The sequence below is a fragment of the Embiotoca jacksoni genome, unplaced genomic scaffold (genome assembly GCF_022577435.1).
Source record: "Embiotoca jacksoni isolate LCO1_2020_lvr unplaced genomic scaffold, fEmbJac1.0.p SCAF_113, whole genome shotgun sequence".
Taxonomy (NCBI): domain Eukaryota; kingdom Metazoa; phylum Chordata; class Actinopteri; family Embiotocidae; genus Embiotoca; species Embiotoca jacksoni.
Window position 1 is genome coordinate 385575 of NW_027185245.1, and position 143235 is coordinate 528809.

General features: G+C 42.5%; 8 protein-coding genes and 2 long non-coding RNA genes across 17 annotated transcripts in view; 5 read left to right on the forward strand and 5 right to left on the reverse strand.

Annotated features, from left to right (window-relative positions):
* The window catches only part of gaa (alpha glucosidase), a 48085-nt gene extending 14455 nt beyond the window's left edge, over window positions 1-33630 (reverse strand). Inside the window, exons 1-4 of one of the 4 annotated variants that reach the window (XM_069143748.1) lie at window positions 32273-32363; window positions 31384-31432; window positions 27917-31102; window positions 21410-27213 (exon numbers count right to left, since the gene is read on the reverse strand). In XM_069143748.1, coding sequence (XP_068999849.1) covers window positions 22598-27213; window positions 27917-27920 — 4620 coding nt within the window. In that variant the 5' untranslated portion in view covers window positions 27921-31102; window positions 31384-31432; window positions 32273-32363 and the 3' untranslated portion in view covers window positions 21410-22597. Of the gene's footprint in view, window positions 1-21409; window positions 27214-27916; window positions 31103-31383; window positions 31534-32272 lie in introns of those variants that run through there. The other 3 variants (XM_069143749.1, XM_069143750.1, XM_069143751.1) reach the window with 3 other exon arrangements.
* Window positions 8821-17992, forward strand: LOC138194777 (sterile alpha motif domain-containing protein 9-like). Its single transcript, XM_069143754.1, has 3 exons — window positions 8821-9038; window positions 11252-11314; window positions 12068-17992. The coding sequence occupies exons 2-3, from the start codon at window positions 11311-11313 to the stop codon at window positions 16681-16683; spliced, it is 4620 nt and encodes a 1539-aa protein (XP_068999855.1). The 5' UTR covers window positions 8821-9038; window positions 11252-11310; the 3' UTR covers window positions 16684-17992.
* Window positions 19379-20133, forward strand: LOC138194781 (E3 SUMO-protein ligase ZBED1-like). 2 transcript variants are annotated; one of them, XM_069143760.1, is made up of 4 exons: window positions 19379-19401; window positions 19487-19582; window positions 19695-19834; window positions 19914-20133. In XM_069143760.1, exons 2-4 carry the CDS (start codon window positions 19519-19521, stop codon window positions 20070-20072), a joined length of 363 nt encoding a protein of 120 aa, XP_068999861.1. In that variant the 5' UTR covers window positions 19379-19401; window positions 19487-19518; the 3' UTR covers window positions 20073-20133. The 2 variants fall into 2 exon arrangements, with proteins under 2 accessions (XP_068999861.1, XP_068999860.1); XM_069143759.1 differs by having other exon boundaries at window positions 19380-19582.
* Window positions 33631-33826: 196 nt separating the features above from the next.
* On the reverse strand, window positions 33827-39294 carry LOC138194783 (uncharacterized). The gene is made up of 2 exons (XR_011177951.1): window positions 37847-39294; window positions 33827-37123 (listed from the first exon to the last, which is right to left on the reverse strand). It is a non-coding gene; the product is annotated as an uncharacterized lncRNA (long non-coding RNA).
* A 4732-nt stretch (window positions 39295-44026) lies between these two features.
* Window positions 44027-53252, forward strand: LOC138194778 (sterile alpha motif domain-containing protein 9-like). Its single transcript, XM_069143755.1, has 3 exons — window positions 44027-44342; window positions 46553-46615; window positions 47328-53252. The coding sequence occupies exons 2-3, from the start codon at window positions 46612-46614 to the stop codon at window positions 51941-51943; spliced, it is 4620 nt and encodes a 1539-aa protein (XP_068999856.1). The 5' UTR covers window positions 44027-44342; window positions 46553-46611; the 3' UTR covers window positions 51944-53252.
* Window positions 53253-54503: 1251 nt separating this feature from the next.
* Window positions 54504-55678, forward strand: LOC138194780 (E3 SUMO-protein ligase ZBED1-like). 2 transcript variants are annotated; one of them, XM_069143758.1, is made up of 4 exons: window positions 54504-54661; window positions 54747-54842; window positions 54955-55094; window positions 55174-55678. In XM_069143758.1, the coding sequence occupies exons 2-4, from the start codon at window positions 54779-54781 to the stop codon at window positions 55330-55332; spliced, it is 363 nt and encodes a 120-aa protein (XP_068999859.1). In that variant the 5' UTR covers window positions 54504-54661; window positions 54747-54778; the 3' UTR covers window positions 55333-55678. The 2 variants fall into 2 exon arrangements, with proteins under 2 accessions (XP_068999859.1, XP_068999858.1); XM_069143757.1 differs by having other exon boundaries at window positions 54619-54842.
* Window positions 55679-56665: 987 nt separating this feature from the next.
* LOC138194776 (sterile alpha motif domain-containing protein 9-like) lies at window positions 56666-66635 on the reverse strand. The gene is made up of 4 exons (XM_069143753.1): window positions 66586-66635; window positions 64883-66301; window positions 63205-63267; window positions 56666-62499 (listed from the first exon to the last, which is right to left on the reverse strand). The coding sequence occupies exons 3-4, from the start codon at window positions 63206-63208 to the stop codon at window positions 57884-57886; spliced, it is 4620 nt and encodes a 1539-aa protein (XP_068999854.1). The 5' UTR covers window positions 63209-63267; window positions 64883-66301; window positions 66586-66635; the 3' UTR covers window positions 56666-57883.
* On the reverse strand, window positions 66388-88526 carry ern1 (endoplasmic reticulum to nucleus signaling 1). The gene is made up of 22 exons (XM_069143756.1): window positions 88287-88526; window positions 82635-82755; window positions 79436-79469; window positions 79178-79250; window positions 78904-78976; window positions 77614-77736; window positions 77014-77115; window positions 76667-76928; window positions 75949-76027; window positions 75420-75579; window positions 74447-74562; window positions 74151-74339; window positions 73319-73583; window positions 73123-73213; window positions 72832-73021; window positions 71642-71741; window positions 71295-71494; window positions 70423-70570; window positions 69926-70053; window positions 69215-69338; window positions 68420-68487; window positions 66388-68329 (listed from the first exon to the last, which is right to left on the reverse strand). The coding sequence occupies exons 1-22, from the start codon at window positions 88362-88364 to the stop codon at window positions 67778-67780; spliced, it is 3276 nt and encodes a 1091-aa protein (XP_068999857.1). The 5' UTR covers window positions 88365-88526; the 3' UTR covers window positions 66388-67777.
* A 209-nt stretch (window positions 88527-88735) lies between these two features.
* LOC138194785 (uncharacterized) lies at window positions 88736-89713 on the forward strand. The gene is made up of 4 exons (XR_011177952.1): window positions 88736-88966; window positions 89055-89175; window positions 89358-89401; window positions 89576-89713. It is a non-coding gene; the product is annotated as an uncharacterized lncRNA (long non-coding RNA).
* A 1338-nt stretch (window positions 89714-91051) lies between these two features.
* LOC138194784 (testis-expressed protein 2-like) lies at window positions 91052-116091 on the reverse strand. Of its 3 annotated transcripts, none has more exons than XM_069143764.1 (13): window positions 115467-116091; window positions 114486-114574; window positions 102876-104628; window positions 100530-100730; window positions 99017-99380; window positions 98014-98309; window positions 97557-97700; window positions 97298-97397; window positions 95008-95128; window positions 94289-94405; window positions 93785-93994; window positions 92935-93055; window positions 91052-92355 (listed from the first exon to the last, which is right to left on the reverse strand). In XM_069143764.1, the coding sequence occupies exons 3-13, from the start codon at window positions 104604-104606 to the stop codon at window positions 92203-92205; spliced, it is 3558 nt and encodes a 1185-aa protein (XP_068999865.1). In that variant the 5' UTR covers window positions 104607-104628; window positions 114486-114574; window positions 115467-116091; the 3' UTR covers window positions 91052-92202. The 3 variants fall into 3 exon arrangements, with proteins under 3 accessions (XP_068999865.1, XP_068999862.1, XP_068999863.1); XM_069143761.1 differs by having other exon boundaries at window positions 94289-94411; XM_069143762.1 differs by having other exon boundaries at window positions 94289-94411; window positions 115455-116091.
* Window positions 116092-143235: the final 27144 nt, after the last annotated feature.

Sequence of the window (143235 nt, forward strand, 5' to 3'; positions counted from 1 at the left end):
CAGCCACTCACCCCTGATCACCACCTGCAGGTGTGCTGCATCTCCCTGATCACCTCCCCGGACTATATGTACCCTGCCCCTGCACTCCTCTGGTTGTCGGTTCATTTTGTTAGTCACCCGTCCGTCCTCCGTCCGTCCTATTCCTGTTCCTCCGGCTTCTGTTCCTCCTGCGGAGCTCCCTGTCAAAGTCACCAGTCGGTGGAGTTGCCCTCCCGACTCGGGAGGATTATTGATGCCGTTCCTTCCGCTGATCTGCCGGCTGCCCTGCCAGCCGTGTCTCCCCGGATCTGTCGGTCGAGTTGCCCTCCCGACTGGAAGCAAGTGGACACGATAGGTGCCACCTTTTGGTTTGTTTGTTTTTGTTTATTGCAATAAAGACTGTATTTTGGAACTGATACCCAAGTCTGTGAGCTTGCATTTGGGTCCTTTTAAACACCACCTCATGACAGAATGAACCGACCAAGGAAGGACCCAGCGGCCACAGACTCGAGTCCAAGGTACATGACTTTGTTTCAATATTTTGCCAGTCAGGCCCGCCGGAATGATCCTGTTTCCACTGAACCCAGGACTGGCTTTGAGGGAACCCGCCTGGCCTTCTGGGACCCCCCCAGGAGGAGGTGGCGACGCCGGGGTCACCGGCCATCCGGTCCTGCTACGCCCTTGGTCTCTGGAAGTGTCGCCGTCAGTCGCCACGAGCGAGCCTACAGCCCAGTCAGTCGCCACTACGGACTCTCTACCCCCGCAGCGCCGGCGAGCGATCCAGACACCATTTGGGACGAGGAGTTGGTCCACAGGATCATGCAGGCCCTGCCTCCAGCTGCGGCCAATGATCCAGACGCCATCCGGGCGTTGGCCCGCAGAAAATCGCTCAAGTCTTTGTCGCTCACCGGCTCGGTTTTTGAACCCACCCGCCGCAGAATCACTTCTTTCTCAAATTCTACTTTGTTAACTGACTCTTTGAAGTTTGGCAGGCGGACTGCGTACACCTTGTTAACGATACTAATTGAAGGCACGATGTCAACCTCTATCACGAACCTCTTTTCTGTACTTTGTAGATCCATAACCTCAATGAACCTTGGCGGTCACACACATTGCCGCACGTGCTCCTTGTTAGAGGAGAAACTCCTTTCAATGTAGTCCAAAGCATCTACAAAAATGTCCCTCTCTTTTACAGGGATCCCTTTTATTTCCCCATGCACGTACCCTGCATCTTCCTTGCTGTCCATGACACCAAAGTGTATTGTGCCATTTGATCTGATGTTCATACAGCCAGTCGCAAATTTAAGAACCTCTTTGGCAAACTTGGCTTTGCGATCCAATTCAGCAGCAATGGCAAAAGACTTAAATTCATGGCATGGAGATGTCAGATTAAAAGCACCAGATTCAGGTTGCAGGACTCTCTGCTTTACATATATGAAATCAATCCCTTCCTTGCCGTGGTTTGCAGTCAACGTGCATGGTTCCTGAGCAGTTTGTCTCTCCTCAACGATATCTTGATCTGTCACAGGAATCTGTGCTGGACGACCTTCACTTATTGTTCTTCTGCTCCAGCTCAGTTTTTTTGCCGCTATTGGGCTTTTTCTTTTCCTGACATTTTTGCTGGGAGTGGAGAAGCTCATCTCTTCTTTGGATAATTAAATGAGCAGGCCCCAGTTTCATGCATATCTTTGACTTCAAAAAGTCCTCATTCAGTGTAAGAAGGATTTGTCCATCTACTTCTTTGTAGAGCTTTTCTATGTACTGCTCCTTCACCCCAATCGATCTTAGCCAGGTGCTGACTTCCGATTCTGTCCAATTCTTGGGTGACTGCTCAGGTTTGTCAGCTGAACAGTGAAAAGAAATACAAATCAATGGGTTTGATTAAAAATGACACTCAAAGAAATACAGATGGGATGTTTGGTGTAATTTTAGATTTTGTAATCAAATCACATGAAAAGCAAAAGCCAACCACGTGTTAGTCTGTAATCACATTAGCTTCCAAAATTGCTATCCCTCTCCAGCACAAGCTAGTTCATTAATACTGGAGACTTTATCTACACATTAAGTAAATACAGAGCAACGTTGGAGACATGTTTCTAGCCAAGAAAACAAAACAGTGAAAGTGTGCTCTGTAAAACCCGAACAAATTTGCTAAAAAACATATAATTGACCAGAACTACAGAGTTGGGTAATAAATTGTGACCCCATTCACACTGTACACACTCATCTGACTCAATAAAATTAATATAAAAATCATTATTGCTGCACCTTTAAAAACAGATTGTAAATGTAAAGCTTTACTTTAAAAAAAAAAAAAAAATAGCTGAAGGATTTTGTGTTTGTATCGGGCTACATTATACCATGACTATTATATCATGGTGATAAAGCCAAATCTGTGATTCACAAGGGAATCATTTGCAAATTTACTTTAAGAGAAGAGAAAAGAAAAATAATAAAGATAAATTCAGACTAAAGAAAACCAAAACCACCAAATGAAAGTATGCAAATATTTAAAAGGGACATCTCATAGAAACCAGTTACACTCACCCATGATTTCCTTTCTGTTTTTCACATTATCAGTGTTGGCGTTTACTCACAGTCACTTTCCACCTGAAAAAAATATGATACAGTTTTTAAGTCCATTATTATCTTGCAGGATCTTTCCAAACTTTGTGGTGAAATTTTGAAGCTAAAATCCCAAACAGCTTTGAGTTCAGTTCATCCTTCCTGACAGTCACATCAAGCTCCATGTAAAACGCTCTTGAATTTTACATTTGCAGGTCTACATCAAAGTCACTCAAGATAACAGCCTGGCTAATACTGGGTTTTTGAGCGTAAATATTGATATCGAGTTAAACAATATTTCGGCATTTATTCAAAAATAAAACATAATTTTAATAATCACAAACAAGTTTCTTAAGGATCCTGTCTCGGTGTCATGTTTTACTCCGCCTGGGCATGAAAAATAAATGCATGCAAGTACAAAGAGAGATACAAATCTAAGAAGGTAGGAGGTCTGGGGTGGCTGAATCGAACAAACAAGACATTTATTTACCCAGAAGACCGGTGTTCGAGTTTGTGAGAAAGCAAAAATAAGCGTGAATTTATTTTAAGTAATGTTAATTTAGGTTACACACATAGCATATTAAATTCCCGTAACGTACCTTAAGTAACTGATACCATGATCTTTTTCGAACCCTAAGCAATTTTTGTCAGGAGTCCAGTTTTTTCCTGTTTTGACCCCGATCACCTCTCCTCCTGTGTCCCCTCAGTCCCCTGTCTGCTTGTCTGTGGCCACGCCCCTCACCAGTCCCAGCAGATGCAGCCACTCACCCCTGATCACCACCTGCAGGTGTGCTGCATCTCCCTGATCACCTCCCCGGACTATATGTACCCTGCCCCTGCACTCCTCTGGTTGTCGGTTCATTTTGTTAGTCACCCGTCCGTCCTGTTCCCGTTACCGTAGTGATGGTGAGATGAAGCCTCATGAGGCATCGAACCACTTCAGCCAATTGGTTCGAGAATTTCTCATTTTCTCATTTCTCGAAGCTTCATGTGAACACGAAACTACCTACTGGCCAAGTGTATAATCACAGGCAGCTGTATCTGAACCACATGTGATGCATTGAATTTTTGTGTCTGTTATGGCTGTTGGGAATGACTGAATTACAAAAATGTATGACCAAATAATTTCTGTACATAAATTATCACATATGTGCATAATAAAATATGTTTTGAATGTATTCTGTGTGTGTAAATTTTCCCAAAATGGTAGTATCATATGATATGGCAGGTTGTGTAATAATGTTTTTCTGTCACTTTAGGAAAATGGCATGGGCTTAAGCAGGCAGAGGACAGTGAATATGCTTGTGTAACTTGGACAATGATGTACAGGACAGGGGACATTTTATTCATTTTTATTCAGAAATAACAGTTTCTCAACAGTTTTTGGTTTTGTGGATGTCCACATGTCAGAAGTAAGGCTAACAGCAGCCACCTTTTCCACTTTAGCCTTAGCCTTCTCCTTAGCTGACTCATACTTGGCCTCCACCATGGCCTTCAGAGCCTAAAGGAAAAAATATATAGTGCTGAACTGTGAGACACAATAAAGTACTCATTTGTTTCATGCATGCACCCATACATACCTGCCTTGTAGGGAGAACATAATTAGGATCCAGTTTGGACACAAATGCCCTGAATCCAACATCATCCACAATACTGAAGGGCTGTGTGTCCTTCACTATCATGGAGACGAGGGCTTCATCCACCTCCTGTTTTCTGGTGGCTGGTTAAAAGAGAATAAATACAGTGTCTGTTACCTGTCTTTATTTGCACAATAAACAAAAGTGAACAGGGAAAAATTGTGATGGTGCATTTGTAATATTGTAATGACTTACCTTGGCTGGGTGAAGCTCCAGTTTCCTCCTTATTCTCATGCAAGGCACGGTAACGCTTCAGCATGGATGAGGTGTTGTTATTGTACCCCAACTCACCTTTGAATAAAATAAGAAACTGTGAAAAATACCGTTCTTGATAAGCAAACCTAATGTGTCTGAAATAGAGTTAGATTTAGCTTACCTTATTAGGAGTTATCAAATCAAAGTGTTCCCACACAGGGGAAATCCTCCTCTTCCCAGCTGGCTCCAATCTTATCACCTATCCTTCGCCATCAATGCTACTGGCAGAGCCTCCACCCAGGACAGCTTGGTTTGCGCACATACTTTACTGATTTTACTTTTCGGTGTCCGATTCATTCTTTCTACCCTCCCCTGTGACTGAGGGTGGTAGACCGTGCCAAATGCGTGTTTTAGGCCCAAATGTTTTTCTACCTCTTGTAAGTCTTTATTTTTGAAATGGGAGCCGTTGTCTGAACGGACGCGACGAGGACACCCATGCACGATTTATCCAGAATTTTATCACTGTTTTTGCATCCTCTTTTTCTTTTTTTTTTTTTAGCAGGTATTGCCTCTGGCCAGCCAGTGTATGCATCCACGGCTACCAGGAGGTACCTGTGTCCTCCCATGTTGTCTGCCATGTTTATGCCTTCATGTGTGTATGTGATGTGTGGTGCTGTCAGTGTTTTGTTCAGCCTGGTCTGTCTTAGTGATGACATGGTGAACGCTGTAGAATTCACATATGCCACGACTGTGTGTGTGGTGAGTACTATCAGTTGATGTTGCATGACTATGTGTGCCGTTTTCTCCAAAATCTTTTTGCCACTCCTGCTGCATGTCTTGTGCATGGTGGGTGCCTGTTCTCTGTAGCATCTAGTGTCACACTTACATACATCAACACCTTCCCGCTCACCCCCCTTTTTCTGAAACAGCACATCATTTGCTGTCTGGGCTGTTTCAGAAACATCCAGATAGAATGGAGCCGTGTAATCTGGTACCGACAGGTCGTTGGCATTGCTCAGGGCATTTTTGAGTGATATAAACGCCATTTCAGCCTGTGTGGTCCAGAATAAGGCGGCAGTAAGGTTCCTCCTAGTCTTTTGCTCATTGCCTTTTCTTTTATTTGTTTTATGTTGTGGTCCTAATTTTCTATTATTATTTATCTACTTATTCTAATCCGCCCTTCTACTTCTGGTGTGACTACCGCTCTCCTATACTACGCTGTCTTTGGGCCCCTTTAAACTTTAACTTTCACGTCTTAAATCTTAGTATTCGCTTATTTTCTTTGATCTATCTTATCCTTAACTTTGATCTATTAACTTCGGTCTATCTTTTCTATTAACTCATCGCTAACTAATCTCATTATTTTAAGTTGATTTATTTTACTTTATCTTATCCAATCAATCAACTATTCTTCCGAGACAGATACTGTTTCAGAAGTTGAATTGCTTGTTCATCAGACTTCCACATCACCGCCCCCTTTGATCACCTGTAGCCTTCTGTTGTTAGCGTCTTCTATCAGTGATCACGTGACAGGTATGAAAGGAGTTCGAGTCGGTGGAGCCTGTCGAGGTCAGCCAACTGTTTCTGACACCCAGATTGTCCGTGCCTCCCGTACTTGTGGGAGGACGTTTCCCCACTGGATCCGTCTCGGTGTTTTACTGCCTCTTGTCATGATTTCAGTGTGTCTTTTCTTTTTTTTTGGTTTTTATTTTGATGCCTGTTGCTGGTGGTTGCTCCAAGGAGGAGTGTTTGTCTCTGTCCTCGCTCTCTCTGTCGGCTTCTTGCGGTGCGGGCATGGTGCTGGTCTGCTGTATTGCATCCTTTGCTCTCAGGTTGGCTTGACTGTGTGCTGTCGCAGAGTTTCATCTTCCTCTGCACTGGTAGAGAATAACACTCCTGCTTCCCCCTCTGGCTACCACACCCAAACCCTCTCAATCTGTCCGTGATCTTTGCATCTTATAATATCTCTCGTTTTTACTGCGGGTTTGTTTGATTTTTCTCACCTTAGGGCTCTCACGGGGCTGTGATGCAGATTTTGCTGTCTCTAACCTAATTTGTCATTTGTCTGTCTCCGTTGTTCTAAGTTTTTGTTTGTTTTAGCGCGATCTTTCAGCGTTAGTTTTACTCTGTTCTGATTTTATTTTTCGCTTACTTCAATTTTTTTTTATTTCTGACTGAGATTCTGCCTCTGTTTATGTTATCCTTCTTTCTCAGTAATTTTGTTCATCTGGTCTTTTCTTCACCTGCTCTTTCCGTTTACTCTCCCACACTTGCTGTGTGGCTCCGCCTGCTAATGCCATATTATGCAATCTTCTTCTCCTATCCTGCATCTCTTCCTTTTCCTTTTCCTTTTTCCACTTCCTTTTTTCTGTCCACCCCTTAGGACCTTCTTCTTCACATTTCTTCATGTCTTGTCTGGTCTTATTTTCTGCTCTACTCAGCCATGGCCACACCACCGTCGTGTCCCGGTCCGCGGGGAATCCTTCTGTTTCCTTCAGTTCGTCCCATAACTTATCATATTCTCTCATTTCTCACTTTCTGACTCCCTTGTCACATCCCCTACTCAACTGCATCCTAATGAGAACCCACTGTTCTCCTACATTCACTTCTGGGCCACAGCCCCCATACTCCGCACACTCTCGATCAAATTCACCTTCCATCTCCTTTTTTTAATTTGTTTTTACTGTTTATTCAATACTACCACACAGTGATAATTCAACACACACGTGGAGATTGAGTGTGAATGACTCCTTTAGGTCAATTTGTGGATCTAGTGAGACAAGCTTCTAGGCTGAATAAATTCAGTCCGGTCTCACTCTAGGGGTCGCCCCAGATACCACAAATCTTTTAATTCACGCTCACTTCTTCACCAACACCACCCTTTGTTCCCCACAGAACAAGAACTTGCTGAGACTGGCTGTCTCTATAAAACTTGCTTAGTTCTTGGAAGCCACCCACATTTCCCCAGTATTTAAATGCTTTCAACAGTCTTTAATTTCACTTCAACATCGGACTGCAGTGGTCAGTTCTCCATAAGAAAAATGAATGACCTCACACACATTGTATCGCCGGGCCTGTTTAAGTTTACGCCTTATATAATGTTCTTTTGCGCCGTACCACAGAGTCAGGTTCGTACACCCAATTTTTGTTGGAGATTTTATTCTCCCTTAGTTTCCAATTTGCCCGCCGGATACCTCGTCCGCGGCACGCCGGATACCGCATCCAAGCGCAGACCTGGAGACTTTCTCCCCTGTCTTCCTTTTTTTACTGTTTATTCTGTTGTTTATTCTAGGACACTTGGTTTATACTTTGACAACAACACAATTTAATCATGTCCAATTGCAGAACTTTGTTAAAACAGGTGTCTGCTTACCTTTTTCAGTTGGCGCCCGCTGTTGTCATTGTAGACCAGATGTCCGCTGTGATCCTATTTTCAGTCTCTGCCTTCACTTCTCCGTCCTCATCACGTCGGGGTCACCAAATTGTTGGACTTGGGCTCCTGCTAGTACAAAGCCAGTATGTGTCAGCCCCCAGTCCTGCGTGTTCTTTAATGAGGCAATAGGAGAAGATGTCAGGCTTCAAGATATTTATTTAACAGCCGCAGAATAATCAGTTTACAGAGCTCTGGGTCCAGACTATGTTTCCCTGACCACAACAGAGTATGTGTCAGTTCACGAAGTCTGACCTCCTGACTTTCCCTGACCCAGTCTTCTTGTAGTACAGAAACCAAAAAGTCATGTGTATTGATGTGTCCTTTGTTGGTTGGTGGAGGTGGTGGTTGTCTTCCTTCACACCCTGGAGCTCTCCGGACAGCAGTCTGTTCCTGTTTATGACTCAAAGAACAACAGTATGTGACCCCACAGGTTGCAGACGCCCCCCTGTGACCTTTTGGTTTGGCACAGCAGTATCACTCTCATTCACAAACACAGCCTTTCGTCTACACCTTCATTCACAAACACAGCCTTTCGTCTACACCTTAGGATTAATAGTTGATAATAGGACTTACATATAAGTAATATGATATGGCATACATATATGTTGTATTATTGTAAACATAGCCTAGCACAGAATCGCACAACATCAGCATGTCATAAAAACATAAACGCAGTCCAAGCACGACAGCACACACCACAACGTCGTACTGACATGAATGACGCTTGTTACATTACCACGTTTCTACAAAGTACAAATACTACATGCTCTGATTTAAGAACTCATTGACACTGATGTGGTATTGTTTCTTCTAATAGTGATTGGCAGTATTCAGTGGTGTCTGTTTTTCCTTTGTTGAGCATTAAATATTTTTAGGGTGATTTGTTCATACCGTCTCTGGTAAAAATGGTCACTCCCTGCAGTATTACTGGACTGACTGAGTGACTGAAAACAATTTACATAATAATAAGGAGTGATTAACATCCCTTTACTGATCAGGTGACCTCCCCACCCCCCGAGTCATGCATAGTTCTGCCCTGATGTACCATGTGCAGCCATTTCATGGTAAATTAAACTGGCGCCGCTGAGCAGGTTCAGTGGGTCCCAGACCGCCCAAACGTAACGACGGACGACAGGGAAGGGTCGAGAGCTGCAGCAAGTCTTTTCCTTCCGCTCCGTAAAACCGGATTTGACTGACCAGTCTTTGTCTTCTGTCGGTATTTATCAGAGGTAAGAATCATGATCGCGTTTTGTCGGTCTTAACGGTTTTTTGTTTTTCGCCTTCATAATAGTAAATCATCTCTCCACGTAGGGCGCCATGTACTGTGTACCCTTAAACATATTAGGTTAGGTTAGGTTAGGTAGTTACTTACTTTATTAATCCCCGAGGGGACATTTTTTTCGCTACAGCAGCACACAGAAGCAATAAGATAATAATAGAATAATAGAAAAGCAATAAAATAGCAGTAAATAGCAGTATAAAATATAAAATGCACAGTATATACAGTAATTACAGTAAGCGTATTACTACATACGCTTGATGTTATGCTCCAAAGTAAGTTTGCAGCCTGGTTCTGGGTGTAAAATGTGGTATTTTAGTGGTCGTTTAGTGATTTAAATGAGAACAGTTTCCACACGCCTAACCGGGTTTCACAAATATCCTGTATTTTTTACGATCACTAGTGGATGTTACGACATTTACGACGTCCCGTTAAACCAGGGGTCTTCAAGGTTTTTCAGGCCAAGGACCCCCAAACTGATGGAGAGATGGAGCAGGGACCCCCTACTATATATATATATATATATTATAAAATTGTGTTTTATATTAAACTGGGCCTCGTGCCATGTATAAACATACCTTGTTTATTATGCATTCAATACTAAGCTATTCAAATTATACACAGGTTCATATATTCATGTTTTTATTTTAAACATGTGCGAGGTACAGTGAGTAGGGTGGCCTACTACTACTGGTATCAGGGAGATTTTTTTGTTTGTTTTTTGTTCCCTTACATCTTTTCAAATAATATTGCAGCTTGTGTCCGGGATCTCAGTCAGCTGGGGACTGAATAGGCTCTCGGTCAATCACAGAGCATGCGTGTAACATGCGGCCTTGTGATTGGCACAGCGGGTCCTCCGCTTTGTGTGCGGAAGGCTTGGAGGGACAGGTCCAGGCTCATCTCACGCGTTGAGTGAACCGGTGCCCACCTCGAGAGCTCCTTTGTGTCGCTGAATGTGTGCATTTCTGACTGAAAGATAACATCTTCTGCATCCATTTATACAATATGTTGGATTCATGTTAATGTATATTTAAAGACATTTAAATTTGGGGGGAAAAAAAGATGAAAAATTGTCTAATCAACCACAAATTTGAAGACCTCTGCATTAAATATTAAAAAAAAAAAAAAATAGGCTACAATATAATTACATTTTAATTATATTATTCCAGTGGAAAAGAAATAGAAAAAAATACACACATGTATTTATAGTTTTCTTCTTGTGAGGACTCTAGTAGCCTGCCTAACCTGAAAGTGTTGTCATGTTTTCTCATGTATGTTCTGTTCACTGTCATAGCTCTTGTAGCATTGTTTTTTTTGTTTTGTTTTGTTTTGCTCTAGCAGGCAACTTGTTTTTTGTCAAAATAAAAAAAACCATTTTGTAATATGATCCTCATGTCCCACTAAATGGTCAACCTGATATCAACAAAGCGTGTAACGGAGCCTTCGGTCCACTAGATGGTACCGTGTCGGTGCCCGAACCACAACAGTGAAGGTCAGGAACAGATCATGGTTCAGCTTAAATGTGACACGCTCACAATATACTTGGGGTTATACACCAAAACTGCTTAGGGTTAGAAAAAGATCATGGTATCAGTTACTTAAGGTACGTTACGGGAATTTAATATGTTATGTGTGTAAACTAAATTAACATTACTTAAAATAAATTCACGCTTATTTTTGCTTTCTCACAAACTCGAACACCGGTCTTCTGGGTAAATAAATGTCTTGTTTGTTCGATTCAGCCACCCCAGAACTCCTACCTTCTTAGATTTGAGCTCTCTTTGTACTTGCATGCATTTATTTTTCATGCCCGGGCGGCGTAAAACATGACACCGAGACAGGGTCCTTAAGAAACTTGTTTGTGATTATTAAAATTGTTTTATTTTTGAATAGATGCTGAAATATTGTTTAACTCGATATCAGTATTTACGCTCAAAAACCCAGTATTAGCCAGGCTGTTATCTTGAGTGACTTTGATGTAGACCTGCAAATGTAAAATTCAAGAGCGTTTTACATGGAGCTTGATGTGACTGTGTCAGAAAGGATGAACTGAACTCAAAGTTGTTTGGGATTTTAGCTTCAAAATTTCACCACAAAGTTTGGAAAGATAAATGAGCCTGCAAGATAATAATGGACTGAAAAACTGTATCATATTTTTTTCAGGTGGAAAGTGACTGTGAGTAAACGCCAACACTGATAATGTGAAAAACAGAAAGGAAATCATGGGTGAGTGTAACTGGTTTCTATGAGATGTCCCTTTTAAATATTTGCATACTTTCTTTTGGTGGTTTTGGTTTTCTTTAGTCTGAATTTATCTTTATTATTTTTCTTTTCTCTTAAAGTAAATTTGCAAATTATTCCCTTGTGAATCACAGATTTGGCTTTATCAGCATGATATAATAGTCATGGTATACCATGGTATACCATGACTATTATATCATGCTGATAAAGCCAAATCTGTAGCCCGATACAAACACAAAATCCTTCAGCTATTTTTTTTTTTTTTTTAAAGTAAAGCTTTACATTTACAATCTGTTTTTAAAGGTGCAGCAATAATTATTTTTATATTAATTTTATTGAGTCAGATGAGTGTGTACAGTGTGAATGGGGTCACAATTTATTACCCAACTCTGTAGTTCTGGTCAATTATATGTTTTTTTAGCAAATTTGTTCGGGTTTTACAGAGCACACTTTCACTGTTTTGTTTTCTTGGCTAGAAACAGGTCTCCAACGTTGCTCTGTATTTACTTGATGTGTAAATGTGTAGATAAAGTCTCCAGTATTAATGAACTAGCTTGTGCTGGAGAGGGATGTCAATATTGGAAGCTAATGTGATTACAGACTAACACGTGGTTGGCTTTTGTTTTTCATGTGATTTGATTACAAAATCTAAAATTACACCAAACATCCCATCTGTATTTCTTTGAGACTGTCACTTTTAATCAAACCCATTGATTTGTATTTCTTTTCACTGTTCAGCTGACAAACCTGAGCAGTCACCCAAGAATTGGACAGAATCGGAAGTCAGCACCTGGCTAAGATCGATTGGGGTGAAGGAGCACTACATAGAAAAGCTCTACGAAGAAGAAGTAGATGGACAAATCCTTCTTACACTGAATGAGGACTTTTTGAAGTCAAAGATATGCATGAAACTGGGGCCTGCTCATTTAATTATCCAAAGAAGAGATGAGCTTCTCCACTCCCAGCAAAAATGTCAGGAAAAGAAAAAGCCCAATAGCAGCAAAAAAACTGAGCTGGAGCAGAAGAACAATCCAACAATAAGTGAAGGTCGTCCAGCTCAGATTCCTGTGACAGATCAAGATATCGTTGAGGAGAGACAAACTGCTCAGGAACAATGCACGTTGACTTCAAAGGATGACTGCAAACCACGGCCATTTGATCAGGAAGGGATTGATTTCATATATGTAAAGCAGAGAGTCCTGCAACCTGAATCTGGTGCTTTTAATCTGACATCTCCATGCCGTGAATTTAAGTCTTTTGCCATTGCTGCTGAATTGGATCGCACAAGACTCCAAGCTAAGTTTGCCAAAGAGGTTCTTAAATTTGCGACTGGCTGTATGAACATCAGATCAAATGGCACAATACACTTTGGTGTCATGGACAGCAAGGAAGATGCAGGGTACGTGCATGGGGAAATAAAAGGGATCCCTGTAAAAGAGAGGGACATTTATGTAGATGCTTTGGACTACATTGAAAGGAGTTTCTCCTCTAACAAGGAGCACGTGCGGCAATGTGTGCGACCGCCAAGGTTCATTGAGGTTATGGATCTACAAAGTACAGAAAAGAGGTTCGTGATAGAGGTTGACATCGTGCCTTCAATTAGTATCGTTAAGAACAAGGTGTACGCAGTCCGCCTGCCTAACTTCAAAGAGTCAGTTAACAAAGTAGAATTTGAGAAAGAAGTGATTCTGCGGCGGGTGGGTTCAAAAACCGAGCCAGTGAGCGACAAAGACTTGAGCGATTTTCACGAGCGAGTCAAAGATCGAGATGCTCAAAGAGAGGAAGCAGAGAAAAATCAGTTCCTCAGCGGTCCAGGAATCTGCCAAGACCTTGGAAGGAAACTCACAATGCTAATGACTAGTGGAAAGAAATTCATGGAAAAAGAAAAATGGTTCATACTGGTCACAAACAAATTCACACCTGATGACCTTTGCAACATCGAGTGGCTCCTTAACATGAAAATGTTCTGTGTGTTTGACTTTGACCCAGACTCAAAAATATCAGGCCTATGCAGTAGATACCTTGATCATCATGCTGCAAACATGCATTTCCTGCAGAGCTATAGGATTTCCGGTGGCAAAAGCATCGAAGAACTTGCAAGCCACTTGCATCTGTTCGAGCAAACTAGTTGGATCTTTTGTAATGGCCGCACTGATTTCAAAGGAAATGAAACTCCATGTGATGAAATGACTTGGATCAAGACCAAAATGACATTCTTGCAGGAAACTGTGTCTTTGATCTGTAAGCAAATCTTGCCAAAAGGTACCTTCCAGGTCATTTTCCTTCTCACATCACCAGTTGAGAAACCACTCATGCACACCTTTTATGAGTTTTTCACAGACATGGAAGGCCATGAAGACATCATCTGCATCTGTGAATCAGAGGGAAACTTCCAGAAGTGGCAAAGCTTTGCAGAGGGTTCATGTGGAAAAGAAGCTGTAAATACTTCCAGTGTTGTTGGGATGAAAATGAGTCACGTTAATGCAACTCTGCAGCTTGTACAACCCACAAAAGCATGTGCCCGCAAACACTTGCCAATCTTTGTGAAAGGGACATGCCTTCTTGAAACACAGGTAGAGGAACAGATGTATTCTCTGGAAATTCTGATGGTCAATCATTGTGATGAAACAAACATAGATTTCATCAATGAGGAGAAGGCAAACATTGAAGGCCAGTTCTACCGAGGTGGAAGAGTGACTTGGTTGAATTTCTGGCTTGCTGAGCACAAGCATGTTGGAGAGGTAATTGAAAGAGATGCTTATCGTGAAACTTCCCGACTTCTCAAAGATGCTTTGAAATACAATGCAGATCAAACTCCAGTGAATATTATAAACATCTACCATCACCCAGGAAGTGGAGGAAGCACTGTGGCTAGACAGGTGCTTTGGAACAACAGGAAAGATCTAAGGTGTGCCGTTGTGAAGCCTTCTTACCCGGCTGCTGTTGTTGCACAACATGCATTTGATCTGAGAGAATATGAAGAAAAAGATCCACTGAGGTGTCTTCCTGTGCTGCTCCTCATTGAAGACTCAGACAAAGAACATCTAGATAATCTCAGGCATGAGCTAGAGGTGGCCATTAACATCAAACGAATCCCGTATGAAACTGTAAGTTTCATTTTGTTGAGCTGCAGACGTTCCCATGATCCAGAGAGGAGATGCAGGGAGTCTCCTTTACAGAACATCTCCGTCACTCACAAACTGTCTCCTCAAGAGAAGAAAAAGTTTGCTGGAAAACGAGAGGACCTCAAGGAGCATTATAAGCATAACTTCATCCTGACATTTGTTTGGATGAGTGAAGGATTCAGTGAGGAATACGTTCAAAAGTTTGTGGAACATTTGCTCCAAGACATTGACCGTCAATCTGTTGTCACAAAACTCATTCACTTTGTAGCATTGCTGAACACGTATGTTCAAAACTCATTCATCTCTCAGTCCCATTGTGAAGCACTGCTTTCTTTAACCCTCCAGTTGGACGGGTTTCGCCAGCATAAGTTTGAGATGTCACTCAGTAAACAGGCTAAACTAGTCTTCTTGCATCTTCGAGATGACAAGACACAGATTAAATCGATCCGAATCATCCACCCTCTCGTTGCAAAAGAAATTCTCCAACAACTTCTGGGAACCCAGCAGACCCAAAGCAGTTTGGCAATGGAGTTGCTCTGCGAGAATGTGCTTTTCGAGCACAGATTTGGAAGGGAGGAGTACCAGACATTTCTGAGACATCTTTTGATAAGGCGATCCAGAATTAGCAAAGGGGACAAAGATGATAGTCTTTTCTCTCCTCTCATTGAGCATGTGCGTAACATTGAGAAAAACCCAGACAAAGCTATCGAGTTACTCAAGGAAGCGTTCGAGCGTTTCCATAAAGATCCTTTCTTTGCTCAGCAACTTGCTCGCATTCATTATACTGATGAAAAGTTTGAAGAGGCAAAACACTGGGCAGAGACGGCAGCTAAACAGTTGCCCAACAACTCGTACATACTCCACACAAAAGGGCAGGTGTACAGAAAATGGTTCCAAGCAAAATGCAAAGCAATTGATAATGACAACAAACCAAAGACCGCCCAAAATACAGCGGATGCTGTGGCGACTGCACTGAAAGCCCTTGAGTGTTTTCAAGAATGTGAGAGAGCAGCTGCTGCTGATATGGAAAATGTTAACAGCTCAGGATATTTTGCTGAAGTCGAAGTTGGGTGCAGCCTGCTCAAACTGATCTCTTCATTGCAAGTATTTGTAAACAGAGGCAATGGCCATTCAGAATGTATGAAGTACCTGGTAACAGATTACATTCCTGAGGAGGTTGAAGATGCCTGGGGACCATTTCATGGCGATTTGAAAAATCTCCACACGATAATGCAAGATGCCTTGGAATGGATTTCAGAGGACCTCAGTTACTTCCAGACAGACAATGGTCAGGATGAAGATGAGACACCTGAAAGTCTGGAAGAGAAGATAAGCCATCCTCTGAAATGGTTGGCAAAAAAGTCTTCTGAGTATGGGAAGTACTTCAGTGAAGCGTATTCTACTGCACTTGTAAAACCGGGTCAGTCGATCCCAGACAACCTATCTGTTTTCCAAAAACGCATGATCATCTATCAACTTGGCGGTGGTAATGTAACATCCATCCTCAACAAGTTAACCGACCAAAAGGATGCAGTACGTCTTCTTGAGTATATCGTTTCTCTCTACCCCAGAAATCCAATCAACGCCAACTTTGGTCAAAGGGATATTGTGAATTACATAATGGCCCACATCTCTCTAAACTGCCTGTCGCCACGAAATCCAAAAGTAGCTCCTCTGAAAGATCTACAGGCGCTTTGCCGTCAGTTCCCATCTGATAAAAGGAGATGTTTGCCAAATGCACTGTTCTTGCTTACCTTGCTATTCTGGCCTGAGGATCAAGACACAGACCAGGAGAAAGAAGCCAAATATGAAATCGTGCAATCGGCCGTTGAACACCTGGAAAAAGGCTACTGGACCAAGATGAAAGACATTCCCCAGCGAAAAAGAAGGATTTACACCCATTTCTTTCTGGGAAAAGGGAATGGGTTGGATAAATTTGTCCACAAGAAAAAGTTTGAAAAACTCACAAAGGTTTTCTCAGTCTCTGTGAAACGCATGATGTGGCTTAGTGGAGAGGCATGGAAAATGCCAGACATTGCCAAAATGCTGAAATGTGTTTCTGGATGGACTGAAGATAAAGTGGTTTATCTTGAAGGTCCTCGGAAGAAGAAGTTCAATATCCTGCCTCTCTACGTCCCCTCGGTGCCTCATAGTAATGAAAACATCACCTTCTACTTGGGGTTCACCTTTCGAGGCCCCGTAGCCTGCAACATCCTTGTGAATAAATAGCCTATCATTGAACAAGTAGCCGAAGTGTGGGCTGAGTGTCCACCTTATTACCAAAAGTAAGAAGAGACTATGGATGTCTCTTCAAAAGTCACAAGCTTTGTGAGCTCCTCAGTTTGGAAATATTTGTAAAGCTAAAACTAAAGATGTTGAGGCACACGTCATGGTGTGAATATTGCATTGTTTCAGAAGCTGTAAGATGGAGCGATATTTTAATTTTCTATCATTGTTTTTGTATTCTTTTACTTTTTTTTTTTTTTCTATTTGTATATACAAGTTTACTCAAAAATACAGCCAAAGTATATATGAACATGTTTAACCTGGACCATGACACAATTCACTCTGAATTTATAAATGAATAATAACTATGTAAACATTTTTTTCTACTCTACAGCTGAGTGTAAGTGCTAATAGAAACTTTAAATGTTCCGTTCAGGACCTATGTGTAGAATCTTTTCATTTTCAGATTGATTGTAGCTCTGGCTTAGATGGACTGTCGGTCACACCTGGCATTAAATTGCATTTCAAAACCATATAGTGACCATTTGTGCTTGGATTTTGGCAACTGTCTCACGATTGGTGATTCGGCTAAACAGCAAAATAAAATCTTCCATCTACACAAGAGAAGCAGTCTGTGGCTAATTGTATGACTTGACTAAAATGTGAGCATTCAAACTCTATCGTCAGTTGTTCACTTGTGATTTGATCGCCAAATAGATTTTGGTTCCACGTGTGAACCCTTCCTAAATGTTTGGGCTTTAAATTCATCTTTGAAGCTTTCAGTTACTTTTTTTATTTTCCAGGATAATAGGAAGCAATGGAAGTAATTGCAACTGTTTCTGAATAGAATGAATTGAATTATTTTTATGGTAATTGAGTCTATATTTTGACAATAATGTGTTAGAAGCTACAGAAGAATGTTATGCACAGTTGGAAAAGAATGTACATACTGACGTGCAAAAGAAAAATTTTTTTAAAAAGTGTTCGTATCAATGCTGTATATATTTCACAAACTTTGAAAATTCTTTCTGAAGATAAAAGTGCAAAGGAAGCCAGTTAGACTGCAGTTGTTTTTCTGGCAAGGAATGGCTTTTTTTTTTTAACATAGAAATATTTTACTGTGTATTAGTGTTCATAAATATGTGAAAGATGTCAGTGAATAGAATAAAGCCTCTTTTTTTTTTCCCCAAGCATCATTTTATAGTGTCACTTCTTGAACAAATCAACCTTTAAAGTTAAACTTGAACTGAAATGATAATACACTGGGTCAATTGGGAGCTGAATAACTCATGTTTGCACGTTGAAAAGTACACCAATAATATTTTCTAAAATCAGTTTCACAGTGTGTGCATGTACTGTGAATTGAAATAAAACAAACAAACACATAAAGATGTTACAGCTCTGGATTGTTAACTGGTAGAATTGCAAGTACAGTTTCTCATTATCCAATGCAGTTCTCAGAGATTAAGGGCAATAATTACAAATGCTTCAGCATTTATTTTTCTTTAGATTTGTGAACATCTTTGTTTCATCATCATAGTGTGCCTACTAATTTAGATAATTGTAAAAAACAGTAAATAAATAGTAGCTCGGGTCTTAGTCAAGTTAGTTATGAGATTAATACATTTTCTACTCAGAATAGTTAAAAAACAAACTAATGCCTCCCAAGTTACAGATGTTCCCATAAAATGTGTTGATTTATCAAATACTTTTAATAAAGGCCACACAGCCTATTCATATTTTGCCACATGAAAACATTTTTTTCAAGACACACAATTTGCTCATTAGACAGATTTCAGGAATGAAATTATTTGGGAGGTAAGTACATTTATAAATTATTTGACCCATATTCAAATCTGAAATTATGTAAATCTAACTACTTAGGAAACACGACATCCCAAGAGGGTTAAATTAAATAACTTTGATACCATTTTTTATACTTGCCTCGAGAGTTCATATTTTAACGTAATCCACAAAAAAAAAAAAACTCGAAAAGGGAAAATAAGCCTTGTTGTAGTTTTGAGCGGTGGTTAGGAGGTGGTGTTTACAAGGACCCAAATGCAAGCTCACAGACTTAGGTATCAGTTCCAAAATAGTCTTTATTGCAATAAACAAAAACAAACAAACCAAAAGGTGGCACCTATGGTGTCCACTTGCTTCCAGTCCGGAGGGCAAACTCGACCGACAGATCCGGGGAGACACGGCGGCAGACCAGCGGAAGGAACGGCGTCAATAATCCTCCGAGTCGGGAGTGACTTTGATAGGGAGCTCCGCAGGAGGAACAGGAGCCGGAGGAACGGTAACGTAGTGATGTTACGAGATGTGCCGACGCTTCGAAGCGTGTGTCGAGTAACGGAGGGGGCGTTTCCTCGAAGCGTGTGTCGAGGCTTGCTTCATTTAGGGGAGGAGCCAAAAATGATGACGTCCGAAGCCACGCTGCCCGGCTGTACCACGTGACTGCTTCGGGAAGTGGTTCAGATTTTGCCGGGAGGTTTGACAAGCAATATAAACCCCTCAGTCTCCGTTCAAAATGTGGGTTGTTGGTGGAGAGTTGAGGTCAGTTGAGAGTTTGGATAGTTTGAAGATTTAGGAGAGAGAGAGAGAGAGATAGTTTGGAGATTTAGGAGAGAGGAGAGAAGGAGAGGTGGTAAGATGGAGCCAGCTGGGAAGAGGAGGATTTCCCCTGTGTGGGAACACTTTGATTTGATAACTCCTAATAAGGTAAGCTAAATCTAACTCTATTTCAGACACATTAGGTTTGCTTATCAAGAACGGTATTTTTCACAGTTTCTTATTTTATTCAAAGGTGAGTTGGGGTACAATAACAACACCTCATCCATGCTGAAGCGTTACCGTGCCTTGCATGAGAATAAGGAGGAAACTGGAGCTTCACCCAGCCAAGGTAAGTCATTACAATATTACAAATGCACCATCACAATTTTTCCCTGTTCACTTTTGTTTATTGTGCAAATAAAGACAGGTAACAGGCACTGTATTTATTCTCTTTTAACCAGCCACCAGAAAACAGGAGGTGGATGAAGCCCTCGTCTCCATGATAGTGAAGGACACACAGCCCTTCAGTATTGTGGATGATGTTGGATTCAGGGCATTTGTGTCCAAACTGGATCCTAATTATGTTCTCCCTACAAGGCAGGTATGTATGGGTGCATGCATGAAACAAATGAGTACTTTATTGTGTCTCACAGTTCAGCACTATATATTTTTTCCTTTAGGCTCTGAAGGCCATGGTGGAGGCCAAGTATGAGTCAGCTAAGGAGAAGGCTAAGGCTAAAGTGGAAAAGGTGGCTGCTGTTAGCCTTACTTCTGACATGTGGACATCCACAAAACCAAAAACTGTTGAGAAACTGTTATTTCTGAATAAAAATGAATAAAATGTCCCCTGTCCTGTACATCATTGTCCAAGTTACACAAGCATATTCACTGTCCTCTGCCTGCTTAAGCCCATGCCATTTTCCTAAAGTGACAGAAAAACATTATTACACAACCTGCCATATCATATGATACTACCATTTTGGGAAAATTTACACACACAGAATACATTCAAAAAATATTTTATTATGCACATATGTGATAATTTATGTACAGAAATTATTTGGTCATACATTTTTGTAATTCAGTCATTCCCAACAGCCATAACAGACACAAAAATTCAATGCATCACATGTGGTTCAGATACAGCTGCCTGTGATTATACACTTGGCCAGTAGGTAGTTTCGTGTTCACATGAAGCTTCGAGCAATGAACCCTTTCTCGAACCAATTGGCTGAAGTGGTTCCATGCCTCATGAGGCTTCATCTCACCATCACTAGTAGCAACCCATGCTGGAACATGCAGGCTAATGTTTACACTACGGCGAGCGTACTGGGACAAAAGTGCTCAAAACTACAACAAGGCTTATTTTCCTCTTCGACTTTTTTTTTTGTGTGGATTACGTTAAAATATGAACTTACGAGGCAAGTATAAAAAAATGGTATCAAAGTTATTTAATTTAACCCTTTTGGGATGTGGTGTTTCCTAAGTAGTTAAAGTTACAGAATTTCAGATTTGAATATGGGTCAAATAATTTATGAATGTACTTACCTCCCAAATAATTTCATTCCTGAAATCTGTCTAATGAGCAAATCGTGCGTCTTGAAAAAATGTTTTCATGTGGCAAAATATGAATAGGCTATGTGGCCTTTATTAAAAGTATTTGATAAATCAACACATTTTATGTAAACATCTGTAACTTGGGAGGCATTAGTTTGTTTTTTAACTATTCTGAGTAGAAAATGTATTGATCTCATAACTAACTTGACTAAGACCCGAGCTACTATTTATTTACTGGTTTTTTTACAATTATCTAAATTAGTAGGCACACTATGATGATGAAACAAAGATGTTCACAAATCTAAAGAAAAATAAATACTGAAGCATTTGTAATTATTGCCCTTAATCTCTGAGAACTGCATTGGATAATGAGAAACTGTACTTGCAATTCTACCAGTTAACAATCCAGAGTTGTAACAGCTTTATGTGTTTGTTTGTTTTATTTCAATTCACAGTACATGCACACACTGTAAAACTGATTTTAGAAAATATTATTGGTGTACTTTTCAACGTGCAAACATGAGTTATTCAGCTCCCAATTGACCCAGTGTATTATCATTTCAGTTCAAGTTTAACTTTAAAGGTTGATTTGTTCAAGAAGTGACACTATAAAATGATGCTTGGGGAAAAAAAAAAGAGGCTTTATTCTATTCACTGACATCTTTCACATATTTATGAACACTAATACACAGTAAAATATTTCTATGTTAAAAAAAAAAAGCCATTCCTTGCCAGAAAAACAACTGCAGTCTAACTGGCTTCCTTTGCACTTTTATCTGCAGAAAGAATTTTCAAAGTTTGTGAAATATATACAGCATTGATACGAACACTTTTTAAAAACATTTTTCTTTTGCACGTCAGTATGTACATTCTTTTCCAACTGTGCATAACATTCTTCTGTAGCTTCTAACACATTATTGTCAAAATACAGACTCAATTACCATAAAAATAATTCAATTCATTCTATTCAGAAACAGTTGCAATTACTTCCATTGCTTCCTATTATCCTGGAAAATAAAAAAAGTAACTGAAAGCTTCAAAGATGAATTTAAAGCCCAAACATTTAGGAAGGGTTCACACGTGGAACCAAAATCTATTTGGCGATCAAATCACAAGTGAACAACTGACGATAGAGTTTGAATGCTCACATTTTAGTCAAGTCATACAATTAGCCACAGACTGCTTCTCTTGTGTAGATGGAAGATTTTATTTTGCTGTTTAGCCGAATCACCAATCGTGAGACAGTTGCCAAAATCCAAGCACAAATGGTCACTATATGGTTTTGAAATGCAATTTAATGCCAGGTGTGACCGACAGTCCATCTAAGCCAGAGCTACAATCAATCTGAAAATGAAAAGATTCTACACATAGGTCCTGAACGGAACATTTAAAGTTTCTATTAGCACTTACACTCAGCTGTAGAGTAGAAAAAAATGTTTACATAGTTATTATTCATTTATAAATTCAGAGTGAATTGTGTCATGGTCCAGGTTAAACATGTTCATATACACTTTGGCTGTATTTTTGAGTAAACTTGTATACACAAATAGAAAAAAAACAAAAAGTAAAAGAATACAAAAACAATGATAGAAAATTAAAATATCGCTCCATCTTACAGCTTCTGAAACAATGCAATATTCACACCATGACGTGTGCCTCAACATCTTTAGTTTTAGCTTTACAAATATTTCCAAACTGAGGACCTCACAAAGCTTGTGACTTTTGAAGAGACATTCATAGTCTCTTCTTACTTTTGGTAATAAGGTGGACACTCAGCCCACACTTCGGCTACTTGTTCAATGATAGGCTATTTATTCACAAGGATGTTGCAGGCTACGGGGCCTCGAAAGGTGAACCCCAAGTAGAAGGTGATGTTTTCATTACTATGAGGCACCGAGGGGACGTAGAGAGGCAGGATATTGAACTTCTTCTTCCGAGGACCTTCAAGATAAACCACTTTATCTTCAGTCCATCCAGAAACACATTTCAGCATTTTGGCAATGTCTGGCATTTTCCATGCCTCTCCACTAAGCCACATCATGCGTTTCACAGAGACTGAGAAAACCTTTGTGAGTTTTTCAAACTTTTTCTTGTGGACAAATTTATCTAACCCATTCCCTTTTCCCAGAAAGAAATGGGTGTAAATCCTCCTTTTTCGCTGGGGAATGTCTTTCATCTTGGTCCAGTAGTCTTTTTCCAGGTGTTCAACGGCCGATTGCACGATTTCATATTTGGCTTCTTTCTCCTGGTCTGTGTCTTGATCCTCAGGCCAGAATAGCAAGGTAAGCAAGAACAGTGCATTTGGCAAACATCTCCTTTTATCAGATGGGAACTGACGGCAAAGCGCCTGTAGATCTTTCAGAGGAGCTACTTTTGCATTTTGTGGCGACAGGCAGTTTAGAGAGATGTGGGCCATTATGTAATTCACAATATCCCTTTGACCAAAGTTGGCGTTGATTGGATTTCTGGGGTAGAGAGAAACAATATACTCAAGAAGACGTACTGCATCCTTTTGGTCGGTTAACTTGTTGAGGATGGATGTTACATTACCACCGCCAAGTTGATAGATGATCATGCGTTTTTGGAAAACAGATAGGTTGTCTGGGATCGACTGACCCGGTTTTAGAAGTGCAGTAGAATACGCTTCACTGAAGTACTTCCCATACTCAGAAGACTTTTTTGCCAACCATTTCAGAGGATGGCTTATCTTCTCTTCCAGATTTTCAGGTGTCTCATCTTCACCCTGACCATTGTCTGTCTGGAAGTAACTGAGGTCCTCTGAAATCCATTCCAAGGCATCTTGCATTATCTTGTGGAGATTTTTCAAATCGCCATGAAATGGTCCCCAGGCATCTTCAACCTCCTCAGGAATGTAATCTGTTACCAGGTACTTCATACATTCTGAATGGCCATTGCCTCTGTTTACAAATACTTGCAATGAAGAGATCAGTTTGAGCAGGCTGCCCCCAACTTCGACTTCAGCAAAATATCCTGAGCTGTTAACATTTTCCATTTCAGCAGCAGCTGCTCTCTCACATTCCTGAAAACACTCAAGGGCTTTCAGTGCAGTCGCCACAGCAGCCGCTGTATTTTGGGCGGTCTTTGGTTTGTTGTCATTATCAATTGCTTTGCATTTTGCTTGGAACCATTTTCTGTACACCTGCCCTTTTGTGTGGAGTATGTACGAGTTGTTGGGCAACTGTTTAGCTGCCGTCTCTGCCCAGAGTTTTGCATCTTCAAACTTTTCATAAGTATAATGAAGGCGAGCAAGTTGCTGAGCAAAGAAAGGATCTTTGTGGAAACGCTCGAACGCTTTCTTGAGTAACTCGATAGCTTTGTCTGGGTTTTTCTCAATGTTACGCACATGCTCAATGAGAGGAGAGAAAAGACTATCATCTTTGTCCCCTTTGTTAATTCTGGATCGCCTTATCAAAAGATGTCTCAGAAATGTCTGGTACTCCTCCTTTCCAAATCTGTGCTCAAAAAGCACATTCTCGCAGAGCAACTCCATTGCCAAACTGCTTTGGGTCTGCTGGGTTCCCAGAAGTTGTTGGATAATTTCTTTTGCAATGAGTGGGTGGATGATTTGGATCGATTTAATCTGTGTCTTGTCATCTCGAAGATGCAAGAAGACTAGTTTAGCCTGTTTACTGAGTGACATCTCAAACTTATGCTGGCGAAACCCGTCCAACTGGAGGGTTAAAGAAAGCAGTGCTTCACAATGGGACTGAGAGATGAATGAGTTTTGAACATACGTGTTCAGCAATGCTACAAAGTGAATGAGTTTTGTGACAACAGATTGACGGTCAATGTCTTGGAGCAAATGTTTCACAAAGTTTTGAACGTATTCCTCACTGAATCCTTCACTCATCAAAACAAATGTCAGGATGAAGTCATGCCCATAATGCTCCTCGATGTCCTCTCGTTTTCCAGCAAACTTTTTCTTCTCTTGAGGAGACAGTTTGTGAGTGACGGAGATGTTCTGTAAAGGAGACTCCCTGCATCTCCTCTCTGGATCATGGGAACGTTTGCAGCTCAACAAAATGAAACTTACAGTTTCATACGGGATTCGTTTGATGTTAATGGCCACCTCTAGCTCATGCCTGAGATTATCTAGATGTTCTTTGTCTGAGTCTTCAATGAGGAGCAGCACAGGAAGACACCTCAGTGGATCTTTTTCTTCATATTCTCTCAGATCAAATGCATGTTGTGCAACAACAGCAGCCGGGTAAGAAGGCTTCACAACGGCACACCTTAGATCTTTCCTGTTGTTCCACAGCACCTGTCTAGCCACAGTGCTTCCTCCACTTCCTGGGTGATGGTAGATGTTTATAATATTCACTGGAGTTTGATCTGCATTGGATTTCAAAGCATCTTTGAGAAGTTGGGAAGTTTCACGATAAGCATCTCTTTCAATTACCTCTCCAACATGCTTGTGCTCAGCAAGCCAGAAATTCAACCAAGTCACTCTTCCACCTCGGTAGAACTGGCTATCAATGTTTTCCTTCTCCTCATTGATGAAATCTATGCTTGTTTCATCACAATGATTGACCATCAGAATTTCCAGAGAATACATCTGTTCCTCTACCTGTGTTTCAAGAAGGCATGTCCCTTTCACAAAGATTGGCAAATGTTTGCGGGCACATGCTTTTGTGGGTTGTACAAGCTGCAGAGTTGCATTAACGTGACTCATTTTCATCCCAACAACACTGGAATTATTTACAGCTTCTTTTCCACATGAACCCTCTGCAAAGCTTTGCCACTTCTGGAAGTTTTCCTCTGATTCACAGATGCAGATGATGTCTTCATGGCCTTCCATGTCTGTGAAAAACTCATAAAAGGTGTGCATGAGTGGTTTCTCAACTGGTGATGTGAGAAGGAAAATGACCTGGAAGGCACCTTTTGGCAAGATTTGCTTACAGATCAAAGACACAGTTTCCCGCAAGAATGTCATTTTGGTCTTGATCCAAGTCATTTCATCGCATGGAGTTTCATTTCCTTTGAAATCAGTGCGGCCATTACAAAAGATCCAACTAGTTTGCTCGAACAGATGCAAGTGGCTTGCAAATTCTTCGATGCTTTTGCCACCGGAAATCCTATAGCTCTGCAGGAAATGCATGTTTGCAGCATGATGATCAAGGTATCTACTGCATAGGCCTGATATTTTTGAGTCTGGGTCAAAGTCAAACACACAGAACATTTTCATGTTAAGGAGCCACTCGATGTTGCAAAGGTCATCAGGTGTGAATTTGTTTGTGACCAGTATGAACCATTTTTCTTTTTCCATGAATTTCTTTCCACTAGTCATTAGCATTGTGAGTTTCCTTCCGAGGTTTTGGTAGATTCCTGGACCGCTGAGGAACTGATTTTTCTCTGCTTCCTCTCTTTGAGCATCTCGATCTTTGACTCGCTCGTGAAAATCGCTCAAGTCTTTGTCGCTCACCGGCTCGGTTTTTGAACCCACCCGCCGCAGAATCACTTCTTTCTCAAATTCTACTTTGTTAACTGACTCTTTGAAGTTAGGCAGGCGGACTGCGTACACCTTGTTCTTAACGATACTAATTGAAGGTACGATGTCAACCTCTATCACGAACCTCTTTTCTGTACTTTGTAGATTCATAACCTCAATGAACCTTGGCGGTCGCACACATTGCCGCACGTGCTCCTTGTTAGAGGAGAAACTCCTTTCAATGTAGTCCAAAGCATCTACATAAATGTCCCTCTCTTTTACAGGGATCCCTTTTATTTCCCCATGCACGTACCCTGCATCTTCCTTGCTGTCCATGACACCAAAGTGTATTGTGCCATTTGATCTGATGTTCATACAGCCAGTCGCAAATTTAAGAACCTCTTTGGCAAACTTAGCTTGGAGTCTTGTGCGATCCAATTCAGCAGCAATGGCAAAAGACTTAAATTCATGGCATGGAGATGTCAGATTAAAAGCACCAGATTCAGGTTGCAGGACTCTCTGCTTTACATATATGAAATCAATCCCTTCCTGATCAAATGGCCGTGGTTTGCAGTCATCCTTTGAAGTCAACGTGCATTGTTCCTGAGCAGTTTGTCTCTCCTCAACGATATCTTGATCTGTCACAGGAATCTGTGCTGGACGACCTTCACTTATTGTTGGATTGTTCTTCTGCTCCAGCTCAGTTTTTTTGCCGCTATTGGGCTTTTTCTTTTCCTGACATTTTTGCTGGGAGTGGAGAAGCTCATCTCTTGTTTGGATAATTAAATGAGCAGGCCCCAGTTTCATGCATATCTTTGACTTCAAAAAGTCCTCATTCAGTGTAAGAAGGATTTGTCCATCTACTTCTTCTTCGTAGAGCTTTTCTATGTACTGCTCCTTCACCCCAATCGATCTTAGCCAGGTGCTGACTTCCGATTCTGTCCAATTCTTGGGTGACTGCTCAGGTTTGTCAGCTGAACAGTGAAAAGAAATACAAATCAATGGGTTTGATTAAAAATGACAGTCTCAAAGAAATACAGATGGGATGTTTGGTGTAATTTTAGATTTTGTAATCAAATCACATGAAAAGCAAAAGCCAACCACGTGTTATTCTGTAATCACATTAACTTCCAATATTGCTATTCCTATCCAGCACAAGCTAGTTCATTAATGCTGGAGACTTTATCTACACATTTACACATCAAGTAAATACAGAGCAACGTTGGAGACATGTTTCTAGCCAAGAAAACAAAACAGTGAAAGTGTGCTCTGTAAAACCCGAACAAATTTGCTAAAAAACATAATTGACCAGAACTACAGAGTTGGGTAATAAATTGTGACCCCATTCACACTGTACACACTCATCTGACTCAATAAAATGAATATAAAAATCATTATTGCTGCACCTTTAAAAACAGATCGTAAATGTAAAGCTTTACTTTAAAAAAAAAAAAAAAAAATAGCTGAAGGATTTTGTGTTTGTATCGTGCTACATTATACCATGACTATTATATCATGCTGATAAAGCCAAATCTGTGATTCACAAGGGAATCATTTGCAAATTTACTTTGAGAAGAGAAAAATAAAGATAAATTCAAACTAAAGAAAACCAAAACCACCAAATGAAAGTATGCAAATATTTAAAAGGGACATCTCATAGAAACCAGTTACACTCACCCATGATTTCCTTTCTGTTTTTCACATTATCAGTGTTGGCGTTTACTCATTGTCACTTTCCACCTGAAAAAAATATGATACAGTTTTTAAGTCCATTATTATCTTGCAGGCTCATTTATCTTTCCAAACTTTGTGGTGAAATTTTGAAGCTAAAATCCCAAACAGCTTTGAGTTCAGTTCATCCTTCCTGACAGTCACATGAAGCTCCATGTAAAACGCTCTTGAATTTTACATTTGCAGGTCTACATCAAAGTCACTCAAGATAACAGCCTGGCTAATCCTGAGGTTTTGAGCGTGAATACTGATATCGAGTTAAACAATATTTCAGCATTTATTCAAAAATAAAACAATTTTAACAGTCACAAACAAGTTTCTTAAGGATCCTGTCTTGGTGTCATGTTTTACGCCGCCTAGGCATGAAAAATAAATGCATGCAAGTACAAAGAGAGCTCAAATCTAAGAAGGTAGGAGTTCTGGGGTGGCTGAATCGAACAAACAAGACATTTATTTACCCAGAAGACCGGTGTTCGAGTTTGTGAGAAAGCAAAAATAAGCGTGAATTTATTTTAAGCAATGTTAATTTAGGTTACACACATAACATATTAAATTCCCGTAACGTACCTTAAGTAACTGATACCATGATCTTTTTCTAACCCTAAGCAGTTTTGGTGTATAACCCCAAGTATATTGTGAGCGTGTCACATTTAAGCTGAACCATGATCTGTTCCTGACCTTCACTGTTCTGGTTCGGGCACCGACACGTTACCATCTAGTAGACCGAAGGCTCCGTTACACGCTTTGTTGATATCAGGTTGACCATTTAGTGGGACATGAGGATCATATTACAAAACGGTTTTTTTTATTTTTACAAAAAACAAGTTGCCTGCTAGAAAAAAACAAAACAAAACAAAACAATGCTACAAGAGCTATTACAGTGAACAGAACATACATGAGAAAATATGACAACACTTTCAAGTTAGGCAGGCTACTAGAGTCCTCACAAGAAGAAAAATATAAATACATGTGTGTATTTTTTCTATTTATTTTCCACTAGAATAATGCAATTAAAATGTAATTATATTGTGGCCTATTTTTTTTATTTTTTATGTTTAATGCAGAGGTCTTCAAAGTTTTGGTTGATTAGACAATTTTTCATATTTTTTTCCCCCAAATTTAAATGTCTTTAAATATACATTAACATGAATCCAACATATTGTATAAATGGAGGCAGAAGATGTTATCTTTCAGTCAGAAATGCACACATTCAGCGACACAAAGGAGCTCTCTCTCGAGTTGGACACCTGTTCACTCAAAGCGTGAGAAGAGCCTGGCTAGACCTGTTCCTCCATGCCTTCCTCACACGAAGCGGAGGACCCGCCTCTATCGCTGCTGTGCCAATCACAAGGCCGCATGTTACACGCATGCTCTGTGATTGACAGAGAGCCTATTCAGTCCCCAGCTGACTAAGATCCCGGACACAAGCTGCAATATTATTTGAAAAGATGCCATTGTAAGGGAACAAAACAAAAAAAAATCTCCCTGATACCAGTAGTAGTAGGCCACCCTACTCACTGTACCTCGCACATGTTTGAAATAAAAACATGAATATATGAACCTGTGTATAATTTGAATAGCTTAGTATTGAATGCACAATAAACAAGGTATGTTTATACATGGCACGAGGCCCAGTTTAATATAAAACACAATTTTACATGATATATATAGTAGGGGGTCCCTGCTCCATCTCTCCATCAGTTTGGGGGTCCTTGGCCTGAAAAACCTTGAAGACCCCTGGTTTAACGGGACGTCGTAAATGTCGTAACATCCACTCGTGATCGTAAAAAATACAGGATATTTGTGAAACCTGGTTAGGTGTGTCAAAACTGTTCTCATTTAAATCACCAAACGACCGCACAGAAAATACCAATTTTACACCCAGAACCAGGCTGCAAACTTACTTTGGAGCATAACATCAAGCGTATGTAGTAATATGTTACATGGTACATGGCGCCCTACGTGGAGACATGATTTGCTATTATGAAGGCGAAAAACAAAAAACGTTAAGACCAACAAAAGGCGATTTTAAAAAGGCGATCATGATTCTTACCTCTGATAAATACCGACAGAAGACAAAGACTGTTCAGTCAAATCCGGTTTTACGGAGCGGCAGGAAAAGACTTGTTGCAGCTCTCGAACCTTCCCTGATGTCCGTCGTTACGTTTGGGCGGTCTGGGACGCACTGAACCTGCTCAGCGGCGCCAGTTGCATTTACCAGGAAATGGCTGCACACGGTGCATCAGGGCAGAACTATGTATGACTCGGAGGGGGGGGGGGGGGTCACCTGAGCAGTAAAGGGATGTTCATCACTCATTATCATTATGTAAGTTGTTTTCAGTCACACCCCAGTAATACTGCAGGGAGTGACCATTTTACCAGAGACGGTATGAACAAATCGCCCTAAAAATATTTAATGCTCAACAAAGGAAAAACAGACACCACTGAATACTGCCAATCACTATTAGAAGAAACAATACCACATCGGTGTCAACGAGTTCTTAAATCAGAGCATGTAGTATTTGTACTTTGTAGAAACGTGGTAATGTAACAAAAGCGTCATTCATGTCAGTACGACATGTTGTGGTGTGTGCTGTCGTGCTTGGACTGCGTTTATGTTTTTATGACATGCTGATGTCGATGTGATGTAGTTGCTACTAATAAAGCAGTCCAAAAAAAAAAAAAAAAATTGACAACGAGTGAGAGCTCACCGTTAATACATTCGAGTGGATCTTTGTTTGTGGTCCTTTTAAGTACAATTTTGTTTGATGATGTTGCTAAATCTTGCCGTTCTGAAAATGTACCGTATTTCAGCCTCCCACGTTATTTGGAGTCGTTTGCGGCATCTCGAGTAGGTCAGCGGTTGGAAGAGTGAGGACAGTAAATCGCAGTATTCGTTCCCTCCTTTTCGCCCGTGTTTCAGTGCAACGGGGGGGGGGGGGGGGGGGTCTGAAAACCTGGTAATTCAGTCACAGCCTCCACACAACCTGGGCACGCCTTCACCTGGAGGGCTTCTACTGGATCGTGTTCAGTTGTCACGTTCCAAACGTCTAAGTATGAAATGCGCGCAGATAAAACTCTAACCGATGGTCACTGTAGCAGTCGCTAACACAGACGAGCAGCCGGAAGCTCCTGTAAATCACAATATTTCTTATTTTAGGAACAGACAGAAGTTAAACATTCTATATTGCAGCAAGATCAATGAACAAGCAAAATGTTAGTATAAAAAAAAAATAGAATTTAATGTGCAAGTCATTAACTTCACTTTGACACCCTTGAAAAGTTATTTATACATGAGCATTTTGCAGCCTGACTCCTACGCTAACATTAGACTCCATAAATATGAGGATTAAATTACCTACTGTATTCAGATGTCACCCTGAACACCCTTTGGAACAGTCCACTTAACTTACCGAGTCAGCAGTCCGGATTGACAAAAGAGAAGCAGTCTAGCAGCATTAACTGGAATCAAGCACATTTAGCATAGTCAATTTTAAAGATCTGTACTCGCACAGTACAGTGATATTAAAAAAAAAAAAAAAAAAAAAAAAAAAAAAGGCACATCGGCCATATTAAGTGATTTCTCAACAATGATTCAAATTCTGAATCAGTCTATACAAAAATATACATACAGTATCTGTGCAGTGAACAGGCTCACTGAGAAATACACAACATTGCACAATAAAACTACTCAAGTGTTCAACATCTGGACGTTTTCCACGCTGGGCGGGTGGGTCGACCGATATGTTGTTTTTTTTTCGGGGCCGATAACGATACAGAATATTTGTAAATCGAGGACACCGATAACTGATATTTGCAATCGATATATATATATATATATATATATATATATATATATATATATATATTTCCTGCCAATAAAGACACCGTCCGTGATCTTACATAATGCCGTGTGACATTTTTCTGCTCTGTCCTCGGCTGAATGCATAACGGCACAAAAAAAAATAAATAAAAATAAAATGTTGGTTTAACTAACCGACTTGAAATGATACAGCGAACGGCTACGGTGTCGGGATTCAGTTTTACTAAACGCAAAAGTGTGTCATTAAACTAACAAACACGAAGTGAGATAACGAGTCGCTACGCGAGACAAACTTTTATCAGCGTGTCGTTAAAAACTCCTTATTGTTTGTTTTTTTTTCACAACTTTTACATCTCAGTCACCAAAAGACAATATGTTATACATCTCGTGAAACTCTACTAGGAACACAACGTCCAGCTTGTCCTTCATCAAAAAAAAAAAAAAAACCTTGCAGAGGAAAACCATATTTTGGTACTCACCGTGAGGTGCAAGCAGCCTTCAGTCTCCTCCAGGACTTGCAGGCTCAGAGTGGGGATGTCTTTGGGGAGGTAGGAGGGGTTGGCACGAGTCAGGGTGGCAGCCTGGCCCCGCGCGGTGGGCGTGAGGGGACCCATGATGTAGCCGGGGTACAAACGCGGGTAGAAGCACCAAGGCGGCCCTGAAGGGACGGGCAGAGGGGCGTAGCAGCACCCCCTCTCCTCGCACCCTCTCCGGCTGAGCAGCCTGTCCCTGGCGCAGTCAAAGCGACTCTCTGGGGCCGTGGTGCATTCACGGTCTCTGGAAATGTCAGTCTCCTCCAGGAAGATATCCCTCCCTGAACCGTTCTGTGGTTTGACAAAATCATAAAAAAGCCTTTCGTGAGTTATGATCCCGTTTGGCCGGTCGTGACGTGACCTCTCCAGTCTGCCTTCACGGCTGGACAGGTGGTTGATGTACCAACATGCGAACACAGAAAAGGCGCAGAGGACCGCAGTGAAGTGAGACCACAGACGCATCGTGCACTGCCGAATTAAAGGGCTCCTCGTTTCTACAACACACGCCTTGTGCTTCGTGCGGCGATAATATTCAGTGGCAAACAAGAGTAGAGCTGTTTACTATCTCGGAGATCTCCCCGCCGAAGGAGTAGCGTCTATGGTAGCAACCCATGCTGGAACATGCAGGCTAATGTTTACACTACGGCGTGCGTACTGGGACAAAAGTGCTCAAAACTACAACAAGGCTTATTTTCCTTTTCGAGTTTTTTTTTTTGTGTGAATTACGTTAAAATATGAACTCTCAAGGCAAGTATAAAAAATGGTATCAAAGTTATTTAATTTAACCCTCTTGGGACGTGGTGTTTCCTAAGTAGTTAGAGTTACAGAATTTCAGATTTGAATATGGGTCAAATAATTTATAAATGTACTTACCTCCCAAATAATTTCATTCCTGAAATCTGTCTAATGAGCAAATCGTGTGTCCTGAAAAAAATGTTTTCATGTGGCAAAATATGAATAGGCTGTGTGGCCTTTATTAAAAGTATTTGATAAGTCAACACATTTTATGGGAACATCTGTAACTTGGGAGGCATTCGTTTGTTTTTTAACTATTCTGAGTAGAAAATGTATTGATCTCATAATAACTAACTTGACTAAGACCCGAGCTACTATTCATTTAATGTTTTTTACAATTATCTAAATTAGTAGGTACACTATGATGATGAAACAAAGATGTTCACAAATCTAAAGAAAAATAAATACTGAAGCATTTGTAATTATTGCCCTTAATCTCTGAGAACTGCATTGGATAATGAGAAACTGTACTTGCAATTCTACCAGTTAACAATCCAGAGCTGTAACATCTTTGTTTGTTTGTTTTATTTCAATTCACAGTACATGCACACACTGTGAAACTGATTTTAGAAAATATTATTGGTGTACTTTTCAACGTGCAAACATTAGTTATTCAGCTCCCAATTGACCCAGTGTATTATCATTTCAGTTCAAGTTTAACTTTAAAGGTTGATTTGTTCAAGAAGTGACACTATAAAATGATGCTTGGGGGGAAAAAAAAGAGGCTTTATTCTATTCACTGACATCTTTCACATATTTATGAACACTAATACACAGTAAAATATTTCTATGTTAAAAAAAAAAAGCCATTCCTTGCAAGAAAAACAACTGCAGTCTAACTGGCTTCCTTTGCACTTTTATCTTCAGAAAGAATTTTCAAAGTTTATGTGAAATATATACAGCATTGATACGAACACTTTTTAAAAACATTTTTCTTTTGCACGTCAGTATGTACATTCTTTTCCAACTGTGCATAACATTCTTCTGTAGCTTCTAACACATTATTGTCAAAATATAGACTCAATTACCATAAAAATAATTCAATTCATTCTATTCAGAAACAGTTGCAATTACTTCCATTGCTTCCTATTATCCTGGAAAATAAAAAAGAGTAACTGAAAGCTTCAAAGATGAATTTAAAGCCCAAACATTTAGGAAGGGTTCACACGTGGAACCAAAATCTATTTGGCGATCAAATCACAAGTGAACAACTGAGTTTGAATGCTCACATTTTAGTCAAGTCATACAATTAGCCACAGACTGCTTCTCTTGTGTAGATGGAAGATTTTATTTTACTGTTTAGCCGAATCACCAATTGTGAGACAGTTGCCAAAATCCAAGCACAAATGGTCACTATATGGTTTTGAAATGCAATTTAATGCCAGGTGTGACCGACAGTCCATCTAAGCCAGAGCTACAATCAATCTGAAAATGAAAAGATTCTACACATAGGTCCTGAACGGAACATTTAAAGTTTCTATTAGTACTTACACTCAGCTGTAGAGTAGAAAAAAATGTTTCCATAGTTATTATTCATTTATAAATTCAGAGTGAATTGTGTCATGGTCCAGGTTAAACATGTTCATATATACTTTGGTTAATCATTCTCATAACACTTTGGCTTGAGTACCGTAATTTCCGGACTATTGAGCGCACCTGAATATAAGCCGCACCCACTGAATATTTAAAAAATAATTATTTTGAAAATAAATAAGCCGCACATGTCTATAAGCTGCAGGTGCCTACCGGTACATTGAAACAAATGAACTTTACACAGGCTTTAACGAAACACGGCTTGTAACAAAAATAAAAAATTAGTGGTAAACAGTAGCCTACCAAGAAAGTCATTGGTCATTATCTTCCTCCTCCTGTGCATTGAAACCACTGAAGTCATCTCCTTCGGTGTCGGAGTTGAACAGCCTCAGAATTGTTTCATCCGATGTTGGATCGTTTTCATTGTCGCTCTCGTTACTTTCATCCTGAGGCAAATTCCCCGCTGAGCTCATGCTGCCCTCTTCAACACGCAGCAGTCCAGCCTTTCGAAACCCGTTGAATCCATAAATTAGCCGCGTCATTGTTTAAGCCGCGAGGTTCAAAGCGTGGGAAAAAAGTAGCGGCTTATAGTCCGGAAAGTACGGTAAACTTGTATATACAAATAGAAGAAAAAAAAAAAGTAAAAGAATACAAAAACAATGATAGAAAATTAAAATATCGCTCCATCTTACAGCTTCTGAAACAATGCAATATTCACACCATGACGTGTGCCTCAACATCTTTAGTTTTATCTTTACAAATATTTCCAAACTGAGGAGCTCACAAAGCTTGTGACTTTTGAAGAGACATCCATAGTCTCTTCTTACTTTTGGTAATAAGGTGGATACTCAGCCCACACTTCGGCTACTTGTTCAATGATAGGCTATTTATTCACAAAGATGTTGCAGGCTACGGGGCCTCGAAAGGTGAACCCCAAGTAGAAGGTGATGTTTTCATTACTATGAGGCACCGAGGGGACGTAAATAGGCAGGATATTGAACTTCTTTTTCCGAGGACCTTCAAGATAAACCACTTTATCTTCAGTCCATCCAGAAACACGTTTCAGCATTTTGGCAATGTCGTACTGCATCCTTTTGGTCAGTTAACTTGGTGAGGATGGATGTTACATTACCACCGCCAAGTTGATAGATGATCATGCGATTTTGGAAAGCAGATAGGATGCCTGGGATCGACTGACCCTGTTTTACAAGTGCAGTAGAATACGCTTCACTGAAGTACTTCCCATACTCAGAAGACTTTTTTGCCAACCAATAGCCGGGTAAGAAGGCTTCACAATGGCACACCTTAGATCTTTCCTGTTGTTCCACAGCACCTGTCGAGCCACAGTGCTTCCTCCACTTTCTGGGTGATGGTAGATGTTTATAATATTCACTGGAGTTTGATCTGCATTGGATTTCAAAGCATCTTTGAGAAGTTGGGAAGTTTCACGATAAGCATCGTGAAAATCGCTCAAGTCTTTGTCGCTCACCGGCTCGGTTTTTGAACCCACCCGCCGCAGAATCACTTCTTTCTCAAATTCTGCTTTGTTAACTGACACTTTGAAGTTTGGCAGGCGGACTGCGTACACATTGTTCTTAACGATACTAATTGAAGGCACGATGTCAACCTCTATCACGAACCTCTTTTCTGTACTTTGTAGATCCATAACCTCAATGAACCTTGGCGGTCGCACACATTGCCGCACGTGCTCCTTGTTAGAGGAGAAACTCCTTTCAATGTAGTCCAAAGCATCTACATAAATGTCCCTCTCTTTTACAGGGATCCCTTTTATTTCCCCATGCACGTACCCTGCATCTTCCTTGCTGTCCATGACACCAAAGTGTATTGTGCCATTTGATCTGATGTTCATACAGCCAGTCGCAAATTTAAGAACCTCTTTGGCAAACTTAGCTTGGAGTCTTGTGCGATCCAATTCAGGAGCAATGTCAAAAGACTTAAATTCACGGCATGGATATATCAGATTAAAAGCACCAGATTCAGGTTGCAGGACTCTCTGCTTTACATATATGAAATCAATCCCTTCCTGATCAAATGGCCGTGGTTTGCAGTCATCCTTTGAAGTCAACGTGCATTGTTCCTGAGCAGTTTGTCTCTCCTCAACGATATCTTGATCTGTCACAGGAATCTGAGCTGGACGACCTTCACTTATTGTTGGATTGTTCTTCTGCTCCAGCTCAGTTTTTTTGCCGCTATTGGGCTTTTTCTTTTCCTGACATTTTTGCTGGGAGTGGAGAAGCTCATCTCTTCTTTGGATAATTAAATGAGCAGGCCCCAGTTTCATGCATATCTTTGACTTCAAAAAGTCCTCATTCAGTGTAAGAAGGATTTGTCCATCTACTTCTTCTTCGTAGAGCTTTTCTATGTACTGCTCCTTCACCCCAATCGATCTTAGCCAGGTGCTGACTTCCGATTCTGTCCAATTCTTGGGTGACTGCTCAGGTTTGTCAGCTGAACAGTGAAAAGAAATACAAATCAATGGGTTTGATTAAAAATGACACTCAAAGAAATACAGATGGGATGTTTGGTGTAATTTTAGATTTTGTAATCAAATCACATGAAAAGCAAAAGCCAACCACGTGTTAGTCTGTAATCACATTAGCTTCCAATATTGACATCCCTCTCCAGCACAAGCTAGTTCATTAATGCTGGAGACTTTATCTACACATTTACACAATTTACACATCAAGTAAATACAGAGCAACGTTGGAGACCTGTTTCTAGCCAAGAAAACAAAACAGTGAAAGTGTGCTCTGTAAAACCTGAAAAAAATTTGCTGAAAAACATATAACTGACCAGAACTACAGAGTTGGGTAATAAATTGTGACCCCATTCACACTGTACACACTCATCTGACTCAATAAAATGAATATAAAAATCATTATTGCTGCACCTTTAAAAACAGATCGTAAATGTAAAGCTTTACTTAAAAAAAAATTTTAAAAAATAGCTGAAGGATTTTGTGTTTGTATCGGGCTACATTATACCATGACTATTATATCATGGTGATAAAGCCAAATCTGTGATTCACAAGGGAATCATTTGCAAATTTACTTTAAGAGAAGAGAAAAGAAAAATAATAAAGATAAATTCAGACTAAAGAAAACCAAAACCACCAAATGAAAGTATGCAAATATTTAAAAGGGACATCTCATAGAAACCAGTTACACTCACCCATGATTTCCTTTCTGTTTTTCACATTATCAGTGTTGGCGTTTACTCAGTCACTTTCCACCTGAAAAAAATATGATACAGTTTTTAAGTCCATTATTATCTTGCAGGATCTTTCCAAACTTTGTGGTGAAATTTTGAAGCTAAAATCCCAAACAACTTTGAGTTCAGTTCATCCTTCCTGACACAGTCACATCAAGCTCCATGTAAAACGCTCTTGAATTTTACATTTGCAGGTCTACATCAAAGTCACTCAAGATAACAGCCTGGCTAATACTGGGTTTTTGAGCGTAAATATTGATATCGAGTTAAACAATATTTCGGCATTTATTCAAAAATAAAACATAATTTTAATAATCACAAACAAGTTTCTTAAGGATCCTGTCTCGGTGTCATGTTTTACTCCGCCTGGGCATGAAAAATAAATGCATGCAAGTACAAAGAGAGATACAAATCTAAGAAGGTAGGAGGTCTGGGGTGGCTGAATCGAACAAACAAGACATTTATTTACCCAGAAGACCGGTGTTCGAGTTTGTGAGAAAGCAAAAATAAGCGTGAATTTATTTTAAGTAATGTTAATTTAGGTTACACACATAACATATTAAATTCCCGTAACGTACCTTAAGTAACTGACACCATGATCTTTTTCTAACCCTAAGCAGTTTTTGTCAGGAGTCCGTTTTTTTCCTGTTTTGACCCCGATCACCTCTCCTCCTGTGTCCCCTCAGTCCCCTGTCTGCCTGTCTGTGGCCACGCCCCTCACCAGTCCCAGCAGATGCAGCCACTCACCCCTGATCACCACCTGCAGGTGTGCTGCATCTCCCTGATCACCTCCCCGGACTATATGTACCCTGCCCCTGCACTCCTCTGGTTGTCGGTTCATTTTGTTAGTCACCCGTCCGTCCTGTTCCCGTTACCGTAGTGATGGTGAGATGAAGCCTCATGTGAACACGAAACTACCTACTGGCCAAGTGTATAATCACAGGCAGCTGTATCTGAACCACATGTGATGCATTGAATTTTTGTGTCTGTTATGGCTGTTGGGAATGACTGAATTACAAAAATGTATGACCAAATAATTTCTGTACATAAATTATCACATATGTGCATAATAAAATATGTTTTGAATGTATTCTGTGTGTGTAAATTTTCCCAAAATGGTAGTATCATATGATATGGCAGGTTGTGTAATAATGTTTTTCTGTCACTTTAGGAAAATGGCATGGGCTTAAGCAGGCAGAGGACAGTGAATATGCTTGTGTAACTTGGACAATGATGTACAGGACAGGGGACATTTTATTCATTTTTATTCAGAAATAACAGTTTCTCAACAGTTTTTGGTTTTGTGGATGTCCACATGTCAGAAGTAAGGCTAACAGCAGCCACCTTTTCCACTTTAGCCTTAGCCTTCTCCTTAGCTGACTCATACTTGGCCTCCACCATGGCCTTCAGAGCCTAAAGGAAAAAATATATAGTGCTGAACTGTGAGACACAATAAAGTACTCATTTGTTTCATGCATGCACCCATACATACCTGCCTTGTAGGGAGAACATAATTAGGATCCAGTTTGGACACAAATGCCCTGAATCCAACATCATCCACAATACTGAAGGGCTGTGTGTCCTTCACTATCATGGAGACGAGGGCTTCATCCACCTCCTGTTTTCTGGTGGCTGGTTAAAAGAGAATAAATACAGTGTCTGTTACCTGTCTTTATTTGCACAATAAACAAAAGTGAACAGGGAAAAATTGTGATGGTGCATTTGTAATATTGTAATGACTTACCTTGGCTGGGTGAAGCTCCAGTTTCCTCCTTATTCTCATGCAAGGCACGGTAACGCTTCAGCATGGATGAGGTGTTGTTATTGTACCCCAACTCACCTTTGAATAAAATAAGAAACTGTGAAAAATACAGTTCTTGATAAGCAAACCTAATGTGTCTGAAATAGAGTTAGATTTAGCTTACCTTATTAGGAGTTATCAAATCAAAGTGTTCCCACACAGGGGAAATCCTCCTCTTCCCAGCTGGCTCCAATCTTATCACCTATCCTTCGCCATCAATGCTACTGGCAGAGCCTCCACCCAGGACAGCTTGGTTTGCGCACATACTTTACTGATTTTACTTTTCGGTGTCCGATTCATTCTTTCTACCCTCCCCTGTGACTGAGGGTGGTAGACCGTGCCAAATGCGTGTTTTAGGCCCAAATGTTTTTCTACCTCTTGTAAGTCTTTATTTTTGAAATGGGAGCCGTTGTCTGAACGGACGCGACGAGGACACCCATGCACGATTTATCCAGAATTTTATCACTGTTTTTGCATCCTCTTTTTCTTTTTTTTTTTTTAGCAGGTATTGCCTCTGGCCAGCCAGTGTATGCATCCACGGCTACCAGGAGGTACCTGTGTCCTCCCATGTTGTCTGCCATGTTTATGCCTTCATGTGTGTATGTGATGTGTGGTGCTGTCAGTGTTTTGTTCAGCCTGGTCTGTCTTAGTGATGACATGGTGAACGCTGTAGAATTCACATATGCCACGACTGTGTGTGTGGTGAGTACTATCAGTTGATGTTGCATGACTATGTGTGCCGTTTTCTCCAAAATCTTTTTGCCACTCCTGCTGCATGTCTTGTGCATGGTGGGTGCCTGTTCTCTGTAGCATCTAGTGTCACACTTACATACATCAACACCTTCCCGCTCACCCCCCTTTTTCTGAAACAGCACATCATTTGCTGTCTGGGCTGTTTCAGAAACATCCAGATAGAATGGAGCCGTGTAATCTGGTACTGACAGGTCGTTGGCATTGCTCAGGGCATTTTTGAGTGATATAAACGCCATTTCAGCCTGTGTGGTCCAGAATAAGGCGGCAGTAAGGTTCCTCCTAGTCTTTTGCTCATTGCCTTTTCTTTTATTTGTTTTATGTTGTGGTCCTAATTTTCTATTATTATTTATCTACTTATTCTAATCCGCCCTTCTACTTCTGGTGTGACTACCGCTCTCCTATACTACGCTGTCTTTGGGCCCCTTTAAACTTTAACTTTCACGTCTTAAATCTTAGTATTCGCTTATTTTCTTTGATCTATCTTATCCTTAACTTTGATCTATTAACTTCGGTCTATCTTTTCTATTAACTCATCGCTAACTAATCTCATTATTTTAAGTTGATTTATTTTACTTTATCTTATCCAATCAATCAACTATTCTTCTGAGACAGATACTGTTTCAGAAGTTGAATTGCTTGTTCATCAGACTTCCACATCACCGCCCCCTTTGATCACCTGTAGCCTTCTGTTGTTAGCGTCTTCTATCAGTGATCACGTGACAGGTATGAAAGGAGTTCGAGTCGGTGGAGCCTGTCGAGGTCAGCCAACTGTTTCTGACACCCAGATTGTCCGTGCCTCCCGTACTTGTGGGAGGACGTTTCCCCACCGGATCCGTCTCGGTGTTTTACTGCCTCTTGTCATGATTTCAGTGTGTCTTTTCTTTTTTTTTGGTTTTTATTTTGATGCCTGTTGCTGGTGGTTGCTCCAAGGAGGAGTGTTTGTCTCTGTCGGCTTCTTGCGGTGCGGGCATGGTGCTGGTCTGCTGTATTGCATCCTTTGCTCTCAGGTTGGCTTGACTGTGTGCTGTCGCAGAGTTTCATCTTCCTCTGCACTGGTAGAGAATAACACTCCTGCTTCCCCCTCTGGCTACCACACCCAAACCCTCTCAATCTGTCCGTGATCTTTGCATCTTATAATATCTCTCGTTTTTACTGCGGGTTTGTTTGATTTTTCTCACCTTAGGGCTCTCACGGGGCTGTGATGCAGATTTTGCTGTCTCTAACCTAATTTGTCATTTGTCTGTCTCTGTTGTTCTAAGTTTTTGTTTGTTTTAGCGCGATCTTTCAGCGTTAGTTTTACTCTGTTCTGATTTTATTTTTCGCTTACTTCAATTTTTTTTTATTTCTGACTGAGATTCTGCCTCTGTTTATGTTATCCTTCTCTCTCAGTAATTTTGTTCATCTGGTCTTTTCTTCACCTGCTCTTTCCGTTTACTCTCCCACACTTGCTGTGTGGCTCCGCCTGCTAATGCCATATTATGCAATCTTCTTCTCCTATCCTGCATCTCTTCCTTTTCCTTTTCCTTTTTCCACTTCCTTTTTTCTGTCCACCCCTTAGGACCTTCTTCTTCACATTTCTTCATGTCTTGTCTGGTCTTATTTTCTGCTCTACTCAGCCATGGCCACACCACCGTCGTGTCCCGGTCCGCGGGGAATCCTTCTGTTTCCTTCAGTTCGTCCCATAACTTATCATATTCTCTCATTTCTCACTTTCTGACTCCCTTGTCACATCCCCTACTCAACTGCATCCTAATGAGAACCCACTGTTCTCCTACATTCACTTCTGGGCCACAGCCCCCATACTCCGCACACTCTCGATCAAATTCACCTTCCATCTCCTTTTTTTAATTTGTTTTTACTGTTTATTCAATACTACCACACAGTGATAATTCAACACACACGTGGAGATTGAGTGTGAATGACTCCTTTAGGTCAATTTGTGGATCTAGTGAGACAAGCTTCTAGGCTGAATAAATTCAGTCCGGTCTCACTCTAGGGGTCGCCCCAGATACCACAAATCTTTTAATTCACGCTCACTTCTTCACCAACACCACCCTTTGTTCCCCACAGAACAAGAACTTGCTGAGACTGGCTGTCTCTATAAAACTTGCTTAGTTCTTGGAAGCCACCCACATTTCCCCAGTATTTAAATGCTTTCAACAGTCTTTAATTTCACTTCAACATCGGACTGCAGTGGTCAGTTCTCCATAAGAAAAATGAATGACCTCACACACGTTGTATCGCCGGACCTGTTTAAGTTTACGCCTTATATAATGTTCTTTTGCACCGTACCACAGAGTCAGGTTCGTACACCCAATTTTTGTTGGAGATTTTATTCTCCCTTAGTTTCCAATTTGCCCGCCGGATACCTCATCCGCGGCACGCCGGATACCGCATCCAAGCGCAGACCTGGAGACTTTCTCCCCTGTCTTCCTTTTTTTACTGTTTATTCTGTTGTTTATTCTAGGACACTTGGTTTATACTTTGACAACAACACAATTTAATCATGTCCAATTGCAGAACTTTGTTAAAACAGGTGTCTGCTTACCTTTTTCAGTTGGCGCCCGCTGTTGTCATTGTAGACCAGATGTCCGCTGTGATCCTATTTTCAGTCTCTGCCTTCACTTCTCCGTCCTCATCACGTCGGGGTCACCAAATTGTTGGACTTGGGCTCCTGCTAGTACAAAGCCAGTATGTGTCAGCCCCCAGTCCTGCGTGTTCTTTAATGAGGCAATAGGAGAAGATGTCAGGCTTCAAGATATTTATTTAACAGCCGCAGAATAATCAGTTTACAGAGCTCTGGGTCCAGACTATGTTTCCCTGACCACAACAGAGTATGTGTCAGTTCACGAAGTCTGACCTCCTGACTTTCCCTGACCCAGTCTTCTTGTAGTACAGAAACCAAAAAGTCATGTGTATTGATGTGTCCTTTGTTGGTTGGTGGAGGTGGTGGTTGTCTTCCTTCACACCCTGGAGCTCTCCGGACAGCAGTCTGTTCCTGTTTATGACTCAAAGAACAACAGTATGTGACCCCACAGGTTGCAGACGCCCCCCTGTGACCTTTTGGTTTGGCACAGCAGTATCACTCTCATTCACAAACACAGCCTTTCGTCTACACCTTCATTCACAAACACAGCCTTTCGTCTACACCTTCATTCACAAACACAGCCTTTCGTCTACACCTTCATTCACAAACACAGCCTTTCGTCTACACCTTAGGATTAATAGTTGATAATACGACTTACATATAAGTAATATGATATGGCATACATATATGTTGTATTATTGTAAACATAGCCTAGCACAGAATCGCACAACATCAGCATGTCATAAAAACATAAACGCAGTCCAAGCACGACAGCACACACCACAACATGTCGTACTGACATGAATGACGCTTGTTACATTACCACGTTTCTACAAAGTACAAATACTACATGCTCTGATTTAAGAACTCATTGACACTGATGTGGTATTGTTTCTTCTAATAGTGATTGGCAGTATTCAGTGGTGTCTGTTTTTCCTTTGTTGAGCATTAAATATTTTTAGGGTGATTTGTTCATACCGTCTCTGGTAAAAATGGTCACTCCCTGCAGTATTACTGGACTGACTGAGTGACTGAAAACAATTTACATAATAATAAGGAGTGATTAACATCCCTTTACTGCTCAGGTGACCTCCCCACCCCCCGAGTCATGCATAGTTCTGCCCTGATGTACCATGTGCAGCCATTTCATGGTAAATTAAACTGGCGCCGCTGAGCAGGTTCAGTGGGTCCCAGACCGCCCAAACGTAACGACGGACGACAGGGAAGGGTCGAGAGCTGCAGCAAGTCTTTTCCTTCAGCTCCGTAAAACCGGATTTGACTGACCAGTCTTTGTCTTCTGTCGGTATTTATCAGAGGTAAGAATCATGATCGCGTTTTGTCGGTCTTAACGGTTTTTTGTTTTTCGCCTTCATAATAGTAAATCATCTCTCCACGTAGGGCGCCATGTACTGTGTACCCTTAAACATATTAGGTTAGGTTAGGTTAGGTAGTTACTTACTTTATTAATCCCTGAGGGGACATTTTTTTCGCTACAGCAGCACACAGAAGCAATAAGATAATAATAGAATAACAGAAAAGCAATAAAATAGCAGTAAATAGCAGTATAAAATATAAAATGCACAGTATATACAGTAATCACAGTAAGCGTATTACTACATACGCTTGATGTTATGCTCCAAAGTAAGTTTGCAGCCTGGTTCTCGGTGTAAAATGTGGTATTTTAGTGGTCGTTTAGTGATTTAAATGAGAACAGTTTCCACACGCCTAACCGGGTTTCACAAATATCCTGTATTTTTTACGATCACTAGTGGATGTTACGACATTTACGACGTCCCGTTAAACCAGGGGTCTTCAAGGTTTTTCAGGCCAAGGACCCCCAAACTGATGGAGAGATGGAGCAGGGACCCCCTACTATATATATATATATATTATAAAATTGTGTTTTATATTAAACTGGGCCTCGTGCCATGTATAAACATACCTTGTTTATTATGCATTCAATACTAAGCTATTCAAATTATACACAGGTTCATATATTCATGTTTTTATTTTAAACATGTGCGAGGTACAGTGAGTAGGGTGGCCTACTGCTACTGGTATCAGGGAGATTTTTTTGTTTGTTTTTTGTTCCCTTACATCTTTTCAAATAATATTGCAGCTTGTGTCCGGGATCTCAGTCAGCTGGGACTGAATAGGCTCTCGGTCAATCACAGAGCATGCGTGTAACATGCGGCCTTGTGATTGGCACAGCGGGTCCTCCGCTTTGTGTGCGGAAGGCTTGGAGGGACAGGTCCAGGCTCATCTCACGCGTTGAGTGAACCGGTGCCCACCTCGAGAGCTCCTTTGTGTCGCTGAATGTGTGCATTTCTGACTGAAAGATAACATCTTCTGCATCCATTTATACAATATGTTGGATTCATGTTAATGTATATTTAAAGACATTTAAATTTGGGGGGGAAAAAAGATGAAAAATTGTCTAATCAACCAAAAATTTGAAGACCTCTGCATTAAATATAAAAAAAAAAAAAAATAGGCTTCAATATAATTACATTTTAATTATATTATTCCAGTGGAAAAGAAATAGAAAAAAATACACACATGTATTTATAGTTTTCTTCTTGTGAGGACTCTAGTAGCCTGCCTAACCTGAAAGTGTTGTCATATTTTCTCATGTATGTTCTGTTCACTGTCATAGCTCTTGTAGCATTGTTTTTTTTGTTTTGTTTTGTTTTGTTCTAGCAGGCAACTTGTTTTTTGTCAAAATAAAAAAAACCCATTTTGTAATATGATCCTCATGTCCCACTAAATGGTCAACCTGATATCAACAAAGCGTGTAACGGAGCCTTCGGTCCACTAGATGGTACCTTGTCGGTGCCCGAACCACAACAGTGAAGGTCAGGAACAGATCATGGTTCAGCTTAAATGTGACACACTCACTATATACTTGGGGTTATACACCAAAACTGCTTAGGGTTAGAAAAAGATCATGGTATCAGTTACTTAAGGTACGTTACGGGAATTTAATATGTTATGTGTGTAACCTAAATTAACATTACTTAAAATAAATTCACGCTTATTTTTGCTTTCTCACAAACTCGAACACCGGTCTTCTGGGTAAATAAATGTCTTGTTTGTTCGATTCAGCCACCCCAGAACTCCTACCTTCTTAGATTTGAGCTCTCTTTGTACTTGCATGCATTTATTTTTCATGCCCGGGCGGCGTAAAACATGACACCGAGACAGGGTCCTTAAGAAACTTGTTTGTGATTATTAAAATTGTTTTATTTTTGAATAGATGCTGAAATATTGTTTAACTCGATATCAGTATTTACGCTCAAAAACCCAGTATTAGCCAGGCTGTTATCTTGAGTGACTTTGATGTAGACCTGCAAATGTAAAATTCAAGAGCGTTTTACATGGAGCTTGATGTGACTGTGTCAGAAAGGATGAACTGAACTCAAAGTTGTTTGGGATTTTAGCTTCAAAATTTCACCACAAAGTTTGGAAAGATAAATGAGCCTGCAAGATAATAATGGACTGAAAAACTGTATCATATTTTTTTCAGGTGGAAAGTGACTGTGAGTAAACGCCAACACTGATAATGTGAAAAACAGAAAGGAAATCATGGGTGAGTGTAACTGGTTTCTATGAGATGTCCCTTTTAAATATTTGCATACTTTCATTTGGTGGTTTTGGTTTTCTTTAGTCTGAATTTATCTTTATTATTTTTCTTTTCTCTTAAAGTAAATTTGCAAATTATTCCCTTGTGAATCACAGATTTGGCTTTATCAGCATGATATAATAGTCATGGTATAATGTAGCCCGATACAAACACAAAATCCTTCAGCTATTTTTTTTTTTTTTTTTTTTAAAGTAAAGCTTTACATTTACAATCTGTTTTTAAAGGTGCAGCAATAATTATTTTTATATTAATTTTATTGAGTCAGATGAGTGTGTACAGTGTGAATGGGGTCACAATTTATTACCCAACTCTGTAGTTCTGGTCAATTATATGTTTTTTAGCAAATTTGTTCGGGTTTTACAGAGCACACTTTCACTGTTTTGTTTTCTTGGCTAGAAACAGGTCTCCAACGTTGCTCTGTATTTACTTGATGTGTAAATGTGTAGATAAAGTCTCCAGTATTAATGAACTAGCTTGTGCTGGAGAGGGATGTCAATATTGGAAGCTAATGTGATTACAGACTAACACGTGGTTGGCTTTTGTTTTTCATGTGATTTGATTACAAAATCTAAAATTACACCAAACATCCCATCTGTATTTCTTTGAGACTGTCACTTTTAATCAAACCCATTGATTTGTATTTCTTTTCACTGTTCAGCTGACAAACCTGAGCAGTCACCCAAGAATTGGACAGAATCGGAAGTCAGCACCTGGCTAAGATCGATTGGGGTGAAGGAGCACTACATAGAAAAGCTCTACGAAGAAGAAGTAGATGGACAAATCCTTCTTACACTGAATGAGGACTTTTTGAAGTCAAAGATATGCATGAAACTGGGGCCTGCTCATTTAATTATCCAAAGAAGAGATGAGCTTCTCCACTCCCAGCAAAAATGTCAGGAAAAGAAAAAGCCCAATAGCAGCAAAAAAACTGAGCTGGAGCAGAAGAACAATCCAACAATAAGTGAAGGTCGTCCAGCTCAGATTCCTGTGACAGATCAAGATATCGTTGAGGAGAGACAAACTGCTCAGGAACAATGCACGTTGACTTCAAAGGATGACTGCAAACCACGTCCATTTGATCAGGAAGGGATTGATTTCATATATGTAAAGCAGAGAGTCCTGCAACCTGAATCTGGTGCTTTTAATCTGACATCTCCATGCCATGAATTTAAGTCTTTTGCCATTGCTGCTGAATTGGATCGCACAAGACTCCAAGCTAAGTTTGCCAAAGAGGTTCTTAAATTTGCGACTGGCTGTATGAACATCAGATCAAATGGCACAATACACTTTGGTGTCATGGACAGCAAGGAAGATGCAGGGTACGTGCATGGGGAAATAAAAGGGATCCCTGTAAAAGAGAGGGACATTTATGTAGATGCTTTGGACTACATTGAAAGGAGTTTCTCCTCTAACAAGGAGCACGTGCGGCAATGTGTGCGACCGCCAAGGTTCATTGAGGTTATGGATCTACAAAGTACAGAAAAGAGGTTCGTGATAGAGGTTGACATCGTGCCTTCAATTAGTATCGTTAAGAACAAGGTGTACGCAGTCCGCCTGCCTAACTTCAAAGAGTCAGTTAACAAAGTAGAATTTGAGAAAGAAGTGATTCTGCGGCGGGTGGGTTCAAAAACCGAGCCGGTGAGCGACAAAGACTTGAGCGATTTTCACGAGCGAGTCAAAGATCGAGATGCTCAAAGAGAGGAAGCAGAGAAAAATCAGTTCCTCAGCGGTCCAGGAATCTGCCAAGACCTTGGAAGGAAACTCACAATGCTAATGACTAGTGGAAAGAAATTCATGGAAAAAGAAAAATGGTTCATACTGGTCACAAACAAATTCACACCTGATGACCTTTGCAACATCGAGTGGCTCCTTAACATGAAAATGTTCTGTGTGTTTGACTTTGACCCAGACTCAAAAATATCAGGCCTATGCAGTAGATACCTTGATCATCATGCTGCAAACATGCATTTCCTGCAGAGCTATAGGATTTCCGGTGGCAAAAGCATCGAAGAACTTGCAAGCCACTTGCATCTGTTCGAGCAATCTAGTTGGATCTTTTGTAATGGCCGCACTGATTTCAAAGGAAATGAAACTCCATGTGATGAAATGACTTGGATCAAGACCAAAATGACATTCTTGCGGGAAACTGTGTCTTCAATCTGTAAGCAAATCTTGCCAAAAGGTACCTTCCAGGTCATTTTCCTTCTCACATCACCAGTTGAGAAACCACTCATGCACACCTTTTATGAGTTTTTCACAGACATGGAAGGCCATGAAGACATCATCTGCATCTGTGAATCAGAGGAAAACTTCCAGAAGTGGCAAAGCTTTGCAGAGGGTTCATGTGGAAAAGAAGCTGTAAATACTTCCAGTGTTGTTGGGATGAAAATGAGTCACGTTAATGCAACTCTGCAGCTTGTACAACCCACAAAAGCATGTGCCCGCAAACACTTGCCAATCTTTGTGAAAGGGATATGCCTTCTTGAAACACAGTTAGAGGAACAGATGTATTCTCTGGAAATTCTGATGGTCAATCATTGTGATGAAACAAGCATAGATTTCATCAATGAGGAGAAGGCAAACATTGAAGGCCAGTTCTACCGAGGTGGAAGAGTGACTTGGTTGAATTTCTGGCTTGCTGAGCACAAGCATGTTGGAGAGGTAATTGAAAGAGATGCTTATCGTGAAACTTCCCGACTTCTCAAAGATGCTTTGAAATACAATGCAGATCAAACTCCAGTGAATATTATAAACATCTACCATCACCCAGGAAGTGGAGGAAGCACTGTGGCTAGACAGGTGCTGTGGAACAACAGGAAAGATCTAAGGTGTGCCGTTGTGAAGCCTTCTTACCCGGCTGCTGTTGTTGCACAACATGCATTTGATCTGAGAGAATATGAAGAAAAAGATCCACTGAGGTGTCTTCCTGTGCTGCTCCTCATTGAAGACTCAGACAAAGAACATCTAGATAATCTCAGGCATGAGCTAGAGGTGGCCATTAACATCAAACGAATCCCGTATGAAACTGTAAGTTTCATTTTGTTGAGCTGCAGACGTTCCCATGATCCACAGAGGAGATGCAGGGAGTCTCCTTTACAGAACATCTCCGTCACTCACAAACTGTCTGCTCAAGAGAAGAAAAAGTTTGCTGGAAAACGAGAGGACCTCGAGGAGCATTATAAGCATAACTTCATCCTGACATTTGTTTGGATGAGTGAAGGATTCAGTGAGGAATACGTTCAAAAGTTTGTGGAACATTTGCTCCAAGACATTGACCGTCAATCTGTTGTCACAAAACTCATTCACTTTGTAGCATTGCTGAACACGTATGTTCAAAACTCATTCATCTCTCAGTCCCATTGTGAAGCACTGCTTTCTTTAACCCTCCACTTGGACAGGTTTCGCCAGCATAAGTTTGAGATGTCACTCAGTGATCAGGCTAAACTAGTCTTCTTGCATCTTCGAGATGACAAGACACAGATTAAATCGATCCGAATCATCCACCCTCTCGTTGCAAAAGAAATTCTCCAACAACTTCTGGGAACCCAGCAGACCCAAAGCAGTTTGGCAATGGAGTTGCTCTGCGAGAATGTGCTTTTCGAGCACAGATTTGGAAGGGACGAGTACCACACATTTCTGAGACATCTTTTGATAAGGCGATCCAGAATTAGCAAAGGGGACAAAGATGATAGTCTTTTCTCTCCTCTCATTGAGCATGTGCGTAACATTGAGAAAAACCCAGACAAAGCTATCGAGTTACTCAAGGAAGCGTTCGAGCGTTTCCACAAAGATCCTTTCTTTGCTCAGCAACTTGCTCGCATTCATTATACTGATGAAAAGTTTGAAGAGGCAAAACACTGGGCAGAGACGGCAGCTAAACAGTTGCCCAACAACTCGTACATACTCCACACAAAAGGGCAGGTGTACAGAAAATGGTTCCAAGCAAAATGCAAAGCAATTGATAATGACAACAAACCAAAGACCGCCCAAAATACAGCGGATGCTGTGGCGACTGCACTGAAAGCCCTTGAGTGTTTTCAGGAATGTGAGAGAGCAGCTGCTGCTGATATGGAAAATGTTAACAGCTCAGGATATTTTGCTGAAGTCGAAGTTGGGTGCAGCCTGCTCAAACTGATCTCTTCATTGCAAGTATTTGTAAACAGAGGCAATGGCCATTCAGAATGTATGAAGTACCTGGTAACAGATTACATTCCTGAGGAGGTTGAAGATGCCTGGGGACCATTTCATGGCGATTTGAAAAATCTCCACACGATAATGCAAGATGCCTTGGAATGGATTTCAGAGGACCTCAGTTACTTCCAGACAGACAATGGTCAGGATGAAGATGAGACACCTGAAAGTCTGGAAGAGAAGATAAGCCATCCTCTGAAATGGTTGGCAAAAAAGTCTTCTGAGTATGGGAAGTACTTCAGTGAAGCGTATTCTACTGCACTTCTAAAACAGGGTCAGTCGATCCCAGACAACCTATCTGTTTTCCAAAAACGCATGATCATCTATCAACTTGGCGGTGGTAATGTAACATCCATCCTCACCAAGTTAACCGACCAAAAGGATGCAGTACGTCTTCTTGAGTATATCGTTTCTCTCTACCCCAGAAATCCAATCAACGCCAACTTTGGTCAAAGGGATATTGTGAATTACATAATGGCCCACATCTCTCTAAACTGCCTGTCGCCACGAAATCCAAAAGTAGCTCCTCTGAAAGATCTACAGGCGCTTTGCCGTCAGTTCCCATCTGATAAAAGGAGATGTTTGCCAAATGCACTGTTCTTGCTTACCTTGCTATTCTGGCCTGAGGATCAAGACACAGACCAGGAGAAAGAAGCCAAATATGAAATCGTGCAATCGGCCGTTGAACACCTGGAAAAAGGCTACTGGACCAAGATGAAAGACATTCCCCAGCGAAAAAGAAGGATTTACACCCATTTCTTTCTGGGAAAAGGGAATGGGTTGGATAAATTTGTCCACAAGAAAAAGTTTGAAAAACTCACAAAGGTTTTCTCAGTCTCTGTGAAACGCATGATGTGGCTTAGTGGAGAGGCATGGAAAATGCCAGACATTGCCAAAATGCTGAAATGTGTTTCTGGATGGACTGAAGATAAAGTGGTTTATCTTGAAGGTCCTCGGAAGAAGAAGTTCAATATCCTGCCTCTCTACGTCCCCTCGGTGCCTCATAGTAATGAAAACATCACCTTCTACTTGGGGTTCACCTTTCGAGGCCCCGTAGCCTGCAACATCCTTGTGAATAAATAGCCTATCATTGAACAAGTAGCCGAAGTGTGGGCTGAGTGTCCACCTTATTACCAAAAGTAAGAAGAGACTATGGATGTCTCTTCAAAAGTCACAAGCTTTGTGAGCTCCTCAGTTTGGAAATATTTGTAAAGCTAAAACTAAAGATGTTGAGGCACACGTCATGGTGTGAATATTGCATTGTTTCAGAAGCTGTAAGATGGAGCGATATTTTAATTTTCTATCATTGTTTTTGTATTCTTTTACTTTTTTTTTTTTTTCTATTTGTATATACAAGTTTACTCAAAAATACAGCCAAAGTATATATGAACATGTTTAACCTGGACCATGACACAATTCACTCTGAATTTATAAATGAATAATAACTATGTAAACATTTTTTTCTACTCTACAGCTGAGTGTAAGTGCTAATAGAAACTTTAAATGTTCCGTTCAGGACCTATGTGTAGAATCTTTTCATTTTCAGATTGATTGTAGCTCTGGCTTAGATGGACTGTCGGTCACACCTGGCATTAAATTGCATTTCAAAACCATATAGTGACCATTTGTGCTTGGATTTTGGCAACTGTCTCACGATTGGTGATTCGGCTAAACAGCAAAATAAAATCTTCCATCTACACAAGAGAAGCAGTCTGTGGCTAATTGTATGACTTGACTAAAATGTGAGCATTCAAACTCTATCGTCAGTTGTTCACTTGTGATTTGATCGCCAAATAGATTTTGGTTCCACGTGTGAACCCTTCCTAAATGTTTGGGCTTTAAATTCATCTTTGAAGCTTTCAGTTACTTTTTTTATTTTCCAGGATAATAGGAAGCAATGGAAGTAATTGCAACTGTTTCTGAATAGAATGAATTGAATTATTTTTATGGTAATTGAGTCTATATTTTGACAATAATGTGTTAGAAGCTACAGAAGAATGTTATGCACAGTTGGAAAAGAATGTACATACTGACGTGCAAAAGAAAAATGTTTTTAAAAAGTGTTCGTATCAATGCTGTATATATTTCACAAACTTTGAAAATTCTTTCTGAAGATAAAAGTGCAAAGGAAGCCAGTTAGACTGCAGTTGTTTTTCTGGCAAGGAATGGCTTTTTTTTTTTAACATAGAAATATTTTACTGTGTATTAGTGTTCATAAATATGTGAAAGATGTCAGTGAATAGAATAAAGCCTCTTTTTTTTTTCCCCAAGCATCATTTTATAGTGTCACTTCTTGAACAAATCAACCTTTAAAGTTAAACTTGAACTGAAATGATAATACACTGGGTCAATTGGGAGCTGAATAACTCATGTTTGCACGTTGAAAAGTACACCAATAATATTTTCTAAAATCAGTTTCACAGTGTGTGCATGTACTGTGAATTGAAATAAAACAAACAAACACATAAAGATGTTACAGCTCTGGATTGTTAACTGGTAGAATTGCAAGTACAGTTTCTCATTATCCAATGCAGTTCTCAGAGATTAAGGGCAATAATTACAAATGCTTCAGCATTTATTTTTCTTTAGATTTGTGAACATCTTTGTTTCATCATCATAGTGTGCCTACTAATTTAGATAATTGTAAAAAACAGTAAATAAATAGTAGCTCGGGTCTTAGTCAAGTTAGTTATGAGATTAATACATTTTCTACTCAGAATAGTTAAAAAACAAACTAATGCCTCCCAAGTTACAGATGTTCCCATAAAATGTGTTGATTTATCAAATACTTTTAATAAAGGCCACACAGCCTATTCATATTTTGCCACATGAAAACATTTTTTTCAAGACACACAATTTGCTCATTAGACAGATTTCAGGAATGAAATTATTTGGGAGGTAAGTACATTTATAAATTATTTGACCCATATTCAAATCTGAAATTATGTAAATCTAACTACTTAGGAAACACGACATCCCAAGAGGGTTAAATTAAATAACTTTGATACCATTTTTTATACTTGCCTCGAGAGTTCATATTTTAACGTAATCCACAAAAAAAAAAAAACTCGAAAAGGGAAAATAAGCCTTGTTGTAGTTTTGAGCGGTGGTTAGGAGGTGGTGTTTACAAGGACCCAAATGCAAGCTCACAGACTTAGGTATCAGTTCCAAAATAGTCTTTATTGCAATAAACAAAAACAAACAAACCAAAAGGTGGCACCTATCGTGTCCACTTGCTTCCAGTCCGGAGGGCAAACTCGACCGACAGATCCGGGGAGACACGGCGGCAGACCAGCGGAAGGAACGGCGTCAATAATCCTCCGAGTCGGGAGTGACTTTGATAGGGAGCTCCGCAGGAGGAACAGGAGCCGGAGGAACGGTAACGTAGTGATGTTACGAGATGTGCCGACGCTTCGAAGCGTGTGTCGAGTAACGGAGGGGGCGTTTCCTCGAAGCGTGTGTCGAGGCTTGCTTCATTTAGGGGAGGAGCCAAAAATGATGACGTCCGAAGCCACGCTGCCCGGCTGTACCACGTGACTGCTTCGGGAAGTGGTTCAGATTTTGCCGGGAGGTTTGACAAGCAATATAAACCCCTCAGTCTCCGTTCAAAATGTGGGTTGTTGGTGGAGAGTTGAGGTCAGTTGAGAGTTTGGATAGTTTGAAGATTTAGGAGAGAGAGAGAGAGAGATAGTTTGGAGATTTAGGAGAGAGGAGAGAAGGAGAGGTGGTAAGATGGAGCCAGCTGGGAAGAGGAGGATTTCCCCTGTGTGGGAACACTTTGATTTGATAACTCCTAATAAGGTAAGCTAAATCTAACTCTATTTCAGACACATTAGGTTTGCTTATCAAGAACGGTATTTTTCACAGTTTCTTATTTTATTCAAAGGTGAGTTGGGGTACAATAACAACACCTCATCCATGCTGAAGCGTTACCGTGCCTTGCATGAGAATAAGGAGGAAACTGGAGCTTCACCCAGCCAAGGTAAGTCATTACAATATTACAAATGCACCATCACAATTTTTCCCTGTTCACTTTTGTTTATTGTGCAAATAAAGACAGGTAACAGACACTGTATTTATTCTCTTTTAACCAGCCACCAGAAAACAGGAGGTGGATGAAGCCCTCGTCTCCATGATAGTGAAGGACACACAGCCCTTCAGTATTGTGGATGATGTTGGATTCAGGGCATTTGTGTCCAAACTGGATCCTAATTATGTTCTCCCTACAAGGCAGGTATGTATGGGTGCATGCATGAAACAAATGAGTACTTTATTGTGTCTCACAGTTCAGCACTATATATTTTTTCCTTTAGGCTCTGAAGGCCATGGTGGAGGCCAAGTATGAGTCAGCTAAGGAGAAGGCTAAGGCTAAAGTGGAAAAGGTGGCTGCTGTTAGCCTTACTTCTGACATGTGGACATCCACAAAACCAAAAACTGTTGAGAAACTGTTATTTCTGAATAAAAATGAATAAAATGTCCCCTGTCCTGTACATCATTGTCCAAGTTACACAAGCATATTCACTGTCCTCTGCCTGCTTAAGCCCATGCCATTTTCCTAAAGTGACAGAAAAACATTATTACACAACCTGCCATATCATATGATACTACCATTTTGGGAAAATTTACACACACAGAATACATTCAAAACATATTTTATTATGCACATATGTGATAATTTATGTACAGAAATTATTTGGTCATACATTTTTGTAATTCAGTCATTCCCAACAGCCATAACAGACACAAAAATTCAATGCATCACATGTGGTTCAGATACAGCTGCCTGTGATTATACACTTGGCCAGTAGGTAGTTTCGTGTTCACATGAAGCTTCGAGCAATGAACCCTTTCTCGAACCAATTGGCTGAAGTGGTTCGATGCCTCATGAGGCTTCATCTCACCATCACTAGTAGCAACCCATGCTGGAACATGCAGGCTAATGTTACACTACGGCGAGCGTACTGGGACAAAAGTGCTCAAAACTACAACAAGGCTTATTTTCCTCTTCGACTTTTTTTTTTGTGTGGATTACGTTAAAATATGAACTTACGAGGCAAGTATAAAAAAATGGTATCAAAGTTATTTAATTTAACCCTTTTGGGATGTGGTGTTTCCTAAGTAGTTAAAGTTACAGAATTTCAGATTTGAATATGGGTCAAATAATTTATGAATGTACTTACCTCCCAAATAATTTCATTCCTGAAATCTGTCTAATGAGCAAATCGTGCGTCTTGAAAAAATGTTTTCATGTGGCAAAATATGAATAGGCTATGTGGCCTTTATTAAAAGTATTTGATAAATCAACACATTTTATGTAAACATCTGTAACTTGGGAGGCATTAGTTTGTTTTTTAACTATTCTGAGTAGAAAATGTATTGATCTCATAACTAACTTGACTAAGACCCGAGCTACTATTTATTTACTGGTTTTTTTACAATTATCTAAATTAGTAGGTACACTATGATGATGAAACAAAGATGTTCACAAATCTAAAGAAAAATAAATACTGAAGCATTTGTAATTATTGCCCTTAATCTCTGAGAACTGCATTGGATAATGAGAAACTGTACTTGTACTGTACTACCAGTTAACAATCCAGAGCTGTAACATCTTTGTTTGTTTGTTTGTTTTATTTCAATTCACAGCACATGCACACACTGTGAAACTGATTTTAGAAAATATTATTGGCGTGCTTTTCAATGTGCAAACATTAGTTATTCAGCTCCCAATTGACCCAGTGTATTATCATTTCAGTTCAAGTTTAACTTTAAAGGTTGATTTGTTCAAGAAGTGACACTATAAAATGAGGCTTGGAAAAAAAAAGAGGCTTTATTCCTTTCACTGACATCTTTCACATATTTATGAACACTAATACACAGTAAAATATTTCTATGTTAAAAAAAAAAGCCATTCCTTGCCAGAAAAACAACTGCAGTCTAACTGGCTTCCTTTGCACTTTTATCTTCAGAAAGAATTTTCAAAGTTTGTGAAATATATACAGCATTGATACGAACACTTTTTAAAAACATTTTTCTTTTGCACGTCAGTATGTACATTCTTTTCCAACTGTGCATAACATTCTTCTGTAGCTTCTAATACATTATTGTCAAAATACAGACTCAATTACCATAAAAATAATTCAATTCATTCTATTCAGAAACAGTTGCAATTACTTCCATTGCTTCCTATTATCCTGGAAAATAAAAAAAGTAACTGAAAGCTTCAAAGATGAATTTAAAGCCCAAACATTTAGGAAGGGTTCACACGTGGAACCAAAATCTATTTGGCGATCAAATCACAAGTGAACAACTGACGATAGAGTTTGAATGCTCACATTTTAGTCAAGTCATACAATTAGCCACAGACTGCTTCTCTTGTGTAGATGGAAGATTTTATTTTGCTGTTTAGCCGAATCACCAATCGTGAGACAGTTGCCAAAATCCAAGCACAAATGGTCACTATATGGTTTTGAAATGCAATTTAATGCCAGGTGTGACCGACAGTCCATCTAAGCCAGAGCTACAATCAATCTGAAAATGAAAAGATTCTACACATAGGTCCTGAACGGAACATTTAAAGTTTCTATTAGCACTTACACTCAGCTGTAGAGTAGAAAAAAATGTTTACATAGTTATTATTCATTTATAAATTCAGAGTGAATTGTGTCATGGTCCAGGTTAAACATGTTCATATATACTTTGGTTAATGATTCTCATAACACTTTGGCTGTATTTTTGAGTAAACTTGTATATACAAATAGAAAAAAAAAAAAAAAAAAAGTAAAAGAATACAAAAACAATGATAGAAAATTAAAATATCGCTCCATCTTACAGCTTCTGAAACAATGCAATATTCACACCATGACGTGTGCCTCAACATCTTTAGTTTTAGCTTTACAAATATTTCCAAACTGAGGACCTCACAAAGCTTGTGACTTTTGAAGAGACATTCATAGTCTCTTCTTACTTTTGGTAATAAGGTGGACACTCAGCCCACACTTCGGCTACTTGTTCAATGATAGGCTATTTATTCACAAGGATGTTGCAGGCTACGGGGCCTCGAAAGGTGAACCCCAAGTAGAAGGTGATGTTTTCATTACTATGAGGCACCGAGGGGACGTAGAGAGGCAGGATATTGAACTTCTTCTTCCGAGGACCTTCAAGATAAACCACTTTATCTTCAGTCCATCCAGAAACACATTTCAGCATTTTGGCAATGTCTGGCATTTTCCATGCCTCTCCACTAAGCCACATCATGCGTTTCACAGAGACTGAGAAAACCTTTGTGAGTTTTTCAAACTTTTTCTTGTGGACAAATTTATCCAACCCATTCCCTTTTCCCAGAAAGAAATGGGTGTAAATCCTCCTTTTTCGCTGGGGAATGTCTTTCATCTTGGTCCAGTAGTCTTTTTCCAGGTGTTCAACGGCTGATTGCACGATTTCATATTTGGCTTCTTTCTCCTGGTCTGTGTCTTGATCCTCGGGCCAGAATAGCAAGGTAAGCAAGAACAGTGCATTTGGCAAACATCTCCTTTTATCAGATGGGAACTGACGGCAAAGCGCCTGTAGATCTTTCAGAGGAGCTACTTTTGGATTTCGTGGCGACAGGCAGTTTAGAGAGATGTGGGCCATTATGTAATTCACAATATCCCTTTGACCAAAGTTGGCGTTGATTGGATTTCTGGGGTAGAGAGAAACGATATACTCAAGAAGACGTACTGCATCCTTTTGGTCGGTTAACTTGTTGAGGATGGATGTTACATTACCACCGCCAAGTTGATAGATGATCATGCGTTTTTGGAAAACAGATAGGTTGTCTGGGATCGACTGACCCGGTTTTAGAAGTGCAGTAGAATACGCTTCACTGAAGTACTTCCCATACTCAGAAGACTTTTTTGCCAACCATTTCAGAGGATGGCTTATCTTCTCTTCCAGACTTTCAGGTGTCTCATCTTCATCCTGACCAATGTCTGTCTGGAAGTAACTGAGGTCCTCTGAAATCCATTCCAAGGCATCTTGCATTATCTTGTGGAGATTTTTCAAATCGCCATGAAATGGTCCCCAGGCATCTTCAACCTCCTCAGGAATGTAATCTGTTACCAGGTACTTCATACATTCTGAATGGCCATTGCCTCTGTTTACAAATACTTGCAATGAAGAGATCAGTTTGAGCAGGCTGCACCCAACTTCGACTTCAGCAAAATATCCTGAGCTGTTAACATTTTCCATATCAGCAGCAGCTGCTCTCTCACATTCCTGAAAACACTCAAGGGCTTTCAGTGCAGTCGCCACAGCATCCGCTGTATTTTGGGCGGTCTTTGGTTTGTTGTCATTATCAATTGCTTTGCATTTTGCTTGGAACCATTTTCTGTACACCTGCCCTTTTGTGTCGAGTATGTACGAGTTGTTGGGCAACTGTTTAGCTGCCGTCTCTGCCCAGTGTTTTGCCTCTTCAAACTTTTCATAAGTATAATGAAGGCGAGCAAGTTGCTGAGCAAAGAAAGGATCTTTATGGAAACGCTCGAACGCTTCCTTGAGTAACTCGATAGCTTTGTCTGGGCTCTTCTCATTGTCACACACATGCTCAATGAGAGGAGAGAAAAAACTATCATATTCGTCCCCTTTGCTAATTCTGGATCGCCTTATCAAAAGATGTCTCAGAAATGTGTGGTACTCGTCCCTTCCAAATCTGTGCTCGAAAAGCACATTCTCGCAGAGCAACTCCATTGCCAAACTGCTTTGGGTCTGCTGGGTTCCCAGAAGTTGTTGGAGAATTTCTTTTGCAACGAGTGGGTGGATGATTCGGATTGATTTAATCTGTGTCTTGTCATCTCGAAGATGCAAGAAGACTAGTTTAGCCTGATCACTGAGTGACATCTCAAACTTATGCTGGCGAAACCTGTCCAAGTGGAGGGTTAAAGAAAGCAGTGCTTCACAATGGGACTGAGAGATGAATGAGTTTTGAACATACGTGTTCAGCAATGCTACAAAGTGAATGAGTTTTGTGACAACAGATTGACGGTCAATGTCTTGGAGCAAATGTTCCACAAACATTTGAACGTATTCCTCACTGAATCCTTCACTCATCAAAACAAATGTCAGGATGAAGTCATGCTCATAATGCTCCTTGAGGTCCTCTCGTTTTCCAGCAAACTTTTTCTTCTCTTGAGGAGACAGTTTGTGAGTGACGGAGACGTTCTGTAAGGGAGACTCCCTGCATCTCCTCTCTGGATCATGGGAACGTCTGCAGCTCAACAAAATGAAACTTACAGTTTCATACGGGATTCGCTTGATGTTAATGGCCACCTCTAGCTCATGCCTGAGATTATCTAGATGTTCTTTGTCTGAGTCTTCAATGAGGAGCAGCACAGGAAGACACCTCAGTGGATCTTTTTCTTCATATTCTCTCAGATCAAATGCATGTTGTGCAACAACAGCAGCCGGGTAAGAAGGCTTCACAACGGCACACCTTAGATCTTTCCTGTTGTTCCACAGCACCTGTCTAGCCACAGTGCTTCCTCCACTTCCTGGGTGATGGTAGATGTTTATAATATTCACTGGAGTTTGATCTGCATTGTATTTCAAAGCATCTTTGAGAAGTCGGGAAGTTTCACGATAAGCATCTCTTTCAATTACCTCTCCAACATGCTTGTGCTCAGCAAGCCAGAAATTCAACCAAGTCACTCTTCCACCTCGGTAGAACTGGCCTTCAATGTTTGCCTTCTCCTCATTGATGAAATCTATGTTTGTTTCATCACAATGATTGACCATCAGAATTTCCAGAGAATACATCTGTTCCTCTACCTGTGTTTCAAGAAGGCATGTCCCTTTCACAAAGATTGGCAAGTGTTTGCGGGCACATGCTTTTGTGGGTTGTACAAGCTGCAGAGTTGCATTAACGTGACTCATTTTCATCCCAACAACACTGGAATTATTTACAGCTTCTTTTCCACATGAACCCTCTGCAAAGCTTTGCCACTTCTGGAAGTTTTCCTCTGATTCACAGATGCAGATGATGTCTTCATGGCCTTCCATGTCTGTGAAAAACTCATAAAAGGTGTGCATGAGTGGTTTCTCAACTGGTGATGTGAGAAGGAAAATGACCTGGAAGGTACCTTTTGGCAAGATTTGCTTACAGATCAAAGACACAGTTTCCCGCAAGAATGTCATTTTGGTCTTGATCCAAGTCATTTCATCGCGTGGAGTTTCATTTCCTTTGAAATCAGTGCGGCCATTACAAAAGATCCAACTAGTTTGCTCGAACAGATGCAAGTGGCTTGCAAATTCTTCGATGCTTTTGCCACCGGAAATCCTATAGCTCTGCAGGAAATGCATGTTTGCAGCATGATGATCAAGGTATCTACTGCATAGGCCTGATATTTTTGAGTCTGGGTCAAAGTCAAACACACAGAACATTTTCATGTTAAGGAGCCACTCGATGTTGCAAAGGTCATCAGGTGTGAATTTGCTTGTGACCAGTATGAACCATTTTTCTTTTTCCATGAATTTCTTTCCACTAGTCATTAGCATTGTGAGTTTCCTTCCAAGGTCTTGGCAGATTCCTGGACCGCTGAGGAACTGATTTTTCTCTGCTTCCTCTCTTTGAGCATCTCGATCTTTGACTCGCTCGTGAAAATCGCTCAAGTCTTTGTCGCTCACCGGCTCGGTTTTTGAACCCACCCGCCGCAGAATCACTTCTTTCTCAAATTCTACTTTGTTAACTGACTCTTTGAAGTTTGGCAGGCGGACTGCGTACACCTTGTTCTTAACGATACTAATTGAAGGCACGATGTCAACCTCTATCACGAACCTCTTTTCTGTACTTTGTAGATCCATAACCTCAATGAACCTTGGCGGTCGCACACATTGCCGCACGTGCTCCTTGTTAGAGGAGAAACTCCTTTCAATGTAGTCCAAAGCATCTACATAAATGTCCCTCTCTTTTACAGGGATCCCTTTTATTTCCCCATGCACGTACCCTGCATCTTCCTTGCTGTCCATGACACCAAAGTGTATTGTGCCATTTGATCTGATGTTCATACAGCCAGTCGCAAATTTAAGAACCTCTTTGGCAAACTTAGCTTGGAGTCTTGTGCGATCCAATTCAGCAGCAGTGGCAAAAGACTTAAATTCACGGCATGGAGATGTCAGATTAAAAGCACCAGATTCAGGTTGCAGGACTCTCTGCTTTACATATATGAAATCAATCCCTTCCTGATCAAATGGCCGTGGTTTGCAGTCATCCTTTGAAGTCAACGTGCATTGTTCCTGAGCAGTTTGTCTCTCCTCAACGATATCTTGATCTGTCACAGGAATCTGAGCTGGACGACCTTCACTTATTGTTGGATTGTTCTTCTGCTCCAGCTCAGTTTTTTTGCTGCTATTGGGCTTTTTCTTTTCCTGACATTTTTGCTGGGAGTGGAGAAGCTCATCTCTTCTTTGGATAATTAAATGAGCAGGCCCCAGTTTCATGCATACCTTTGACTTCAAAAAGTCCTCATTCAGTGTAAGAAGGATTTGTCCATCTACTTCTTCTTCGTAGAGCTTTTCTATGTACTGCTCCTTCACCCCAATCGATCTTAGCCAGGTGCTGACTTCCGATTCTGTCCAATTCTTGGGTGACTGCTCAGGTTTGTCAGCTGAACAGTGAAAAGAAATACAAATCAATGGGTTTGATTAAAAGTGACAGTCTCAAAGAAATACAGATGGGATGTTTGGTGTAATTTTAGATTTTGTAATCAAATCACATGAAAAGCAAAAGCCAACCACGTGTTAGTCTGTAATCACATTAGCTTCCAATATTGACATCCCTCTCCAGCACAAGCTAGTTCATTAATGCTGGAGACTTTATCTACACATTTACACAATTTACACATCAAGTAAATACAGAGCAACGTTGGAGACCTGTTTCTAGCCAAGAAAACAAAACAGTGAAAGTGTGCTCTGTAAAACCCGAACAAATTTGCTAAAAAACATATAATTGACCAGAACTACAGAGTTGGGTAATAAATTGTGACCCCATTCACACTGTACACACTCATCTGACTCAATAAAATTAATATAAAAATAATTATTGCTGCACCTTTAAAAACAGATTGTAAATGTAAAGCTTTACTTTAACAAAAAAAAAAAACAAATAGCTGAAGGATTTTGTGTTTGTATCGTGCTACATTATACCATGACTATTATATCATGCTGATAAAGCCAAATCTGTGATTCACAAATTTACTTTAAGAGAAAAGAAAAATAATAAAGATAAATTCAGACTAAAGAAAACCAAAACCACCAAAAGAAAGTATGCAAATATTTAAAAGGGACATCTCATAGAAACCAGTTACACTCACCCATGATTTCCTTTCTGTTTTTCACATTATCAGTGTTGGCGTTTACTCACTGTCACTTTCCACCTGAAAAAAAATATGATACAGTTTTTCAGTCCATTATTATCTTGCAGGCTCATTTATCTTTCCAAACTTTGTGGTGAAATTTTGAAGCTAAAATCCCAAACAGCTGTGAGTTCAGTTCATCCTTCCTGACACAGTCACATCAAGCTCCATGTAAAACGCTCTTGAATTTTACATTTGCAGGTCTACATCAAAGTCACTCAAGATAACAGCCTGGCTAATACTGGGTTTTTGAACGTAAATATTGATATCGAGTTAAACAATATTTCGGCATTTATTCAAAAATAAAACATAATTTTAATAATCACAAACAAGTTTCTTAAGGATCCTGTCTCGGTGTCATGTTTTACTCCGCCTGGGCATGAAAAATAAATGCATGCAAGTACAAAGAGAGATACAAATCTAAGAAGGTAGGAGGTCTGGGGTGGCTGAATCGAACAAACAAGACATTTATTTACCCAGAAGACCGGTGTTCGAGTTTGTGAGAAAGCAAAAATAAGCGTGAATTTATTTTAAGTAATGTTAATTTAGGTTACACACATAACATATTAAATTCCCGTAATGTACCTTAAGTAACTGATACCATGATCTTTTTCTAACCCTCAGCAGTTTTTGTCAGGAGTCCGTTTTTTTCCTGTTTTGCCCCCGATCACCTCTCCTCCTGTGTCCCCTCAGTCCCCTGTCTGCTTAAATGTCTTTAAATATACATTAACATGAATCCAACATATTGTATAAATGGAGGCAGAAGATGTTATCTTTCAGTCAGAAATGCACACATTCAGCGACACAAAGCAGCTCTCTGGAGCTGGGCACCGGTTCACTCAAAGCGTGAGACGAGCCTGGACCTGTCACTCCAAGCCTTCCGCACACAAAGCGGAGGACCCGCCTCTATCGCTGCTGTGCCAATCACAAGGCCGCATGTTACACGCATGCTCTGTGATTGACCGAGAGCCTATTCAGTCCCCAGCTGACTAAGATCCCTGACATAAGCTGCAATATTATTTGAAACGGAAATGCCATTTTAAGGAAGAAAAAAAAAAAAAAAAAAAAATCTCCCTGATACCAGTATTAGTAGGCCACCCTACTCACTGTACCTCACACGTTTAAAATAAAAACATGAATATATGAACCTGTGTATAATTTGAATAGCTTAGTATTGAATGCACAATAAACAAGGTATGTTTATACATGGCACGAGGCCCAGTTTAATATAAAACACAATTTTATAAAATATATATATAGTAGGGGGTCCCTGCTCCATCTCTCCATCAGTTTGGGGGTCCTTGGCCTGAAAAACCTTGAAGACCCCTGGTTTAACGGGACGTCGTAAATGTCGTAACATCCACTCGTGATCGTAAAAAATACAGGATATTTGTGAAACCTGGTTAGGCGTGTGGAAACTGTTCTCATTTAAATCACTAAACGACCGCACAGAAAATACCACATTTTACACCCAGAACCAGGCTGCAAACTTACTTTGGAGCATAACATCAAGCGTATGTAGTGATTTTTTTAAGGGTACACAGTACATGGCGCCCTACGTGGAGAGATGATTTACCGTTATGAAGGCGAAAAACAAAAACCGTTAAGACCAACAAAACGCGATCATGATTCTTACCTCTGATAAATACCGACAGAAGACAAAAGACTGTTCAGTCAAATCCGGTTTTGCAGGAAAAGACTTGCTGCAGCTCTCGACCCTTCCCTGTCGTCCGTCGGTACTTTTGGGCGGTCTGGGACCCACTGAATCTGCTCAGCGGCGTCAGTTTCGTTTACCAGGAAAAGGCTGCACACGGTGCATCAGGGCAGAACTATGCACGACTCTTCCTCCCACCGCTCGTTCAAAACCACAAGCAATCGTCTCAGCATTTTGTCTTCTGACGGGACCAGAAACCGCAGAGCAACTCGTGTTGCTGCAAGCTGATCAATGCCATTAAAAATAAATAAATAAATAAACTGATGTCGGATTAGCTTTAGTTACTTAAATCGCATGTAGGATAGTGAGTGTTATATACTTTTCATTAATGGCAGAGATTTGTCTCCATTTCAAGTCTCAGGCACAAGAAAGTGTAAAAATAGAAAGGCATTAGTTCACAGGTCTCCTACATCTGAAAACCTAAAAAGGTATTTAACACTTTGGCTGGAAGACAAGAGACAGAACCATCCTAATGAGAAGAAAGAGAGAGGGGGGGGTCACCTGAGCAGTAAAGGGATGTTCATCACTCATTATCATTATGTAAGTTGTTTTCAGTCACACACCAGTAATAAAGCAGGGAGTGACCATTTTACCAGAGACGGTATGAACAAATCGCCCTAAAAATATTTAATGCTCAACAAAGGAAAAACAGACACCACTGAATACTGCCAATCACTATTAGAAGAAACAATACCACATCGGTGTCAACGAGTTCTTAAATCAGAGCATGTAGTATTTGTACTTTGTAGAAACGTGGTAATGTAACAAAAGCGTCATTCATGTCAGTACGACATGTGGTGGTGTGTGCTGTCGTGCTTGGACTGCGTTTATGTTTTTATGACATGCTGATGTCGATGTGATGTAGTTGCTACTAATAAAGCAGTACAAAAAAAAAAAAAAAAAATTGACAACGAGTGAGAGCTCACCGTTAATACATTCGAGTGGATCTTTGTTTGTGGTCCTTTTAAGTACAATTTTGTTTGATGATGTTGCTAAATCTTGCCGTTCTGAAAATGTACCGTATTTCAGCCTCCCACGTTATTTGGAGTCGTTTGCGGCATCTCGAGTAGGTCAGCGGTTGGAAGAGTGAGGACAGTAAATCGCAGTATTCGTTCCCTCCTTTTCGCCCGTGTTTCAGTGCAACGGGGGGGGGGGGGTCTGAAAACCTGGTAATTCAGTCACAGCCTCCACACAACCTGGGCACGCCTTCACCTGGAGGGCTTCTACTGGATCGTGTTCAGTTGTCACGTTCCAAACGTCTAAGTATGAAATGCGCGCAGATAAAACTCTAACCGATGGTAACTGTAGCAGTCGCTAACCCAGACGAGCAGCCGGAAGCTCCTGTAAATCACAATATTTCTTATTTTAGGAACAGACAGAAGTTAAACGTTCTATATTGCAGCAAGATCAATGAACAAGCAAAATGCTAGTATAAAAAAAAAAAAATAGAATTTAATGTGCAAGTCATTAACTTCACTTTGACACCCTTGAAAAGTTATTTATACATGAGCATTTTGCAGCCTGACTCCTACGCTAACATTAGACTCCATAAATATGAGGATTAAATTACCTACTGTATTCAGATGTCACCCTGAACACCCTTTGGAACAGTCCACTTAACTTACCGAGTCAGCAGTCCGGATTGACAAAAGAGAAGCAGTCTAGCAGCATTAACTGGAATCAAGCACATTTAGCATAGTCAATTTTAAAGATCTGTACTCGCACAGTACAGTGATATTAAAAAAAAAAAAAAAAAAAAAAAAAAAAAAAGGCACATCGGCCATATTAAGTGATTTCTCAACAATGATTCAAATTCTGAATCAGTCTATACAAAAATATACACACAGTATCTGTGCAGTGAACAGGCTCACTGAGAAATACACAACATTGCACAATAAAACTACTCAAGTGTTCAACATCTGGACGTTTTCCACGCTGGGCGGGTGGGTCGACCGATATGTTTTTTTTTTCGGGGCCGATAACGATACAGAATATTTGTAAATCGAGGACACCGATAACTGATATTTGCAATCGATATATATATATATATATATATATTTCCTGCCAATGCCATTAGCCACCGTCCGTGATCTTACATAATGCCGTGTGACATTTTTCTGCCCTGTCCTCGGCTGAATGCATAACGGCACAAAAAAAAAATTAAATAAAAATAAAATGTTGGTTTAACTAACCGACATGAAGTGATACAGCGAACGGCTACGGTGTCGGGATTCAGTTTTACTAAACGCAAAAGTGTGTCATTAAACTAACAAACACGAAGTGAGATAACGAGTCGCTACGCGAGACCAACTTTTATCAGCGGGTCTCCAGTCACGGACGGGCCCAGCTCGTCCGTGACTGGAGACGCCTTCGGCGTTGATAAGACGCTGATCGGGAGGCCGCAACCAATCAGCCAAAGCGGGCCGATAATCGGCCGACCCCCCCCCCACCCCCCGGTGGAGACCAGGTACTTCCGGGACAAACACTATTTTGGACATGCTGTAATAAAATGTTTTAAAAAAAAATTCTCTCATTGCTCAGTCCAGCTACATGAAAATATCCAACAATAACCTTGTTGGTTATCCGACTTCTTCTCGGCAGAGACAGACTCGTGGACAGACTTGTGTCGTGGGGTCAGCAGAAGGCACTTTTAATGCGGTGTGCAGCTGCTGCGCCTGGCAGCGGATCCCGGGCACTGCAGGCCTGGTCCTCTCGCCAGCTCGCCTCGCAGCAAAAAAAAAAAAATTGAGCCCCGCAGGGTTCCCCACTCCTTAAGGCAACGCTCCCGTCTGCGCCGGGTCCATCCTCCGACTCAGCTCACACCGGTTCTTTGTCCAGCGGTGGAGGATCGGCCGGCGCGGGCGTCTCCGGCCGGCCGGGGTCACTTTGCCCGAGAGGGAGTGGCGGCGAGTCGGAGGCGAACGCGGGCTCCACGGTCCGACTGCGCGAGTCGGCGTCTGCGGACGGCGCCGGCTCTGCAGGCCGCACCGTCCCAACCGGACGCCGCGAAGACACGGGCTCCTCCGCCGACGAGGGCGCCGACTCGGCACGTGCCACGCGGCAGACTTGCGCAAGCGGCGGCGGCGAATGTGTGAGTTCCTGGGGTTGTGAGGAAGGAAGTGAAGCGCGAGCGCACGGCTCGTTCAGTCTTTGAGACCCGTCGGGCGCACACCGGGCCGGCGTTTTTGCGAGCTGCTCCGTGGCGGCGTAGTAAGGCAGGAACGGCCTCTCGGCCGCGCAGGTCCGCATGGCCAGGTAGGTGTGCATCAGCAGGTGGGGGAAACGGGACGTGAAGTAGGAGACAAAGTCGTCGGGGATGGAGCCCAGAGTCTCCTGCACCTCGGCGGGCAGCTCTCGGTAATGGTGCTTCTGTGGATGCAAGTTCGACCCGTGAGTCCAGACGGCAGAAACCGGTTTCATTTGTACGCGGCAGTTCGCCGCGTGAGAATACACGCTTACCTTGTTTCTCATCGCACGCAGCAGGTCTCTGACCGAGCCGCCCTTGTAAGAGCGGAATTTACGCAGATCTGACACAGAAACAGAAAACAAAGAAACCCAAAAAATGAATCCATCATTGTTGTCCGACGTGGAACTCGCAAACAGGAAATCCTGAAGTCGTAATACAAGTTTTAGTTTTATCCTGTAAGTGAAGCTGAATCTCGAACTGAATATTGGGAAAACAAAATTTAAATAGGTGGGATGCATGTTTTTCAATGTTTTCATCCAGTCCGGTTAGTTGCTCGAGTGTTTTAAAATGAATGAGAATCTATTAAAAAGGACAAACTGGTGGTGCTTTTGCGAACGTAAAAAAAAAACACACGAGCGACACACGTTTATCGGTCTGTATCTGCCTGCCCTTCACGCCTCTCTGGTCAAATCACGACTATCTGGCCTTAGTGGTCAGTAAAACTTGAGCCAAAAGAAGAAGTCCAAAAGAGATTCAGCGGAGGTTGTGATGCTCAGTAGATGACGCCGCTGGCGGGAAGCAGCGGGCTTACTTCCCCCAAACACACTTAAGACATTCGCCAGTGACGGGATAAAGCATCCGGTTGAACGGTGAAAGTTCAACAGAGCACATTTCCAACCAGCTCTAAACTGAAACACGACCCGAGTCAATGCAATACTGCGACCAACGAGTTCAACGCGACGCAGCGCACGAGAAGACCGTTTCTGAACGGGTGGGGGGGGGGGGGGGGGGGGGAATCCAGGAGTTTGGTTACAATGCGAACAACATGTCAGATTACAGTCTCCTACCCGTCTGCAGTGGCACTGTGATGTGCTCTCTCCAGTCACACTTGACGACGGCCCTCCCCTCTCTCTCGAGCTGTCTCACGATTGGTCCGTCCAGCGGCTCCTTTTCGATCCTGTCACTCACATCCTGCAAACAGCCACAGGCAACAGAGTCTGTGAATATCAACCAACATGCCCAGCAGGGGGCCTGCAGCGTTGCAAAAAAAGTATTATTGTACACACAAAAAAAACAAAACAACTCATTTTGGAAATGAATGTGTCCCATTTACATGAAGACAGGTGTCAACAAGCCAACCAATTAAACATGATTTACATCCTGCATGTTCATATTTGGCCAAAGGTGGTTTTCGTTTATCCTACAAACTTTTATACAAACATCTAATACAGACAACCTGGCATTACTGCTGAAATTCTTAATGCGTGCACATGCAGATTAATATTATCTGCATATTCACCTGTATCTATACGAAGAAGCTTATTAATGAAAAATACAGGCAGAATAAACAGGATTTATACAATTTTGAAGAAACCCCGAGTGTGTGTGTGTGTAGACTAATCTATAGTAGCACGGTGCACTGGCAGTCTGTCATGCACCAAGATGTGGTTCGAGTAAGCGGCGGTTGAAACCACGTCGGGCGCAGTCTAAAGTCTAAAAAAGGTACGATCTCCCCAGACATGCAGCGACGTCATCAGGTGCGTCGACATGCGACCAACCTGAAAGAACTGCAACTCTTTCTCCAGGCTCCAGAAGAAAGGGTGTTTGAGGACACTTTCAGCTGAGGGCCTCCTGTGGGGATCCACGCTCAACATCTGCTCGATTAGATCTCTGGCTACAATGTCTCCTGGTGACGGGACACAAAACGTGCAGGTTCAGACGTCGTGCTCGTAAAAAAAAAAAGGTAAAGCTCGACAACATGCAAACTAAGGTGATGTCTACATATGCGTTGTCTACTTGCCGAATCAAGACCCGGCAGAGTTGACAAACTTTTGTGTGTGTGTGTGTGTGTGTGTGTGTGTGTGTGTGTGTGTGGGGGGGGGGGGTACTTCAAGTCAGCTGTAAATCATTTTTGACATCAAGAAAGAAATCCCACACATGTGCAGCAGACAACCATCCAGCCCATCTTCTCCACCTGACCGTAGCTACCGCTCCGTTGCCGTAACAACCCAACGACGTGACCGGAGAGGACGACCCCAGAGGTCCGAGTTCTCACCGTGTCTGTCACTTTGCAGATGGTCGAGGCCGTACGTGCCCAGTAGGATGTTCGCTTGCCTCTGCAGAGATTTGCCAAAAGGGTGGCTTCCCTGGGACACCACGTAGTAGAAGACGCAGCCAGCAGAGAAGAGGTCAACTGCGCAGGTCTACGAGGGGATAAGGACAAAGAAAGAAAGAAAGAAAGAAAGAAAGAAAGAAAGAAAGAAAAGCATGCGGGAGGTCACGGCGCGGCATAATATCAAACGCACAACATTAAAGAACCGTCATCACCAGCACTTAAAAAAGGTAAAGCCACTACCCAGCAGATGATACAGACACCAAAACTGCTGGCACGAGCAGCGAGCTCCTCGTGATCATGCTCATTTGAATTCCAGCAGGCGGCCGCTCGCGTTTACCTTTCAAAAGTATTTCAACGAGTATCCGCTGTACCGTAAACCAGATTAAGTTTATAAGCACACATTTTCTAATTCGTATGCGTTTTCGAAGAGAGTCTGCCTTTACGTTACGCGTGTATGCTTCACGCGAAGGTAAATACAACGAACTGTGAATACCCAGTAAGCAACAGCCAACGTGTGGCGTGGCGTCTATTTAACAGCGTTGTCGCCATACACATTTTTAAGGTTGGGTTCCATCGTCCGTGAGGAACCTTTTTGATGAAAGGTTGCTCCTCCCGGCTCATAACAGAGGCCACTCATTCACCAGTCTTCAGCTTGAACCTCCACCTTCTCGGCTGTGGAAAGGCATCGCTCGTAAAAGGGAAGTGGTCGCGCACTTGAACGGGAAGTGTATTTTTTTTTTTTAGGGAACCCTAACATCCAGCCACGCTCATAAACGGCGGGATAAAGCTGTAAAAGTCAACCGTTCCCTCACCGGGTTGTCTTCGCAGTCCTCGCTGAGAACCTCCGGAGCGATCCAGCCCTCGGTGCCCGGCACGCCAGACCTTCTGCTGAAGCTGTGGCGGCCCACTGCCAGCTTCTTACACAAGCCGAAGTCCGAGATCATGGCCCGGACGCGACCGTGAGCGTTGGGCATGGACACCAGAATGTTGTGGGGTTTCAGGTCTCTGTGGACTGGAGGGGAAGGAAGACGGCGGGGACAAAAAAAAACGAGCCGTCAAGACCCTTCAGCTGTTTGGCCGCAGTTCTAGCGGTGCGCAATAACCAAGTGATAAAAAAAAAAAAAAATGACAAGTGATTTTTGCATTCCGTGTTTTATACCGATGTTGAGGGAGTGCAGATGGGCCAGTCCCGACATGGCTTGCTGAAGAAGCGTAACGGGCTCGAGTCCGTGACGGTTGAAGTCCTTTTTCTCCACATACTGACGAGATGAAAGAAAGCAGTTAAGTCAATTTCAACGTGGGAAGTACTTCATTGTAGGTTTTTGCGCTTTCTTTTGAAATGACATGTCAAAAGAAAAAAAAAAAAAAAAACTCGGTGGACTCGCAGCAAGACATTTTAATTACCCAGAAAAAGAATGCATCGTTCAATTCAAATTCGGGCTGCAATTAGCGAAATACTTACAACTACCACAACTTTCTGTAGCGAACCCGCTTTGAAGTATCCTTCACAAAAAAGTGCCAGAACCACACGTCCTTCCCAGTTATCTCATTTGACCCCGGGATGTACCTCTCCCGATTCTCAACCGCCACGTGGCGATGACACCTGAACTTTTGTTAAACTGCTGTGGCCTTTTCTTTATCTCCCTTTTACCTCATAAAAACTCAAACCCTTCCGCCACAAGTGACAAATTCCGCACGCTTTCGGGTGTAAAACCGCTTTGGAGACAAACATCCCGCCGGCCGAAAACCACGGGACGCCCCTTTCGGGTCACGACCGCGCCAATGCGCCGGCTCCCCCAAAGTCGACACTCTCCACACGCCGGATAACCAGAGTATTAACCGTCCCAGAAGATCCACGTCTCCCTCCTGCGGTCATACGCCACCAAAAACTCATGAACTCGCCTCTCTATCCCGAGTAGTCGGGTAGAATGACCTCACCGTTTAAAATGTGATCCGTGTTGGTACCGACATATCTCATCTTACGTTGGTGAAATGAAATAAGGGACTTTTATACGTAGTCTGAATCAAATCGTGCTAAACGTGGGCCCTCATCACCCCCCCCTCCCTTCCCCCTGAGACAGGGTATCGATGAGGTCAGCTCTAAGCGTCCATCAGAGTTATAAGTAGCGACGATCAGTACGTCGCCGGCCCAAGCCTCCACCTGCCGACGTCCAGCCTGACCGAGACGTTTCTCCCCCTCCCTCCCTCCCTCCCTGCCGGACGGACACCACTGGTGCCCCTTCTAATAACGAGAGCGAGATTTAATCCTCACGAATGAAATTGACATCACGCTACATTTCCCTAGGGAGCAAAAAAAAAAAAAAAGTGCTTAAATAATCCATTGATTACCTCCTGAAGTGATGCGGCACACAGCTCAGTGGCGATGTACTGGAACTGACGGTCCCTCTCGGTGCAGAAGTAGCGGATGACATTTGGGTGCTCATCGGACTCCCTCAGCAGCTGAACCTCTCGGTCTGCAAAGCTGAAGCATTCTGGGAGAATTCTCTTCACTGCCACTGGACGGTTGTCAAACTGACCCCTGGTGGAGAAACAGAGGAAATGCAACTTTGTGATGTAGAAATATCTCTCTGCTGTTTTACATATTAAAACAAAAGGTGTGATGAATAAGTGTTCGCTTACTTGTACACAATAGTCCCCTCAGCACCATGACCCAGGACTTCCTTTGGATGGAAAGTTATGTTGCCCACTCTGACAATGGTGGAGTCGTCCTCTGAGATCAATTTTGGACAGAAAAAAAAAAAAAAAATCGGGTTAAAAGAGTTCAAAGTATTCAGCAAGCACTGCACGCCCGTAGTCGCAATTCTGCGGCCTTTACCTCCATCTTCGTGCTCATTGGCCGAACTGCCGAGCTCAGACACAGACAGGTTGGAGTGGTTGGAGGCGCGGGGGGTGACATTGGGGCTGCTGTGGTCGGAGCACTCGGAGCGGGTGCGGGCCACCTCCAGGTAGTCGCTGTCTGGAGCCAAGCCCAGGCCCACGTCTGCGGGGGGGAAGGGCTGCTGCCTCTGGAGCAGCTCCAACCTCTCCTCCATCTGTCTCTGGAACTCCTGGTGCTGCAGCTGCTGCTGCTTGTGGACACTCTGTGGCAAGAGAGGACATTATGTGTTTATTCATGACATTCAGGTTTAAGGCTGTAAGAGTAACAAGACTGTGTTTGTGAAGTTGGTTTATCGGACACTTTCATATGCGTGAGGAGTGTTATGAACACAGCAGCGACCACACAGCTAATCTAATACTGTACTTGTATTTCCCTTTTGTGCTTCCCTGTACTTGTACTTATCTACTAAATTTAAGTTGGAAAGAATTGGATTTTATTACTCCACTATATTTTCTCAACCCCTCAGTTGGAGGCTTTCCAACCCATAAGCTGAGAACCACCAGACTAAACTGCCTACTGGATATAAATAAGTTCAAAGTAGCTCCACTTCAACTCAGTTACAAGAGCAAAAATGCCACTAAATCATTAAAACATCAGTAATAACAATGTAGTCATGCAATAAAATAAGGGGCCATTTTACGTCAATACTTTTTGATGCAAATACGTCTGTTCTTTTACTAAGCCTGCTTATTCCACACACAAAGTCATTTGTCACCATAAAGTAGTATCAAGTACACAATAGTTCACTAGTAGGTTTAGTGTGACTTACTTTGGGGTAGGTAATCACAAAGGCCACCCAGCCAGCTAGGAGAAAAGTGGAGAAGATGATGGTGGCCATATCTTTTAGGATCGAGTCAACAGGGGCCTCTGGGCGCATGGGGCGCCCGCTGGTCCCGGGTTCCTCGATAGATGTTCCCGGCAGGGAGGGGCCGTCATCCTTACCACTATCATTTACCTTCTACAACATGGAGGGAGGGAGGGACGCACAGATGAGGACAAGGCAGAAGTGAATGAGTAGATCTGCACACATGTTTGAGCACATCTCTAACAAAACTCGTGAATTACCTCCTCTACTTTCTTGTCGGTTGTAGGTGGGATGACGTTGCCTTGACTGCGAGGGAAGCTGTCGGGGAACTTTTCCAGAAGCTTGGTGTGAGCTTCAGGGGGCGTCTCATGGTGACCTGAAATACAAAAAGAGAACCTTTTAATAATCATTATTATGAGCAGCAGAATTGTTGACATTCACCCAAAAAAAAAAAAAAAAAAAAAAAAAAAAAAAAACTTTTTTCAGTTTTAAGCATTTACAGTTTGGCGTTTAAATGGCAAACAAAAGCTGTAAGGTATAACATGTCTGCGTGATTCCATTTATCGACCAGCAGAGGGCAGTCTCAGTACAACACCTTCACTTGAAGTCAGGGTTTTTCTCTACTATTTTAAGGTTTAGGTGCAGCACCCGAGTAGTTTTCGGCATTACCCGAGTAGTTTTCGGCATTACCCAAGCAAAATGAATGAAAAATAATAATGGAGGGCATCAAAACTAACTAAATGACTTTTCCCAGCTCGTATGTTGCAGTTGTTCCCCAGCAGACTGGGTCTTTAAACTTTTTGGGTGTTGTTTATTTATCAGCTTCTCTAGCTTTTCCACACTTTTGGAAAACTTCACAAAAGATATGGTAATGATAGTGGTCAAAAATTTGAAATTTCATATCTTCAATTGAAAAACAAATCATTTTCTTTGAGCAGGACCCCGAAATGTCCCACAAAGTATGTGCCCCCGAGTCTTCAACAAACTTTGGGAAACTGTGCTTAAAAGTAAAGTCTACCATGCAAGGCCCTGTGTTGAAAATGTGGTGACCATTGCTGACAGTGAAACCTCTTAACAACAACAACAACGACCACCACTTTACAAAAGGATTTCCTGATGTCAAAGCCCTGTGAAGAAACCCGAGGCTTGAAACAGTCTTCACCACAATATCGAGTAAGAAGATAAGAGGAGAAAAGGAGTTGGTCTGTCTGCTTTATGTGCTGGTGTTAGTACCTATTAGGAGCAGGTACTTCCTCATGAAGTGGATCCGGTTTCGCTCCCGGAACGCAGCATCGAACTTCACACTGGTGCTGGGTGTGATGACACACTCTTTGTCTTCCTCTGTCTCCTGGCTATCAGGACCCTCCAGCATGGGGAAGGTGCTGCCCCGAGGCTACATACACAAACATTTAAGGCGGTCGGATTAGCCGGCCCAATGGATTTACATGAGAAAAAAAAAAAAAAACGAACACTACTATTTCAGAGAGTCAGGCCTGCGAGGCAAAGTGATTTGAGATGGGGCAAGCCAAGACAAAACTGGAAGAGGATATGCGCGTACAAGCTTCTGGGCATACCTGAAAAAAAAACTGAGGACTGATTAAGAAACCTTGAAACAAGGAGATAAACTGTGAGGGAACATGACCCAACACTGACTCAAAGCTTCAACAAACAGAATACAACAGTAAACCTGTTTTGTGTTCATGTCTCAGTAATAAGTACGGTGTTTTCTTTAAATTAAGATATAATTGTAAATGGCACTCACCACCACAGTAACTCCATCGTACACCAGGGATGGAGACGCATACAGACTGGTGGAGTATTTACCCACGTACAAGGTGGCCCTTAAAAAGAAAAAGCACAGTTAAAAAAAAACCCACTTTTATTTTATAAATACCCAAATCTTTGTGCTAAATAGAAGTGCGACGATTTCGACAACAGGAGCATGTGTACCATTATGTATTCAAAATGATTGCAATACACTTTTGGGAGTTTTCTACCACCTCACTAAACAGGCGAAACTTTCACAGGAGGATCGAGCACCGAAAGTACTGTTTGTGATTTTCAGCAGAAGCAGGTGTGGACGCAGTTTATAAAAATAAAACTGAACTGAGGTGTGAAACCAGAGGTGAAACCAGGGCTTGTGGCAGCCAATTGTTAAGATATTACACGTTTAGACTCCATCCCAACACTAAGCAATCTTGCATAAATAAAAGTTGATTTTGATTTGACCCTTTTGGTGCTTCAGGTCGCTGTGATTCTTAGGAACAAAATGATCAAACACGTCCCGAGAGAACTCCCGGCCAACGCTTGTTCTGTGAATCGTATTCAACTGAATACAGTAACTGAATGAAACGGGTTTAAATATTTGAATTAATAAGTCAGCAGCCAAGTTGTGATAATTATCTAAAATATATTCTGACTGGAAGGTAACATCACGCGGTATCTACTTCAGACGTAAAGCACACAAAAGCAGCAATTACATGAATTTATTCTTGGGCTTCTTCTCCTTAGGAAATGGGTATTTCCACTGAGTGATGCGTCCAACCTCTCCAGACATGAAAGTGAGGTAACGCAGGGTTTCCACGGCAACATTAGTGTGGGAAACTTTGCGCAAGCCCTCGTGCTGCCAGATGTACATGGCCACCACCGGTGAGTTATAGTTCTGGACCCACTGAACGTCTCCCGACTCGCTGTCCACAGTCACCACGAGGCCGTCGCCATTGGAAACGAAATGAGCCATCTCTGTGGAAGACCGAAACACAGACGAGGGATTAGTACTGTCCGTCAAAAACTAAAGCGGCAAAATAGCTACTCCCGAGACCCTTACTGTATTTGGTGTCGTCGTCAGGAAGCGTGGAGGCGTAGTCAGAATAGGTGGCATTCCAGCGCAGCTCTCTGCTCTTGGTGTCATACATGGTGATGGTATATTCTGACAGGGAGATGAACAACAAGAGAATATTCACACAGAGAAAAAAAGTAATATTTGTATGACATTGCCTATGCAACCGACGCAGAAGCCGGGCTTCTAGTGTAATGTAAAAGTGGTGTTGAAAATTTCTTTTGCGAAACAAAATGGGATTCACAAAAGAGCTTTGACTTGACACCCAGTGACGAATGTATAGTTTGTAGGGCTCGAATGCTCCAGGTCCTTGACTACAATCCAGCTACCCTCAGTCTGTGGGGACAGACTGGGGGCTGGCGGTCTCGTTGAGATGAGACGAGTTAGCAGCAGAGATGAACGGAGGTAAATAATGGTTTGCCAACTGTCTGTGGTTACAGCATGCAAGACATGAACTCGTCACTGAGCATGAAGAAATCAACAACCGGATGAGATGAGCTGCAGTGACAATATTGGGGCCATGTGACAAAAAAAAAAAAAAAAGAAAAGAAAAAAAAAAAGCTGCGCTTGTGTTGGTTTTGTTTTTACCCGTGCGTCCCAGATAGAGAAGAGAGGAGGAGGGACAGAGCATCTCAGCATAGGAGGAAGTCAGGGTCTGCTGTTTCTCACCAGTCAGCAGGTCCACCACATACCACAAGTCCTGCTTCTTACCTGTACATGAGCACATAAACAAAATGATTTACCTTTGTCATGGTTACAGCATTTTCATTATTTACATAACACGATGTTCTGCTCTTTATTTACTTTATATTGCTCATCTGGCTCTACATATTGCTGCTACAGTTGACTATTCTGTACACCCGACACTTATCGCCAGGGTTACGGTTCGTTCTTTGTCCAGGTCTCCTCTGTAACAGCGATTTCTAATCTCAAATGGGACATCCTGGTAAAATAAAAGTAAAATAAAGAAAATTGTCTATTTATACCTTTCTTCTTTTTTCCTTCTTTTAAAACAAGGGTCTAATAGTGGAGACAGCAAAAACACGCATGTGATTTTGGCCCATCTAAAGAAAAGCGATTTGACTATTTTCAAGCAATTGTCAAATTTTCCCAAGAGATGCAGTCTGCATACCCAGACAGGCAAAATAACATGCAGCCTTTTAACCTTCACAGTGATGGGTGTAACCTTTCTATAATTAATGACCAACCCATTGCACCCTTGGACTGGTATCTCACCTATTTAGTCAATGCAAGGAGTGTCAGAACAGTAATACCCAAGAAACAGATTATCATGGATGAATACGAAAAAATAAATCAGAAAGGGGCTGCTTTGATTTAGAGAATGCAGATGAAGAAGGAGTTTGTCCTGATAAATCCTCCAAAACCGACTTGGCAAAAAAATTTGCACACACAAACAGGTTTAAAGATGAAGAATTTGAGCTTGTCACACTTTGCATGTGCAACATGCTTTGTGCTGGGAGCAGCTTCAGTTGAATGAGAACAAAAGCTGCACTGATAATAACTGGGGAGAGACAAATGTCACCCTCCTCCCTTTCAACAAAGACGCATCGTCACCAGGGTAGATTACCTTTCCAGCGCTAACCGTCGTCAATTCAAAAGAGCGGTGGCTACGACAGCAGGTCGAGTGGAACAGAAAGGCACTGAAATGTATCCTGTTGCAACCACATAACACCAGCTCGTTCAGGAGAGGTGATGCACGAGGACATGGGCTGCACACGATTATGGAGAAGGAAACTCATTCCATTCATTCCCACGATCAAACGTCAAGTGTTCAATACACAGATAGGTCGCAGCACGTACGGCGATGTGCTCCATCGACGGGCATGAAATAACTACTTTGTAGGAAATTGTCTTTACCCATGTAAAGGATGCCATCAGAGCTGCGACACGGAGAGGCTTGGACCAACTCGGGGATAGTGAACGGTAATTTCTGTTTGTGCAAAAGGAAGGAATGAACATTACACAGCCACGTATTTCTGTCCGTCTCATGGCAACATACACGTGCACCATCAGAGCTGCAACTTCAGAATGAGGGTGCATTACTTTCAGTTGGAGAACAGGGAACTAAAAAAAGCATTTTTGAACTAAAGAGAAGAGATAAATAATTTGCGATCGAGTCATTTCCTCTCACCGTCAGGCCTTCGTTGTTCTTTCCTCCCAGAGAGTACAGGCTGCCATCGTTGGGGTCAGGCAGGAAGGCCGGCCTGGTGGAGGGAATAGAGGAAAAACCGGTCAAGACAAGTAAATGGAGATTATGTAAGCGAGGAGTTTGACAGTTTGACAGTGACAGCGGAGACGAGCGCCGTCTTTTCTAACAGACAGGAGCAACACACAAAGATATACACAAACACCCATGCAAAAACAAAAAAAATAAGTCAAAGATACCTACTCGGCTACATGTGTGGGAACCTGAAGAACTGGATCTAGGAGGAAAGAAAAGGCGAAGAGATGCAAGTCAGGACTGACAAGAATATCCACCAATAACCAACAATGGAAACCATGGCCAGTAGCAGTTGGCTAAGAGAATGACATGAACACTGGTGACACTCAAGCACAGAGCACACAAAGTCCAAATGAACATGGAGTCCCATGTGGCAAACAGTCATGTCGGCAAACAGATTTCTGTGAAGAAATCAAACGTGTATCAGCAATGATGGGCGCAAATACGATGTATTGTTTAATGAGATCATAGTACATTATGTCTTCTAGAAATACCGTAATAGTTCAACCTGTTGAAGAGCCTCTACGATACCGAATATCCATCTAACAGTCAGAATAAAACACTGCAGAAAGCAGTTGGTTATTGGAAATAAATATGTAAAAATCTTCCTCCTCCACATCCTGCTTTTGCATTTTTATGCCCATTTTGTACACCTTTCAAGCGTTTTATAAATCGCTGACCACCATTTTGTAAAGATTGAAATCATTTGTCCAAACCCTCTGGTAACTAGTCAGGAGGGATAAAAACAGTTTGATATCAAAATAAACTTAAGAGACTAGAAACTTGTTTGAGACTAAAACGTTCATGAGCCAACCTCCCCCCCCCCTTTTTTTTTTTGTCAAGGTTACTGCTGTGTTGTGTGCTAAAAAGTGAACCAAAGATTTCAGCTATAATCCATTACATTATTATATCAGTGGATTAATCTTCCAATCATTTTAAGGTGTCTGAGTTCCATGTGGGATGAATAACAACCGATAGCTGCCCGGAAGAAGGAAAGCATTCATTCAAAAACAAATGGCAACATGGTCAAGGGTAAGACTTAAGTATCAGTGTGGCTCTTTCACACAAAGCAAGACAAAAGCATTGTGTGCCTTTAAGCCAACAGCGAAACGCGAGGCCCGAGCCGCCATTGCTACTCGACAAACACCCCCCCCCCCCCCCTTACAGTGTGAACATACAGGGTCCAGACCAGCTGGAGCTGATCTCTGTGGAGGTTCCCGAAGGGGTCAACAAAAACCGGGAGGAAGGATTAACTGAAGGTGGTAAATGGCTGTTGTGTTCGAGAAGCCTCAGCATTCATTAAATCTAACTACAAAGGGTATTGAGACAATAATGGTTTCCTATGCTACACATGAGGATGTTATTAACCCTGGCTGGCTGAAATACAAATACTCTTTTACGAAGCCGACGGGCAGTGACAAGCAAACGGTGGGAGGATGTGTGTGTTTGTGCCTTGGTCCAGGTGAACGCTTTCTGCTTCCCCCCTTATTATTATTATGCGGGTGTATGGTTGCCTGACAGGAGCATAACAACAGCAGGTGTGTACAAAGCCTGGTAGAAAAATGGCCAAATTTATATTCAATAGCTGTTCCAGAAAAACAGATGATGCGGAGGAGGCAGCCTCTGCCTTCGTTTAATAATGATCTGGGTATTGGGTGGACCTAACCAGGACTTGCAGGCCCACATCACTTTCCTTTAATATGTCAGAAAATCTCGTGTTGCTGAAAAATGACACAAAACATGATAAAATGGAAAACGGGTTCTAAAAATCCCCCAAAGTTTTTTTTATTTTTTATTTTGTCTCTTGTTCTAAACTCCCAAAACAACACTAAATGATTTTTCCAGCACTAGTTTTCCAACAACCCTTAAGCCTATCTTATCTAAATGTCATTTCCAAGGGTATGGTTCCTACATTAACATGGAAACAACAGTAAATGCTGCGTGTGCACGTGATACTTCAAGCAAAGTTGCTTTCCCTGGCCCACTCTGACCTTCATTACAGGCTATATTTGCCCTTCTCGGTTAATAATTACCCAGTTTTCATGCCCAACACAACTTCTCTCAGCATTCTCTTCAAGTACGTCCTAAACACAAGATTTATTCCTGGAAAACATTTCTCACAAGTGATAAATATCAACGAAAAGGCACCCCATCAGGAACAATAACAGATATCGTCTTTTTTCATAATTGAAAATATAGGCTCGTTGTACTCCCCATTATTTCACAAGTTACTAGAGGAAAGGGTGTTCGGAGACCGACAAACCTCGGTGTCTCTCCCCGATGATTTCTATGAGGTATAGATTCATTTCTTTTGTTTTTTTTTGACATGATTGACGGACTAAAGCATTGCACTCGTTGCCTACTTATAAGATCTGATGATAAACCTACATCTCACTTTGAATTATGATTTTATATTTATTTCTTATTTGTTCCCAGTTTGTTTGACAGCTCCGGGGCTGCAGGTGAAATAATACAACTAAAACGTTGATACGCATCATGAGAATACATCTAATAATAGGAAATTAATTACTGAAATATGCAAACTAGTCCGTTCTTCCTGTGCACTTGTGGTAAGGTGATACTTCAGCTACACTTTCACACAGGGGGGGGGGCGATTTCTTTGCACATCCTTCCACCATTTAGCTGCTGCAGCTGTGCTGCTTTCACTGTGGATTATGTGTTTAACATCATTGTCTTTTTAAAATTATAGTTTGCTCCTCATTTTTTTTTTTTTTTTTTTTTAATATGTGGCTCTGCTGTTAGTGCACTTGTCAACATTTGTGATTGGTCTGATGCTGCAAACACCCCCTCTTTTATGTCAACGCGCTCTGAGCCTAAAGCAGGAAGCCCGAGTTAACAGAGAAAGTCGATAACCACCGTCGTAGTAGCGATTATCTCTGACTGAGAGCTTCCGCTCTGTTGAGGCAGTTTAGGTAAACAAAGCCTGGGTATGTTGAACTTGCTTTGTAGTAACACCCCTCTGATAACACTGAAGCAAAGTGGTACAGACTTGATATTGTATCCGTCACATGGAACCAGAGTCCTGTGCTTCACCCAGAGGAGGGAGCAGACTGAAACCCGCAGGAGAAGTTGTTCCACCTGTGGCCTACACCATGTTCAATTTTCTGTCTTAGTGTTGTTTTAATGTTGTGTTCTAGCATTACTTGCAAAAAAAAACAACAACTGAAATTCACACTGCACCTCATTGGGTTCAGTTGGATCTCATATTCCTCCCTGTGGCAGCAGGGAAACACAAAAGCACTTTATTTTTTCCAAATACAACCTGAATAGGGAAACTAGAGAGAGAAAAGAAAGAAAAAAAAAAGTAACCAAAAACTCACTCTGGACTCTGGCCTTCTCCTCTTACCTTCTTTCAGAGTCCATTTGATAGAGCCGGATTTCTTGCTAACAGCATGCAGGTTTCCATCCAAGGTGGACACAAAGAGCAGGCTTTCAGGAGGGGAAACTGTGCTGGCGCTGCAAAACCCCTAAGGAAACACCACACACACACACAAAATATATACATATCAAGGTGACGTAAACAACCACATCGCTATTCCGCACTGAAATGCAACTATGAGTTGTGTATTATACATGAAAATGATCACGTATTCAAGTTCAGGTCAAACGTGTCTGAGCACGTTTCCTCCCATTTAAAGCCACAGGTTGGGTCAGTATGTGTGCTCCCGCTTTAAGACTGCGAATAATGACTTGAGGTGCTAATCACTCAGGCGTTACTCATCCTCACGCACACACCTGGAGCAACCATTAGTAAAATGACGAAACTATTCAGCGACTAATTCGAAGATATCGCAGAAGATGAAGTATTGTCTGACAAATGTTACCGCTTGAAAAACAGAGCACCGTTTTCATCATCTGCCTGGTATAGTTGGGGGGGGGGGGGTGTCACGTTTCGTCTGTACGTTTTTAGTGCAGCAACATTTATGTACAATAAATACATAACAAAAATCAGTAAATCAAGTGTCAGTTATGCTCCATTGTAGGACCCTGACCGGTTTACCCTCAAATATGAAATATCTAAAATAAGAAAATCGCCAAGTGGTCCATCATAATGAATTAATGAAACATTTTGAGAATGACACTAAACCTACTATCTTTACCACACGAGTCTTAAAAAAAAAAAAAAAAAAGCCTGAGAATCTGAGACGGACCTCATTCTTCTGCTGAACCACACTCGTATTGCTCAACATCACTGACTAATCCCCTGAACAGCTCTCTCGTGGCAGCGCAAAGAGCCCCTACATACAATGCACTTTACCAATTTTTAAATTACTAGCACACTCCTGTGAGCATGTGGCCACATTTGAGGACATACAAGTGGAGGTTGGAGAGTTGTAGTGCTCTTAAGCCAGACACAAACAAACTACCAGAGGTACTACGCCGGGCCTGTGGTGTGGAGAGCAAATGTAACCACAACCATAAAGGTTGACCGGTACGACACAGTCCAAAGCGGTCATCTAATAATGCTCTTTCTGTTCGTGTCAACCATCGAGACCACAGCTGCAACGATTCCTCAATTAATCAATTAGGAGATCAACAGAAAATGATTTGCCAACTGCTTTGATGACCGGGTAGTCGCTTTGAGTCGTGTTGTCATTTAAAAACACTGAAATCCTCTGATTCTAGCTTTTTAAATATTTTCTGGTTCCTCTATGATAATAAACTGAATATCATTTGTTTGCGGACCGCCGGTTGGGACAAAACCAGATATTTTTGGGTGCACCTCCGGCTTAGACCGAGCGAGAAGAGTGCATCAGCTTCCCTCTGCACAGATGAACAGTGGGCCGACGGGCCATATGGACACCCTCCTTTCCAGAACCTTTTACTCCTACTCACAAATGTGAGGGACAAGAACAGACATGACAACACTCGGATGGGCTCAATATATCAAAAAGAAGCAGACCGTGCATGCGACTGAGAGGCAAAACGCTCTCAGTCATCCGAGACACACGAGGAGAAAATGCAGCCAGAGTAAGATGAAGTGAAGATGCAGCGAATGCAACAACTGAGCAGCAGCAGCAGCAGCAAAGGGCTCCAGCTTTATGACTGGGCTCATGTCACAATTAGCAACACCGTGGGTGAAGTATGCGCCAGTCAGCCACTGTGGAATGCTTAAAAACTCGACTCTTGATAAACACACCCTGGGCATCTTATTGTTGCTGGAACCAGCGCGAAGAAGGAAGTTTGGCCCGCCGAACCAAAGAAAACGGCACACTGAGCCTTTGACTTTTCAAAATGATTTGCAACTGGTAAACATTCGCTTCTCAACTGAAAAGTTGAGAGTATGCTTGAACATTTTGTACGTTTCCATCATAGACAAGACAGTAAACATAAATGTTTTATTTAACATTGTTGACAACTGTTTTCCCAAGGGGTCATTTTTAAATTGTTTTCTTACCGACTTCATTTCTTATCTGACATACAGTATCAGTGTCCCACTCTTTAGTGTCCTCTGAAGACAGCTGAAGAAATAATCTGGGAATGTCACTACACCCACTATCTTTACCAGCTGAGACAGGCCTCGTTCTCCTGCTGAACCACGCATATTGATCAACTTCACTTGACTAATTCCCTGAACCGCTCCGTCGGGGTGGCGCAAACAGCCCATTCATTTGATTTACCATTTTAAAATTACTCGCACACTCTTCCGAGGATATAGCCACATTAGAGGAACAAATGTAGGTTGGAGGGTTGAAGTGCTCCTAAACTAGCCACAAACATTTGTTTTGGTCACACAGCTGGTACTTTCCCTTTAAAATGTGTACGATCAGTCCCACTCCAAATCAGTCATTTTATAATGCTCACTTCTTTTTCCCTGCGAGTTATTCAGCTTACAGTTTGGGAAATATTAGCATGCTATAACTGGCCAAACGTAAACCACGGCCAATCAACCCCTGAACGTTTCACACCATCTACGAGGAGAAACCGAGTCCTTCCATGTTTGCTGAAAGATCCCCTGCTGCAGTCACACACGTCCTACACAAGCATTTGTGTCAATAAACGTGCACCTGTGTCTGTTCCCACCGGGTTTCCAACTCACGAGCGCCACACAATTGTACTGAGAGAGGGGGAAAAAAAAAAAATCATGTTTTTGACCCCCCCCCGTAACCTCTATCAAGACTCTTGGTTTCACAAACAAACAACTTCTCAAACATCTGTTCGCCTCCTACTTTTGGATGGACTCTGATATTCAACAACTGGTGAATATTTCGACAGTATTGGGACATCCGTATTACAATCTTTGGCTGCTCGGAGCAACTGACGATGTGCATTATGGAGTATTCCCGCTCATTTCCTCATTCTGTGTGAAACCCAGAAATGTGTCTTATTGTGCAAGAGCTACATAATACCACAGAACTGGGCGAAACCAAAAACTTGGCAGGTTCTGCGATCTTCTTTCGCCTCTGCAACGAGGCCAGACATGGCTTAAAGGGACAACGACCACAGTGCTCACGGTATCACCGGCTGTAGCCACTCGAGTGGCGATGTGCTTCACGGCCTGCGAACAGGCTGCAGTTGGCAAGCTTTCCCACAAGAGTGTAAACACGAAGTTTAGTTGTCAGCCTGCATCATGAACCCTTTGCCAGTTACCCCGATATGTTGTTGAAAGAACGTCGAATTAGGGCATCACCAACCAAGAGTCTCGTCTTACTATTTACCCGGGCAGACACGGAGAGGGAGCTGAAAGCACGGTGGCAACAGGAGCAGAGGAGGTGACTGAGGGGAGCAGAAAAAGCTGAAGGGATATAGAGGCGGTCTAATCTTTCCTTCATCACTCTGCCCTGGATGATATTCATTACAGACGAATAGATAAGTGTGAGTAAAAAAGAAAAGTAGCAGAAAATACGTGCGGCAGGAAATTAACCTCATTCTCGCGATTAGGGCAGCCCTGCATCGCAAGAGAAAACAGGTTGCGGATTCCAACCTCTAGCATCATCATCATCATCATCATTTAAAACAGACAACGGTGGTGGGAATCTATGACCAAGTGAGTAGCTGTACAATACAAAAGAGCATCAGCTGTCTTAACGTTTGTATGAAACAAACACCAATGTTTAAAATTATCATCTGATCTTTTACGCCAATATGTGGTCATTCAGAGATGCATTCACGGGACGGTGTTACTGGACAGGAGACGGCTGAGGACCCGCGTCTTGGGGAGATTATCCTCAAAAGTCAAATTGTTGCACACTTTTTTTTTTTTTTTAGCTACTCTGCATGGTGTTGCTTCAGAAGGGAGGATGTCACATGATGGCCCTCGCTCAGTCACAGCTCTGGCAATCTACAGCTGTGATCAGGTAGTGTGAGATTGCGACTTTTTTTTTGGTTTTTTTTTGTCGACATGCGAGCGAATTGAAGAAAATGAAACATTATTACGGTGGCCGAACAACAGGGGAAACTACGCAAGGTCGTCTAAAGTCAGTTCAGAGTACTTCAACGGAAATAAGAGTTGGGCAGATGCGAGGCGTGAGCATGATGTAAGAAAAACGCATCTAAAAACAAACTTGGAGTGGGGGGGGGATGATGCGGCGGGGACGCTCTCGGACACATCCTAGTTTCGACGGGAAAAAAAAATCAGTTGACCTTAAAAGACAGCTCCGTTATGAACTAAGGACGGTGAAAAGAGGAACAGATTTGAGTGTTTTCTCTGTAGATATTATAACTCTACCCATCTCGTACACACTTCAGTCGCCATCTATACATAGCCTATCATTTGTCACGGTCATTACAGCAGCAGACTGAAGGGGCTAAAAGAGGAACCGGAGACATGACAGGGGATTATAAAGCTACTTTAATCTGCCATTTAGCTAAAGTGGTTAGCCAAGTTGGTAACGAAGGGTCTCCGTGTCGACCCTTTCTACGGATCGAGCTCCTTTTCAACAACTTAAGATTTTGTGCCAGCCAAAAATTCAATCATTTATTTTGCTAAAAATGACATTAAGTCAGTAATACAGCACCATCAGATTAATATTTTGTTCCAGACATCTCTCGCAAAGCTGTTGGGTAATTGTATGATCTGCGTTTATCACGTGATATTGCATCTTAAGGTGCACCGAATTCAAAAAAAAAATGGTTGCGGTTATATCGTTGCGGGCTTCGTATGAATAAAACAAACCCAACCACGGAGTCATCGGGCCGTGCCTTTGACTTTGACTTGGGACTTCTGAAATTAGACATCCTGTATCCGTCCTGTTTACTTCAGACAGCTCCAGAGATACAGGGGACACTTTCTGTCCGGTGTAAATGTGTCGACTCTGAAATGCTCGTCAAAGAACCATATTTTCACATCACATTGAGCATATTGTCACACAGCTCAAAAACAGCGAAACGATGACTGATGTCGACGTTCAGGACAGCCAACCTTTTTCCCCCTTTGATGCCCTAATGAGCCTTGATTAAATCAAAACATACGTGAAGTAGCAGAAAGCCACATTAATAGGGCTAAACACAAAACAATGTCTAATTGCATCCTGTTGGGAGGTCTTTAAAAAAAAAATATATATATATATATATATATATATATATATATCGACGGAAGTTATTCAGAAAGAAGATGAACAACTTTCATATTTTGACGCTCCGAGGATAGTAGTTTCCTTCATTTGTAAAACTGGACTGGATACAGAAATGATCTACGTTAGTTAGGAAACTCGGTGTTAGTAAAGTTAACTTTGGTGCTTTTGTAAAGCGCATAAAACGACATCTAACATTGATTTTTTTTTTGTTTTGTTGCTTTCTTCTGGCAATGTGGAAACAAACCCGCAAAGCGCACAGACGGACCCAAAATGTTCACCGAGATAAACATTTCAGCTTGGGACTTTGTGAAATTAATGAGACGCATGGCAGAAAAAAATAAATAAATAAATAAATTAAAAAAAAAAAAAAAAAAAAAAAAAAAAAAAAAAAAAAAAAAACTCATGAAGTTAAAAGGTGGTTGTTTAGCTGGCTAACTCACGTTACCAAAGTTAAGCTAGTTTGATCCCGTTAGCCCTCTTACCTTCGGTGAGGGAGCAGCGCAGCAAAGTAAGGCTAAAACGCACCACACCAGGGCCTTGCTGCTCCCTGTCCAGTCCATATCGCCTGGTCTCAAACCGGGACAAGACGAGCTGGTTGGTCCGGGAGGCCTCTTGACTACATAGAAAACGCGATTGAAGCTCTCGAAGCGAGATACGTCTTCGTCAACGGTGTCGCGTTGAAAACACCGAGGCGAGCGGACAACGTTGGATGCGCTTCTTCCTGAAATGAAGTCCGGAGGGGGGGGGGGGGGAGGAGGAGGGGAGGAGGAGGGAGGGAGGGAGGGGGGTTGGACTTTGGGATAGATATCCACACGAGTGGAGGAGGGGAGACGTATGGGCCCCTCTGATCCAATGAGAAGAGGCCACTCCTCCTCCTCCTCCTCCCCCCGCCCCCCCACACACACACACACACCGGATGCCATATAAACTAGATCCGGGTGACCCTGTTGCAAAGCATGTTATCAGGAGGCGAACCAGTCAGACGTCAAATATTTGCGTTTAATATGTTCTTGAAGTTATTTGCATGCATATTTACCGGTTTTGTTTTGTTTTTTTAACTACACGTGACTAAATTACAGCGAGCTATCTGTTTTGAATCGAGTCGAGGTATATGAGTTGGAGCAGCGCGAGTGGAGGCCGCATCGACAAGAAAATGGCGAAGGTAACTTTTTTTTTTCTTGCATTAAAATGCAACTACAATGGGTTTTCTTTTTGTTCCTCTCGTAACACATCATGTTTTCTTCACACAGGGCTGGTGATGCACTCGGGTGGATGCGCTGTTTCTGGTGTGATTGCGCACTCACGAGAACACGTGGTTGGTTTACATCCACGAGAAGGCCAGCCGAGCCACGCATGACTTTTAATATGTCGGTGAGTTCTTTCGCTTAAAGAAATGCTGTAATATATTTGCGTCATGAAATGATGATTTTAGTGCGTTAGACTTCTGATGTGAAAATGAAGTCGATATGAAAACTGATTTTGACCCACCAGCACCAGTATGATGTCTGTTACAATAATCAAACTCACTCAGACGTGTTCTCATTTTCACGCAGGAGCTGGGCCTGATCGGGGGATCGGTCTCCGAAATGACAGCACTGTAGGTATTTTTGGAATAATCAAGGATACTTTTTATGGTTATGAATGATGATCATGATGCGTTAGACTTCTGATAAATATTGAAGACAATATAGATCTGACATGACCCATACAAGTCTTTTATGAGCAGTGTTTTAATAATGAAGCTCACCCAAGTTGTTTTCTTCTTCTTCAGGGATCGGACTGATGCTCAACAAACTTGGTTATTCTACATGACAAGGTGACACCGTGATGAAATCTGTAATATACATGTATTTATGTTCAGTTTTATTTTAGGACATGTGCACTCTGAAAATAAAGCCTTTCTCTACAAACTTAACTGGTGGGGTTTTTTTTATTCCACGTAGTTTTACACTTTTTGGTAAATAATTTTATTTTTTGTTATTTTTTTTTTTTTCTGCACTTTTTGAACCTGAATGGCCTTTTCCTTGGCTGTTCAAATAGGTCAAGAGTAGTGCAAGATCATTTCATGTCTTGTTATAACTGGAGTTTCTTGGCATCTTCACCAAGTTGCTCTTTTTAAGCAAGACACAGAATCTATTGGCAGTCATTAAACTCAAATTAGAGTCATAACCAACGTGTGAAGTGAAAATTAAGGATTTGACATTTGGTCTTTTGGTGAGAGATCCCCCCCCCCCGTTCATTCATGTTGTATTGTAATTCTCCTTTGTGACTATATGAATAAGAAAAATATCAGGCTAATACTTAATTTTAAAAATAAATAAGTACACATTTGATACTTTTTTTCTGAAAAATCTGATAACATTAAGGGAATATTCAACATACTACGAAAAGTGCAACAATTAGTTCATAGCCAGAAAGTTTCCTTTGATCCCAAACATTTTCGTTTGTGAAAACTTGACTGATTTTCTTTATTTTGTTATAACTTGAGTGTCTTTGGGATGTTGGACAAGACATTTGATGACATAACCCAGGACTGTTGGAAAATATTTGAGTATTTTCTAACATTTTACAAACAAATTTTATCAATCTGCACATTAACTGGTAATTTAAGAAAAACTTGCAGCCCTAATGTAAAGATGAGTTTAAGATGCAAGTAATACAAAGATTATTGAACACGGATGAGAATATTTCCAATTACCTTCCTTTTCTTTCCGCACCACAAAGTTGATGACATTCTTTCCAAGCAAAAGGTTTTATTGATCCACAATGATCAGAACCATAACATTCTGCAACATCACTGAACACAACAGCAATGTTTGATATTTTCATCACTGCAACTGAATAACACCGAAACGTGAAAACAAAGGGCATGTCTTAACAGACACCGTAATGGCACAAAGACGTTTGCTCTCGACCCTCAACTGATGCAAGAAATGTGGTGGCTCACTATGGAGGAATGTTTGATTATTTTAAAGGCACTTTCTGCCTCACACTTGCCAACACATGTAAAGTAAAAGTCACCTGTAAAGCAGACGAGTGTCTTGGCAGATTACAACATTCCTGTTGTTCCAGTTTACTGGTGGTGTTCCTCTTTAATGTGCACAACATAGAACAGTAAATCAATAAATAATCCAACAAAAATAGAGCATTCATTAGCTGGATGTCTGAACATTAAATAATATGGCTAATATCCAGTAAGATGTTTATTTAAATAAAACCATGAGAGTGGGTTTCCCACTCGTTCACCTACAGATTCAAAGTTTATTTGATGAAAGAGTTTCAGTCTCCAAAAAAAATCACTCCCTGCAGATTATTTTTGTCTTCTGAATTTCCAGCTTCAATAACTAAAATGTTAACTGTACATCACTGGACTGGCCTCACTGGGAACACTAAATTACTGTATCGACTGCGTATTTGTCACCGTTTACCTCCTAAAGTACCTTTTGAACGTGACTGAAAGATTGCTTTGGCAATAAAAATAGAAAATTATTACTTTTGCTCAACTATAACATGAAAAGAGGCCTTGAAACATGTTGCTTAGTGAATGAGCTATTCCTTGCACAGCTAGGGAGCTGCATTCCTATTTATACATTCAAAAGACCTAGGCAATGTTTAGCTGCTGAGTTTGCAGATCTTGGTTCATACAGCCCCTCTGAAGTCCTTTTTATCCATACCACAGTTGAAAAGCACACAGGCTGTATAATATGGTGTTTTGAAACAGACCCAGTGTCTTCTATGGACACAGTGCCATTGATTGGTTTGCATATAAGTACCAGGCAGCTGGCACAGGCAGCGGTGTGTATATGATTGATATCCCTGTGAAATGTGTTTTAATAGATGCCAGGGCTTTCAGCAAATCATCTCTAAATTTTGGGGATTATTCCCTCAACTGTTTGCTCATTCAGATAAACACCCTCTTCATCAGTGGCCTCAGAGTTCTAGCAACAATAAACCACTCAATTTGAAATGCCACACAAGAGTTCACACTGTACTACTATCATGTTTGGTGCAGCTGTACATCACAGGTATTCTGGTTCTTCTTGTTGAATTAGATGGCTATAAATCAATCCACCATGACACGCATTTGTTAAACCGTCGCAACATGCCCCATGAATTATATTTCATCAGAGAGTGAATCCAAATTTGAGATTTTACACAAATAAAACTGACTGGATGACAACCTGTGTGTCACTATCTCTTCCATGCTCTTGCTTTTAGTGACCACAAATAATTAAGAGCTCACTGGGACTTCGCTTTTGAGAGTGCACTTCATGAGTGGCCACCAACTGGTTCAACAATGGGACTGGAATATGGGTAAAAATATCAGAGGGTCGGCCGGACCCGTTACATCTTCATGGTGATAAAATGTCTGTCATTGTTCGCTTTTCCCCGCAGTCTTCACGCGTCAGAGACCTCAGACTCCTCAGGTTCTGGATCCTTCAAGGCATCATCATTTGTCACAGTAATCAAGTTGGTGTTTGAACGCGTATCCATGGCAGAGTGCATTACGGGTAGCCATAAGTCATCCATGTTTGGCATCACAAATATTTTCTAGGGGAGGACAAGCAAAGTAACAAATAAATTTTAGGAATAACACAAAAGAGGTGGAAGACAATAGAAATATGCTCACTTAAAAACTTGATAAATGAATGATTTTATGACCAAAAATATATAGTAGTTCAAGAAAATAGTATGGGACAACATTTCTTAAACAAGAATTAAACAATAGAGATCTGAAATACATCCCTGAACAACCAACCCTGTATTGTTATGTCTGAACCACAGTGAAGCCTGAGTTCTGTGATTGTTGAAAGGCAGATGTAGACACACACACACACACACACAACTGATAACAGTGAGCACTATATTTTACCAGAGGCCTGGCGGAGCGGGTGGTACATAATTACACTCCCCGAGGAATCAGGCAGAGATAAATGTAGATGTGTGGTAGACCTGACAGGGACATTCTGCTGCAGCAGTTTGCAGGTGTACTTGAGGGCAGTTACCAAACTGCAGACGTATCATTACTTTGGCTACAGATGAGGGGTGAGAAAGACACAGGCACACTGCTTTCGAGTGCATGTAGGTGGGCAGCCACGAGCACCGGTTTGTGTTTTTCTTAGCGTATACCTGAAACTCCTGATCAAGCTTCTTCTCGATCCACTCTGTTACATGACCTAGAGTGACCTCCCTCTCACCGAGTTTAGGTCGCGCTTTCAGCTCCAGGTGAGGCGGACTCCGAAAACCATACCTGACAGGCAAGAGGAAACATTCATGGTAATAATTATGTAATCTCATACAAGCGGAGTCCTCAGACAGGCTCCACAAAAACAGGCAACAAGGTGCTCTCATTCATTTCCTCAAATTCAATACATTTTACTATATAACATGTTGTTGAGGAAATATGCTACACAAATTAAAGATCATGAGGATGCTGAAGATGGATGGTTCCCAACCTTTTTATCTTATGGTAAAAGATTACCTCTGAACACTCATTACAGGGTATAGCTCGGGCTTTTCTGCTCAAAACCATGTACCCAAAGACTTTCATTTTATAGATTTTTAAAAGCCTATGGAAATAAAAGTATCCAATATTTCAGGAAAAATAGAACACAAACTAGAGAAAATCTGACAAAATATATATAATATGTGACAGAAATATATTTATTATTCTTTTAATTATCTGGTGGTTCCTCAGATTTGTCTAAATATCCCCTATGAGGCCCCGATAAAGATGTTCATGATTAATTAAGAATATGAAGCCCACTTTAGGTTTTAATGAGCCACATCTTTAATTAAAAAACACACCTTTTTGCCCTCATTTCTTTGATGTATATTTACTTTATGAAGAATTAATTAAACGGTTTTATTATTCTTTCTTTGCAGGCTTGTCTGCAAATGCCCAGCAGAGGGTGCAGTGTTATATTCTCGAGCCAGGATTTCCTTCATCCTCCAGCCCTCAATGTACTCCTGAACGTACCATATCCTGTCCGTAGGGGGAGGTGGGATGTTGACAGCCAGAGTCCCACGGCACTCTTGCACCTCCACGGTGAGCAGCAGGGGTGTGTTGGATACCTCTTCCATCTTCTTCTTAATGAACTCCGTCTCTGTGGCTTTCTGGAAGTACTTCGACTTGGCTATCTTGTCCACAAAGCGCATGATCTTGCTGGGTCTGTGGCCTCCCACATAGCTACGTGAGCAGAGGATGGAAACGGAGGAGGAGGGGAGACAAGGAGTGAGTCAGGTTCATAATTTATTCATTACAGCATCTCTTGCTACTCAGCACCCACGATGGAAAGGAGTGACTGGGTACTACATTAAATCAGCAACGAACTTTCGAACATGTGGGGCTGAGTGGGTAAGTAGGCGGGTGGGTGGACTGAAAAGGCAGAACATTCTGCTTCAACACATCAGTATCAATCTAATTCTGCCAATTTTTAAATCAGATACGAACTAATGTTTTTGTTAGGGGACATTCGCTCACCCCTCGGCGCCGGGCAGTACAGTTCTGTCACTGAGGAGTTCTGGGGGATCCTCCTCATCTGATGAGCCGGCACTTGACGATTCCTCATCGCTGTCTGCCAGACAGTATGTCCGTGGCCTGGGCCTGTCACACACACACATAAACACATATTGACTGTCACATGGCTTTGCATAGAACCAGGAACAATCAATACTAAGGGCCATTAAATGTATCCCTACTGAAATGAATCACAGGAGCCTAATTTCCACTGATTCACTCAGGAAAAGATCCAATTAATCCAAATGTAAAACAAAAGGTGATGTTTCAGTGACAGGCAGCTGTAGGCGTCCATTCCCAAACTCACCAGTCATTGGACAAATCCATAGTGGTAAGCGTCCAGAGTGAGGATTAGTATATGAAGAGAGGGGAGGAAGAGCCAACACAAAAAGGGGAGGAAATGTGAAAAACACAAATGACAATAACATGGTTCTAAGTGCAAATCTACCCAAATCACATCGAGCTCAGAGTTGTTATGTTTAGCAAAATGGCGAATCCTTCAAACATTTTATTTTCGCACTGTGGCTGAGAATGTATTATAAGACAATGACATAAACAAACATAGAGGAATAAGAACAAGCTGTGGAAGATCACTGAAAGCAATTTTAAAATCAGACTCCATTTCATTGGCTGAATTATCAAGTTTTAAAGAAGTAATCACTAAATGTAATTGAAATGCTCACCATTCTTTTCCGTGCTCCCCGAGCCCCTCGCCCTCTTTCCCCAGACGGGCAAGGTTCATCTTGGTCTCCAGTGTCATGAGGAAGGAGCCCGTGTAGGATATCTCCAGATCAAACCACAGACCTGGAAAGACAGTGAGAGAAAGGCATGGAGATTTATTGTATTTTAATGTCAAAATCATTGTTCACATCCCCATTAATACCACAGCAGAAGCAAAAATGACTGATTCTGAATGCAAATCCTGTAAATAAACAAGAATCTTCTGCCTGGTGTTTAATTGGTGGGAGGTCCCCTGATGAGCTGCCAGAAAGAAGACGTATCCTCGAGCAAATACTGAAAAGGTCAGCTCTGGGGCAGCAGTGCCTCCTTATTGGCTAACTTCATCAGGCTGCTTCCTGTTTACACACTTTTCAGTGGGCGGCAGAAGAATTATACACATTTGATCCCCCTGCTGTTTTTTCAATGAATCCTAGCTTCTGCAGATGATAGCTGTTGATTATTCTGTAGTCTTCATTTTCCACTCTCCATAAATGCTCTTTGTTCTGTATGTGTGTGTGTGTGTGTGTGTGTGTGTGTGTGTGACAGCACTGTTAAATGATGTTACGTCAGATTCTGTATCATGTGTGTGTTTTCTACTGGGAAATAAATCACAGCAATATTAATAAGACAAGATATTATCTTGAGTCTTTGCTATTGTAATATACTGTATAACTCACATGTTGACTTTTCTGAACAGTATAGTGAGTGTAGTGAAGTGACTTTATGAAACTTGTCTGACTCTTTTAGTTGAATGTCTCAATTTGCCTGGCAATCATGTCCACATTAATGATTTAGTGCCACATCTAGCACCATCAGCAGGTCATCATATTTCTGGAACCAAATAGCTGCAAAGATTTCCACCAGGCCCCACTAAACATGTGAAACAAAGATGGTAAGAGCGATAAACAATAAAGTCAACTTTGACAGGGTTTACACGGTACAAAATTTAAATATATACTTCATGCCTAAATGTTAAAAAAAAGACTATTCCTTATATCCCACTAGTTTATTTTTCACATGCTTGCTCACCCAACACATTATCATCATGTCTAGGCACTAAATCAAAAGTGATATTTAGTTTTATCAGTAATGTCAAGCTCAATTCTGTATAAGCTTGTGTGTGTTTGGTAGTTCTTGGAGCACATTATAAACATTGTAAATCAAACCATGTCTTCCCTCTATCTCTCTATAAAGGAGTCAGGAGGCACTCTCACATTCTATCTTATCATCATCACAAGAGCAAAGAAATACCAACAAGATATGAGAGTAAATATGTCACTATTGAAGTACATGCTCCCTTTTTAGTGCATGCAGGTTTACAGCGCACCACTTGCCAAGATGCCATTCCCCCAGGACTAATTATGTGCTGCGATCAACTGATGATGCTTTGTTAGTATTATCTGGGGGTGGAATAGACAAAACCCATATATTAGCACCGTAGACAATGTGGAAATATAGCTGACGAGAGAATGACTCAAGACTAGTTCCGACAATTGAATAGCAACAGGCATTACCATGTCAGCGCTAACATCACTTAACTTTAAACACAAGATCAACAAAATTTGAATATCGTACAAATTAGGACACCGCAATAAAAATGTGCCGACTCGTCTACTCATTATACAGGAATTTATGGAGCCAGATTTAAAAAACCCAAAACATAAAAAGGCACGACTAATGATTGAAACATACCTACAACAACCTATTTCTTCCACTATTTCTTAAGCTTCTCTCATTTCCTCCCCAAATGAGCCACCTTGGTAGGAATTAATATGCCTCGCATCTCTGTATTGTCTCTGTGTGTTGAACTAGTCCCTTTGTTGGGGCTCAAGGTATCCAGGGTGAGTCAGTGTCTCAGTAATGGATGAGGGAGAACCAAGACGTGAAGTTTAATTACTGTGGCTTAATAGGGCGAGGCACGCAGACAGTCGAGACTCCAGGGGAAAGAGGGGGAGAGGGCTGGAGGGCAGGGGCAATGTCTTAATCCAGCAGGAAGAGGAGCAAAAGAAGAGGAAGATGGTGATATGGTAGGAAGGGAGAAGAAGGGGGTGAAGGGGCAAAGAAAAGTGACATGTTTTAATATTCTGTCAGAGAAGCAAGGTGGAGAGCTGATAAACAGATTAATAATGAGATGGAGCAGAGCCGACGAAAGAGGAGAAGACGGATGGCTGGAAAATAAAATATCGGTATTGTAGCAAACCACCGAGGACACTATGAAAAGCATGACATACCTAGCGTACTGTCTCTTCCTACCTTTGTGGTCCACAGACGGTTTGGAGGCACGGAGGATCTTAGGAATGGAAAAGCCCATGTCAAGCTCCGTCAACGTCAGCTCGTTCATAACATATGGCAGCTGAAACACAGAAGACGGTTTAAAAGGAGGAACAAAAAAAAGACTCAAATACAGCCGACAGAGACACAAATTTCTCTGTTACACTGATCACATGAGACCACGTCTTCACAGATTTTTCTTTGATTTTTGAAGATGCATATTAGTAGTGCCACTACCCACCCGGATCTTACTGAGCTTCATTTGGATCTTTTTGGAGACTACGTTGGCCCAATACTTCTCTCCCAGGAAGTCCCAGAATATCCTTCCCAGAAAGGCGTTGACCCAGGCCTCAGGCTCCACAGAGTCTTCTGAACTCCTGTGTAACTGAAGGACAGATATACAGGTATCTACTGTAGCTTTCATTTTGTGGACATAATTCAAGCTAAAGGTTAAGATCAAGTATAATAACAGTAGATATCAAGCTTGGGCTTGATCTATGCTCCATCCATTTCCGTGGTCGAACTAACCCGTTACGAGTAATAAGTTTGCTGTTGGGCACCGCTTGAACCTTCGCCCTGGCAAACAGGGAGGGGTTCAAGGAGTATGTCCCATGTGGGTACAATAAAAACCTTAGACGAGATGCCCTGTTTGGTTGTCTATTTCTTATTAGTCCAACATGCATCCATCTGTCTCATACCTTTTTGGTAGTTTTGGGGCTGTTCTCAGGGCTCTGCTCAGGGCTGTCCGTGAGAGTTGGGCTTCTTGGTGGTGCCTGGGGGTTGACGTATTTGGCCATGTAGACATTATAGTCCAACAGCATCTTCTGCTTCATCCCTCCAGTAGAGCCTGAGTAGGGAGCAGTCGAGGACTCTCTGTGGCGCGACTGAGGCTGCAACAGTTCTTCCAGGCTTCCCCGGCTGCTGCTCCGGCTGTCAGCCTCCAGGCCTCCACCAGACTGGATGCTGCCACTGCGGCTGTGGGAGGACAAGAAGGCTACAAGTGGAAGGGGAACATGCAGGATGTGAGGAGTGAGAAGAAGGCGGCGTATTGTGATACCATTATGCATCTACATGTTCACTGATTCTAATCAATACATCATTTCATATGCATAATGCACACTAAAAATTTTGTGCAGCCTTGCATTGTTAGCATCTAATTTATATTCCTTTTTCACAACATACAGCAGCTCTCTGGATTAGCATGCTCTACACCGGCTGACACACACACTTCCTCTCTGTGCCTCATACTATCAGTCATTTTCAACATAATTGCTATATATATCCCCAAAACAGCTTGATATTTAAATCATTTCTACAGTAATCCTGTCCACCCTGTACTGCCTTTATCAGTGGGCCCACACAATGCCAGTGTTTCTCTTTGTATGGGGTCTTATCCTTACAGGCTTATATTCCACAGAGAAAACCAATGCTGCTTCTTTGTGCATGTAATCCTGCTGACCCATTCACACTCATCTGTTCACTCAGTTGAGGGGATTGGCAGTCCCTAAGCTGAGGTTTATGCACAGATCTGATTGCTGTGCAGTTACATACTCAAGAGAATGGCTATTCAAACTGGGGGAGGGAGGGGGGGATGTGTGTCTGAACTAATACAGTATGTGAGGGGAAAGGGTGCGCAAGACGGGTAACCCCAAATGACCCCCTTGATCTGTGATAGTGTGCATAGCTCACTCTGAAACTCACCACTCTTGCAGATGCCAGATAGACAGCCAACTCTCCCCTCCGACTTGATTCGGGAAGCTAAAAGAAACCTCCGGAACCACTCTTCCTTTTCCCGACCTGTTCTCCCAAACAGGTAGATTGTCAGATCCCCTCCTCCAGAGGTCGGTCTTTTGGGTTCCTCTACTGATGCCGGTCCTTCCGCTTTCTCGCCCTTATCCGTTCGTTCTAGCTTCTCACCCTGCCCAGCTAGTTTGTCCTCCCCTGCTTCGGGCCTTTCACTCTGGGCCTTGGACATGAAGTCCTCCTGTTTGGCCAGCTCAATGCAAATGGGGTACTTCTTGTTCCAAACTCTCTTCCGGGCCAAACTCTGGGGCATCAGGTAGATCTGTGGTATAATAGACTGAGTTCATGAAATCAGTCACATGAAGACAATGATGAGAGTGTTTTGTTGTTGTTTGTGGCACAGTAGAAACAAAAAATACTCTAATAGTCGTACTTTGTATTGTACATTGTAAGTAGGAATATTGATGTGGCAGAGTAGCCCCAGCGTGTGAGTGGCATCAACTGGGGACATATATTTTAAAAAAAAAATCTAAATCAAAACAAACAATACAGCTAGGAATACAAGTGCAGATGACTCATATTTATATTTTTTTAATAACCCGAAGCTCCAGTTGTTTTTAACCAACATTAGAAGAACGTGTCTGTTGTTTGTTAATAAAGAAAGCAGCTAGAATTTGCCATTATTCTGTGCTTTGCTGTAATGGGACATACAATTTTGTTTAAATACTTCATTAAAGCATAAATTCTTGCCACAGCCTCTCTGACACTGATATTAGCATTGCACACTCAATGTGTCAGCTGGAGGTTGTAGCCCTGTGGTGTTATGGAGTGGAAAAGGTATTGGATGTCAGAATAGTTAAACCAATCAGACCTTTACGATAAGGAGAAATAGCAATTTCAGGGACACTACTATGTGCAGCCTTTATATAGATAACATGCACAATAATAACAATAATACCTACACCTAAAGGAGCCAGACAAAGCGATTAGGATAGCAGCACGATGAGGACAACCATAATGAAACCTTTGCTCCATGACACGCTGACATGAGAAATGTCTTCTTACTGTCCTGCCTTCAGACATGAAAAAAACCACTAGGTCAGCACACTTATACACAAGTCACTCCATGTTTACACACAATATGTGACTCTGAAAATGAGTAGCTTTGTCACTGAACATGACCTATTAGCGAGCATGTACTCGGGCAAAGGCAAATGTGAGGGGACGTGTGCTTGATGTCACTAGCTGTTAAGCTTATAATCAAGCACACAAATACACTTGGGGAGTCGGGAGTCAGCAGACACACACACACACACACACACACACACACACACACACACACACACACACACACACACACACACACACACACACACACACACATTGAATATCCCAGTCATCCCTTCTCTTGTCTCACATGCATCACAAATTCCCTCCTTTGATTACCAGCATGCTACCACAACCACCGCACCTTGCTGTCAGAGAGATCGTAGATCTTCTGGCTGATGTAAGTGACGTCAGGTTTAGGCTCGTTGTGTGTGGCACGGCGGGAGATGTTCCGGTTTGGCTTGGACAGCCGCAGGACGGAGCCCTCCAGACGGACGTAAACAGAGTGGGTTAGGGTGGCGTGGTACATCTCCGGGTCGTAGCTGTGGATCTCGTTCATCCAGCCCTGAGAGGTTGAGGGGTGGACAGGCAGAACAGTTTTCACTGACACTGAATTGAAAACGCAAGATTTATGGTTACAGGTTTACAAATCTGAAGCATTTATGTACAGGATGTTAACAGTAGAGAGAAAATTGTGTTTTGGCTTTGGACATTTGAATTTAGATTAAAGCACAACAAAGACAAAATAGTCCAGTAATAATCCAGTGCCCTCACTGCACTGTTGATACACTTTTGGAGAGCACTGTAGTATGAAAACTGCCAACTGGAGACTTGATATTGTTTTTATACTTCTTTATCTTGTTGTTTTGGTATGTTAGTGAACCAAAAAGGTACGCCTTTGACATTCTTCTTTAACTTTACATGGAGTCCTTCTATTTAGTACAACACCTAGTGTAAGTATATGAGATATGTAGGAAATTTGAGGGATGATAGAACCAGTTCTTTAAGTATAATACTTCTTTTAAACCAGTGACTAGGGTCAGACCAGGGCTATTTGACCAATGTTCAACCCTTCTTTTGTCAGTTCAAACTGAGTCTGTCAACACCAGTTAATCCCTGGTCACGACAATTCAGACAGGACCTGGGTCACAACCAGTTTACTCACAGGCTGGAAATGGACGGGAGGAGACGGGAGGTGATGTTTGATCTTGATGTTTTATCACTCATTAGCTAATCAGCCACTCCCAGCCACATTGATAACGGACTTCTGAGTCCAGTACTAATATTTGAAAGAATGAAAACAATGCAGTATTTGATTTTAACATTTATGAATATGTCTGATAAGGACCCCTTAAATTTAGTTGTTAGTACTAAAGCCATTACAAAAGCCATTTTTACATTTGCAAAATAAACTTATTTAAGTATATGATGGCTATATCGTGACATAGTTTTTTACATTTCCGGAAACATTTCTTTTTATTTTCTGTAAAACGAGAAATTGGATGCGATGCTACAAAGGTCCCAATAGCTGGACATTGTGCTTCATACATTGATTCTTTCAGCTGTGAAGGAACCACATATTGCAAATACTTGTGACTTATTGACACATATTCTACTGATAACAATAATTATGTTAAAAGTTAATGTCACAATGAACTCCTTTCCATATACTTTTTCGAATCATTACATTACCATTAATTTAACAGCACATTTCTCTCAAAGAGGGGCAGTGGCCAAAGTTTATACAACACAAACAAAGATAACGTGTGACACTTTGTTGATCCTCAAAGAAAGACGACGAAGAGAACGATGAAGAGGAATGTCGCTTCACTGCACTCGTGGGCTTTCGAGTCTATCGTTCATATGCGCGTATCATGTTCTGCACGACCACAGAACTCCTCTTTTGGAACAGCTCTTCCCTCTAGCCTTGAGGCTCTTCTGTGCAACAGCTTGGTACCCACTAAGGCTCACACATACAAGTACACATGCTTACATAACTCCTTCAAACTACAAAACATTTCTCTACTCAGATGTGCGCTCTCATTACAATGTTTGGTTAAAAGCAAAATTTTAGCCATCACTGCAGAAAAAAAAGTGTAATATAACCTCCTGGTCTCCCCTGTGAGGCTGAATAGAGTTTAATTCTCATCAAAACTCCTACCTTATCCGTCCCGGAGGGTACTCTGTGAGCCAAGCCAATTCAATTCAAACAACAGGGGAAATTTCAGCACATGGCTCGGATGATAAAATGACAGAGCAAAAATCATGTGGTCTGAAGATATAGCACCTAAGCTCCCGTGGCACAGCATCCTTCCTACTAGATTTGTACAGTCAAAATTGCAAAATTGTAATTGCATGCACAACATGGGATCTTTTCTTAGGAGGGGTTTTCTAAGGCCCGGTAAGATAAATGCAGTGCAATAGTCATTTATCATGTTGATGCTATCAGCTACATGTGTACTACTTATCTTGCCTGTCTTGCAAGCTTGCATTAAAATCTTTTACTTTTCTGTAAACACCAAGAAAGTGTAAATCTGTGCAAAGCATGCAGCCTAAACATACAAATGATAAAGTTGCAGACCTTAATGGCAGTCGAAGAGCCAATGTAGCAAAAACACCTCCTAAAAACACCCACAATCTGTGAGGCCTACAATGAGTTGAGGAAATAAATATACTTTTGAATTCATATAAATGCTGTGCTTTGTCTCACCTTGAATATTCCTGGTTCTTTGATATCCAACTGGGCCACATTCCAGTGCTCTATCCTTTGCCTCCCTATCCTGGTCCCTGAAGAGTGTCGAGGAGAAGACAGCCAAAGCACCAGCAAGGCCAACATGAACCCGGCTGCTATCCCATGCACCACCGCACATACCCAGGGTGGCACTGGAAGGACTAAGTACCAATACATCAACTGCGTTAAGAAGACGAGGCAAGTCACAGGCACCGTTTCCACCTCAGCTTTCTCCTCTTCCTCTGCATCGAGTTCACTACACAAACCAGTGCTACTAGTATGGGGCCACCGGGACCCAGAACGATCCCCATCTGGTGTCTCTGTATCAGTACATAACTCAAAGTCTTCACTGTACAGTTCACAGAAGTCCTCGTCTTCCTGTCGAGCTACTAGGGCCGACATTGAACAGCGGCCCAGTGTGAGAGAAGGGGACTTGTGGAAAGCAGACGATGAGGCCTGAGTGAGAGATGGAGCTGGTGCCAGTGATGGGAAAGAGAAAAACACTGAGTTGGGGCCCTTTCCTGTTGGGGTTTCTTCATCGTCTTCCCCTTCTGCTCCCTCCTCCTCCTTGATGCTGTAGTTGTTGTTACCTTCGGCGTGTCCGTTCACCGCTCCCATTCCACTAAGCTCTGATGCACTGGAGGACAGCGATTTAGCACGATGAGCGACACTCCCAGCAGCAGCTCCAGTGCCAGACTCATCCCCCATGATCTTACTAAAAAGCTGCAGGGGATCTGACATCACCTCTGACAGCCGCCGCCTGGTGTCCTCTATCTTGGCCTCCACCTCTTGGACTTTGAAGAAGGACCTACCATCAGGAGACATGATGGGGGAGGAAGGCGCTGTTTTGGAGTCTCCACCTGCTTGAGTGACAATGACAGGGCTGGAGGACAAACGGGGTTGGGAGAACTGTTTGAAGAGCTGCATGTTGCGAGGTGGAGGCCGATGGGATGGTTGTGTTTGCTGCTGAGGATTGTGATGAGGAGGCCCTTCCAGATGTTCGGCCTTAGAAGTGTCCGTGGACAGAGACTTAACAAAAGATTTCATTAAGTGTCTGTGGCGTGCGTGCGGAGGTGTGACAGTAGAAACAGCCGGAGGGGTTTCTCGAGACTCAACGTCGTTGGACAAAGACCTGACGAGGCTGAGAAAAGGCTTGGAGGATGACAGTGCTGGCGACTTGCAAGGGGAAGAGTAGCTGGAACTTGTGGCTGGGGCATTGGCTGAGGGTCGGTCAGAGGGCCAGGAGGAGCTGGTGGGAGGGGTGGTGCTCAGGTGGGACTGGGTGGAGGTGGGGATAATAGTCATGGCAGGAGAGGGTGTGTGTGGGAGAGGGTCTGAGAGCTGCACAGGCAGGGTGGTGGATGAAACTGGAAGCACAGCAGCTCCAGATGAAGTCTCCATACCAGCAGATTCAAACAGCAGCTCCTCTTTCGCCTCCAAGCCTGTGGCGACACATTGCTCATTGGCCCCTGAAGGTAGACCCTGAAATCCCTCCGCGCCATCAGGGATAGATTTAGCTGCAGTTGGTACCCCGTAGAGCTCCTCTTCCTCATCATCTTCCTCCTTCCCCAAAGCAGAGAAGTGTATGGTGATAGTGTCACGGGAGAGGGAACGCTGCACCTGCAGCTTGGGTCCAGGGGCGTGACGAGGGGGAGGAGTGTCACCATGCTGGCCACTTCCCTTGCTGCTGCCGCCCTGACTGCTCATCATCACCCTGCACAGGGCTCACAGCCTGGGAGACACAGATGGAGACAGTAGCAACACACTATTAATAACAACACTGAAACAGTTGAGCAAAAAATTAGTGCAAGGAAGGAGGCTGAGAAAGTGGTAGTGCAAACTGGCAATGTGATTAAATAACTACAGAGATCCCCGCATGCTTGAAACACTCTTCATACACACGCAAACGCACATACACACACACACAAACACACACACACACACACACACACACACACACACACACACACACACACACACACTACATGGGAGAGAAGGGAACAGCCTTGCAGCTCTCTATTCATCCTAATGTGAGTAGACTGGACAGGTATGTCCGTGTTCCTCAACCAATTAGCCCTCATTATGCAAGACTGTAGCTGGCAGAGTCGCTTTCAGACCGGGCCTTTCTCTCTCTCCATCTTACCAGCACGCTACTCAATCGCTCACCCCGCTATGGCAACATGATTAATGGTTTACTTCGGAACACAGAAGCCTCAAGGAGAAAGGCCATTAACGTTTCGGCTGTAGTTAACTCCACCCTCCAAAGGGGGCAGACAGCAGCTGACTAAAGGCTGGAAGGTGAGGCAAGAAAGGATAAAAGAAAATGGAAGGCAGCTACTCTGACTAGTGAATGGAAAATTATTATTATTGACATGAAAATTCATCAGTTTGATTATTTTAACATGAATTAATTGATTATTTTGTCCACTTGGGGGCAGCACAAGCTGAAAACACAACACTGCTAATAAATCACTGTATGAGTTAATAATAATTGCTTATTTACATACTGCAGATACAGACAAACAAATAAAACAAATCACTGGTGAATATAAATCCAATATTCACTTTTGTTTTTCTTATATTTTGGTCTTCACAAACTCCTCGGGGAAATATCTGGATCCTCAGCAGCTCCGCTATGCTCACCAGCTAGTTGCTGCTTTTTAGTGCTGTGAATGTCAGTGTGCTGTTGGCATGTCCTAGCTCTTTCATGGTGGACTCCAGCTAGAAATAGTGACAGTGGGAGCAGTGAAACTGAACCGCACAATGAAGGTCTGGGTCTTTATGCCAAAACAATGAGCTGAAATATGGCAAAATACTCTGGAGAACTAAAGTGAACTTTACAATCTTTTGTTGTGGGTTTGTCACGTGATATTTTCCACATTAAACATTGTTTTTCATAAAAAATATGAAATAGTGCAGCTTTAAACTGGCTAGTGTGCTTGTTTTTAATTATCTTTTAATTCATTTATATTTACATATTCTAATGCTGCTCATTTCATTTGTTGTGTCTGTAATTTTGTCTTTTAATTTTGTCTTTTACGCAGCTATGAATGTCATGTTTTACAATATATTTTGTGCTTTATGGGATCCTAAAGACATACACATATATATATATATATATATATATATATATATATATATATATATATATATATATATATAAATAGAACAAACCCACCATTCACCACCGAAGCAAAACAATATACAGGACATAATCACACAACAAAGTATCTGTTCAGCTCTAGTGATCACAGGAACAAGGGGTCTATTATATAGTCTCAACAGGGTGGAACCCAGTTATTGTGCCTGTTTATTTTTCCACTTCGCATAGAGTCCATCATCCCTGGTTAGCAATATCAAACGGTCAGAGCACACACACATATTACACACACATACACAGGAAGACACACACAGGCAAACATGCTGTTTGCACGCACAGCACACAGCCTCTCTGGCTTTCAAGCTTTCGGCTGGTTGATAAAAAAAAATGGCCTGTAATGGAAGGAGGAGGGACAGGGGAACAACACAGCAGTTAGCTTGTGTGATTGTCTGCATCTCTGAGAAAGCCACGGCACCCCTTGAGGCTCTCCGGTTGGCACTGCATCTCCAGAGATTGCATTTGCTGGGATGGAATAACAGAGCATTTGACTTTCCCAGCCAACCATTCACTTGGCTGTGCTACAATAGGTTTTGTGTGTCATTTTGAGTATGAGTACGTGTGTGTGTGTGTGTGTGTGTGTGTGTGTGTGTGTGTGTGTGTGTGTGTGTGTGTTGCTCCTGCCACAGCTGTGCTAGGGGCATGGCAGATCGAATAAAAACAAGGAAAAAGAGATAACAGGAAAAAAAAAGAGCAACAGAAACAAGAAAATGAAAAGCCACAGTGAGTCTGTGGAGGCAGAAGACGATCTTTCGGAGACAAGCTTCTGAAGTGGAATTTACAGCAGAATCGCGAGGATGGAGGAGCAGAGTGAGGAGACAAATGAGAGCGGGGAGACAGAGTCATGGAGATGGAAGTGATTGTTGTTGTCATCAAAGCCTGAAGGACAAATTAAAACATTGTGGATGGTTCCGGGTTTTAGCAGGGTGCAGCCAAAAGACAAATGAGACATGTTGACTTTATTGTGACCTGCACAATGTTTGCTGACACGCCCACAGTTTTAGTTATTTCCTCTCATCAGTTTGCTGCTGCTAAAAAGCCTTGTGTTTGTATAGCCAGGAGAGGAGAGGAGAGGAGAGGAGAGGAGAGGAGAGGAGAGGAGAGACTGGCATGGAGACACGACTCATCCAATTAATCAAAGCAAGCAGGGCCACTCTAATCAGCTAAAGCCAGCACCCTGGGAGACGAAAGAGAAAGAGAAAGGGAGGGAGGTCAAAAGCAGCAAGGTAAAAGAATGATAGAAGAGGGTGAACAGCAGCAGAGTAAATATAAAAGACAAATAGGCAAAGGAGAAAATTTGAAATAATTAAAGAAAAAGCTGTGCCGTGACACTTTCTACTTAAAATAATATTATTGTAATCCAGAAATTCATACATTTCCTTATCCAAAATACTCTTTTTTGTACACGTCTTCATAATCATGCACAGAATTACAAATACTTGAGAACGAGTAATGAAGAGGAGAGATCCTGAAGGAAGGCATGAAATTTGTGGCTGACAGTTTGTGCCACTTTCAGCATATAGTGTCTCTCTTCTCCTAAAGCTGAAAGAACCACTGAAAACCAACCAAATTTTTCAGAGCCAAGAAGTGCACTTTAATGGGTTTAACAGCCCCAGCTGTGCCTTCAAAAAAGTCTTTGCTACAATTTTCGGTATTTTCTGATCTTTTTACTGCTGCTAAAACAGCTGATATACCTGACAGATGCTGCAGTAGAGTCCGTATGTGTCCGCTGTTCAGTCTTTTTTCTTACTTTGATCGGGACTCATTTGATCTTCTTCTCTCTTTTGATGGATGGGTAGAAACTTTTAGACAGGATTGGAAAATATCAGGGCCGGAAGAGTTGGATCTGTCCATTGTGAAAATATGAAGCATATTATTCTATCCATTTTAGGCCAGTGTTGTTGGTTTCACACAATAAAATTACAAACTACAGCATGCTGACACAGGTGATAAAGACCAACCTCTAATGAAGCTCGTAAAGTTTAATTTCCACAAAGGAATTTCCATTGTATAATCAAATAGAAAGGCAAAACAAGTAGAGAAATGAAGGCAGTCATGCGGAGCATAATGAGCATACTGTATGACTGTGTGAAAAAGGAAAATGGAGAGCATGTCGAGGAACAAGTGAGTCAGCGAGGCACGAGAAGAAGGAAGGGTGACGAGGGGAAGATAAATCGAGTGAGACAGAGAGATCAGAGTTGATTGTCACTAACAACCGACCCACACAGGCACACATGCATACGCACCAGAAATGAGCTCCTCGGACACTCGACACGGTTGTCTGAAAGAGCACAGTGCAAACACACACTGAGACAAAGGGAGAATAGACTGACAGAGGGAGCATGGAGGTCGAGGGACAGAAAATAGAAAAAAAAAAAAAAGACAAAAGGTGAGACAGCTTTGTCCCCCAGCGCACTTAAGGCCACAGAGAGCAGGTAAACACACCTTTTTTTCATTCTCTACTGCTCTCTCCTTTTCTTAAAATAGCTCTGAGGGGCTGTCGAGGTGTTGGGCTGTCGAGGTGTTGGTCCCCCAACGCCGGACTGACCACTTCCAGCTGCCACTGGAGGACTGAGAGATGGAGGAATGAAAGGTTGTGCATGGAGATGGTTTTTGAGCGCGGCTGCTGTTTCCATAGTGGTATCTTCCACGGCCAAGTGTTAATCAAAACTACCAGATGATGTAACTTTTTGTGTCAATATTTGTGCCAATATTTCAAATTAAGCGACAACTAACAATTACATTTATCATTGTTCATCCGCAAACAATTTTTTTAAAATAGTTATGTAGTTATTTAGTCTATAAAATAAAAATTCACAGCAAAATTTCTCACAGGCCTTGTGGATGTTTTCAAATTGTTTTATCTGACCAGCCAAAAGTCCAAAACTATTCTACTAAAATATTAACTTAAGAAAACAGACATAAATTTCTGGCATAAAAAAATGTAAAGGTAGGCAGTGTTTTGTTTTTTTTACCAGAAGTAGAAATATAGTTTGGAAGGTAAGTTCCAAATGGTGTACTACCCTTAGTATACTAAGATATAGTACTTTTATATGTTAGGACTCCTACTTGTGTAGTACTTGAATTTTGACAGGGTATTGTTGTTTCAAATTACACACTGCTGTTCTCCACTTAACGGAAATAACCATAACATTTGAATGCATCACACACACAAACATATGGTCTGCACTTATACAGCGCTTTATCACCTTAACGGTGTCAAAGAGCTTTACACTGTTTCCTATTCCCCCATTCAAACACTAATGGAAAAATAAACACTTTTGTGAGGTGTTCAGCAACAGCTGAAGCTTCCTCAGTATTTATGTTATTCTATTCAGACAGCCCTTTTTGTAGCACACCTTTGTAAGGGTGGTTAAACCTCATGTGAGTAAGACGCCATTGAATGCTTTTGTTTCTGCTCAAAAATCCAATATGTCATGAATGTAATGTAACAACAAGTTTTACGGACTGTTTGATGGAGCTGTTCCATCATGTTGACAGGAAACAACACTGACTGCATAACAGTCAGTGTTAATGTGTGATGTGTCAATATGCCTGTTAGACCAGCATATTTGCGTACCCGCAACAAACCTCCAAATCCACTCACGGTCACACACACACTGTCTAAGCTCACAGAGCTCGACACAGTCCTGCCCCCGGGTCTGCTGGTATGATAAGCTCCAGCAGAGCTCAGAGGAAACACTGAGGAGCGGTTTGATGGGGAGTATCGCTGCTCTGAATCATGCAGCCCTCTCTTCAAGAAAAGGAGGCGAGAGAATAAAAAAAACAACAATAAAACAAAAGCCAGCGAGATAAAGAGCGCTCACACAACTGCGCTGGATCAAAGCAGTTCTCTTCACCTCTCTCTCTCTCTCTCTAACCCAGAATCCACCGTCAACACGTCAAACATCAAACCTCGTCATGCAGATGATCGGGAGGTTGCCATGCCAACGGAGAAGCTTTCATCTCATTCTGCACTTATCCCTGCATCCTTTTGTTTGGCAGGGCAGCTCCTCCTCACTGTATAACCGCGGTCTCCTAGGAGTGTGTGTGTGTGTGTGTGGAGTGTTTGTTAACACAAGATCCTCAGTGAAGGGTTTTCAGTGTGTGTGTGTGTGGTTTTTTTTAGTGTGTTTTTGTGTGATTGTGTGTGTGTGTGTGTGTGTGTGTGTGTGTGTGTGTGTGTGTGTGTGTGTGTGTGTGTGTAGGATGTGTGGGTAGTAAGCCAAAGCACAAGAAACGGAACGGAATGGTGATATCTAGATCCGAGATGCAAAAATCTCTGAGATGGGAAGAAGACCGTCTGAGAAAGTGTGTGTTTGTGCATCAATTTGCTGGATTGGGGAACACATTCTCAAAAGATGCGAGAGTGTCCGATGAATTAATAAACTCTAATTATGGTTGTCAACGTCAATAAACTTTCTTATGACAACCTCAGCTCTTAACTCCACTCTCCTCAGGGAGAATTGAGATCAAACTGTGGCCATTTCTAACATAACAAGCAGATGATTTGCTCAAGTGGCCTCGTGTGCATTTGACGCTTCACTTCAATAAATAACAGATTTGTGTTAGATATCGATGTCTGGAGCCGCCTAACCCAATTTGAAAGATCAAAAGGTGAATGAATGCGCGATCCCGACTGAACACACACAAACACGCAGGCATCCAAATATATAAAGCAATTTATAATCTGTATAAAAGCCGGTCGACACCCCGCAAACAGTCGGAGGGTTTGGTATTACTCATAATCCATCCAATTACATGATGAATGGAGTGTTGGAGAGAGGGAGGGAGACGTGGGGTAGAGACAGCAAAACATAGAAAAACAACAAATGTGTGTGTTTACAGACAAGGATTAATATTGATATGTGTTTATCCTTTTATTCTGTCTGGCCATCAAAAATAAGTGGCCCATATTACTGTTTAAGCCATAAAAGCAAGACAGTTTGTAAAGAAATGGGGACAGAGAGATAGTAATCATTGACTAATAACAGGAGGAAAAAATGGGGAAGAATCTTAAATATAGCATTTGAAATTAGTATTCATGGATCACTATATAACATTGCTGCAAGCCTTCAGGGCATTATGAAGAGACTCTTTCAATTTATTTACATTTAAGTTCGTAGACCATATTTACCCCAAGTATCTCCTCCTAGACTCCAAACATCAGCATTGCATGCAAGACCAACATCATTAGAGGATTCCAGGCCACTAAGAAAAGCTCAAAATATCTGATCCATTTTGTTTTTCCCCCATTTTTGACAGTGACGGTGCCGTACAATGGTGGCAGCAGCACTGATTAGCATATTAGTTACATGAAATAACAAAGGATGTTTGTGTTTTTCACTGTGGTTCTGCGTGTGAAAACATGTCGTTTCCGCTATATGTAACGTTCTGTGTCTGTGATCAAACACTCAACAGTACCGGTGGTGATTGAGAGCCTGCAATACTTTCACGATGAAAAGCTCAATTTCTCGCTATAAAAGTAAGACACCCACAAAACCTCCATCAAAGGTATCTGAGGTGATTGAAGATAAGACTGTACATGAAGAATTTCAGAGAAATCCACCTGTAATGTTGCATTACATTCTATAAAACTTCAGGTTTTCAGGATCATCTCAGGTTGCATCAAGGCTGAATCCTCTGTGGCATGCTGTTTTTAGCAAATGCTGCTCAGGTAGGAGTAAACTGTGCAGTTCTTGGGGACTATTTTCAGCAGTGGATTCATACACATTTGGCGCTCTAAAGTCAATATTTTTAAGAAAGCAGGACTGAGTTAAATCAAACTACAATGCCCGTGTCCACAGTAACGAAGGAACAGGGCATAATATTCATAGCTTTTGAACAACAATGGAGGTCTATAACACCGAGATGTTACCCATTTCAAAGACAAGGTTGACATTATGTAAAATATGGAATATCACCAGCTCTGTCCTCAGCTAAACTCACTTGTTTACAAGCATATTATTTCCAATTCATTTGTGAGGATGAAGTGAAGGTGTGTATAAATGATCTTGCACTTAAGAATCTGCCCTTGTACATACAAATGGCTTACATGCAGAGTGCAGTGTTTGCATACCAAGCGTGTTCTGGTCAACAAAGACTTCCTCCTTCCTCTCTAATGTTGACTTCCTGTTTGCCAAGATAACCGCAATAAGAGGAAACCACCACCCATTACTCTCTCTTTCTGTCTTTGCCTTTAGTGTAAGCAGAAACAGATGTATCTTCTGCAGGATGACTTCTTTTTCCAGCTGCAGTAAATCACTGAGGGGAGAGCTCAGCTGCGGTGTGCAGCTTGTGCTTGGTCAGTGTGTGTGCTTGTATTAAATTCATATCCAGGTGAGTAGCAGCCCGGTGAATTTATATACAGCACACACACAAACACACAAACACACGACCGCATCAGAACTCATTAGCTGTGACACTTGTGGCAGCTCGTCACTGTGACAAGCGCTGACGGCTGCTCCATTTAAACAGTGTTAAAGGTTGCATGCACCGAACATGTGTGTATGCATGTGTCTATTCCTCCACGTCAATATAGTGTTGCATCGTGTCAGTTATCTTGCAGCACTCTAACGTCAGTTTTTTTCTGACCGCATTTTCTTTCACCAGAACGGATGCAACAGACACACCGGTGTGTACGCACAGAGGAATTTGGGCGCGTGAAGATTAATTCCCACAAGAGTTTCGACATATTTTGTAACTTGGCTGTAGGAACAGGCTCCCACTCAGCTACAGTACAAAAGTATCAATGAAGTTGTGCTCCGGTTGGCTGCGTGAGTTTGCAGTTGGTGTTCAGACTCATCCGAAAAATGATGGATGTGGTTGAGGGAAAACCGTTTCTTTATCGGCTTTACTTTGTGCTGAGGGGCGTGTTGAAACGGGGAAGGTTCATTTCCAAATGGATGTACCAAAATTGGGAACACACTATTATCTAAAATTACTGTATGCTATATATTGAGATTTCCCAAACCATCAAAAACGCCAACTACCCAAAGGGTATATAAGTATTTAAATACTTTAGGAGAGTACTTCCAGCCAATCAGAGATGCTAAACAGCAACAAACTATATCCAGTGGGGAGCTAATATGTTTGCTTAAGGTGGCACTGCCCATCATCCTATCTGCTTTCAAACTGGTGAAACATTTAATTGAACCGTTGAGGACAAAACTCCTCAAAGGTGAGGAACTTGTAAGGCAGAGTGTGATTTTCATAAGGAGAAGGTGAGGGCTAACAACAATTAGTTAAAACACATAGGCAAAACTTTTCCTCTCAAAACTTGTCAATAATGCATGAATCGTGTTCTCTACATGGACCCAATCTTGTATCTTTCAATATTCTTCTCTAAACTCATATAAAAATGTATTTATTTTAGTTTTGAGTTGACATTCTACCTGAGGAGAAGGATTGATGCAGGTAATGACCAGGTAGTAAACTACAGGGCCGGTCTCTCTACAAACATCCTCTTGTACATTTTATATACGAACGGATGTCATCTTTTTTTTTTTTTTTTCTTATTTCCTTATTTATTGCTGATGCTCCCTTTTCCCCCCCAAAATGCAACAAGTAGCCTACAACAATGCACATTTAAACATGCTCACTGCTGAGCTCACTGCTGAGCCCTTGACCAGCACAGGGTGGACCAATATACACTGACCCCGTTCAAACCACGAAGACGGAAAATTAGGGTCGACTGCTGACTCACACTCGGCTTGCCAGAAACCCTCGAGCAGAATTTATTTCAACTTTGAACAAAATGTGAACTGCAGTACAACCAGAAAGTTCACAGCCCGCAGCGCATAAAACATGTAAACATGGACGCACAGTATAAATATAGATGCATCCGAGCACCTCTTCGGCTTCACACAGACACACAGCTGGGAAACCTGTTTTTAGTTCATACTCAACACATTTCTGTGTTACAGAGGCTTTGCGACTGAATGTACCATCAAACCCCTTTTTAACCAAACACAACAGCTTATTCAGCTGCCACTGTTTGCTCCTACCCTCACAGCAATTTGTGTAATTAAGCCCAAGAAAGACTATTCCCTTTAGACCTGTTGACGCAAACCCCTTCATCCAGAAACACACCTCAGTGTGGGACACAGATGTTGGTGTAAAAAAACAAATAAATGCAGAATGTGTGCCAATAAATATGTGTACAAACACATTCAGACAGAACCGTGTGATTATGTACTGATGGTGAAAAGAGTTTTGAGATCGAGTAAGACGAATTGAGAAGAAGGAGACACAATTAAAGGAGAGGAAGAGTGAGGCGGGGGAGCAGCCGTTCAAGGCCATGGATCAATTCCAAACGCTGCCACTTTCAACACACACACACACACACACACACACACACACACACACACACACACACACACATACACAAGGTCAAAGGAGGAGGAGGAGGAGGAGGAAGAGGGGTGTCTTACCTTGAGATTTTAGAGTCATTCAATCTCCTCTCGCAACACAGTCTGCACTGACACACACAGCACAGCCATGGATCAGGGGGCGACCATGTCTATAGGAAAACAGAGACGCAGAGATCATCTGTTCAATCTGACACACAAGAACGGAAAGTTAAATGTATTGCAACCGTTATCCATCAGTCGAAGATGAATCTCATCTACTTTGAAACCTGCGTTCTTTTCCAGGGGATTGAAAAGATTTTAGAGCTGCAACAATTAATCGATTCATTAATAAGTTGTGTATTTCCATAACCACACTTTTGACAAGTTGTAAAGCTCCTTAATGAGCCAGTTCACATGAGGACACTGAGCAGAGATTTGATAAGCAATGTCACAGGCTTTGGAGTGATTCATCCCTGAAATAAAGAGGGGATTTGGTGTAACGAAGCAACAGAGATGAAGACATGCAAGTGATTTTATAGCTGTGTGGCTGTGGGCCTGCTGCTAAGGAGAGAACAGGGAGGAGAGGGTTGAGCAGCTCGTGCCGCCCTGTACAGTTCACAGCAGGCGACATGGATAATGAGCTGCTCCCCGGATGCATCAGTCACCTGCCTGGACGGAGATACTTCCTAGAATAAATCTGGCAACTGTGAATTACCTCCAACACCACATCACACAGCTGTGGTATACAACACGATCCAAACACTGTAAATGTAGAACAGCCACAGAAATGTCCCTTGATTTGCTGCCACGGTGTATTGTAGCATCCTGACAGCTGTACTCAAGTGTAGTGGCTTTAAAAGGAAGGCGACATCTCCCCTTTTTATGAATAGAATCCCAAACATTTAAAAGGTACAGCTCTATGCAACCTCTTTGTCCTCCTCACATCTTGGTTTTAGCTCTACTGCTCTCTGACTGCACCGCATCCGTGATCCAAACCTTCGGACAAACCCAGAAAAAAAAAAAAAAAAAAAAAAAAAAAGGCAAACGCACCTTTAATCTTACCGTAGTTATCGCATCTTCATCCGCAGGCCGGTGGGCTCTCTCTGAAGCCAGGATTTGAATCTGCGTAATGTGACGAGAATCCCTGCGTGGAGCGCTTTTATCTGCAGCCCGGAGCCTGCGGAGGGATGGAGCACGGCGGGCTGCTGAGGGCTGGCTGGCTGGCTTGGCTGGCTGGCCTGAGCACCCAGCCGGAGTCCGAACAGACAGACAAGCGCCACAGTGATCAAACCTGACGTCCCGGCACGGCTTTTCGCCACAAATGCACGAGCTCTGGGCGTGTATTGTTTTGGTGAATGGGAGATACCGAGCACCACACCCCCTCCTCACCATTTAAATAATATTTACACCCGAAGAAGCATCCGATCGCCGGCACACTGGTGATTCATATTTTATTGGGTTGCAGCAGAGTGTGAATTGCGTCACGGCGTTGCAATGCGCCTGTAAAACGCGGATTTCCCTCCACAAACAACGTGAACAATCCGATCTCCGTTTAAAAAGGGCTACATAATAAACATAACTGCTGCTCAGAAATTAATAATTGTTACCCTTCCATGTTTTTAATAAAACTAGTAAAAACAACAGACAGCACAGCCTACCCCGGTGTGAGGTCCATCAGGTGCACAGCATTTCTGGCAACGGGGAGAGGTACATCCAAATTTGGGTTCATTTAATCTGATTACATTTGCTTGGATAGGATGCCACCTACCGGGCTGTGGTGATTACGTAAAAGGGAAACTGACCCACGTGGGTCTCATCTCTACCGAGAGCAAAGAAGTGTCTCTGCTCAACTTCCTTTTTCACCTCATATCATCTGCAAAATCATATCAGCAGATTTTCCGGTTTGATTACAGAAGATTTGACCCGCTGTCAGCAATGCACCAGAGAGGAGTCTCGGCATCATGGGAGCAGTGCTCCCGTTTGGGTGAGAAGAGTGGTGTAGGGGTCCATCTAGTGGACATTAATGACTCAGACACATGCTCAGAAATGTTCAACTTCTTTCTATACGACAGTAAAACAGAAGTAAAATTTCACTAGCAGTTTTTGACAAATACTTTTTTCCCTCACAGTTTTTTTTCTGATTAGGTCTAATTTCAATCTTTTTGTTAATTAATTCCAATATCAATTTAATGCTAGTGTACATCACGTAGGCTAAATATCCCTCTGTGCCGTTTACTTGATAAGGTTCAAATTTCTTTGTTGAAAAATTATTTTCATTGCTTAATTTTTCTGTTATTTGCGTAATTATTTTTTTTTTAAGTATTTTGCTGTGTTTTAATTGTCTGATGTTATTCAGAACTTGTTGACTTGGTATTTTATTCCTCAGTCTCATAGATTGTATTGGAAATGTGTTAAATAATTTCCTTTTCAACACCCTAAAACACAATAAATTGTAATCAGTGTTTTTAACATTTATTCTTATTACATTTAAGTGATTTGATTTGGTTTCAGCCTCTTATGGTCGTGAGCCGGCATTATAAACCGTTAAGTAGACTTTAAAGCCTGTATTATTACTGTTTGTTTGTATTCCTTGTGGTGATCATGGTCATGTTATTTGTATCAGTAGAACAGGGAATTCCACGCTGAATCATCATCCAATTCTTGTTAAACCAATAAAATCTCTTTATGGAGTAACAAAAAATACAGAACATATAAACCCACCAAGGTCTGTACTGTTCTTTAACACAGACAGATCAGAGGAAAATGATGCGTGGAGCTGAAGAGTGGGGGTTGCCAAATTGCCTGTGCAATATTTGTTCCTGTTGATAGGTGTATGTATATCTAAGTATTTTCAGGTAAACCACATTGACCAGCTGTATGAGTCATACATACAACTTGGGGATTTTTTTTTTTCTGACTTCCATTTCTGCGAAAAGAGTTTGGCCAAAAGGAGAAAAAAAAAAAAAAAAGAAGAGAGGCTATTTTCTCATACAAAGGAGATGGAAAAGACTGGACCAAATACAGTTAGTAAGGGGTCTGAATTGGTGCTTTTTTGAAGGCTTTTGACAAGTAATCAAGTAGAATTAGCGTAATTAAGAAAATCAAGACTTAATTGGTGAACTGATCCAAAGCCGTGTGCACATCTGTATTGTATTCTGCAGGAAAGTATTAATACACGATATCTGCATTCAACTGTGTTCTGATGAGGTTTAGTGAGTGTACCGGTTTCCTGTTTACAAGTCTCACAGAGAGAAGACACACCTGGGAAAATTACATATCTGACATTGAATTGAAATGTGTTCTATAATCCCGGGGGCTCAGGCCATCCTGTAGCTCCTGTTCCCAAACTAATCACCTCTCGATGTTTCTGTTGAATATCATGATAGAAAGGAATAAATCCCTGTATGTCAGATTGCGGCTTAAGGATCTCATGTAAGATTTGATGTCTGAGCTGAAATGGTGTTTTAACCCCAAAGCTACAAAAGCACTGCGTGTTTTCTAAACATTTTAAAAGGCAGTGATCCGAGACAAAGTTCCTTTCTTCATCTCCTACCAGGTGGGTGTCATCGCCCAAAATACCCGCTCTGTTTGAGCTCTGCCTCCACCAACGCCATGAAAGGTGAAAATTACAAACCAAAGCTCAAACTACGCAGAACCGTGCACTGTTTGGGCACCATATTACAGTCTATTGAATTTCAAAGGACGTTCTTAACCATGGAACACAAAATGTCTACATATTTTGTTCATCGTTGCTATCTCATGGCTGTTGTCATTCAACTCAAGGTGTTCAAAAAGAGGAGGAGAAAGAAAAAAAATGGGTCAATTATCACTTATATAAAGAGAGGCTTAGCCTTTTCTAAGGTTTCAGTAGCTCTCATACCTCGCAAAAGTTATTTAACAGTATGATTCACATCAAAGCACTCAGGACCCCTGCTGGTTAACTCAAAGGCCAAACAGCCAATCTCCACTCTGACGCTCTAATAACGATCCCTTTATGAAGTTCATAAAACCCACTCCTCACTAGATCACTGCAGATGGTGGGCCCGACTAATAGGTGGAAAAGTGGCACAGACCGCCACCTCGCTTGGACTCCTTTGAACTGAACCGTATGCAGATTGAATAGGGGGGGCAAACATATGCATGTTACTGTGTCTATTTGAGAAGAGGAAGACTCAATCTCTCAGTGTATATATGTGTGTGTGTGTGTGTGTGTGTGTGTGTGTGTGTGTGTGTGTGTGTGTGTGTGTGTGTGTGTGTGTGTGTGTGTGTGTGTGTGTGTGTGTGTGTGAGAGAGAGTGTGTGTGAGAGAGTGTGTATCTGTGTGTCCTCATCCTTTTCCTGTCCCAGCAGGGAAGAAACATGAAAGCCTTTCTACGGTGTTTGGTAATTGCAAAGTCCCGCCTAAACAGCACAGGAGACGACAACCTCATGAGGACACGCTCAAATCCAGATATCATCTCTTTCATTAACACCCTCCTGCACAAAGCACACATTGAGATGTGCACACACCTTTGGCCCAGTTGACCAATCACTAGTCTTGACTGTGTAAAAGTATACAGAAGTGTGCATAGGGCACTTTTTCTTTTCCACACAGGCCTTTCTTTGTTGTGTGTAACCTTTTGATCTAAATGAAAAAAAATTGGGGGCTTAGGTGGGCCAATGTGTTTGAGAGGGGAGGTTATGCTAAAAAGGGTAGAGGGGGGTGAGTTGCCACCTTTTCATGTTACCTCTCCTCTGTTCGGCTTTATAACGAGTGTCAGCGCTGATAACAAAGCCTCATTTGCATATCATAATCCCCATCTCTCGACCTTCTGATCAGGTGTACTTGGAAGCATGGCTGTGTTCTTTCAAAAAAGAGAAAGAGATAGAGAGCAAGAGAGGAAAAAAACTCTGTTCACTTTGAAAGCTGTTTGAAGTTCTCTGCCAGAGTTCAAATAACACTAAAACATGTGCATGGCATTGAGTGGCTGATTTGTATTAAAAAGAAGAAAGGGGGAGGGATGGAGGGATGAAAGGAGGTCAGGGAGGGGAGACTGAGGGAACTTTCTGTAGCCGGTAAGGCCAAAATCCTTTGGATCTCATGTCACTACACATGTTGAAGAGAGGGCTCTTTCATATTCAACCTTTGAACTTAAACTTAGGTACTAAGTAGGTACTCTGGGCTTCACAAACTTCAGCTGATTTTCCTTAGGTTTGGTTTTCATGTTGTCTTTCAAATCTTTTTGCTCTGAAATTGCAGGGAATTGGTAATGTAATCTTAATTTTCATCATCCCCAAAAGCAAACTCTTTCCATTTCTCCCCCCCCTCCCCCCCTTCCGGGCTTCACGCTAACAGACAGCTGAGCAAAACTCCTCCGCCAAGCTTCAAAGGAGGTGCTTGCTGGGTGATGGCAGAGCGAGAGAAAGAGGCTTAGATTTGTGGCAATGTTTTCTGCAGAGGTCAAGGTGTGTGTCTGTGTGAGTGTTATTAGCAACCCCGCATGTCATGGCAACAGATCCAAAGGTCACGGACCACCCCAGCTGTGTGTTCACACACTTCATCATCAACCACCTCACTGATCAACAGTGGCTCGACTGTTTGAACGGGGCAGAACGTTTGGATGGCTACCAATCCCCTATGTTTCTGCCCTCTCTCTGTCAGATACTCCTGCTTGGCTTGGACACACTGTTCTCTACAGCCTATTCTGAATCCCAGTTGTGAAGACCAGACGTCCTTTCCCATGTGTGAAGAAGGCCTCCAGCAGAGCTGCTGCATCTCCTCGGCGTTCTCATAGTCCTCCGTTTGGCCGAAGTTGTAAAGCCAGGCCCTGGGAGTCGCCCGCCTCCACTCTGATCCACTCAGCTCAGCTCTGCAGCGGAGGCTGCCCTGCCAGCTCCTTTATCCCAGCTACCGCACACCCACGGCAGGCAAAGCCAGACTGACAGTCCCCCGCTGCCTCCAGAGCCTCCGTCTCATTTCCCTCTGTAGCCGCCCACCACCCCTCTCAGTTTTTCAATCTTCGAAGCAATTAGAAGGAGATCCCTTTCTTTTGTCGTCTATCCGTGGAAAGAAGGAAAGCGAGAGAATGAGAAAAAAAGAAGAAGGAGGGCCAAGTTGTTGTTGGTGGTGGAGCTCAGGCCTAGCCAGGAGCCACTTGTGAAGCCCTGGGTATTAGGACTCACATGGTTTGTTTGGAAAGGCTTCTCCAGGGGCCAAAGTGGGATTACGTTGCAGATTGCAAGTTCCCATGGAAGGGGCCTATACCAGTGAGGGCTTCGGTGGGTGGGTTTCAGGTTGGGGGCCATAGAAGAGGTCTTTATGAGTTTGGGGTCTGTCTGAATGGAAAGGGCCAACTCCCAGCATGCTAGCCCTCCATATTAGATGGACACAGAGAGGCTATTGAAGTTACCCAGACATCCCTCCTTTATTTCTTTCCTTTCTCTCCACTCGTGAAGGCTTAGCTGTTTGCAAGTCAAGAAAAGAGTAAAAGACTGTTCTGGGAGCTGCAATGATTCTTGTGTTCATTTCTGTGATGAAAATACCATCTGTGATTTTGAGCAAACATAAACTGATATGACTGCCAGAGGCTTCAGATAAATTTTGACCACAGTGTCGGACAATAACATCATAGCTCTGAGAACACAAGCAGATTACATTAAATTATTTCAGATGAATTTAACTGGGATTCCTTAAAATCATCTTGAAATAATCTCTCCAACAATATTTAAATGAAAACTACAGTTGGAAATTTGATGCAAACACTTTATTCTAAAACTCTAAATACGTTGGAAAAATATTCTATACTGATTCTTCATGTTACTTCAAACTAATGTTGGTTTTGGAAAAAAGGTTTTTAAGGTAAACTATAGCTTAAAAGATTCTGAGAGTTGTATTTATCAATCAGCAATATATTCAAATATGGACAGTACTTCTCTCCTTAAGCATGTCTTGTGTTTTCCTTTTATTAAATTAAAACCTCTGTCTTAAGACATAAGAAAACAGATTCCAGAGTGAAGTACAAAGCTCACACCTGTAGCACAACATCTGGACCTATGATAGACTATTTCCCATCAGGTTGTCAAGTCTTATGATAAAGGACACATCCAACTTATATTTGCAAGTGCATGTCTGTACAGCTTGATTTTTTTTATGGTATAGCAAAGTGAAAAGTCAAAACATCCGTGTCACCGACAAGAGAAACAAATAATTAATAAATCAATATGCAATTAAAGTCTGAGGAGGTGTTTTGAGTCTGTGGCAACTCCAACTCTCCCGCTGAAAGATGAAAAATAAAGTTAAAAAAAAAATGTAAACAATGTAAATGGCAATATGCAACAAAAAGCTGTTTATGTGAACTCACTCAGCTGCATAACACATTTCTCCAAAATCTCTCAATTTAGCAACCCGTGGAGATGTTTACTGATGATCTCGTCGCTGCTACAGTCGATTAATTAATCAATGTTTATTTGTGTGGCACCTTACATACACTTTAGTACAATTTAAGGTACTTTTTGGATGATCGACAAGATAATAAATAAGATGGTACAATTATAAACAAAAGCCAACTGAAGGTCCAAAACAACCTCAGGGGGGCAGCAGCCAGCAATCAGGGGATTCATTGACAAACTAACCATCACAGTGTAGTGATTGCCACTTTATGAAGTGCCAGTATCATGTGGAAAGTGTGGAAAGAAAGATCAATGCAGGCTGCAACTAGAAATGCCTCCAAGCTTCACATTATTTGTGCTCTATGCAAGATCTGAGCAGCTATAGCTTCCCCTCTCTTCTGTTAGGGAGGAGTTCAAATTCAGGTCATCCATCATCTTTAGGAACTCGCAACATAGTCATGTTGGGGGCATCACGACAACATCTGGCAGGAAGTGGTCAGCCTGTAAAGCGTTCCAAAAGTCTGAATGCTCCCTTAAAAAAAAAAAAAAAAAAAAAAAAATCAAGGCAATCACAGGCAGCCCTTACATCCTTGCAAAGGGCTGTGGTTCAGGCAGAAATAATCCAGATCCATGAAGAAAGAATGAAGGAAGAACCTGAGATCTCAAGGAACCTAAACAAGATGGAACCTCCCAAAAGGGAACCGGCATAGCTGTGAAGAGGTTTCAGAGAGACTGACCAGCAAGTAGGCCAACCAATACTGGTTCAGGACTGTGATAACAGGGGGAGGCACGCATGCCTGTTCACAGTATAGGTAGGACATAGGGCTTCCCCAACTGATCAATATGGAGGCACCTAACAGGGGTGTGAGTGAGAGGGCATGACAGAAAGGCAGCAGCCAGAGCTTAATGTAGGCTCTGGCACAAAAGAGACAAATTGAGCTGGAAGCCAGGATGGTGGCAGGATGGTGGACTGGGGGATGTCAGCTGGGGGATGTTGTGGTTAAGGGTCAAAACATTCAATGAGGGCTGAGCAACACCTGATGACCTCTAACCCCCCCTGGCCAAGGTTGTGATCTTCAAAGGATGACAGTAAGCAGAGAGCAGAGATACTGTATATTGAAATCTGTCTACCCACTAGTGTTGAGACTGTGGTACTACAGCAACATGACTGAGTTTCTTTTAAATCAACTGCTACATTTTCAAACATACTGTAAATTTGACATTTGACATTAAAAGCACAGAAAAGTAGATTAAGTCAAATGTAAGGCATCAGACCACAGTTCACTGATCAAAATGGTCAACGATGAAAAGATGATCATGAGACAAACGACATCATACACTTGAACAATACCCTGATTTAGCTATTGATCTACTGTACATCAGAAAGTTAGCCTTTGGTCTCTCCACTGTGATTATAATTCAAGTTTAAGAGAAAAAAAACTGTTTCAGTTTGAAATCCTCTTAACCTGACTCATTACTTCTTCTTTTTTTTTTGTAACAAAATGCTCTAGCTCGCAGTGTGTGTTTGTGTGTGTTCATGAATATTTCGGCTCCTGCACTCACACAACTCCCCCAAAATGGCCCTTCACCAATAGAGGCCAGATTGAAGTCGAAAGTTATGAATCAGCATCATCTCGCTCTCCAGATGTCTCTCACCACTTCCCCTCCTGCCCTTCAATCTCTTCTGTCACCTACACCCCCCACCCCCACCCCACCCCAGCACCCCATTCGTCTCTGTCTGCAGACCCAGCAGCCGTGCTCCCCTTCTACTCTCCCTCAACCCCCTCCAGCCATATCCCTTTGAGCTGTGCCACAGCAATGCATAAATACATAAATCTGGTGTCAGTGTGTGTGTGTGTGTGTGTGTGTGTGTGTGTCGGTGGGTGGGTGGGTGGGTGTGCGGGTGGGGGATGTCGACATATAGACGATGGGCCTGCAACCCCACAGGCGGACCCCTTTCATGTGTCACTAGATCACAGACGCTCAGTGTTTACACACCAGACCCATCCAGACACACAACCCCCACCCCGCACTTTGCCCCAGCTCTGTCCTCCAGAAACTGTCCCCCGGCTTGGGGAGGCTTGGGGACAAAGGCTGGGTGTCAACCTGGAGGTGGTGGTGCCAGACTGGCTCTCTGATCTGACCGACCGCCGCTGACCTGATGTGATATATGAACAGAGGTCAGAGGTCAAAGAGGCCATAAAACAAAAAAAAAGTCTGCTGACCTCCTCCTGTTTGTTAGCTAACCTTCCCCAACACACACTTAATTTAATGTGATTACAGCAATCTGAAGGTCAATTCATTGAACGCATCCTAATTTGGTTACTGAGCTCAATCTGCCACCAAAAAAAAAAGTATCGTTATTCGCGAGCCGGCACGTGACATCATGGGCGAGACAGTGTCCCTTTACAAACAACACAATTACATAATCTGCCACACAAGAAACTTGACTTTTGGTAATGAGTAATTAAGGAAAGACTGAGAACAGAGATGATTTGTGCACTGGGTTATAGTCTTAAAATATATCAACTATTTTCAGACATGAAAGACGTGTCTCTCCATCAGTGCAGTTCGAAGCGATGACTGAGGAAACAAGAGGGAAAGATCAAAAAGAAAAAAGAAAAATCTCTAATCAAGACAGCACCATATGCAGATAACATCTTCATTTTTCTTTTATTCCGTAATACAGCTGAATTCAACTTAAAGATCTGCTGTAACAGCCGTGAATCTGTCTTCCTTTCTGAAACAGAAAAAAAAAAAAAAAGGAAAGAGGAAAGGAGAATAGAAGTAAACAACAAAGCTAAAGGAAGCATTATTATCCTGCTGTGTCAAATTGGGTGTGACTACGAACGATTTCGGGAAGCCCTGAAAAGGATGAGAAAATACACCCACAAACGCGCACGCACACGCACACCACAAAAAAAAAAAAACAAATTAACATCTAAAATGCTCTGGCTCGTTTCAACCGTTCACTTCAAACCATCATCAGGCCTCTAATGGGGGCCAAGTTCAAAGCTCCACTAGACTCCCGCTGCTTTGCTGAGATGGAAGAACAACACTTTCGTCTCCGTCTCCCTCCCTATGTTTGTTTATCATTTGCTTTGCTCTCTTTCAAACCTTTTTTTTTTCTCTCTCTCTCTTTTCCCGCATCTCGTCTCTTTTTCATTGCCTCCCTCCTTTATTTTTCATCCCCCCCATTTTTCTTTGAGTAAAAACCTCACTTTACATAGCGTCGACTCCTTCTCCGTCGCTCCTTTTATCTTGGCCTTTCTTTAAAACTGCCCTTGCCCCGTGTCTCCTCCTCTCGTTTCTTTTTCAATATTTGACTCCGTGGTGCGCGCGGCTCTCTGCAGCCCTCTTGTTCTCCCGCTCTCCCTCTTTGTATCTCAATCCAGCTTTCATCACACACACACACACACACACACACACACACACACACACACACACACACACATATACATGCCAGTCTTTCAAATCTGACAAGACATTGTGTTCAGTACGCAGCGACGGGGGTTTGCTGTCCTGGTGCAAAGTTTGTTCGGAGAGCCCCATCTAACCCCGGATCCGGAACAGAGGCTTGAACAGCTCCGTCTCTCAAAAGACAAACCGCCCGTCCGAGATAGACAGTTGCTCAGCGTTGCCCTGCAGATATCTGCCAGGATCAAACCCCTTCCCTTCTCTCTCCTCTTCCCCCTTTTTTTTTTTCAAATTTTTTTTTTTCCTCTTTCGAAGATGGCAGTTCCACAAATGTTTAACTCCGGCTATCTGCTCATTAAGAGGCCTTCAAAGCCTTCCGTTGATGTAAAAGCATCCATTTGAATTTGTAATCACCCTTTGCTGTACGACTACTGCTGCGCTCAGCGTAATTTCCCCCGGATTTTCTGATAGACCAGCCCAAAGAGCGAACAACCCGCTTTCTCCTCTCCGAGCAGCGGCGGAAAGAAAAGGACTTTTATCAGACTTTTTTTGGAAGCAGGGCGGTGCGTATTTGTGAAGGCCTTGGGTTTGTTTATATATGCTGACAAAGGAAGCAAGAATATATAGAAATTCACTCCACCGACGACGCACATAAGATAAGAGGGGTTGAGAAAAAAAAAGAAAAAAAAAACCCACGAGAGCTGGATAAGGGGGTTGTTTGAAGATTAAAGTTCTCTTGCCATCACAGGACGGGCTATTTCCCCGAAAGGCACTTAAATGGTCCAGAAATTGGTTTGTCTATAGGGAGCCGCGCCTTTAACTTGATACGGCTCCCTTTTAATGGCAGGTATAATTTTAATATCCCACCTCCCAAACTTAAAAAGGTGTCTGTGGTCAAAAAACACACTTTGCCCACGTGATGATTTTTTTTTTTTTTTTTTTTTTTAAAGAATGCCAAGCAGCACATTCGACCTGTATGCATATTTAGCTCGAAAATCCGCCGTGTGTCGAGATGACGGGAGAGCCAAACTCTGTCACTCCATCACGACGCCCAGAAAAAAGAAGAAGAAGAAGAAGAAACCCGTCAGATCCTTGAGGCAGAAGAACATACCTTTACATCTGGATTTCCTCACAGGAAGGAAGTGTTTGAAATCTAATACATAAACATTATTCCCCCGGCTCGCCAGTTTTCCCTTCACCTGCGGGGAAAGCGTGCACTTCTTCTGAGCCACTTTGGGGGAACTTTTCCACAACACAGTCCTCCTTCAGTAGGTTCAATAAGAGGGCTGACTGGGATTTGGCTCCTGCCATGTTTCATCAAACACACTTGTCTTCAGCCATCCCAGGCCTGTCTGTCTGTCAAAACAGCTCCTCATAAATAGCACTTTCCTCAGGTTTCCGCTGCCGTCTGCAGACATGTGGCTATTAAATGCGCTCCGTACAAGTTCAAAGAATTCCCTGTTGAATTCTCAGGACACCGAAAGACAAGTTGCAAATAGTAAGGTAAACCGGCACTCGTACTGAACCACTAATGCTAATATTGCTGCTACTGTGCCGCTACTGTCGTGCTCTGCTGATGCAAAACTAACGTTAAAGAAAAAGTATTGATGATTACAACATATTTTTTTTAGTGGCTCTAATGTAACTATTTGGTAATGTGGTGCTGAGTGAAGTTTTAAACAAACCTCCGAGCTAGTTAAACTCATTTGGAATACGAGGTAACGGAAAGACCGCAACCAAAGGTGCCCATATAAAGAGATTTAACACTGATGGAAACACTGATGCTGTTTTAGTTAATAAACACTATAATTTGTGTGTGTGTGTGTGTGTGTGTGTGTGTGTGTGTGTGTGTGTGTGTGTGTGTGAGTGTGTGTGTGTGTGTGTGTGTGTGTGTGTGTGTGTGTGTGTGTGACTGTGGGGATAAGACTTGTCACCAGGACTATTGACTCCAACCTAATCCCTTCCTGATGGCCTTTTTTCTTCAGACGCAGATGGAGACTAGGACTCTTGACCTTTGACCTGCATCACTAAATCACATCAGTCATTGGCTGCGAAGGCTGCAGGGCCCCTGGACTCCGCCAGGCAGATGGGCAGCTACCCACACACACACACACACACACACACACACACACACACACACACACAGGCACAGGCACACACACACACACACACACACACACACACACACACACACACACACACACACACACACACACACACACACACACACACACAGGCACACCCGACTGGAGAACAGAGCAGAAACTCTTTTATACACATATCTGTCTCGAGCTAGTTATTCACATACATTTATATGACATGAAAAAAAACAAGCAAATACACCTTTCGCACAATCTGACTTAACACACAGATTGATGTGTAAACACACACACACACACACACACACACACACACACAAACACACAAACACCACTAAATAATGTTCTTTTATATCTGTTGAAAGCATTCTCTGTCATCTGTGTCCTTTAACTCAACCACATCACAGTCTCCAGCTCTCTCCTGTTTTTCTCTCCTCTTCTCTTCTCTTCTCTTCTCTTCTCTTCTCTTCTCTTCTCTTCTCTTCTCTTCTCTTCTCTTCTCTTCTCTTCTCTTCTCTCCTCTCCTCTCCTCTCCTCTCCTCTCTTTCAAACCCTCCCGGTGTCCCTGTGTTGTGGCTTCTCTGTTTCTGCTGAATAAAACACAGACAAGGAGAGAGAAGGAGAGAGATGAAGAGGAATATAGACAGCTAACAGACAGAAAGACTGAGAAAGAAAAAGAGAGTGGATGGAGTGAGACGAATAGACAATAAAGAACAGACTAGAAGAAGAGAGTCCAGACTTCTTCAGTCTCTTGCTTTGATGCAGTAAAATAAAAAAAATAAAAAATCTCAATATACTTTTTCTTTGCCACCCAGAAATGACACAGCCCAGCCTGCTGTTCTTTGTCACCAAACATGCCTCAAACGTCAACGTCTTCAGTTTCACTTTCCAGAAGTGTGTTTTCTGCAGTGAAATATGCTATCTACGAATTTGTACGTAAACCAAATATTTCAGGAGAGCTTTTTGTAAAGCCGCGTAACGACGCGCACACAAAATGTTTCTCTGCAGTTTTCAGACCTGCTGCTGTCAACGTGCATATTTTTTTTTATTATTATTATTATTTTTTTTAATTTTTTTTTTTTGGTTTAAACTCGACTGCACCAACTGCTTCACATGAGAAGCAGCTGAGCAGAGTTGCGACGTGCTGCTCGCCCACGGTGTCGCTCCTACGGAGGTCCTCCTCACTTTGTTGTCCTCGCAGCAGGCACCTGCATTCCTTGCATAGCTGTCTCAAAAGTTTCAAGAGCAGCTCACTATCTCTCTCTCTCTCTCTCTCTCTGCTCAGACCTCCGCTGCCTTGTTGCCTGGAGATGAAAAGGAGCGAGAACGGGGGGGGGGGACAAGGCAGGGAGAGGAAGAGGGGGCCTTACCAGAGGAGGATGAAAGAGGAGAGAGATCAGAGGGGAGGACGAGGCCAGCAGGGGAGCGATGAAGTTTGTTTGGGATACTTTGGATTTTTTTTTTTTTTTTTTTTTTTTTTTATGGCTATTGTGTGGTGCCAATGTCCTTCTCTTTACTCGCTGGCTTTGCTGGTCCCAAACATTTAAAAAAAAAAAAAAAAAAAAAAAAAAAAAAGGGAAAAACACGGTTTGGATTTCTGTTGATGGTCACGTCGGTGTTGGATAATGTTGACGGGCCCGATCAATAAGCAGCAGTGTCCCAAAGGAAAGGAAATACCTCTGCCTAAACAGTCCTATTCTCGCCCTTGGTCGGTGCTCATTAGGGCGCCAGAGATCACCAAGGAACCGACAAAATCCGAAGTCCGTGAACGTCAAGGCGCCGAATGGAAAGGCGTCGCAATCGCTGACCTCGAGTCGGTGAAGAAGGAACACGTCCGAAAGACGTGAAACCATCTGGACGATGTAGGAAAAGGAAGACACGAGGCGGCTGGAGAAGAATTTGAAAAGAAAATCTCGTTCTTTACAAACCGAGAAAACGGGTTGATAAACAGCGAGTTCAATACGCAACCGAGCAGCCCTGCACCTACTGACACCGAGCATGGCCAGATCTTTTCGCTGCTAGTGTATTTTTTTTTATTTTTTTTTATTTTTTTTTTACTGCCAGGCAGCAGGAGGAGAGTCATGATGTAAAACATACGTGTTCTGCTGGCCCGCAGCAGTGGAGGGGGAGTTGTTGTGAAAGCCTGTCATTTAGAAAACAAATCCATAACAAACTTCTAAAACTCATGTACCATGGTTACAAACACACACACACACACACACACACACACACACACACACAAGTCTGTTTACCCCTTCATTCCATCTCAACCCGTGTGTGTGTGTGTGTGTGTGTGTGTGTGTGTGTGTGTGTGTGTGTTTATGAGAGAGACGCAGATTTTCCTTTTGGAATCCCAACATTCCCGTTTCCTCCTCGCCGCTCTTTGTGCAGCCATCCTGACGTATTTATCTTCCCCTCCTATCCCAAACACGGGAACGCTCCCCGCGGCTCTGATCTCGCCTGCCGCCCTGATGTGTGCACAGACCGACCCCCCCCCCCCCCCCCCCCCCCCTCGTGAATCCTGTTTCTCTCTCCTCCTCCTCCTCCTCCTCCTCCTCATTGAACCTCGACCCTCTTCTGCATCTTTGTTTTCCTGCTCTTTCTTGCGCTCCGAGAGACGCTTCGGGGGCAGTGAGGAGCTTCGGTTAAACGTCCTGCGCCCTCCGCGACGTCATCAGCTGTTGTTCTCCGTCGCTGCGCCTGAGGTTTGCCTTTGAAGCCGACGGCTGCTCCAGAAGATGCGTCTGAATGGCTTTTGCCCTCTCTTTCATTCGCCCACTTTCATCCCTCTGCGCAGCAGCAGACATCAAGAAAGATTCCTAACAAGCATGCCATTTAGACAGTGATGTCATCGCCTTGAGGACGATGTGTTATGTCTGAGGCCGTGCGGCACCGGAGGGGAGAAAGCACAGGATTTAGACGTGGTCAAATCCGCCTGCAGCATCCAAAACATAATGACAGACAGTTATATCACAGACTGCTTGGTTCTGCTTTTTTTTTTTTTTTTTTTTTTTTTTAAGTTTCACTGCGGAGTAGTGCGGTGGAGAGATCTCTGCTCTTAACATGACAAAGCTGCGACACTCTTCAAAAAAAAAAATAAAAAAAATAACACTGTTTGGGCTGATGAGGTCATCGTCAAACCCGCAGATAAAAGCAAAAAAAAAAAAAAAAAACACGACATGCCGCTATGACCGGAGCACTTTTAAAGTAACTTTAAAGAAACACCGTGGTTTCAGCACGGTAGCCGCCCATGTCCAGATCCAAGTCCTTGATAGAGGGCCGGCTGGATCACAGCGTGCCCACCCTGAATAAAGCCTCTATTGTTGGCTGCAGGTGCGTGTTTGTGCATATCAGTGGTACTTGGCAGAGGAGAAGGGAGCAAAGCGAGGAAGGTAAGCGAACACCTCCAGTCAGCATGTGCAGGTGAGGGGTCAAGAGGGCAGCTACGGCTGGTTGGAAAAAAGTATTCAGAGAGCAACTAGAGATGGGGAGAAGAGATAGTTGCAGGCACGGCATGTTGCCGATATGTAAAGGTGGTAAAAGATTTAACGACGATGAAAGAATGGAGGAAACGAACTGCAGGAAAGCATGATGTGGTGCGTGTTGGGTTATTGTTTTTTATGACGGCGTCGGCCTGGGATAGCTGGAGAAGAAGAAAAAAAAATGCAATTAAATTGATCATTTAGATGAACAGACAACAGTTAAGACAGATTATATAAAAAAAAAAAAAATCAAATCAAGGTAAATCCAGAAGTAAACTCATATGTTGGCAATAATCTGTAAAGAAATCTGTGCGTGCACAACTACTGCAAGTGTGATGCGACAAAATTTGAACCAGGAAGTCAAACTGCAAACTGATGTTTCAAAGAGATGGTCGTCTTACCTGAAGATTTGTGTAAAGTCTCTCTCTTAACATGCGGGTGCTATGTAGTGACATAAGCTTACAACAGACAAAAACAAGACCCGAGTACTTTTCCCACAAAAAGGTTCCTTTAAACTCTTCGAGTCTGCAGGTCTTTTGTAAGATAATGATCTGAAAGAACAGATTCGGTAATAAAAAAAAAAAAAAGAAAAAGGAACTCATTAGAAAAATACCTATTATCAGATCTTAGATGGTATCGGGGCAAAAAAAAAAAAAAAAAGTACAAACACTGACAAGTGAGAGGAATGCAACTGTTCCAGTTAGTGGCAGAGCAGCAGAGGGAAATGCAGGACAGGGCATCACATTTGCAGGCATACCTTTAAAAACTACCACCCCGGCCTCTGCTGCAGGACAAGGGCTCCCTGCTGCTGCTGCTGCTGCTGCTGCATGTGCCCGACTCCACCTACAGGAAGCAGAAACACTTTGCCCTCTTAGCCCGCATGCTTTACCCACGACTCCTCTCCCTGGACGCAAACAGCCGCACCTCCAGTCGCCGATCAGTCAAGCGCCTGAAGTTTTCCAGACAGCGCCACCCTCCCCTCTCTGGAGGGGATGAGGCGGCCCGCAGAGGTTGGGAGACGGACCGTCTGGTGTCCCGACGCGGACAACATGCGGCGGACATGGCTGTGGGGTGAAAACGCAGGCATGTCGCGTCGTTCGCTCGGCTGGGAGGGTGATAAATATTGGCTGCCGTCCCGCCAGGACGCTGGGTCGAGCAGAAAACATCACAACGGAACGATCCCACCCCAAACATGAACTCGTTAATCGCTGCCGTCCGGCAGGAAGCCGAGATCGATCTGGACTGAAACCGACACTTGACATCAACTTTATTGCACTCATTGACACGACACGTTACATTAACGTGAAATCTATAATCTTGTATTGCACATCTGTAAACTCATTACATCGGTCATCTATCTATGTTAAACACCTTTCAAACCAAGACATGATGTCTGTGTGTGAATTCCTGCATCGTACATGCAGCTCCTGCCTTCGGACTGCCTTGCATGCACTGTCGGGTCCGGTACCTGAAAACAGGTTGCAGGAAAAAGAAAAGATTTTAAAGATGAAGAGGATATGTTTACAATCCTGTGGAAAGAAATGAGGGCCAAATATCTCTGTGTAAGCTACACCAAAATGTGTGCTGCTGAAACTTGGTATGGGCTGGCCCATAATAGGAGGAGGCGGTGGTGGTGGTGGTGGTGGGAGGAGAAGCGAGAGGGGAGGGGGGGACTAATTTGAGAAGATGAGAGGTGACAGTTATCCTATCTGGTCAAACAGGTCTGACACTGCTGCACACACCGGCACTCAAATACACAGACGTTGTTATGCAGACACACGCAAGCGCGCGCGCACGGGTAATTAAAGTGTTGGGTGACAGAGTGTCGCTTCCCGTGGCATCTCAAAGCTGGAGCCGCCAGTGGACGCTCTCTGGTTTTGCTTCTGAGTTTTCCAGTCAGAGTGTCTGGTTCGCTGACCGGCTGGATGACTGACAGCTTAACTAAATGTTTGTCCGGCTGCCTGACTGATCAGCCGACTGACTGAGGAGCTGGCTGGCTTTTCTTTCGGCCCGTTTCTGTATTCGACTCTTTATTCCTTTGGCTCAGTGTCTTTCTGGTCATTTCTCTGACCATTGATGTTCACATACATCCACTTGACCTCTATCAACAATTTAGAAAGTCGAAGGTTTCCTCAAAGACTTCGGAATTTGTATATATCTTTTTCTTTTTTTTTTTTTATAAAGGTGGAAGTTGTGCCAATCCCCAAACTGAGCCAAGCCCTCGAGCCAGTGTGTTCTCACATTTCAGCCACCAGGAATGGGCAAAGGTGAGACAAGAGGTAGATTCACTACAAAGAGTTGTGTGTGTGTGTGTGTGTGTGTGTGTGTGTGTGTGTGTGTGTGTGTGTTGCGCATTTGTGTGTGTTCAATTTGTAATCTAACCCTGCCAGATAGCTCCGGGGAGAAGGACATTCTCTGTTGTTGTTTCCCCTTCTCCACATTCCTGCCTCCCCTTGACGTGTGGCACCAGAAAAGGTGAAGGAGGAGGAGAAGGGGGGAGGAGGAGGAGAAGGGGAGGAGGAGGAGGAGGAGGAGGAGGAGAGAGGAGGAGGGAGAGAGAGGGGGGGGGATGTAACAGATTGTTTCATGCCAAACTTATTGCCTCGGTGCTCCCTCCCAGTAACTAATCACATTCATTCCAGCAGGCACCTGCTCTCATCAAGTCTGGAAAAAAAAACACACAAAGTTGCATGTGTGTGTACACACACACACACACACACACACACACACACACACACACGGTTGGTCTGCACTGTCTCTTCTGAGCCCCCCCCCCCCCCCCCCCCCCCAAACCACACCGGCTCTGCTGTCAGGACTCCGAGCGAACAAGAGTCGGCCCCGCTCCGAAGCGAGCGCAACACTCTATTTTTGAGTACAGTGGATGATGATGAGGCCACACAGAAGCTTTGTGCCAAGTGTTCAGGGCTGGGGGAAGCTAAGAATATACAAAATAAAAGCAGAGCGTGACAGCAGGAAAAGAAGGTACGCGCTGGTATTGTTTGGAGTCGAGCCTACTGTGTGTGCAGCGGATTCAGAAGTTTGTTACAAAGAGCAATGCAACTCTGCTCCTGAGGGATGCTCTGCATCAGCCCACCTGCACTGAATTCTAATATCAGCCACTTAAAGTATGTAAATACACAACATATAACTGCAAACAGTATTCAAACCATGTGCCGCGTAAAACTGTGCAGATAGCGTGTAGCTGATGTGTGCAGATATGCGAAATAACGTCAGTATTTCTCCCCACAGTATCTTCATAACCCGGGTCGTATCCAGGATTTCAAATACACTGCTGCAAGTAAACAATGGAGTCCAGATCCCCTCAGTGCAGTTCACACCCACACAAAACGTCAGTGCAACTTTACCATGTCGTTTTACCATCACATTATGTTTAATTTCCTTAAAAATGACATTCATAACGGACAAACCCGCAGAGCAGAATTTATGCGAAGCGCAAACATTCACTGCCAAAAAAAAAAAAGGAAGCACCGCATCTTTTACATTTGTGCTGAAGACATCCGAAAGTAATTCACAAGGAAAGCGGATTTTGTTTTTTTTTCTCGTGAAAAGCGGGAGAAAGTCGTGTCATCGCGTGACCCGCTTGTGTTTTTCTTGTGGCCCCTCGTGTGGCTCCCGACCCACAGGTTTGAGAACCACTGCATTTATGGAACAAAAGAGCAAGTGAGGATGTGAAGGTAGGGGAGGGGGGGGGGGGGAGGTGGACCTTCGCGAGGTAGACCGGAGCGTCTCTCCGTCATTCATGACCACGACCTTCTTCCAAACTTCAGCCAGAACACAGTTCAGTTTGTTTAAAATGTTGCATCAGACGCTAAAAATACACTAATTAACTGCGATTTTAGGTTTTGCAGAATCCCGTCCAACGTCATCGAGACAGAAACCCTATTCGATAATTACAGGGAACTATTCGGCTGTTATATAAAGGCCGTCAATGGCTGTTCGTACGTGTTGCGGACTTATGATACGATAGTTTCACCCGGCACGGTTTTGCCCTGCACCTCGGCCTTTCGACGGCTGTCGTCGTCTTTGCGCGACGTCTGCCGTTTGCACCGTCGCGTTTAACCCCGCAGAGCCAGACGCGTTTGACCGGAGAGCCCGGTAAAAGCGAGTTCTTCTCCTCCTCCTCCTTTCGCTGCTCGACGGCAGCTGGCAAACAGCTTTTAAGGCGCGTAACCGCGCCCCCCCCCCCCTCTGGTGGCATTAACGCATTTCGACCGGGCGCCGACGAAAACGAGATGACGCTCGCGTTGCGTGAGGCAAACCATCTGAAACAAAAACCTTTTCATGCCAAAAACAAAGCTCTTTTGCGGCGGCTATTTTCTTCCACCCGGCATTAAAGTGAGACGCTCCGCTGAATGCTAAACATTCATGCGAGTGTTGCTGTTCAGACGAGACCTCAGCATGCGTCTCGCGCACAGCGCACGCGCACGCACACGCACACACAGCATCATCATCACAGCAGCATCATCATCACAGCAGCATCATCATCACAGCAGCATCATCATCACAGCTCTCGCCCAGCCTTCCGTCCGGGGATTAGGCAAGCTTTGTTAACATGATGTCAAGCAAACTTCAAAATAGCCCCCCATCTCAATCCTCTGCTCTTAACCACCCCCCCTCCACACACACACACACACACACACACACACACACACACACACACACACACACACACACACACACTCTTCTTGTTCTCTCTTTAAAGCGTCATTGTTTTACTGTCAGGGGGGGAAAAAAAATGTGATCAGAAGCTCACGAGATCGTGGCAAAGAAGCATTCTCTCTCACACACACACACACACACACACACACACACACACACACACACACACACACACACACACACACACACACACGCGCGCGCGCGAATCTCCTCACTCACACGCTGCATTCAAGCGAAAGTAATCAAGTCACACACGTCAGACTGCGCGCGAGATCGAACTCGACGCTCATCTGAGGCCACTCCAGACGTGGGAGGATGTAATAATTGCGCTTTTAAGTTTGCGTGTGCGTGCGGTGCACTTTTTGCGTGGACTCTCCGGCGTCGGCTAATTAAAGCAGAAGCCGACGGAGGGGGTCCGCAGACCCGCGCGATGCGTCCCCGGCACGATTGATTGTGACTGTCGGGGCTCTCAGTCGGGCGCCTCCCTGCGTCGGGCCCCGAATAAAGGATTACGCAGGCCCTTGGTAACCTTGGCTGGCTTTGTGCGCCTGGGTCCCGCATCAAAGACCCAACAGGAGACATTAGCATTTTTAATCAGCAGGCCGGCCCCGTGCTGGCACAGGATGTCGGATCACTTTCATCAGAACAACACAGAGAGCGGGATGGTGGGAGGGTGGCGCTAATAGAGACGAGAGCAAGACGCTACGTGCACGCATGCGGCCAGACGCGCGGACCCGCAAATGCATGTATACCTTCACCGCGTGTCACAACGCGCACGCACAGCAGCGGCGGCGTCTTCCTTTCTCTTCATCACACAATCTCCTTTTTCAAAAGAGACGAATACGGCTGCAGAGCTTCACATCTCTCTACGACGGTGCTTCCCCCCCCACCCCCCCTCCCCCCCCTCCCCCCCCTCTGCTCCTTGGACCCACGCTATTAAAGTGTCTTCTAGCAGACGTAAAAGGCTGGATGAGGCCAATTTTGTTTCGGAAAGTGCTCCGTTTTCAGTTAAACGGAGACCTCTGAACGGCCTTCAGAAAACTTCTGATATAAAGAGGGTGAGGTTGTCTGATCTGTACGCACTTAATTCTGTAACCCACTTCTTTTTTTCCTTTTTTTTATTTAAGTGGTGGAGGCATCCAAAACAAACACACGCCTCTCCATCCTTTGCGCACAATTAGTATGAAGCAGGCGGGAGTTTAAAGACAAATCCCAGCAGAAAAAAAACAGAGTCAAAGAAGAAACAGACTAAGAAGGAACAAAGGGCCGAGTCACCTTGAGTGGAGGATATGTGTTCAAAACCTGTCCTGAACACACCGAAACAACCCTGAAACATATCCAACTTTGTGCCTTACTGTATTTGTCCACTTGCTCACGACATGGGCACCAGAACCTACAAGAGATAATTCACGATTCAAAATAAATGCATGCTTCTGACCTTTTCTGTCTGAATATTGAGAAAGCAGCAACGGGGGCAGACGTATGCCATTTGCGCCATCTGACAAGCCCGTTAATTCTTCATCACGGGAAAAAGCCTCTTTACTGGCAGCTGTTGTTTCAACACAACGCCAAGAGGAGCCAGAGGACGTGGAGAAGAAGAAAGGATTCAAGTGAAACATCAGCAGACCCAGCACTGACAATAATGGCAATAGCTACGAGGAAACAGGAAGTCGAATATAAATGAGAGGAATCGGAGATCAAATTCAAATCCAGTCAGGTAACATCATCGGTCCATCGGACTTTGATGTCTCTTTTTCTGGCTCTCTGTGCCGCGCTATCATCACAGATTCCTTGCGAGCACACGGCGGATTGGAATAAACCCTAAACTGCAGAAACAGTTGATCCAATGTCTGAGATGCAAATTCACCACAACAGAGCGGATAGCGGCTAAATCTCTGCCCGTGAATGGCCCGGCGAGAGACTTCCAAGACTTAATATCCCTTTAGAAGTCTATTATCTCTCCCCCGGCAACTTGCATCTCGACAAAACACACAGCCCCGAACACACAGAGCTTTAAAGTGAACCGCAACCCCCGCATCTGGCACTTTTAAATAAGTAAAAGCTTATCAACAGCTCGGTGAAGTAAAACAAAGAAGACTGTTTATGTGTGTCTTTATGTGCTTGTTCTTCTTTTAATTTTTTTTTTATTTTTGGTCTATCGTCCACCCACATACACACTCCCCCCCCCCCCCCAGTTTTTCCCCTTTGAGGATGACGTTTAGATATGGACATCGTTTGATGTGGAGTCATCAAAGCAGAGATCGGGGCGTGACAGGAGCGTCTCCCGAATGTTTCCCTTGCTCTCCCGCTGTCAGCCGAGCGGACACGCAGTCAGGAGCCCGGGAGGTGACCACTGGAAACTTTTTACTCGATCAGCCGATAGGCGCGCGGGCCCCTTCACCAGCTTAGTTCATAACAGGAATCAAGGATATGGACAGAGCAGGATGCATATGCAGAGAAAGGTTCCCCGTTGGGCTCCACTCCGTGCGTGGAACATGCAGGTGCAAAGGACATGAAGGTGTGTCGTGGGTGTCGTGTGTGTGTGTGTTTGGTGGTCTTTTCGCAACATCTGCACTGGACTGCACCGTCTCCCAAGAGAAGATAGAGGGAGATGAAATGAGAACAAACAAGCGCAGGAGAAGAGAGGGAGCTCTCAGCAGTATCCCGCCTGTTGGACTTTAAAGAGCAGGAAAGAGACTGCTCGGCCTTTCTTGCCTGCCAGCTCCCGGCAGATAAGCGGTGACGTTACCAAAAGGAACGCGAGGGACAGAAATAGAGAGCAAAGTAAACCGACAAGCCTCTGCAAGATGACAAGAGAAACTCCTGCTCATTAATCTGTCAAAGCTTGATAATTATCAGCGATGTTTGTGTTAAATCAAAGATGCTGCAAGGAGATTATCCTAAACCTTTGAAGCTAGGTTTCAACGTAGTAAATAATGGGGTTGATTTTTGGAGCCAATTTTTTTTTTTTCCCCTCCCGACAATCGCGCGGCGTTCCCGATATCCGCCCGAGTGACCCCGTAACGCGAGAAGTTTATAGACATAATCTTGACTTTATTAACTGGACCCGAGTCTCCCTCGTTGGATCTATCCCGTCTGATATTTACAACTTCAAAATCCTGTAGTATAAAAGGAACAGCGAAGGAGTATTTATCAGAAACCCACAACTTCCAATGAAAGCGAGCTGACTGGGAAGCGTCACCAACCTTTGTACAAATGCAGAGCACATTAACATCAATATGAATCGACATCTCCATGGCAGTAGAAGGTCAAAGAATATCGTTTCTTTTGCTCTGAAGTCACGCTTAATCGCAGAGATTCTCTGGACTCACGATACAAACGTAAACGCCAAAGCGTTTGGTTCTGCTTCTGAACTGAATCATCTGGTCCGCGGTGTCCTTATTATTAAAATATACAAAAATCTGTTCAATCTATCATTTTACAACGGTGTATTGTAGCCATATTACGTAGAAAAGAAAAAAAAAAAAAAAAAGATTTGTAAGAATTTTTTATTTTGCATTTATAGAATAAAGTTGAAATGTGGAGAATTAAGTTGAAATGTCAACAATGGAGTTGAAATCACAAACCGTGCAGGTGTATCCGTCGACAGGCCGCTATCTGTCTATTTCAGTTTTGCAAGAATGTGGCCACCTCTTCCAAGTTTGTACTTTCCCTTCTGAACCGATGCAATTTTCAGTGCACCCCAAAAAAAAAAAATCAAAAAGCAGAGTCCCAAATACTTATTACTATGTCGAAAAATGATGTCTTTCCTACGAAAACTGATTGTGAAGCACCACTTTCAACTACGGAAGGCATTTCTGCGAGAAGCAGCCTATGCACTTAAAAAAAAAAGAAGCTAGTTGTTAGATTCGTTGTTGAAATGTAGACTTCATTCTTTACATTTCCACGACAACCGCTCAAAAAATAACTTAATATGGCCCTTTGTACTCCGTCGTAGTCATTAAGTCTGTAGTCTTCCACACTTTTAAAACGTGACATTTTCTACTTATCCCTAAACACAAAATGCAGTTGAGGGGAATGGGAATGTGCAAAGTGATGGACAAATAAAATGTTTGACCTGTAGGTGTCACTACACTAAAAGGCAGGTGATCATCAAAGATGTGAAAATGTAATCATGAGGGGAGCATGAATGTTCCGTACAGCTCATGTTATTCCCCCTGTCTTCTGTCTGTCTGTCTGTCTGTCTGTCTGTCTGTCTTATTAATCCAATAGGTGTCGATGCATTTCACAAAAAGCCAGAAATGATGGTGCTGCGATGAGACGGTTGGGGGGGGGGGGGGGGGGGAATCGGCTTTAATAAAGTGCCTATCTTCTATTTCGGAGGTTGTTTACTAGATACCAAACATTAGATCGACTCTCTCTCTCTGAGGGGGGAAAAAAAAAAAGTTGAGCTGAGTGACATCATGTTCGGGCCAGTTGTCTGTTTTGCCACATCAAAGGCGAATCCCGGCTTTTATAAACAGAGCCGCACGCCTTCGCCCACTGCTATGTAGTTAATGTGGCCGGTGTGATGGTTTGCAGTAGCATCGGCGACAGTGTGGCAGGCAGCGAAACGGCAACTTTTAGCTGGCTGAGCTAAAGCGGTGGAATGACTGCAGAGTCTACAGCTGCAGTTCAAAGCCTATCAGCGATTGAATCTTAACAAGAATGAAAAAAAAAGGCCCCTGTGCATAGGGAGAGAGGGCAGAGCCTGGCTTAGATCTTCAACCTCTGCGCACACGCACGCGCACACACCACACACACACAAATTCACGGCTTAGGCAAACACATACACTGACATCAAAACACAAACATTAAAGGGCACACAGACAATCACATCAAGACACACAGCAAGAACCACGAGAGCGCTGACACACAAACATACATAAAGCAAAACAAGCTCATGCACAACGCGTCAAGAAATCGCTGAACTCGCACACACGCCATGAGTCTTGTGTCCCTGGCTGGCCAGCTGTGGGAGGTCACACAGACATGACAGTTCTGCTATCAGGCCAGCATTAAGGCCTGCCGCTTTAAACACAGCCTTTTGAAGTCACACCAAAGTCAGACACTAGGATCTCTCATCTCCCATCTCCCTTTTAACACTGCAGTGCCGACATTTCATTCTGCCCTCCTTTTCATGCTCCCAGCTTTGAATTCTGCCTTTTAAAAGACTAATTTTAACTTCTTCAAGGCTGGAAAAACAGGCAGAGGCGTGTCGTTAAAGATTCCTCCACCTGACGTGCCTCTTTTTCGGCCAAGTAACGAGAGTTCAAAGGTACCCAGGGTCCACCAAAGTAACGCCACGTGTCTGATGTTCAATGTCAGCAGGCTGATGAAAGGAGCATTGTGTCTTTGACAGCCTTTGCTCATCAGCTTTGATCTTGAGGTAATCACAATGTTTGAATTATTCTAAAAAATGATCGAGATATCAAATCGCCCTCACAGAATGTCTCGCAAATTAAAAAAAAATAAAAAAAAAATGGCGTATTTGACGGTCTTCGGTACTCAAAAATACTCAAAAACGAACAGGACTGGCTAAATTGCAAACGGGGACATTCAAACACAAGCAGAACACAATTCTGGACAGTCTCTCTTTAAAAGGCATTCATTGTATTACTTTTGCAGTGGTGCTGGACTTACCGCCTCGCGGTGGGATTTCAGTCAAATTCCTTGTATGTGTTCACATGTTTGGCCAATAAATCTGGTTGTGAGAGAAACACAATGTTTCAGCAATGACAGGAGGCAAAGTTTCGAATACACTGTAGATGTTGCTGCAAAGAATCACCGCCGTTTTAAAGTGGACACCCACGATGAGTGTTCCTCAAGGCCTTCCTGAGATTTCGCGTTCACAAGAACTGAACTCACGAACAAACAACCCTTAGATATAATGCCTCCATCACAGCTGCTGCTGGAACGGAGGCATCACAAATAAGGGTTCACATTTCCAAGAAACCCTCTTTGCAGGTGCTGCACCAGACGAAAACGATCTTTACAGCAAGAAAAATGTATTCCTCTCCTCCAACAATTCTTTATCAATAACTGCTGTGCAACATTTGAATCAATAGCATCTTTTTCAGGCACCTTTTGGACAATATATTGTTTTATTAAAAACGTTCTAATTATGAGTGACAGAAGCAGTTGTAAGAAACAGCTTGAGAGAGGCACTGAAAGCCCGCCTGATTATTATTATATATTTTTTTAACCTTCTCGCATATTACGATCGGTCAAACGGGTATGCTTGCGGGCTCGTCTGTTTCAAAACGTTCCGGGCCGAGCGTTGCACACAGCTTTCCTAATTTCTCGTGTTGGAAATGTGTCGGGGATTTCAGATGTCGTTCAACCATCTGACAGGCCACTTTGGATAAAGCGCACAGACAGCATCGCGTCAGTCGTCTCCTCCCCGTTGCAGCGCTACACGTGTTCTGCTACTTCCCGCTCGGCTGCTGTAACGTAAACTTCGCTGTAACACGTTTGAACAAATGGACCGACGCCGTTGTTGGTTTTTTTTTTGTTTTTTTTTCTGGCGAGGACAACCCTCATTAACATGCGTGTCTGCTTTACGGGGGCTCTTGATCGTTCCTCTGCTCGCTTTGTTGCGGGGGCGCCGCGTTTCATCGCAACTCAAAATAAGTGGTGACAGGCTGAGTCCGAGGTGCTGAAAACTGGTCATCGCAGACAATGGGGAGAACCCCCATCAGTTTGCTTGTGTGAGAGACGCACGCGTGCGCGCGCACCCTCCGCAGCCCTCCTCTGTAGCCGAACCCTGGCCAATTTTTCTGTTTACTCCACTCAGTGTTTCGTAGATGAACAGATCAAACACGTTGCTAAGCTGTGGGTTTCACCCACACCCGGCCGGGGACGCACACGCACTGCAGCTCGTTTTCCACATTTGGTGTTTTTTTTTTTTTTTTTTTTTTTTTTTGTTGCTTTTCATCTGGATCCCAGCCTTCTCCTCCTCCTCCCCCCCCCCCCCCCCCTTCATTTTGACTCGTGATGATGACGCCCCCCGCCCTGTTCGCCCCTGAAAGGTTTCGTTCCGCGGGCACCCAAGGTTATCGTACGTCTCCGTTTTCTGTATACGCCGTGAGTTCATCGATTACCCCCCCTCCTCCCCTCCTCCCTTCACTTCTCCTCTCCTGCACCTGTGGAAGCCTTCATCCATAGTCACACGCCTCACGACTTCTTTCATCACATTTATGAGGTGTTTTTTTTTCTTCTTCTTCTTCTTCTTCTTCTTCTTCTGTTTTTTTTGGACCCGAACACACATTTTCCGCCCCGCCTTCTCACACATCCCCCCCCCCCCCCCCCCCCCCCCCCCCCCGTTATCCTCTCTAATTCTCGACTTTGAAACGATTCTCCTCTCTTTGTGAAGCTCTCCCGGTCGCACGCACAAGACACACGCGCTACCTTGCAAAAGCAAATGCACTCACATGCGTGCTCACACGTATGCCGATGCAGGCCGCGTGTGATGTGAAGCCAGGTCCATTCCTTTCCCAGGCAGAGCGGCGGGAGCGAGGACCCCAGCACACAGTTCACCTCCCTCTTTCTCCCCTCCTTCCTCCCTTTCTTTTTGTTGTTTTCCAGGCCGAGGATGAAGGGATGACATCATTCAGGGGGAGTCCGGTAGGACAGCAGTGATGATTGTGTAAAACCACTTAGTAATGAAGTAATGATTTTGACCGCGACCTTCACTGTCCTCCATCTTTTGAAGTTTACGTAACGAAGCAAACTCCGTCCGCCGGGAGAGATACAGTTGAAAGCTCCGGGGGGGGGGGACAAACA

Coding starts and splice junctions, on each gene's coding strand:
- LOC138194781 (XM_069143760.1), top strand. CDS start 19,519: ATGCTGAAGCGTTACCGTGCCTTGCATGAGAATAAGGAGGAAACTGGA. Junction 19,583..19,694: donor TGGAGCTTCACCCAGCCAAG/GTAAGTCATTAC, acceptor TCTTTTAACCAG/CCACCAGAAAACAGGAGGTG. Junction 19,835..19,913: donor ATGTTCTCCCTACAAGGCAG/GTATGTATGGGT, acceptor TTTTTCCTTTAG/GCTCTGAAGGCCATGGTGGA.
- LOC138194780 (XM_069143758.1), top strand. CDS start 54,779: ATGCTGAAGCGTTACCGTGCCTTGCATGAGAATAAGGAGGAAACTGGA. Junction 54,843..54,954: donor TGGAGCTTCACCCAGCCAAG/GTAAGTCATTAC, acceptor TCTTTTAACCAG/CCACCAGAAAACAGGAGGTG. Junction 55,095..55,173: donor ATGTTCTCCCTACAAGGCAG/GTATGTATGGGT, acceptor TTTTTCCTTTAG/GCTCTGAAGGCCATGGTGGA.
- ern1 (XM_069143756.1), bottom strand. CDS start 88,364: ATGGACTGGACAGGGAGCAGCAAGGCCCTGGTGTGGTGCGTTTTAGCC. Junction 78,977..79,177: donor AGAACAACGAAGGCCTGACG/GTGAGAGGAAAT, acceptor TTGCACAAACAG/AAATTACCGTTCACTATCCC. Junction 77,116..77,613: donor TCTCTATCTGGGACGCACGG/GTAAAAACAAAA, acceptor TCTCCCTGTCAG/AATATACCATCACCATGTAT.
- LOC138194784 (XM_069143761.1), bottom strand. CDS start 104,606: ATGATGAGCAGTCAGGGCGGCAGCAGCAAGGGAAGTGGCCAGCATGGT. Junction 95,129..97,297: donor ACCGTCTGTGGACCACAAAG/GTAGGAAGAGAC, acceptor CTGTCTTTCCAG/GTCTGTGGTTTGATCTGGAG. Junction 93,056..93,784: donor CCCCCTACGGACAGGATATG/GTACGTTCAGGA, acceptor CTTGCCTGTCAG/GTATGGTTTTCGGAGTCCGC.